The sequence below is a fragment of the Coregonus clupeaformis genome, chromosome 13, assembly GCF_020615455.1.
Source record: "Coregonus clupeaformis isolate EN_2021a chromosome 13, ASM2061545v1, whole genome shotgun sequence".
In the NCBI taxonomy this organism is placed as follows: Eukaryota; Metazoa; Chordata; class Actinopteri; order Salmoniformes; family Salmonidae; genus Coregonus; species Coregonus clupeaformis.
In genome coordinates, this window is record NC_059204.1 from 49,121,218 (window position 1) to 49,265,396 (window position 144,179).

The following is a 144,179-nucleotide window of genomic DNA, read 5'->3' on the forward strand; positions in this document are numbered from 1 at the left end:
CCTATGTCTTTTCTTGCCGTTTTTTTCCTTCAGTTAAACTGTAAAGGAGTGTATGTTCAAACAATATGTTGCTAGCATACAATAGCTGGCGTCAATCTTCGGCAAGAAAGATGTCCAGTTCCAGTTATGATGTTGGCAAATAATGTTAAATACTGTTTGTGTGTGTCGTTTCTGAAAGTACAGAATAAAGAGGAACTATTAGTAATTAGAATACAATATCAAGATACAGCAATAAAACAATATTACAATGACGTAACATAATAACACTGCTATGAAAATGATAAGTTGCATTGACAAAATCACAATTATGAATGATATAAGACACAGTAAGAAACAGTAACCACAAGGAGACAGGCCAAATGAATACACAGGCCATAGTCATGATAAGGCCAGGGCAGCTTCAAAGGATACAACACAAGCTAATACTTCTCTGAAGCCATTAGCATTGTTTAACAGAGCTAAAAGACAAATGTAGCTAGCTACATAAGCACAATTGAGTATAACACCATAAAGGTTATGAAATTAGTACCTCGCGTGGCCACGGTTTTAAAGGAATACACACAGAATACATTATGCTCCATATATACATACTGTATATATGGTGTGCTACAGTAAAAACAACATAACAAGGTATACAGAAACTATTATTATGATGTAATAAGGCACTTACTTTGATAGGAACGCACACATGTCCAAAGTTATTATTAGTAAGGAAAACAACAATGAAGGCAATGTGATGAGTGTGATAGAAGGAGTCAGGTGCAGGAGGGTAAATCACCGAATAAAGAGTTTATTCCATCGTACACAAATGCGCTGGATAGCGACACACAAAAACAGGCATAGGGGAAACTATCTACCCTGGCAATACACGGTACGGGATACTCCAACAATATACAGGCACAGGGGAATTATCTACCCCGGCAATACAAAGGGAGAGTAGCTCCACCAAGCTACACTACTCTCACAAATAACAATCACCCACAAGGACAAGGGGGCAGAGGGAACACTTATACACAGACTAATGAGGGGATAAGAACCAGGTGTGTGTAATTGACAAGACAAGACAAATGGAATGATGATATATGGAGCGGCAGTGAATAGTAAGCTTGTGACGACGAATGCTGAAGCCTGCCCGAACAAGGAGGGGAGGCAGCCTCGGCGGAAGTCGTGACAGGCAATTCGGGCACCAGACGGAAAATGCACCATGGGGAAGAAGTTAGTGCAGGTTCTGTTCTGACTGGAGATGCGCAAACGTCTGCATACTTGACATGGGGAAACACTGGAGGAGTGCTTGGGCTCTCATCGAAGACAGAAGTTTGTCCGGCTCATCTATCTAATCCTCGCCTTACATTAGCATAGCATGCCTATAACGTAAATTTTCCGCCACAGTGAAATGTGCTACTTCTATGTGAATTAATGAGGAGGTGGAACACACACACACACACATCAGCACTGACTATAGCTTCATTGAATATTGTTGTATGTGTAAGCAATAGCTATGTTAACTATGCAAAGTGCCAGATAGGTAACCATTTACAGTAACTGCAGTTCATTATTACTCAGTCAATAAGCACCATCAGCCAGCCAAAAGATCTAGCTAACTTACATTGCCTTCAATATTCACACCCCTTGACTTTTTTCACATTTTGTAGCGTTACAGCCTGAATTTAAAATTGATTAAATTAAGATTTTGTGTCATTGGCAAACACACTACCCCATAATGTCAAAGTGGAATAATGTTTTTCAATTGTTTTACAAATTAATTAAAAATGAAAAGCTGAAATGTCTTGAGTCAATAAGTATTCAACCCCTTTGTTGTGGCAAGCCTAAATAAACTCAAGAGTAAACATTTGCTTAACAAGTCCCATAATAATAATAATTTGCATGGACTCACTCTGTGTGCAATTACATTGTTTAACATGATTTTTGAATGGCTACCTCATCTCTGTACCCCACACATACAAGTATCTGTAAGATGCCTCAGTTGAACAGATTCAACCACAAAGACCAGGCAAGTTTTCCAATGCCTCGTAAAGAAGAACACCTATTGGTAGATGGTTAAAAAAAAGCAGACATTGAATATCCCTTTGAGCATGGTGAAGTTATTAATGACACTTTGAATGGTGTATCAAAACACCCAGTCACTACAAAGACACAGGTGTCCTTCCTAACTCAGTTGTCGGAGAGGAAGGAAACCGCTCAGGGATTTCACCATGAGGCCAATGGAGACTTTAAAACAATTACAGAGTTGACTGGCTGTTATAGGAAAAAACTGAGGATGGATCAATAACATTGTAGTTATTCCATAATAATTTACTAACCTAATTGACAGAGTGAAAAGAAGGAATCCTGTACAGAATAAAAATATTCAAAAAAATGCATCCTGTTTGCAACAAGGCACTAAAGTAATTCTGCAAAAAATGTGGCAAAGCAATTCACTTTTTGCCCTGAATACAAAGTGTTATGTTTGGGGCAAATCCAATACAACACAATACTGAGTACCACACTCCATATTTTCAAGCATAGTGGTGGCTGCATCATGTTGTGGGTATGCTTGTAATCATTAAGGACTGGGGAGTTATTCAGGATAAAAAAGAAACAGAATGGAGCTAAGCACAGGCAAAATCCTAGAGGAAAGCCTGGTTCAGTCTGCTTTCCACCAGACACTGGGAGATTAATTCACCTTTCAGCAGGACAATCTACACTGGAGTTGCTTACACTGGAGTTTCTTACCAAGAACTTCAGCTAATATATGGAATTGTTTTAGGATGGTCATACCAAGGATCATTTAACTATTTGATTCAGAATTTTAGAACCCCTTTAGGTATCCCCCCCAAAATATCAAAACAAATATTTGATGAAACATTGAATTTGGCATTACTGCTATTAGCCCATAGAAAAGCATTGAATTGTATGAAGAGATTCATACATGGGAAAACAGATATTAAAGAACATAACAAAAATACATTTGTTTTGAAGTGTCTGTCCTATATCTGAGAGATATACGAAAGATCAGGAAACTGTTTTTTTAGGTACTAAACTACATCCATATTTACTTCCTTTAAATTATTTTTAATTTTTTACTTTTTACCCCTTTTTCTCCCCAATTGGCAGTTACAGTCTTGTCCCATCGCTGCAACTCCCGTACGGACTCAGGAGAGACGAAGGTCGAGAGCCATGCGTCCTCCGAAACACGACCCTGCCAAGCTGCACTGCTTCTTGACACACTGCTCCCTTAACCCGGAAGTCAGCCGTACCAATGTGTCGGAGGAAACACCGTACAGCTGGCAACTGATGTCAGCGTGCATGCACCCGGCCCGCCACAAGGAGTCGCTAGAGCGCGATGGGACAAGGACATCCCGGCCGGCTAAACCCTCCCCTAACCCGGACGACGCTGGGCCAATTGTGCGCCGTCTCATGGGTCTCCCGGTCGTGGCCAGCTGCGACACAGCCCAGGATCTGTAGTGACGCCTCTAGCACTGCGTCATCCATATATACTTCCATTCATTTTTTTAACTGGTACCGGGCTGCCTTCAAGCGACTCTTGTTAGGCTTGTGGGGGTTGTAGACAGTTTCACCTTTCCATAGAGTGGTCATATTAATTTATAGGCCAACCCGTTCGGACGCTACAGACATTTCCTTGAGAAGACCGATTTTCGGAAGTCTCATGGTCTGACAAACACCTCTGTAGCTCGGCCACCTTCCACCCCAGATGCGGATGTGGTGGATTGAGACCCAGCCCATGCAAAAAATAGATAAACAGATATCTCTACTTTAAACACAGATTTTGATGGGGATTTTTGATTATGCTAATTAGATTTCCACGGGGGCACAGATATTTATTCAAGAGGGTTAAATCTACTTAAAAATCTATGGCAAGACCTGAAAATGGTTGTCTAGCAATGATCAACAACTAATTTGACATTTATTGTGTCAAAATTAGATGTGGAATAAAGGAAAACAAATAACAACAAAATGTATTCAATTGTATTATTATTATTTTTTTTTCATACCCAAAAGTGCCCTTAAATAATATAAATAATATTCACTGGGCTTAGGGGGTGTGTTTACAGCCTAGGTTGGCAGCACAAAGAAAGGATTAGACTGTGTGAGGAAGATAAAAATACTCATGTTAGCTAAGATGCAGAACTTATTATGAAGTTATCATGTCAATAGAACAAACTAAACAACAACTGAACAATGTTGGCTTGCACTAGCTGGCTAGCTAGCCCTACTTGGTTACTGGCTATAGTCATGCTAGCTAGTAGTAGTAGCTAGTGGAAGTAAGTTAGTCCCTCAACCTGCTACAAGATGATGCTGCCCGGCCAGAGCTACCTGCTGCAGAAAGGTCTGATTTTCTGTAGCTAACTTTGCTAGATCTTTTGTCGGCTGATGGTGTTTATTGACTGGGTAATAATGAACAGAAGTTACTGTAAATGGTTACCTATCTGGTACGTTGTATAGCTAACTTAGCTATTGCTTACACATACAATAATATCAAATTAATCTATAGTCAGTGCTGATGTGTGTGTGTGTGTGTGTGTGTGTGTGTGTGTTATATATGTGTGTGTGTGTGTGTGTGTGTGTGTGTGTGTTCCACCTCCTCATTAATTCACATAGAAGTAGCACATTTCACTGTGGCGGACAATTTACGTTATAGGCATGCTATGCTAATGTAAGGCGAGGATTAGATAGATGAGCCGGACAAACTTCTGTCTTCGATGAGAGCCCAAGCACTCCTCCAGTGTTTCCCCATGTCAAGTATGCAGACGTTTGCGCATCTCCAGTCAGAACAGAACCTGCACTAACTTCTTCCCCATGGTGCATTTTCCGTCTGGTGCCCGAATTGCCTGTCACGACTTCCGCCGAGGCTGCCTCCTCTCCTTGTTCGGGCAGGCTTCGGCATTCGTCGTCACAAGCTTACTATTCACTGCCGCTCCATATATCATCATTCCATTTGTCTTGTCTTGTCAATTACACACACCTGGTGCATGTGTGTGTTTGTGTCAGGGTTTCCATTAGCCAGCAATTGCCGGCTTTTGCCCCCCCCCACCAAAAAAATGAAAAGCTGATAAATAAAACTGTTGGCAGCCAAAATGACAGAGATAAAAAATATCAGATTGCAAAATAATGCTTTTTATGCATTGATGGAAATACCAGTCAATATAAGTACTTCTGACCGTCATTGTCACGTTCGTTGAATGACAGGTCAGACCAAGGCGCAGCGTGATATGCGTACATGTTTATTAACTTATCAACACAACGACAAAACAACAAACGAAACGTGAAGTCCAAGGTAGATACAACAAACCTTAACCGGAACAAGATCCCACAACTACACAGTGCCAATAGACTGCCTAAGTATGATCCCCAGTCAGAGACAACGAGAGACAGCTGCCTCTGATTGGGAACCACACCGGCCAACATAGATCCACACATACTAGATCGACAACATAGAATAAACACAACAAAGAATATACACACCCTGACTCAACATATACGAGTCCCCTGAGTCAGGGCGTGACAGTACCCCCCCCCCCCAAAGGTGCGGACTCCGATCGCACAACCTTCACTTAACAGGGTAGGGGCCAGGTGGGCATTCCGCCTCGGAGGCGGATCCGGCTCCGGGCGTGACGACCTCGTACTCTCCGCCTCCCTGTTGCGCCCCTGGTCTGGTCTGGACCTCGGTGCGCTGCTTCCCCTCTCCTTCCTCCCACGATACGCCAGGCCCTGTCTGGACCCTGGTGTGGGAGACCCCGAACCTGGAGAGGGGCTGACGTCATGGTCTGGACTCGAGCCACTGACCGGAGCTGGACTGGGCACTGGTGGAGCGGACTGGCTTGGTGCGAGGAGCAGGAACAGGCCGGGCCGGACTGGCGACGCGCACCACTGGCTTGGTGCGAGGAGCAGGAACAGGCCGGGCCGGAGTGGCGACGCGCACCACTGGCTTGGTGCGAGGAGCAGGAACAGGCCGTGCCGGACTGGCGACGTGCACCACCTGCTTGGTGCGAGGAGCAGGAACAGGCCGTACCGGACTGGCGACGCGCACCACCGGCTTGGTGCGAGGAGCAGGAACAGGCCGGGCCGGACTGGCGACGCGCACCACCGGCTTGGTGCGAGGAGCAGGAACAGGCCGGGCCAGACTGGCGACGCGCACCACCGGCTTGGTGCGAGGAGCAGGAACAGGCCGGGCCGGACTGGCGACGCGCACCACCGGCTTGGTGCGAGGAGCAGGAACAGGCCGGACTGGCGACGCGCACCACCGGCTTGGTGCGAGGAGCACGAACAGGCCGGGCCGGACTGGCGACGCGCACTACTGTCTTGGTGCGAGGAGCAGGAACAGGCCGGGCCGGACTGGCGACGCGCACCACTGGCTTGGTGCGAGGAGCAGGAACAGGCCGTACCGGACTGGCGACGCGCACCACTGGCTTGGTGCGAGGAGCAGGAACAGGCCGGGCCGGACTGGCGACGCGCACCACTGGCTTGGTGCGAGGAGCAGGAACAGGCCGGGCCGGACTGGGAACATGCACCACTGGCTTGGTGCGAGGAGCAGGAACAGGCCGGGCCGGACTGTGGAGGCAGACTGGAGGTCTGCAGCGGAGAGCTGGCACAACCCGTCCTGGCTGAATGCCTACTTCTGCACAGTATGTGTGAGGCATCAGCACAGGACGCACTGGGCTGTGCACGCGCACTGCCGATACAGTTCGTAGAACTGGCGCAGGATATGCTGGACCGAGGAGGCGTACTGGAGACCAGGAGCGTTGAGCCGGCACACCCCGTCCTGGCTGGATGCCCATCTTCGCACGGCACGTGCGTGGTGCAAGCACAGGACGTACAGGACTGTGCCGGCGCACTGGCGACACAGTACGTAGCTCCGCATAACCCGGAGCCTGCCCAGTCATACGCTTCTTCGCGTGAGTACGGGGAGTTGGCTCTGCTCTGACACTAGGCTCCGCCAACCACCCTGTGTGCCCCCCCCCAAATTTGTTTTATTGGGGCTGCTTCTCGGGCTTCCTCCTCGACCGGCCTCCTCCGTGTTGCCGTTGCACCTCTCCTGCCTGGGCATCTACCTTAGCCCATGGTCCTCTCCCCGCAAATATCTCTTCCCATGACCACAAATTGCCCACCTGTGACATGGCTATTCACGTTCGTTGAATGACAGGTCAGACCAAGGCGCAGCGTGATATGCGTACATGTTTATTAACTTATCAACACAATGACAAAACAACAAACGAAATGTGAAGTCCAAGGTAGATACAACAAACCTTAACCGGAACAAGATCCCACAACTACACAGTGCCAATAGACTGCCTAAGTATGATCCCCAGTCAGAGACAACGAGCGACAGCTGCCTCTGATTGGGAACAACACCGGCCAACATAGATCCACACATACTAGATCGACAACATAGAATAAACACAACAAAGAATATACACACCCTGACTCAACATATACGAGTCCCCTGAGTCAGGGCGTGACAGTCATGCTTATCAGTAATTTGCATTATTTTGTGGAATTAAATTGTCTTGTGTGTACTTTTGTTTGTCATCATGTAAGTTATTTTTCCAGTAACTATTTATCCAACACAACTATAACACACGCATAGTATAGGCCTACAGAACCTATTTTAAGGGGGATTTCTCCTGCTGCTCCTCAGTTGGTTGCTGCTGGAGTAAAACATGCTTTTATAAACCCATTCATTCATTGCACAACGATTCAAAATGCAATCGCATGTTAAAAACTGTTTTGGTGCAAGATTTTAAATAGTTACTATTTTTATTTCTCAACTGATAATTGAAGTGCGTCTCCCATTCACCATTCAAGTGCAGGCAGCAGACTATCAGCACGTCACCCACCACTTTACAATGTGAGCTGGAGGCAGTATGCATTTTGAAAACATACTTAATTGTTTGAAACCTGAATGTTTTATTTCATATTATAAGGCATGTCTTACCTTGCTTCGAAGTAGCCTATATGCAAAATCCCACCATGGAAACGTGGAGGCGCGTGAGTTTAAAGTTTGGGAAGCTTACAATTTATCCTACCATTTCTACCGTTTTACGTGCCAGTTTTGATTTTCATATGCCCATTTTCTTGGAACAGTTTAATTTGAATAATAACCTTTTTGTTTCTCAAAATCATTGTCACGTGGTTAATCATAAAAATCTGATATAAATAATAAAAATCTAAAAGTTAAAAGTCAACCAATGCGATATCACCAACCTCTGCCATATGGACACATTGATACACCGTGATCCATTGGCGGCTAAAGAAATGAGCACATTGAACTCATCACAGCCTATAGGCCAATGCAGCAGTAGGCCTATAAATTCCATTTCTCTTTCACACAGAGGATTGGTGATTATTGAGGGGAAGATTGTTGGAAATATTTTTCAAATAGCTTCCTGTGAGGAACTATAGTTTTAATATACTATATACATAACTATGTGGACACCCCTTCAAATTAGTGGAGTTGGCTATTTCAGCCACACCGTTGCTGACAGGTGTATAAAATCGAGCACACAGCCATGCAATCTCCATAGACAAACATTGGCAGTAGAATGGCCTTACTGAAGAGCTCAGTGACTTTCAACGTGGCACCGTCATAGGATGCAACCTTTCCAACAAGTCAGTTCTTCACATTTCTGCCCTGCTAGAGCTGCCCCGGTCAACTGTAAGTGTTGTTATTGTGAAAGAGCTGCCCTGGTCAACTGTAAGTGCTGTTATTGTGAAGTGGAAACTTCTAGGGGCAACAACGGCTCAGCTGCGAAGTGGTAGGCCACACAAGCTCACAGAACGGGACCGCCAAGTACTGAAGCACGTAACGCATAAAAATCGTCTGTCCTCGGTGGCAACACTCACTACCGAGTTCCAAACTGCCTCTGGAAGCAACGTCAGCACAATAACTGTTCGTTGGGAGCTTCATGAAATGGGTTTCCATGGCTGAGCAGCCGCACACAAGCCTAAGATCAAAATGTCAAGCGTTGGCTGGAGTGGTGTAAAGCTCGCCGGCATTAGACTCTGGAGTAGTGGAAACATGTTATCTGGAGTGATGAATCACGCTTCAGCATCTGGCAGTCCGATGGACTAATCTCGGTTTGGCGGATGACAGGAGAACGCTACCTGCCCCAATGTATAGTGCCAACTGTAAAGTTTGGTGGAGGAGGAATAATGGTCTGGGGCTGTTTCATGGTTGGGGCTACGACCCTTAGTTCCAGTGAAGGGAAATCTTAATGCTACAGCATACAATGACATTCTAGTAGATTCTGTGCTTTCAACTTTGTGGCAACAGTTTGGGGAAGGCCCTTTCCTGTTTCAGCATGACAATGCCCCCATGCACAAAGCGAGGTCCATACAGAAATGGTTTGTCAAGATCGGTGTGGAAGAACTTGACTAGCCTGCACAGAGAGCCCTGGCCTCAAACCCATCGAACACCTTTGGGATGAATTGGAATGCCGACTGCAAGCCAGGCCTAATCGCCCAACATCAGTCCCCGCAGCAATGTTCTAACATCTAGAGGAAAGCCTTCCCAGAAGATTGGAGACTGTTATAGCAGCAAAGGGGGGACCAACTCCATATTAATGTCCATGATTTTGGAGCAGGTGTCCACATACTTTTGGTCATGTAGTGTATGTTTGTAAACTTACCATTAAAAAGTACCGTAATGATTGAGTGTCCATATAGCTGTACCATGATATTTTCACTGCTACTGAGTAAACCTCCAGTTGTTCTCCACTACTCCACCCGCTAAAATCTCCCCCCATCCCAAGTTGGGTTGTCGTCCCAGTGACTGGCAGACCAGCCCTGTCCACCTGGATCCTAGGGCCTTTGAGAGATTGGGACACATCCTTTAAAAAGAGCACACAGTGCCACCCACAGAACAGAAGCAGATGAACTGCCGAAAGCATTTTCAACGCCCTCACCTCGATTGTATTGTATACAGTTATAAAAAAAATATGTATAAACTCAGCAAAAAAAGAAACGTCCCTTTTTCAGGACCCTGTCTTTCAAAGATAATTTGTACAAATCCAAATAACTTCACAGATCTTCATTGTAAAGGGTTTAAACACTGTTTCCAATGCTTGTTCAATGAACCATAAACATCGTATATTGTCACTAACATCCCACACACACACACACACTCTCCCCACCCTTCTCCCACAAACAACCACAAGCTCAGATGTACAACGGTTGATGCATCCCTGACGCCAACTCAAGAGAAGACTTGATGTGCGAATGCATATACAGTTGTAGCTGTTTGAGAAGGCATTCTAAATTCAGCAAGAATGGGAAGAGTTGATTAACCAATGTCAAGTCCTAGCTGATGGAGCTCAGATACACCCCCCCCTACCCTGAAACACACACATGCTGGTCCCCCGTTGTGACCATTTTCCCGAGCATCTCCGTGCAGTCAAACCTTTTGAATATTTTGTGGCACTAGTACCACAATAATTTGCCCCCTCTATGGTTGTCCGAGTGTGACCCCTCCCAATTGGTTACTGCAGCTAGTGTTGCCAGCACTGCCACTACCTGGGTGGGGGCACCCCAGTGGAATTCCCACCGGCTAGGTACAAGGTCGTCAAGGTTCTCATTAGCAGCAATGAGAAATTCCTTGTATATTATGCTCACCAAATCCGGGGGATTTGGCTTTGTAGGACCAACCCTGCCAGGCAGGCTCAGACTCTTGAGGGGCGGTGCTGCTTTGGTGGGTCTCTGACCGTGGTAATCTTTCTGTCTTGGCTGCGTATAGGCAACCTGCAGTAGGTCTATAAAACAGATACGGATTTCTCTAGGGTATATGGTTGGGGACCGTTCCATCATGATAGGACAATAAATAAACTATATTCATTATTTATTCTAAAATGTATATCCCATATATGCACAAAATTGAAAGCTCTCTTTGTCACAACTACTGCTCACAGGCACAAATGGGCTCTGGCATTTGCAACCATTTTAATTTTTCAGTCACTTAACTCCACACTTTTCCAAACACAAAAACACACACCCCACCTTCCATCACAATACACCCACACATACCCACATACTGTGCTTTCTATGTCCTCTGTTTGCTGTGTTTTTCTCCCTACCATGTTGATTCCTACCTAATTTCTGACTTTTTAGTACTTTTGTGGTCCAGTTGTATTATTTAAATAATTATCCTTTCTTCTAATGCTGTCTTTTATTTATACATACTATAAATAGAAAGTCGAATACTAATTATTTTACAACATTCCCTATCTTGAATGGTATAGTGTATTTGTAGTTTATTTCTTTATCAATTGTTTTCCAGTTTTTTTTTTATTACAATCCCTACCATGGATAGTATTGGGTGTTCCATTATTCGACTCCTCTATGACAACTTTGCATTATTTAGAATAGCCATGGAGTAGTCTTGGTGTCTCGGAACAGTTGGTTATCAATGTACAGTTTATCAACTACCAGAGCTACACGTTTCCCTTTTAGTCTATTCACCTTGAAAAGTGAGTACAGAACTTTTCGCCATTCTGCAATTTCCTTCAGGAACTGATCATTTATGCCTATTTTCGTGCCAGCGAGTCTTTTGCCCAGGCATTCTACCATTATTTTATCTTTAAAGAATGCACATTTGGCAACGATTGGGCGCTCGTATCGCTGTCTTCACTGTCTGAAACAGTGCACATGTTCGAGTTTTATTTTGTCGACAGTATCGCCTGGGATCTGTAGCGCTTTAAAAATGAATTATTTCACCACACTCTCAGGATCTTCACCATCATTTTCTTTAATACCGGTAAGTACCAGATTTTCTCACATACAGTGAGGGAAAAAAGTATTTGATCCCCTGCTGATTTTGTACGTTTGCCCACTGACAAAGAAATGATCAGTCTATAATTTTAATGGTAGGTTTATTTGAACAGTGAGAGACAGAATAACAACAACAAAATCCAGAAAAACGCATGTCAAAAATGTTATAAATTGATTTGCATTTTAATGAGGGAAATAAATATTTGACCCCTCTGCAAAACATGATTTAGTACTTGGTGGCAAAACCCTTGTTGGCAATCACAGAGGTCAGACGTTTCTTGAAGTTGGCAACCAGGTTTGCACACATCTCAGGAGGTATTTTGTCCCACTCCTCTTTGCAGATCTTCTCCAAGTCATTAAGGTTGAGGCTGATGTTTGGCAACTCGAACCTTCAGCTCCCTCCACAGATTTTCTATGGGATTAAGGTCTGGAGACTGGCTAGGCCACTCCAGGACCTTAATGTGCTTCTTCTTGAGCCACTCCTTTGTTGCCTTGGCCGTGTGTTTTGGGTCATTGTCATGCTGGAATACCCATCCACGACCCATTTTCAATGCCCTGGCTGAGGGAAGGAGGTTCTCACCCAAGATTTAACGGTACATGGCCCCGTCCATCGTTCCTTTGATGCGGTGAAGTTGTCCTGTCCCCTTAGCAGAAAAACACCCCCAAAGCATAATCTTTCCACCTCCATGTTTGACGGTGGGGATGGTGTTCTTTGGGTCATAGGCAGCATTCCTCCTCCTCAAAACACGGCGAGTTGAGTTGATGCCAAAGAGCTCCATTTTGGTCTCATCTGACCACAACAAATAAAATCCAGAAAAAACACGTCAAAAATGTTGTAATTGATATGCATTTTAATGACGGAAATAAGTATTTGACCCCCTCTCAATCAGAAAGATTTCTGGCTCCCAGGTGTCTTTTATACAGGTAACGAGCTGAGATGAGGAGCACACTCTTAAAGGGAGTGCTCCTAATCTCAGCTTGTTACCTGTATAAAAGACACCTGTCCACAGAAGCAAATCAATCAATCAGATTCCAAACTCTCCACCATGGCCAAGACCAAAGAGCTCTCCAAGGATGTCAGGGACAAGATTGTAGACCTACACAAGGCTGGAATGGGTTACAAGACCATCGCCAAGCAGCTTGGTGAGAAGGTGACAACAGTTGGTGCGATTATTCGCAAATGGAAGAAACACAAAATAACTGTCAATCTCCCTCGGCCTGGGGCTCCATGAAAGATCTCACCTCGTGGAGTTGCAATGATCATGAGAACGGTGAGGAATCAGCCCAGAACTACACGGGAGGATCTTGTCAATGATCTCAAGGCAGCTGGGACCATAGTCACCAAGAAAATAATTGGTAACACACTACGCTGTGAAGGACTGAAATCCTGCAGCACCCGCAAGGTCCCCCTGCTCAAGAAAGCACATATACAGGGCCATCTGAAGTTTGCCAGTGAACATCTGAATGATTCAGAGGAGAACTGGGTGAAAGTGTTGTGGTCAGATGAGACCAAAATCGAGTTATTTGGCATCAACTCAACTCGCCGTGTTTGGAGGAGGAGAAATACTGCCAATGACTCCAAGAACACCATCCCCACCGTCAAACATGGAGGTGGAAACATTATGCTTTGGGGGTGTTTTTCTGCTAAGGGGACAGGACAACTTCACGCATCAAAGGGACGATGGACGGGGCCATGTACCGTCAAATCTTGGGTGAGAACCTCCTTCCCTCAGCCAGGGCATTGAAAATGGGTTGTGGATGGGTATTCCAGCATGACAATGACCCAAAACACACAGCCAAGGCAACAAAGGAGTGGCTCAATAAGAAGCACATTAAGGTCCTGAAGTGGCCTAGCCAGTCTCCAGACCTTAATCCTATAGAAAATCTGTGGAGGGAGCTGAAGGTTTGAGTTGCCAAACGTCAGCCTCGAAACCTTAATGACTTGGAGAAGATCTGCAAAGAGGAGTGGAACAAAATCCCTCCTGAGATGTGTGCAAACCTGGTGGCCAACTACAAGAAACGTCTGACCTCTGTGATTGCCAACAAGGGTTTTGCCACCAAGTACTAAGTCATGTTTTGCAGAGGAGTCAAATACTTATTTCCCTCATTAAAATGCAAATCAATTTATAACATTTTTGACATGCGTTTTCCTGGATTTTGTTGTTGTTATTCTGTCTCTCACTGTTCAAATAAACCTACCATTAAAATTATAGACTGATCATGTCTTTGTCAGTCGGCAAACGTACAAAATCAGCAGGGGATCAAATACTTTGTTCCCTCACTGTAGATGTAGTCTGTATTTCAAGTAACGCTTCTCTCAGAAACATGTTCTCCTTTTGAAGTTCATTAACGTCCGTTTCAATAGTATTGACTCTACCTTTTAGCTTGTTTGTTTCTTTCTCCATTGTTGCAGCTTTTTCCTCACTCATCTCGAGGCTCGCCTTCAACTCCTTTATGTCTTTACTGACTAGCTCAAATATGCCCAATTTATCATTTAATCGAATTTAGGGAGTCGGTTTCTACACTTACCATTCCTGGTGGTGAAAAGCATAAATTGTCTGTGTCCGTCGAGGAGTCTCGTTTTTGGGGGGGGATTGGTTCTCCATGCTGACTCTCCGACATGTTTCGGTGTTGATTGTATTGGTGATATTTGTCAATACATTTCTCTAGCCTCATAATTGGTTTTGTGTTGTTATCGAGATTGAATGTTATTGCCTACAAGTATGTGGAGTGAAGTGCTAATATTTAGTCAAATTTACAGATATTGAATATTACGTTTTTATCTTGAGGCATTCTTGAGGCATCGCCGTCTTCAGTCTGCCATTTTCCATGTTCTTTGGCTGGTCATTTGTTAGTGGGCTGTAGCCTCAGGCCTTTGTCTCTTAATTCTCTGACCCCTCCCCTCTCTTCCAATGAGCCAGTGCCTGAGAATTTAACATACAGTGCATTCTGAAAGTATTCAGACCCCTTGACCTTGTCCACATTTTGTTACATTACAGCCTTATTCTAAAATTGATTAAATCGTTTTTTTCCCCCTCATCAATCTACACACAATACCCCATAATGACAAAGCAAAAACAGGTTTGATTTTTTTGTGTGCAAATGTATAAAAAATAAAAGACTGAAATATAACATTTACATAAGTATTCAGACCCTTTACTCAGTACTTTGTTAAAGCACCTTAGGCAGCGATTGAGTCTTCTTGGGTATGACGCTACAAGCTTGGCACACCTGTATTTGGGGAGTTTCTCCCATTGTTCTCTGCAGATCCTCTCAAGCTCTGTCAGGTTGGATGGGGAGCGTCGCTGCACAGCTATTTTGAGGTCTCACCAGAGATGTTCGATCGGGTTCAAGTCTGGGCTCTGGCTGGGCCACTCAAGGACATTCAGAGACTTGTCCCGAAGCCACTCCTGCGTTGTCTTGGCTGTGTGCTTAGGGTCGTTGTCGTGTTGGAAGGTGAACCTTAGCCCCAGTCTGAGGTCCTGAGCAGTCTGGAGCAGGTTTTCATCAAGGATCTCTCTGTACTTTGCGCCGTTCATCTTTCCTTCGATCCTGACTAGTCTCCCAGTCCCTGCCGTTGAAAAACATCCCCATGATGCTGCCACCACCATGCTTCACCGTAGCCAGGTGATTAGCGATGCCTGGTTTCCTCCAGACGTGAAGCTTGGCATTCAGGCCAAAGAGTTCAATCTTGGTTTCATCAGACCAGAGAATCCTGTTTCTCATGGTCTGAGAGTCTTTAGCTGCCTTTTGGTAAACTCCAAGTGGGCTGTCATGTGCCTTTTACTGAGGAGTGGCTTCCGTCTGGCCACTCTACCATAAAGGCCTGATTGGTGAAATGCTACAGAGATGGTTGTCCTTCTGGAAGGTTCTCCCATCTCCACAAAGGAACTCTGGAGCTCTGTCAGAGTGACCATCAGGTTCTTGGTCACCTCCCTGACCAAGGCCCTTCTCCCCCGATTGCTCAGTTTGGCCAGGCTGCCAGCTCTAGGAAGTCTTGGTGGTTCCAAACTTCTTCCATTTAAGAATGATGGAGGCCAATGAGTTCTTGGGGACCTTCAGATATGTTTTGGTACTCTTTCCCAGATCTGTGCCTCGACACAATCCTGTCTCAGAGCCCTACGGACAATTCCTTGAACCTCATGGCTTGGTTTTTGCTCTGACATGCACTGTCAACTGTGGGACCTTATATAGACAGGTGTGTGCCTTTCCAAATTATATCCAATCATTTTAATTTACCACAGGTGGACTCCAATCAAGTTGTAGACACATCTCAAGGATGATCAATGGAAACAGGATGCACCTGAGCTCAATTTTGAGGCTCATAGGAACGTGTCTGAATACTTATGTACATAAGGTATTATTTTATTTATATATACATTTGCTAAAAATTCTAAAAACCTGTTTTTGCTTTGTCATTATGGGGTATTGTGTGTAGATTGATGAGGCATTTTTTTAATGTAATCAATTTTATAATAAGGCTTTAACATAACAAAATGTGGAAAAGGGGAAGGGGTCTGAATACCTTCCGAATGCACTGTAGCTGTCATGGTTCCACCTGTCATCAGAGGGTGACAGAGACCTTCCTAGAGAGTATTATGACACAGGTGTTTTCTATTTTCTAATTATGAGGTGTGTTTTCTGTTTCCCTTTGCAGTAGCTTGATTCGTTTCTCATGTGTGTTTGCCTCCTGAGTAAGTTCTCTAGTCCTAGTGTTTGTTGTTTTCGCAGCGTTACTGTAATCCTGCTGTTACCTATTCTCAGTAAAGTATTTACGTTTACTTTTACCACTAAGTTCTCGTTTGGTCTATTCTTTGCTCCTGGGTTCAACCTCATCATGTCACAGCAAGCTACTGCCACCAACATGGACCCAGCAGAGATCACCCTCATCAAGAATGTTATAGCCCACGAAGGAGCACTGTTGGGACGGCAGCAAGAACAACTCTCCCAAATATCTGAGACCCTTCAGGCACTTACCGATTCCCTCCTACCATGGCCCAACACCAACCCAGGAGGAGCCAATGCCCAAGTCTCATCGCCCAGTACTATAGGCGTCGCCATAGTTCCTCCAGGGAACCTGGACTGGGAACCCAAGATCCCTGCCCGTTAGCGGTACGACGGTCACCCGGGAGGATGCAAGGGGTTCCTTACTCAGTGCTTTCTGGTGTTCGAGTTACAGTCCTCCTTGTTCAACACCGATCGAGCCATGATCGCATTCATCATCTCTCTACTCTCGGGCAGGGCCCTGGCATGGCTACGGCGATGTCGGAACAGCAGCCACCATCCTGCAGCTCCATATTGGTCTTCACCGCCGAGTTGCGATGCGTCTTCGACCACCCAGAAGGCTGACGAGAAGCAGCAAACCGAAAGTTCAGACCCCGCCAAGGGGCCAGACCAGTGGCTGACTTCGTCATTGAGTTCTGCACCCTCGCCGCCGAGAGCGGGTGGAATATGGAGGCACTGGTTACCACTTTCCACCAAGGTCTGTCTAACCCCATCAAGGATGAACTGGCCGCTCGAGAACTCGGAGAGGACCTCGAGTCACTGATAACACTGGCAATCAGGTTTGACAACCGCACCCGAGAACGTGTGAGACAGCGCCTTTTTGACACCCCCTCGGTATCCCGGTTTCCTGAGCACCCCAAGCCCCCCAAGCCCAGCATTGAGGAACCCATGCAGCTGGGACGCACACGTCTGAGCCTACAGGAACCTGAGGGCGCATGCGCGAAGGCTGCTGCCTCTGTTGCGGAAGTCTCTGCCATCTCCGTGCTACATGTCCAGAGTTGATGGGAAACGCCAGGGCTCGCCAGGTCAAGGGGAGACCCTGACGAGCTGTGCAGTTCCTCCCTAGCTACCCAGTCACCGTCTGTCACTACCCGCAACCCTCCATTGGGACAACTGTCAGCACCACCTTCAAGCCTTTGTGGACTCTGGGGCCGCGGATAATTTCATGGACCAAAACTACAAATCCCCTGCATGAAATGTCCTATCCCTCTGCAGATTCAAGCGCTCGATGGGCGCCTCATCGGCTCCGCCCAGGTGGAGTATCAGACCAAGCCCATTCTACTGCAGGTTGGAGTGAACCATTCTGAGACTCTTAGCTTTCTTTTGATCACTACTCCCGAGAATCCTCTGATCCTAGGGTACCCCTGGCTAGTGCTCCATGACCCACTATTCTCCTGGTCCACTGGACACCTGCTAGACTGGGGCAAGAACTGCCTAACCAAGTGTCTGAGACCTCCACCAAGAGCCTTGCCACGTTCTCCGGCATCCCTCGAAGACCAGGACCTCTCAACTCTCCCTCCTGAGTACTTCGACCTCCAGGAGGTTTTCAGTAAGAGGCAAGCCGCCACCCTTCCCCCTCATCGTCCATAGAACTTCTACCCGGCTCCACACCTCCTCGGGGCCGGCTGAACTCCCTCTCGGCCCCCAAAGCAGCTGTCATGGACAATTACATCTGGGAGTCGCTGGAGGCAGGGTTCATTCGCCCTTCTACATCCCCAGCTGGTGCAAGCTTCTTCTTCGTAGGTAATAGGGATTGGGGTCTGCGTCCCTGCATTGATTATAGAGGGCTGAACAGGATTACCATTAAGAATCATTACCCTCTAACCTGATGTCCGCCACCTTGGAGTTGGCTCAAGGGGCCCAATTCTTCATTAAGCTGGACCTCCACAACACTTACAACCTGGTGAGAGTCAGGGAGGGTGATGAATGGAAGACTTCCCTTAACACCCCTAGTGGCCACTCTGAGTATTTAGTCATGCCCTTCTGATTTCCTAACTCACCGGCAGTCTTCCAAGCATTGGTCAATGACACGCTTAGGGATATGTTGAATCGGTTCGTCTTCGTTTACCTCGACGACATCCTGATCTTTTCCAAGACCCTTCCGGAACACTTCCTGCATGTCCGCCAAGTCCTGAGGCGTCTCCTGCAGAGCGAACTACACGTCAAGATTTAGAAATGTGAGTTCCACGTATCCCAAGTTTCTTTCCTGGGTCACATTATCTCTACCACCGGCATCCAAATGGAGCCTGTTAAGGTTAAGGCAGTCACCGACTGGCCCCGTCCTGCCTCACTCAAACAAGTCCAGCGGTTCCTCGGGTTTGCCAAAACAACAATCAATTTTTATATATATAGTTATTTGTTTTCCGTTATTCCATTTCCAATTTTGACACAATAAATGAGAAAACAAGTTGTTTTCCGTTTTTCCACTCTGTTTTGAGTTGGAATTCAAAATAATGAAATGATGAACATATACACGGATCTTTCTCGAATATTTTCGGTTTTGTTGGTGACCCACTCTTTGATAGTATGCACATCTCTCTCATGGTGTGGCTTTAAAATATGTATTTCATTATTCTGGAGAAAGAAAATCTAGCCAGACCATTACTGTTTTCAGCACCTTTGGCCAGGTACGGTACTGACAGCACTGTATTGTGTCATTCACTGGAGCCAAAATGGTGTCTACTGCGTCATAATTAAGAACTCCCAATAATTAATTTTTCCTTATGTTTCTTCCAATGGTGTTGTTGCAGGGGAGGAACAAAAAGACGAGTCCTTTCACTCCTATTTTGGTGAAAAAGGCGTAGACCACAAGTTTAGTGACGTCTTAGATACCCAATAAAATATCACAATGGGTGCGGCCAACGTTGAACGATAGTCCCCTTCTGCAATCAAAACTGTACTTTCCAGATCAGTTGTGGTACCTAAAACATATTCGCCCTTTGTGACAATGTCGGCAGATTATGAAGAAAGGTAAAGAGCCCAGCAAATTGTTTCACTCTTTTATTATTACCAGTAATACGTTGATAAAATAGCCGTCAGTCAAGCAATTCCGTGATTTTTTTTCGTTGTAAAATGTAGCATGCAATATTATCTAGCTTGCGTTAGCGATTTCCTTGTGCTGTAGTTTTAGTGCTAGCCAACGTTAGCAACTGTAAACTATCTTGTAGTAACTTAGTCTGGTTGGAGTCGCCAGCCAGGTCAAATTCCAAGCCGTTTGTACATTTTATCACGTTATAACATGTTAACTAGCTAGTTAGCGAATATTGTGCCCTGAATTGTAAACACTGATTTGCTGGTCAGCTCACTAATTGACTGACTTTGTTGAAGGCGAACTTCTAATCGGGTAACTAAGATAGTTAGCTAGCTAACGTTAGCTATAATTTGGCAGGCGAACACCATACAGAGGTTTGGGGAAAATGGTTGCCTGTCTCACCAGCGAGCCCCGCTATATGGTGCACAAATGCGTTTCTGCCCCAGTGAGTGTCTTTGGTCATGTTTAGCTACGTTGGCTAATAATCCCAAAACTCGCGCTAGTTTGCTAGGTAATTTAGTGTCTGGCTAACGATAACGTTACATTTCTTAGCTATCCCAAATGTTATGTGTACGAGCTTGTACAAAATGGAAGGATTTGCAAGGATAGGCCATTTGGTTGACTATTGAGAGTGATTGCTAATTCCAGCTAAATTAGTATGGTTATCCCTGCTGAATGTGTTGTGCCGTTTTGCTAGCTAACTATTAGTAGTAGGCGTTGAATCACGGGGTTTAAATTTCCCCTCGCGCCTAGCCAGCGAAGCCCAACCAATTTTGTTATCAACTATGACCACTCGGGCTGTTCTCTTCAAAACCTCTGTCTGAACACAATAAACGGTATTTGTATGGATGTGTTCAAGTCGTCAGCATTGGGAAGACGTGATCAAATGTATGAGAAACCACGTTTCCATCCACAGTTTTTGTGAGTAAAGTCATGAAAAAAAGAAACCATAAGTGTGATGGAAACAGGAAGTGTCGGTACAATGTTATTAATGTCTACAGACAATACCATGTCAAACGAACAAATTCTATTTGTGTCTGTAAAGTTAATTATGCGACGATTTGCTGTGGAAACGTTTTCTTGCACAATTGTTGCTAGAATAACCATGTGTAGGTACATTTCAGGGGTTATAGTTCTGTCACTGTATGGTTACATGCACACAATGTGATTGTGGATAGTTGGATTAATATAATAGTACTTTTTAAAATGGCCCTCCATCCACACCTTGATTGACCTGACTGTGTGGCATAGCGCCTTGTCCTGCTGGAAAAACCAATCCTCAGAGTTGGGGAACAATGTTAGAGCAAAAGGAAGCAAGTTTTCTTCCAGGACAACCTTGTACGTGGCTTGATTCATGCGTCCTTCACAAAGATGCGTCCCAGATCATCACCGAACCTCCACCAAATTTCACAGTGGGTGCGAGACACTGTGTCTTGTAGGCCTCTCCAGGTCTCTGTCTAGCCATTAGACGACCAGGTGTTGGGCAAAGCTGAAAATTGGACTCATCAGAGAAGATGACCTTACTCCAGTCCTCTAGGGTCCAATCTTTATGGTCTTTTGCAAACCTCAGCCTGGCTCTTCTTTGCTTCTCATTGATGAAGGGCTTTTTTCTAGCTTTGAACGAATTCAGCCCTGCCCCTACTTCACCCCAGCTGCTGTTTGCCATTATTTTTGTAGGTCACTTGATGTCATCCTACGGTTGTTGAGTGACATTCGAATGAGTTGGCGGTCATCCCGGTCATTAGAGTCGTTTTCGCCCTCTGCCGGTCTGTAGCGTTGTTGTCCCCAATGTCTGCTGCTTGACCTTGTTCTTATGAACCGCCAGTAAAGCCAGAATTGAACCCTTCTTTTCCTCACTCAAAACTTTCCTTTTCAACTCTCTTGGCATGGTCAATAGTTTTTGAGGTACTATTAGCACTGTTTTTGCCATCCAGCTGGTCCTATTGCAAGAGGATAGTGATGACCACAGCAATGGTTTTTATACTTTTCCACGTTAAATAAGATTTGGTTCAGGTGATCACCTAATCAGTACCTAATTCAGTAGAATGAGGTGTGCCTGTTTTGGAATTCAACCGACACTGGAATGGAATGGCTGTCATACATGTAGAGATGGTGATTTAAGAAACATTTGCAGTGGTCTCTTAATTTTTTCCACAGCTGTATATAAACGCATCAAAAAAAGAAACGTCCTCTCACTGTCAACTGCGTTTATTTTCAGCAAACTTAACATGTGTAAATATTTGAATGAACATAACAAGATTCAACAACTGAGACATAAACTGAACAAGTTCCAAAGACATGTGACTAACAGAAATGGAATAATGTGTCCCAGAACAAAGGGGGGGGTCAAAATCAAAAGTAACAGTCAGTATCTGGTGTGGCCACCAGCTGCATTAAGTACTGCAGTGCATCTCCTCCTCATGGACTGCCAGTTCTTGCTGTGAGATGTTACCCCACTCTTCCACCAAGTCACCTGCAAGTTCCCGGACATTTCTGGGGGGAATGGTCCTAGCCCTCACCCTCCGATCCAACATGTCCCAGACGTGCTCAATGGGATTGAGATCCGGGCTCTTTGCTGGCCATGGCAGAACACTGACATTCCTATCTTGCAGGAAATCACTCACAGAACGAGCAGTATGGCTGGTGGCATTGTCACGCTGGAGGGTCATATCAGGATGAGCCTGCAGGAAGGGTACCACATGAGGGAGGAGGATGTCTTCCCTGTAATGCACAGCGTTGAGATTGCCTGCAATGACAACAAGCTCAGTTCGATGATGCTGTGACACACCACCCCAGACCATGATGGACCCCCCACCTCCAAATCGATCCCGCTCCAGAGTACAGGCCTCGGTGTAATGCTCATTACTTTGACGATAAATGCGAATCTGACCATCACCCCTGGTGAGACAAAACCGTGACTCGTCAGTGAAGAGCACTTTTTGCCAGTCCTTTCTGGTTCAGCGACGGTGGGTTTGTGCCCATAGGCGACGTTGTTGCCTGTGATGTCTGCTGAGGACCTGCCTTACAACAGGCCTACAAGCCCTCAGTCCAGCCTCTCTCAGCCTATTGCGGACAGTCTGAGCACTGATGGAGGGATTGTGCGTTCCTGGTGTAACTCGGGCAGTTGTTGTTGCCATCCTGTACCTGTCCCGCAGGTGTGATGTTCGGATGTACTGATCCTGTGCAGGTGTTGTTACACGTGGTCTGTTTATGGTTCATTGAACAAGCATGGGAAACAGTGTTTAAACCCTTTACAATGAAGATCTGTGAAGTTATTTGGATTTTTACATATTATCTTTGAAAGACAGGGTCCTGAAAAAGGGACGTTTCTTTTTTTGCTGAGTTTGTGTGTATTCAGACCCCTTGACTTGTTCCACATTTTGTTACGTTACAGCCTTATTCTAAAATGGATTCAATTGTTTTTTTCCCCCCTCATCAATCTACAGATAATACCCCATAATGACAAAGTGAAAACAGGTGACAACACCTACTCATTCAAGGGTAGGCGCAGTGGTGCAGTGGTCTAAGGCACTGCATCGCAGTGCTAGCTGTGCCACTAGAGATCCTGGTTCGAATCCAGGCTCTGTCGTAGCCGGCCGCGACCGGGAGACCCATGGGGCGGCGCACAATTGGCCCAGCGTCGTCCAGGGTAGGGGAGGGAATGGCCAGCAAGGGATGTAGCTCAGTTGGTAGAGCATGGCGTTTGCAACGCCAGGGTTGTGGGTTCGATAAAATAATGTATGTGCTAACTGTAAGTCGCTCTGGATAAGAGCGTCTGCTAAATGACTAAAATGTAAATGTAAAATGGTTTTTCTTTTCTTTTTACTATTTTGTACATTGTAGAATAATAGTGAAGACATCAACAATGAAATAACACATGGACTCATGTAGTAACCAAAAAAGTGTTAAACAAATCAAAATATATTTGAGATTCTTCAAATGGCCACCCTTTGCCTTGATGACAGCTTTGCACACTCTTGGCATTCTCTCAACCAGCTTCACCTGGAATGCTTTTCCAACAGTCTTGAAGGAGTTGCCACATACAGTTGAAGTCGGATGTTTACATACACCTAGGTTGGTGTCATTAAAACTCGTTTTTTCAACCACTCCACAAATTTCTTGTCAGTGCCTCTTTTTGCTTGACATCATGGGAAAATCAAAAGAATCAGCCAAGACCGCAGAAAAAAAATGTGTACTCCTCCACAAGTCTTGTTCATCCTTGGGAGCAATTTCCAAATGCCTGAAGGTACCACGTTCATCTGTACAAACAATAGTACGCAAGTATAAACACCATGGGACCACGCAGCAGTCATACCGCTCTCTAGTAGGAGACGGGTTCTGTCTCCTTGAGATGAACGTACTTTGGTGCGAAAAGTGAAAATCAATCCCAGAACAACAGCAAAGGGCCTTGTGAAGATGCTGGAGGAAACAGGTACAAAAGTATCTATATCCACAGTAAAACAAGTCCTATATCAACATAACCTGAAAGGCCGCTCAGCAAGGAAGAAGCCACTTCTCCAAAACCGCCATAAAAAAGCCAGACTACGGTTTGCCACTGCACATGGGGACAAAGATCGTACTTTTTGGAGAATTGTCCTCTGGTCTAATGAAACAAAAATAGAACTGTTTGGCCATAATGACCATCGTTATGTTTGGAGGAAAAAGGGGGACGCTTGCAAGCTGTGAAGCACGGGGGTGGCAGCATCATGCTGTGTGTGTGCTTTGCTGCAGGAGGGACTGGTGCACTTCACAAAATAGATGGCATCATGAGGAAGGAAAATGATGTGGATATATTGAAGCAACATCTCAAGACATCAGTCAGGAAGTTAAAGCTTGGTCCAAATGGACAATGACCCCAAGCATACTTCCAAAGTTGTGGCAAAATGGCTTAAGGACAACAAAGTCAAGGTATTGGAGTGGCCATCACAAAGCCCTGACCTCAAACCTATAGATCATTTGTGGGCAGAACTGAAAAAGCGAGTGCGAGCAAGGAGGCCTACAAACCTGACAGTTACACCAGCTCTGTCAAGAGGAATCGGCCAAAATTCACCCAACTTATTGTGGGAAGCTTGTGGAAGGCTACCCGAAATGTTTGACCCAAGTTAAACAATTTAAAGGCAATGCTACCAAATACTAATTGAGTGTATGTAAACTTCTGACCCACTGGGAATGTGATGAAAGAAATAAAAGCTGAAATAAATAATTCTCTCTACTATTATTCTGACATTTCACATTCTTAAAATAAAGTGGTGATCCTAACTGACCTAAGACAGGGAATCTTTACTAGGATAAATGTCAGGAATTGTGAAAAACTGAGTTTAAATGTATTTGGCTAAGGTGTAACTTCCGACTTCAACCTTATGCTGAGCACTTGTTGGCTGCTTTTCCTTCACTCTGCGGTCCAACTCATCCCAAACCATCTCAATTGGGTTGAGGTTGGGTGATTGTGGAGGCCAGGTCATTGATGCAGCACTCCATCACTCTCCTTCTTATTCAAATAGCCCTTACACAGCCTGGAGGTGTGTTGGGTCATTGTCCTGTTGAAAAACAAATGACAGTCCCAATAAGCTCAAACCAGATGGGTTGGCGTATCGCTGCAGAATGCTGTCGTAGCCCTGCTGGTTAAGTGTGCCTTGAATTCTAAATAAATCATCAACAGTGTCACCAGCAAAGCACCATCACACCACCTCCTCCATTCTTCACGGTGGAAACCACACATTCACATACTCTGCGTCTCACAAAGACATGGCGGTTGGAACCACAAATCTAAAATTTGGACACATCAGACCAAAGGACAGAATTTCCACCGGTCTAATGTCCATTGCTCGTGTTTCTTGGCCCAAGCAAGTCTCTTATTATTATTGGTGTCCTTTAGTAGTTTTTTTTGTTGCAGCAATTTGACCATGAAGGCCTGATTCACGCAGTCTCCTCTGAACAGTTGGATGTTGATGTCTGTTACTTGAACTATGTGAAGCACTTATTTGCGCTACAATTTCTGAGGCTGGTAACTAATGAACTCATCCTCTGTAGCAGAGGTAACTCTGGGTCTTCCTTTCCTGTGGCGGTCCTCATGAGAGCCAATTTCATCAGAGTGCTTGATGTTTTTTGCGACTGCACTTGAAGAAACTTTAAAAGTTCTAGAAATGTTCCGTATTGACTGACCTTCATGTCTTAAAAGTAATGATGGACTGTCATTTCTCTTTGCTTATTTGAGCTGTTCTTGCCATAATATGGACTTGTTCTTTTACAAAATAGGGCTGTCTTCTGTATACCCCCCTACCTTGTCACAACACAACTGATTGGCTCAAACGCATTAAGAAGGAAAGAAATTCCACAAATTAACTTTTAAGAAGGCACACCTGTTAATTGAAATGCATTCCAGGTGACTACCTCATGAAGCTGGTTGAGAGAATGCCAACAGTGTACAAAGCTGTCATCAAGGAAAAGGGTGGCTACTTTGAAGAATCTCATATAAAATTGTTGTTTATTTGTTTATCACTTTATTACGACATGATTCCATATGTTATTCAATAGTTTTGATGTCTATGCTATTATTCTACAATGTAGAAAATAGAAAAAATAAAGTACACCTTGGAATGAGTAGGTGTCCAAACTTTTGACAGGTACTGTAAGTATTCAGACCCTTTACTCTGTACTTTGTTGAAGCACCTTTGTTAGCGATTACAGCCTCAAGTCTTCTTGGGTATGACGCTACAAGCTTGCACACCTGTATTTGGGGAGTTTCTCCCATTCTTCTCTGAAGATCCTCTCCAGCTCTGTCAGGTTGGATGGGGAGCGTCGCTGCACAGCTATTTTCAAGTCTCTCCAGAGATGTTCGATCAGGTTTAAGTCCGGGCTCTGGCTGGGCCACTCAAGGACATTCAGAGACTTGTCCCGAAGCCACTCCTGCGTTGTCTTGGCTGTGTGCTTAGGGTCGTTGTCCTGTTGGAAGGTGAACCTTCGCCCCAGTCTGAGGTCCTGAGCACTCTGGAGCAGGTTTTCATCAAGGATCTCTCTGTACTTTGCTCCATTCATTGTTCCCTCGATCCTGACTAGTCCCCACAGCATGATGCTGACACCACCATGCTTCACCGTAGGGATGGTGCCAGGTTTCCTCCAGACGTGACGCTTGGCATTCAGGCCAAAGAGTTAAATCTTGGTTTAATCAGACCAGAGAATCTTGTTTGGTCTGAGAGTCCTTTAGGTGCCTTTTGGCAAACTAAGCGAGCTGTCATATCTCTTTTACTGAGGAGTTGCATCCATCTGGTCAGTCTACCATAAAGGCCAAATTGGTGGAGTGCTGCAGAGAGGGTTGTCCTTCTGGAAGGTTCTCCCATCTCCACAGAGGAACTCTGGAGCTCTGTCAGATTGATCATCGGGTTCTTGGTTACCTCCCTGACCAAAGCCCTTCGCCCCCGATTGCTCAGTTTGGCCGGGCGGCCAGCTCTAGGAAGAGTCTTGGTGGTCTTCCATTTAAGAATGGTGGCCAATGTGTTCTTGGGGACCTTCAATGCTGCAGAAATGTTTTGTTACCCTTCCCCAGATCTGTGCCTCGACACAATCCTGTCTCGGAGCTATACGGACAATTCCTTCAACCTCATGGCTTGGTTTTTGCTCTGACATGCACTGTCAACTGTGGGACGTTATATAGACAGGTGTGACTCCCGAGTGGTGCAGTGGTCTAAGGCACTGCATCGCAGTGCTAGCTGTGCCACTAGAGATCCTGGTTCGAGTCCAGGCTCTGTCGCAGCCGGCCGCAACCAGGAGACCCATGGGCGGCGCACAATTGGTCCAGCGTCGTCCAAGGTAGGGGAGGGTTTGGCCGGCAGGGATTCGTTTCGTTTCCCACGTGGGGCCAGTATGAAAAAAACTAACACAAAAAAACGTATGCATTCATTAACTGTAAGTCGCTCTGGATAAGAGTGTCTGCTAAATGACTGAAATGTAAATGTGTGTGGCTTTCCAAATCATGTCCAATCAAGTTGTAGAAACATCTCAAGGATGATCAATATAAACAGGACGCACATGAGCTCAATTTCGCGTCTCATTGCAAAGGGTCTGAATACTTATGTAAATAAGGTATGTTTTTTAATATTTTTATACATTAGCAAAAATGTATAACCTGTTTTTGCTTTGTCATGGGGTATTGTGTGTAGATTGAGGAAATTTTTAGAATAAGGCTGTAACGTTACAAAATTTGGAAAAAGTCAAGTGGTCTGAATACTTTCCGAATGCACTGTGTATGGTTAAAAAGTTAGACGGTTTTCTATGAGAATTTAGCATGCTTAGAGTGAATGGAATATCATCACAGGCATGATCAAATAGTGGTCACTGCTCAATAGAACTCTGTGGCGCTGCTCCGCGGCAGAACGGGGTTAACTTCGAACGTCAACTAACTAGTTGCTGCATATTTGTGAGTGAAGACATGGAATTTTTCTAAATGAAATCTGCTGAATACAAAACTAAATAGGGACTAAATATATATTTACTTACAAAGCTGACAGAATGTCAATATCCACCCTCCACAAAGACAATCTTTTGTTTTCATTGTATATTTCTGAGTCTTTCCATTTAAATCGCCATAGAAACGGCCCCTCAACATAGATCGATCGCCAATATAGGCAATGAAATTCCAGGATCTGGAGGTGAAAATGACAAAGGTAACAAGTTGATTTTGATTGGTCCAACCAGTTGAAACACCTCCAAATGTTACCACCTCACAACACCAAATATGGAAGAGATACAACCAAGAGCGGTGCATTCTAAACTAGAAATGGTCACAGCCAATTAATGATCTTATTTCATCAACACTGTTAAGTAGAAATATATTAAGGTTATAATATTGTAAAGAACAATCCTAATGATTAATCGTATGTAATTTATAATGACATGGGGCAAAGAAACCTATGTTTTGACATTAATTTCGTATCACCCTCTTGAATTGCACCGTTTTTCTCTACATTGTAAAGCAGTGAGTGAACGCCCTATACTTTAATATTATAGAAACTATGCTAATAATAATAATCAGGATGTTTCCAATTGGGTAAATGCAGATGGACAAGCCCCATGTTTCAGCCTACCGGTAGGCTTATGTATTTATAGCCATTATTTTACGTCATCAAGCACAGTCTTTTATCCACAACAAAGACAGTCTGATGGAAACACAACTCTGGTGGGGAATGCAAAAACCCCCCGAAAAGTTGTAAATTGCATGGCAACCTAGCTAGTGATACTCTATATAATGACGAGATCGTCTTGTCTCTGCCCTAACAATGGGAGTCGTTGGCGGAAAGGCAGGCGAAAGGAGGCGAGATCAGGAGGGAACATTCTAGCCAATGAGAGGGCAGATAACGCGTGTGAACAACAGACAACTACGATATAAAATATTTTTTCTCAAATTTGGGGAGATACCACGTGCGTCCACTTATACCAGTACGTTCGTAACGAACTAAACATTACGAAACTTTTCTATTCGATCAAATACGCCTCACTTAGCAACTTAGCAATCACATGTTTCGTTGACCAAATCCGACACTCTCATAGACCTCCATTAAAAAAAATCCCCAATTGGTCTGCTTATCGCTGTATTCTGGCGTGGACAGATTGATGGGAGTGGAGCCTCTCGCTTTACCTCGTCCTCTCAGAATGTATCACGCAATTTAGGTGTGTGCCTCAGCTTTTGCATTGCTGGTCGCCAGCAACGATGGTGGCGTACCAAAACGACCATTTTATGCGAGTTTATTGAACATGGCTGCCTCAATGCAATCATTGGCACTACATGGGTTGAATTCAGGCATGCCATGCTCATTACAATCACACTCTGGAATTACACCCCTTTCTTGTTAGAAATTTAGTTTTTTCCCATGACATCATTATAAATAGCAAATGTATGCAACGTGACATGTATCATGAAGTATTGACATTGAACATTTTCCTCCAGAGACCTCTCCAACAGAGACAATGGCCCAGAGGGCATGGAGCCAGATGGCATCATTGAGGTAAGTGGTGTGTGTGTCAGGCTACACTTTGTCAAAAGTTGGATAAAGGACAGGTTGCATTGTTGAATATTTGAATGGCAGGTAGTCCAATGGGATGGAAGAAGAGATGCAAGTATCTCACACCCACAATCAGGGTCTTGCATGGTTTTCTGTCTCCGCTGGCTGTAAAACAGTACTGGGGTTTGTGTTGGGGTGCTATTTAAACTGACCGTGCTCAACGTTATTTTTTCTCTCCACAGAGTAACTGGAATGAGATCGTGGACAGCTTCGATGAGATGGCCCTGCGTGAGACTCTTCTGAGAGGAATCTATGCCTATGGTTTTGAGAAACCGTCTGCCATTCAGCAGAGGGCCATCCTCCCTTGTATCAAGGGTAAGTACAAGCTTCCTAAAATATAAACTCGCGCACACACACAGGATATAACCTCTGCAAGTTGTTTATTTTGTTCACGTTTCAGTCAGACCTTTTTCCAGATGGGTATAAGCTAAGGTTCCAAATGCCTATTATGTGTTGATTTTTGAACATTGCTTTTTGCTTCAAGATGATCTAGCCTAAGTTGTCGCTGACTGAAGTTGCATGAGCTTCTATACTTACATACTTACTTAATCCTCTTAATTCCTATGTAGAACATAAGGTTTTCTTGAGAGATCATACTATACTGGCTTTTATTTATTCCAGAGTATACCCGTCAGGTTTGGAGACGTTGTCAATCACGCCTTTCATTTTTGTATTATTTTCATGCAAGTTAATGATTAAGCTTGCACGTTTCCTAAGCTTCAAAACAGTGTGACCCAAATGCCTTTCAAGCTTATCCTTGGTCTTAGTAACTAGGAACCAAATTGGATGAAACGGGGAGGGACCTAACTGAATTTGTTCAATAAGAAACGCTTGTTTTTGTTTTCTGTTGCAAAATGTTTTGCTACGGTGTGAACAAATGAATACGACCCTTCATTCCCCACCAGGTTATGACGTCATTGCACAGGCCCAGTCCGGCACAGGGAAGACTGCCACGTTCGCCATCTCCATCCTCCAGCAGATTGATATCGAGCTGAAGGGCACCCAGGCCTTGGTTCTCGCTCCCACCCGAGAGCTGGCTCAGCAGGCAGGTTGCACAAACATTCAATTGCCCTAAAAACAGTCTACTGTAAATGCAACTCCTGTACCCTTTCCACAGTCGTAACGATGCTGTACGGTGCTGCCTCTGGTATTTTAATATCACATGGTCCTTTCCAGTACGGTTCTAGCAACTATAGTGGATGAGTAACCAGACCAGCACAGTACAGCTTGGCTCGGCTCTGCTCCATAGTGTGAATCAAACCATGTACTATAATGTGCCACCCCTGTCTCTGGGCAAGGCAGTGTCTTTGAGTGGCACTGAGTATTACATCTGTCAGGGGGAGAGAGACAAAGCCATATTCATCCCAGCCGACTCTGTGCAGTGAGCAACAGGCTGGTTCATGCTATGGGCACAAACTCATAATTGAGTTACAAAAATCGGATTCCTTATGAATATTGTTGCTTGGCAAAGTAATCCAAATTTGTACGAAAAAGCTAAAAGTATCTTGAACATGGAATTACCTTGACTAAGAACATATGGAATATGATTGTAATGCGGGTCTTCATGGGTATTGTGTGCATGTAAATGTAGTAAAATTTGTGCCAGAGGGAAAGCTTTCCCTTGCCACTGTGCTTCTGCTTGCTCTCTGGGGTCTAGGCTGGGTTACTCTAAAAGCACTTTGTGACAACTGCTGATGTGAAAAAGGGCTTTAATAAATTGTATTGACTCCCTCTCCTCTTCAATAGATCCAGAAGGTGATCCTGGCCCTCGGTGACTACATGGGAGCCTCCTGCCATGCCTGTATTGGCGGCACAAACGTCCGCAACGAGGTGACTAAGCTCCAGGCTGAGGCTCCCAACATAGTGGTTGGAACGCCAGGCCGCGTGTTTGACATGTTGAACCGCAAGTTCCTCTGTGAGTAATGACCTCAGGGTCTTTGTTTACGTTTGTGTTATTCTGCATTTCTAAAAAAAAATATTGTGACCAGATTTGTATAGATAGGTTGGAACCGGTTCAGGGAACAGAACCAGAAATTGACTAAATGTTTAGAGGAACAGAATCAGAACCTGATGTGGAAAATGATCACTATACTTATTAAAAATCTTCCAGAGTTTTTGTAGAATCAAGATAGACTTTATTACATAGAGCAACGAAAGCCGAGCTGGTCTGCAGAGCAACTCTCGTCTACCTCTCAGCTCTCCGTTTATATAGTCATATTCACATACATCTTAGCTTATAGCCCCTCCCTCTTGGGTTCCCCCACCACCATCCTCAGTTTCCCCCTCTCGACCGCTCCGCCCACTTCCTTAGTCTATGATAGCGGCTAAATTTGACTTTTATTCAGTTTAGAATCAATAGTAGTACCATCAATCAAGCCCTTGCCATGCACAAATAATCATGTTCAGTTTAAACTGTTCAACCCTGGCTTGACCTGAAGATTGATTGTTGGACATGACACGTCCACACTCAATCTCTCAAACATACCCAAATCCCAACTCCCCTCTCCCGTCATGCTGCAATTACTCATGATTAGTCTAAACTCTGTTCAACTCTGGCTCCGCTCTCAGGACTTTGTTTGAATAGATAGGCAAAAGGCAACAGTCTGGTTTCAGTCTCTAATAAGGTAGGACAACCATGGATTAGGTAAGAGCGAGGAATTTGACCCGAGGTCAGATCCCCATTTCACACACACCCAGTGAAAGGAACCAATTAAGTTATTGCCTAGCAACAGAGAATTCTGACTATATGTTCGTCATGTGGGGCGGCAGGTAGCTTAGTGGGTAAGAGCGTTGTGCCAGTAACCGAAAGGTCGCTGGTTCTAATCCCCGAGCCGACTAGGTGAAAAATCTGTCGATGTGCCCTTGAGCAAGGCACTTAATCCTAATTGCTCCTGTAAGTCGCTCTGGATAAGAGCGTCTGCTAAATGACTAAAAATAAAAAAAAATTTCAAAAAAAAAATGGTCTGTGATTAACTTTGTTTAGCAATAGTTTACTGAAAAATCTTCATCATGGGACTATCATTGGTCCCAAATCCTTACAAAAGTATATAATGATTAATATAGTAACTAACATAAGAATAATTGTTTATGCTATCAAGCACAATCCTTGCATTTAAGGTTATAGTTTTGAAACATTAAGATTCAAAGTTTCTACTCAACAAAACCATATACGTGTATCCTAACACATTAAAACTAACGTAGCGTTGTTTTAACCATAATATCTAGGGCATGTTGAGAGTAGTGTCAACATCTTTAGCTCACATAACGTCTTTACCCATATCACAAGTAGTATATCAATCTAAAGAATCAATATCAATATGTAATCCATTAATTGCAGTGTTAACATCTTTAGTTATTAACATATTAATAACTTATTCAAATCAATCAGTCATCTTACAACTCATAATCATAATCAAATGAATTACCCAAAACAAATTTAGAATGACAATTCTTAGTTATTCACCTTGGTTCCATCACTCAAAGTTAAAACCCTCACCTTAGCACCCATTGACACTGGCAGTTTATATTAACATACAGTATAATTATCCATAATTCAGTATCTCAATGCATTCTTAGTCTAAATTACTATACATTTAGCACTGTGTATACCTTCTTAACCAACCTAATACCCCAAATAACAATCCCTTCCTCCACCGGCACTCAATCTTCTGGCGTGTCTTCATTATGTTCTTCAGATAGGCCCCGTGTAGCTCAGTTGGTAGAGCATGGCATTTGCAATGCCAGGGTTGTGGGTTTGATTCCCACGGGGGGCCAGTATGAAAAATTTATGCACTCACTAACTGTAAGTCGCTCTGGATAAGATCGTCTGCTAAATGACTCAAATGTAAATGTAAGATAGCTTCATAGTTCAGCTTGGATTGCCCATGACAATGTCCCAATTCCAATGTCACACCTGAGCCGCCCCACCTCTACCCCCATTCTGTTTTGTCCATTTGCCAACCAGTATACCAGCACCATGAGAGATGTTATATTTGAACAGATCTCTTTTCATTCCCACTCCACATGGACTCCTGTCATACTCTTGAGAGAAAATGCATAAGAGAAAAGGCAGTTGATTGCTTCGATTGGATGCTGGTTCTGATTTAGGTCTCTTGGTAGAAGTGGCGCTGGACAGGAACGTCTTCAACGCCTTTGTTGCTCCTCTTCAGCCGGGTAGAGCGTTTTTATTGAGGTTCACACCGTTCTGGACAGAATTTTCTCTGCTATGCATTAAGACACCATCCGTAGTAACCTCGAGAAAGGGCAGATCATAACAGTTTAGTTGAGTTCATTTCCAATCCAAAACATCCCTATAAGCATTGACTATATGACTAATTATTATGTTTCACCAATTATTCTTAACACCAATTTCTAATACTTGACCCTGCTGCCTGATAGATTTTTCTTTGAGGGGTCCCTGCATTCCAAAGGCTATCTGTATAAATGCCACCGTTTCACATTCTCCCTTGAATTCTCCCAAATTATATAACCCAATTGTTTTATTGTAACACTCATATTTTTGCTCATAGTCTATTTGATATTTCTCTGGTGTTTCCCTTTTCCTTGTCTCTATTCTAACATCTCATTGCTTACACGTCTCTCCCCATTGGTTGATTATAAAATTGTTTATATTTAGGATTTCCTAAATATGACAAACATTCTGCTGGGCAATATGGTCTTTCGGAGTTCCTTAGATAACAGAAGTTGTGGTTGAACATAGCACAGTCCTGGTAACTGTGGGGATTTGGAACTACTGTTAGTTATTTTAAAGGAGATGAAGTGCATAATAGACAGTTTTCTTTCTTTAGTTTTAATGTAGTATATTGTGCCCATCTATACCAGTCATTGTTTAGCGCCTCCTTCCATTCCCTTTCTTCTGCTTTTGGTATGGCTCTAACATGTAAGGGGTTTAGTGCACTTTCCCAAGGAATAACTACTTCAACAACACTTCCCCCTGGAAATGTAGCACTTATAAGTACTACATAAAATTGTTTATCTAAGTCTTGGGCTTCTACCCTTATGTCTATGATCCACCTGTCTTTTTCTGTTATTATCTTAAGGTCACAGTTACCCCATGTGATTTCCCCATACTCCTTGTGCTGGTTCCTCCCACACCAATAACCATTTGACCCTCGTACTTTAATAGCGATTCATTTCTGTATTTTAGTTAAGGTTCCTGCTTGTGCAGGAATATACATTTTAATCCTGTCTGTTTCTCTTCTCTGTCTTGATCTTTTGCTCTTTACTATTGTCAGTATGCCATTCCCCTTATTTATAGGGGGACTAGTCAAAGGCAGAGAAATCAATGATGGGGATATCTGGTGCGTCTTGGATGTCTGGAATATCTTGGAGGTCTGGGATCTCTTGGAGGTCTTGTAGGTCTGGGAGAATCAGCAAGAGCACGTAGCTCATCAGTAGCATTCCCAATGCCATTCTCCCCCATCTCATGATTCTGGCCAGCTCCATCATCCTCAGCTCCCTCATCTCTATGTAGTCGGTTACCTCGTGGTACTCTGGTACAGTGGATTAGATGATACCAGGTCGATCTCCCCTCTATCCGTACAGCCGTTGGTGTAGCCTGGATGACGATGTATGGTCCCTTTAGCTCTTAACCTTCTTCCGTCACTAGGGTCTCTGGATCAGCCAGAGTCCCTCTCAATCCATTGACATTGGTCTTGGGAGAGTTTCCTTCTGGCAGTTTACCAATAGGGAAGCTCGGAGTCAACGCTGCAGACACATAAACACAGACAGACACAAAATAAAACTATGCTACCCAACGGCGGGGCCATCTTCCTCTCCTGGGGTTGGAACACTCCTACGGTGGGACACATGGATCTAAGTATCTGTCTCTGCCACTTTCACCGTCATTGAGGTAGCCAACAACACCTGGTACAGGCCCCTCCACCTAGGGTCTTTCCAGCTCTTTCTTCTGTAGTCTTTTACCGCCACATAGTCTCCAGGGTGCAGAAAATGCTCAGATTCTCCTGCTCAGTTGGGCAGAGTTGCCTTCACCCATGGGAAGAAAGTCTTAAGAACATTGTTAGGTTAGGTGAGACACATTATGCTACTGTGCACCTCCTTGCAGCTTGTTGCAGTCCACTCGTTTCATAGACAGGCCTCCTCTACTCCCTGCCTCCTACCACAACTATACTTTCACATTAAACATTTAACCTAACCCATAACACATTAATTACTACTGCTCATATACTTAATACAATTTGCATATTTTACCAAAAAGCCCCATGCGACCAGTACTTCCCCCCCCTTTGGACACATGACTCACATCGTGATTCATGCGTTCAAAAAACAACACAACAACTTTTCCTGTTAAACCAAAATAATAAATGAAATTAAAATGACATCTTAACTTAATTGTATCCCATAAGATTACTCAAGGAATAGCAAAATTAGGTAGTGACAGGTATCCCTCATTCAGGACTCGCTCTCTCACTCTGTCGTTGTCATGGTTGGAATAATATATAGGACTATTGCCAAATTGTAAACTTCTTCATAATTATCAGTGTTATAAATGACCCTCAACCCGGTAGAATAAATTACCTTAAACTCATCATCCTATGTCACTCGGTTTTTCAGTGTGGGTGATCAAATCACACTAGAAAGTCAGGACAAAGGTCAGAGGTAATTCAAACCCTTCAAAGAAGTGTTTCATTCTATAGTAGACTAATCATAAACAACAGTCAAAACATTTCATACATTTTTGTGTACAGTTAGTCCTTAGTACAGCTCTTTTCAAAAGAACTCACATGTATTTACTTAACTCACTCAGTAAATAAAACCTCAGAAAATTCCATGTGTGTGCCCCTTTAAGATATATAGTTTCCAACCCGTGAAAATAACCCTAAAATAAAACCCCTATATAACTAACATTTATTAATAAGTGTGTAGTTTGTGGTTATTTGAAAAGCATATAGTAAAACAACAAACAAAAATGGCCAGGCCTTATCTATAGTCTCGGGAAACATTTCAAAGAAAGAGAAAATCACTCCCCCTATTTTCCTGGAAGAAAAAGTGCACATTCCGTTAGTTTCCATTTTAATACCTCTTAACCAGTCCAAACAATTCAAATTCGAAAATCCTCACTTTCTATTGAATTTACCAGTCCACATCTCCGCCTCCACCAACTCAGAAAACCCTCAAGACCATCACTCGTGACTCCTCCCCTCCCCTGTCAATTCCACAATCCAGTGCACATAAAACGAAATAAAGTCTCATGAGATTAAAACCCCTAGGCTTTTCCAACATGCTTCATGACTTCGAAAACTCAAATTCCCAAATATGCTATCTCTTGCCTTGTTGGTTGTACTTTCCTACATGCCTTGTGGCCCCTCTCTACCAAAATAGTTTACTAATGTGATGATGTTCTGGCCTATCAGTGTTCCCATCTTCCACGCCCATAACAATTCACTACAACACAAAACTCCTCAAATTCACACCTATCAGCGATTGTTTAAATGCAGCGTGATACAACGTTTGCCTATTTTTAACCATCATTCGTGCTGTCGCCCATATACAGTCGTGGTCAAAAGTTTTGAGAATGACACAAATACTAATTTTCACAAAGTCTGCTGCCTCAGTTTTGATGATGGCAATTTGCATATACTCCAGGATGTCATGAAGAGTGATCAGATGACTTGCAATTAATTGCAAAGTCCCTCTTTGCCATGAAAATGAACTTAATCCCCCCCAAAAACATTTCCACTGCATTTCAGCCCTGCCACAAAAGGACCAGCTGACATCATGTAAGTGATTCTCTCGTTAACACAGGTGAGAGTGTTGACGGGGACAAGGCTGGAGATCACTCTGTCATGCTGATTGAGTTAGTATAACAGACTGGAAGCTTTAAAAGGAGGGCGGTGCTTGAAATCATTGTTCTTCCTCTGTTAACCATGGTTACCTGCAAGGAAACACGTGCCGTCATCATTGCTTTGCACAAAAAGGGCTTCACAGGCAAGGATATTGCTGCTAGTAAGATTGCACCTAAATCAACCATTTATCGGATCATAAAGAACTTCAAGGAGAGAGGTTCAATTGTTGTGAAGAAGGTGTCAGGGCGCCCAAGAAAGTCCAGCAAGCGCCAGGACCGTCTCCTAACGTTGATTCAGCTGCGGGATCGGGGCACCATCAGTGCAGAGCTTGCTCAGGAATTGCAGCAGGCAGGTGTGAGTGCATCTGCACGCACAGTGAGGCGAAGACTTTTGGAGGATGTATTGGTGTCAAGAAGGGCAGCAAAGAAGCCACTTCTCTCCAGGAAAAACATCAGGGACAGACTGATATTCTGCAAAAGGTACAGGGATTGGACTGCTGAGGACTGGGGTAAAGTCATTTTCTCTTGGGCATCCGGAAAACACCTTGTCCGGAGAAGGCAAGGTGAGCGCTACCATCAGTCTTGTGTCATGCCAACAGTATAGCATCCTGAGACCATTCATGTGTGGGGTTGCTTCTCAGCCAAGGGAGTGGGCTCACTCACAATTTTGCCTAAGAACACAGCCATGAATAAAGAATGGTACCAACACATCCTCCGAGAGCAACTTCTCCCAACCATCCAAGAACAGTTTGTTGACGACCAATTCATTTCCCAGCATGATGGAGCACCTTGCCATAAGGCAAAAGTGATAACTAAGTGGCTCGGGGAACAAAACATCGACATTTTGGGTCCATTGCCAGGAAACTCCCCAGACCTTAATCCCATTGAGAACTTGTGGTCGATCCTCAAGAGGCGGGTGGACAAACAAAAACCCACAAATTCTGACAAACTCCAAGCATTGATTATGCAAGAATGTGCTGCCATCAGTCAGGGTGTGGCCCAGAAGTTAATTGACAGCATGCCAGGGCGGATTGCAGAGGTCTTGAAAAAGAAGGGTCAACACTGCAAATATTGATTCTTTGCATAAACTTAATGTAATTGTCAATAAAAGCCTTTGACACTTATGGAATGCTTGTAATTATACTTCAGTATACCATAGTAACATCTGACAAAAATATCTCATAACACTGAAGCAGCGAACTTTGTGAAGACCAATACTTGTGTCATTCTCAAAACATTTGACCATGACTGTATACTGCCAATTTACATGTCACCTTTCAGAATCCATTATCTTTGACTCTCAGAAAGATTCTCTAACCCCACTAAATGTAATACTTTTCCCTGTCGCAAATACAGTCAATTTCTCAGTGTAAGGAATCAGTGATTTTTGAGCCCAAGCATTTATTAAAATGTTGTTTGAGACGTGGTCTCCTACATCTCCCTTAACCTTCATACTGTAGGGGACTTCCATCAATCCTAGAAGAAAGACTCCCACTCAAGACACATCAGACATTACCACGTTTCATTAAGTGGAATATACGCCTATAAAATAACAAACCCACAACCACTTTCCGGTAATCTAATCATTTCAACCTGTTGCATTGATTTAGTAAAAATATAAATTTGTTGTTTAATCAATCCAGAACCCTACCATTTTAATAGTCAAAATTACCTGCCATCCATTTTCAACGTACCAGAAATAGATTTACCATTTTAGAATTCAGTAACTGTTTGCATAAATCACTGGTGTTACTCAAACTATAGCACTGCGTAGTAATAATTAGAATTTGTCCAATAACCTTTCCAATTCACCTATTCAGACCTCTGCTTCAAATATCCCACTGCGTATCTTACAGTGGGGAAAAAAAGTATTTAGTCAGCCACCAATTGTACAAGATCTCCCACTTAAAAAGATGAGAGAGGCCTGTAATTATCATCATAGGTACACGTCAACTATGACAGACAAAATGAGAAAGAAAAATCCAGAAAATCACATTGTAGGATTTTTAATGAATTTATTTGCAAATTATGGTGGAAAATAAGTATTTGGTCAATAACAAAAGTTTCTCAATACTTTGTTATATACCCTTTGTTGGCAATGACACAGGTCAAACGTTTTCTGTAAGTCTTCACAAGGTTTTCACACACTGTTGCTGGTATTTTGGCCCATTCCTCCATGCAGATCTCCTCTAGAGCAGTGATGTTTTGGGGCTGTCGCTGGGCAACACGGACTTTCAACTCCCTCCAAAGACTTTCTATGGGGTTGAGATCTGGAGACTGGCTAGGCCACTCCAGGACCTTGAAATGCTTCTTACGAAGCCACTCCTTCATTGCCCGGGCGGTGTGTCTGGGATCATTGTCATGCTGAAAGACCCAGCCACGTTTCATCTTCAATGCCCTTGCTGATGGAAGGAGGTTTTCACTCAAAATCTCACGATACATGGCCCCATTCATTCTTTCCTTTACACGGATCAGTCGTCCTGGTCCCTTTGCAGAAAAACAGCCCCAAAGCATGATGTTTCCACCCCCATGCTTCACAGTAGGTATGGTGTTCTTTGGATGCAACTCAGCATTCTTTGTCCTCCAAACACGACGAGTTGAGTTTTTACCAAAAAGTTCTATTTTGGTTTCATCTGACCATATGACATTCTCCCAATCCTCTTCTGGATCATCCAAATGCACTCTAGCAAACTTCAGACGGGCCTGGACATGTACTGGCTTAAGCAGGGGGACACGTCTTTGCACTGCAGGATTTGAGTCCCTGGCGGCGTAGTGTGTTACTGATGGTAGGCTTTGTTACTTTGGTCCCAGCTCTCTGCAGGTCATTCACTAGGTCGCCCCGTGTGGTTCTGGGATTTTTGCTCACCGTTCTTGTGATCATTTTGACCCCCACGGGGTGAGATCTTGCGTGGAGCCCCAGATTGAGGGAGATTATCAGTGGTCTTGTATGTCTTCCATTTCCTAATAATTGCTACCACAGTTGATTTCTTCAAACCAAGCTGCTTACCTATTGCAGATTCAGTCTTCCCAGCCTGGTGCAGGTCTACAATTTTGTTTCTGGTGTCCTTTGACAGCTCTTTGGTCTTGGCCATAGTGGAGTTTGGAGTGTGACTGTTTGAGGTTGTGGACAGGTGTCTTTTATACTGATAACAAGTTCAAACAGGTGCCATTAATACAGGTAACGAGTGGAGGACAGAGGAGCCTCTTAAAGAAGAAGTTACAGGTCTGTGAGAGCCAGAAATCTTGCTTGTTTGTAGGTGACCAAATACTTATTTTCCACCATAATTTGCAAATAAATTCATTAAAAATCCTGCAATGTGATTTTCTGGATTTTTTTCTCTCAATTTGTCTGTCATAGTTGACGTGTACCTATGATGAAAATTACAGGCCTCTCTCATCTTTTTAAGTGGGAGAACTTGCACAATTGGTGGCTGACTAAATACTTTTTTCCCCCACTGTACATCTCTATATCGCCCAGCGAGCACAACTCTTTCACCCGCACACTAAATCATGACATTAGTAAAGTCTATCCACAAACCATCAATAACTCATAACATATTTGCATTCACATTACTGGAAGGCATTATTTTAATTCCAGTCTACTCAAACACTTCCACATTTCCCAATGAACCTACTTTCCTTTTAACCCAGAAAACCCTCTACAATCTCTATCATCCTCTACCTCTGTCTTTCCATTTAACGCTACTTTAGCAGGTGAACAGTTATTTTTAAATTATAGTCAAAACAAACAAAACATCTCTTCACAGAGAAGCCACTAATTACTATGTTACCCCAGACCGCCATGAGTTGGTAGGACAATCCCTTTCAGATAATCCAATCATTGCAACCAGTGATCCGGGTCAACAACATCAATGTACCAGATCTGCTTCCGTCCCTCTCCTCGCCCCAACCTGGGCTCGAACCAGGCACCCTCTGAACACATCAACAACTTCGTCCCACGAAGCATCGTTACCTATCGCTCCACAAAAGCCGCGGCCCTTGCAGAGCAAGAGAAACAACTACTTCCAGGTCTCAGAGCGAGTGACCTCATCGATGGAACGCTACTAGCGCGCACCACTAACTAGCTAGCCATTTCACACCGGTTACACTCACCCCCCTTTGACCACCTCCTTTTCCGCAGCAAACAGTGATCCGGCTACACCAAACTTAACCCATTACGTCCCTTACAGCTCGCTCGAGTTCAGCGAGCCCCAGTCGCTAACATCCGCAGACTAAAACATGGAAACGCTTCTATTCTTACTAGTAGATAACAAATAAAACCCATTCTCAACCAACGTTCTGCGTTTACCTCTATCGTAAGGTCAAAAACGACTTTCACAATACTAGATTGCTGTTTTAGCCTTATGTTTGGTTCAGTGTCTTTGTTAGGATGTAGGCCACCAATATTTTCCTTACTGTTTTCCTCATGCCTAATTGTTCTCTTATTATTGTCTCTCATTTTGGACTAACCCACTGAACTTCTCTCAATACTTATAGACACTTCTAATTGAGGATCTCCTATTGTTTTCCTGTCTGCCCTTTCCCTCTTATGCCCTGAGCTCTTCCCCTAATGTCAGCCAAGGTTCAACCTGTTCATCTATTGGGATTATTAGAAAATACAACCTTTTGTCCAATTCCTTTCTACTATCCCAGCCCAATCTATATATGGCCACTCTTCTCTTGCTTCTGCTAAATGTGTTATTTCTGTTAGCGATCTCAGCTAAAAGTTTTTATATTCCTCAGTTAATGGTATCTTTCTCCCTAATATATCTTCATACTCTGCTTCTTTCCAAAAATGTGTTTTTATCCCTTGTGCTCCTCCTTTTAATATTATTTTATTCTCTTTGTCCCCGTGCTCCACTTCCCATTAAGATAACACACTCACTTCCCTGTGCTTCGGTATTATATTCTTATTTTTCTTTGTTCCCTTATCTTATCTCAAACATATAAAATACCCCCCTCACTTTCCTCCTTAGGTATTTTCCCAGTGGTCTATTCAATCTTAGGTCACTAAACCACCCCCTATTGTCCCCTAATAATATTCACGTTACTATTTTCTCAAATATTCCTACGTTTCCATTTTCGTACTCTACTTTAGGTATCCCTAATATATCTTCTTATACCTTCTTTTCCTTTGTTATATTCAAATCATGGCCACGGCTCTATTGTAATTGACAGTCCGCTATTACATTTATGTAACTGTCCTTTCTGATTAGGCTATAGTTAATAAAACAAACACTTGCTATAGTTGACAAGCATACATTCAGTTCATATCCATATTTAATTCAATATTCCAAATTACAACCCTATTCATAGTAGTTTAAACTATCAAATCATTAGGCAACGCAAAAACTGACTACCTCAATCATCCCTCTATTCCTGTTGAATTAATGAGTCTTTCAATTTGAAACAAGCAAGCTGCTAAATCGTCCAGTCTAACATCGCAAAATCAAACACTGACTGTTCTATCAATCTAATCAACCCATAACCATAGTCGAACTACAATCAGAAAACCTAGATTTTAGTCAGTAATGCAGAACCTATGCTTTATTGAAATTACAAGTAAATCCTCCTTTATTGTCAAACGAGTTTTCACACTGCCCTTTCCCACCTGGACAAGAGGAACACCTACGTGAGAATGCTATTCATTGACTACAGCTCAGCATTCAACACCATAGTGCCCTCTAAGCTCATCACTAAGCTAAGGATCCTGGGACTAAACACCTCCCTCTGCAACTGGATCCTGGACTTCCTGACGGGCCGCCCCAGGTGGTAAGGGTAGGTAACAACACATCTGCCACACTGATCCTCAACACGGGGGCCCCTCAGGGGTGCGTGCTCAGTCCCCCTCCTGTACTCTCTGTTCACCCATGACTGCATGGCCAGGCACGACTCCAACACCATCATTAAGTTTGCCGACTGACACAACAGTGGTAGGCCTGATCACCGACAACGATGAGACAGCCTATAGGGAGGAGGTCAGAGATCTGGCCGTGTGGTGCCAGGACAACAACCTCTCCCTCAACGTGACCAAGACAAAGGAGATGATTGTGGACTACAGGAAAAAAAAGAGGACTGAGCACGCCCCCATTCTCATCGACGGGCTGTAGTGGAACAGGTTGAGAGCTTCAAGTTCCTTGGTGTCCACATCACCAACGAACTATCATGGTCCAAGCACACCAAGACAGTCGTGAAGAGGGCACGACAAAGCCTATTCCCCTCAGGAGACTAAAAAGATTTGGCATGGGTCCTCAGATCCTCAAAAAAATTCTACAGCTGCACCATCGAGAGCATCCTGACTGGTTGCATCACCGCCTGGTATGGCAACTGCTTGGCCTCTGACCGCAAGGCACTACAGAGGGTAGTGCGTACGGCCCAGTACATCACTGGGGCAAAGCTCCCTGCCATCCAAGACCTCTATACCAGGCGGTGTCAGAGGAAGGCCCTCAAAATTGTCAAAGACTCCAGCCACCCTAGTCATAGACTGTTCTCTCTGCTACCGCACGGCAAGCGGTACCGGAGTGCCAAGTCTAGGTCCAAAAGACTTCCAACAGCTTCTACCCACAAGCCATAAGACTCCTGAACAGCTAATCATGGCTACCCGGACTATTTGCACTGCCCCCCCACCCCATCCTTTTACGCTGCTGCTACTCTGTTAAGTATTTATGCATAGTCACTTTAACTCTACCCACATGTACATATTACCCTCAACTACCTCAACTAGCCGGTGCCCCCGCACATTGACTCTGCACCGTTACCCCCCTGTATATATAGCCTCCCCTACTGTCACTTTATTTTACTTCTGCTCTTTGTTTTCTCAACACTTTTTTTTTTTTTTTTGTTGTTGTTTTATTCTTACTTTTTTGTTTAAAATAACGCACTGTTGGTTAAGGGCTGTAAGTAAGCATTTCACTGTAATGTCTGCACTTGTTGTATTCGGCGCATGTGACCAATAAAATTTGATTTGATTTGATTTGATTTGAGTTGCTAAGCCAGAACCCAGAAGCAGACCAGGACAAGGTAAGTTGAAACGAAGGTGAGTGTTTATTACAAATTCAAGAGTGATGCTGAATAATCCAGGGAACAGAGCGGGCGGCGTTGATTAGTTGTTGGGGTGCAGTGGTTGATCCCATCCTGGTCGGCAGCCGCCCGACCACCAGGCAGAGGTTGGATGAAGGTTCCGGACGGGTGACTGCAGATGGAACAAAAACGGGGTAAGTAAGCAACAAACCAACAAGGTGCAAAAACAACAAAACTAACGCTAGGCTCTAAGACTGATACTCTGGTAAACCTACTGTTCATGGCTAACGATCCGGCAGGGGAATGGATGTTAGCCAGAGCCTAAGAAGCGGTGATGATCAGGACCAGGTGTGCAGATTGCTGATGGGATGCAGGTGCGGAAATCAAGAGAGCTCCCCGGAGCGTTCCCGAACCCTCGGGGAAACTGGAGATCACGAACAGAAAAAACTAGTCACCAGACAGGACCCGACTCAGACTGCCGGGATCGTTACAGTACCCCCCCCTCTGTCAACGCCACCGGGCGGACTCCCCGGAGCGCCAGGATGGAGGCGGTAGAAGTCACTGATGAGGTCAGCATCTAGGACCTGTCGCCGCGGAATCCAACTCCTCTCTTCAGGACCATACCCCTCCCAGTCCACGAGATACTGAAAACCCCGGCCCCGCCGTCTGGAATCCATGATGCGAACGCACCGTGTAGGCAGGACCACCTCCGATCATCCGAGGAGGAGGAGGAGGAGGCGGAGGAGGCAACAGAGGACTGAGGAAAACAGGCTTGAGGCAGGAGACATGAAAGGTGGGATGGACTCTGAGCGTCCTCGGGAGTTTGAGTCGAACTGCCACCGGATTGATCACCTTCTCCACCACAAACGGACCAATGAACTTCGGTAACAACTTCCTAGACTCAGTCCGTAACGGAAGATCCCGTGTGGCCAACCAGACCCTATCTCCGGTGGAATAGGTGGGAGCGGGGATCCGGCGACGATTCGCCTGGAGCTGATACCGGTCGAAACTCTAAGGAGTGCCTTTCTGGCCCGATGCCAGGTCCGGTGGCAACGGCGAATATGGGCCTGAACAGAAGGCACTGAGAGCTCCTTCTCCTGAGAAGGGAACAGGGGAGGTTGGTAGCCATACAGGCACTGGAAGGGAGACATCCCAGTGGCAGATGTAGGGAGAGTATTGTGGGCATACTCAACCCAAGGCAACTGAGAGACCCAGGAGGTGGGGTTGGAAGAGACCAGGCAGCGTAGCGTGGATTCCATCTTCTGGTTGGCTCTCTCCGCCTGACCATTGGATTGGGGGTGAAAACCAGATGTGAGACTGACTGTAGCTCCAATGGCCAAACAGAAGGACTTCCAGACAGCAGAGGTAAACTGAGGGCCACGGTCGGAAACTTGATATCACTGGGCAAACCGTGGACCCTGAAAACCTCCCCTAACCAGGATCTCGGACGTCTCCGAGGCAGAGGGAAGCTTGGCAATTGGCACAAAGTGGGCGAACTTGCTGAATCTGTCCACGATAGTCAGAACGACCGTGTTCCCCTCAGAAGCGGGCAACCCAGTGACGAAGTCCAGGGCCAGATGCGACCATGGTCGCGGGGAATAGGAAGGGGGTGAAGTAGTCCAGAGCTGGGCCGATTGGTACTCTTATTCTGCGCACACACTGGACAGGCAGCAACAAAACCCCGAGTATCCTCGGCCATGGCAGGCCACCAAAAACGTCTGCGAAGAAACGCCATTGTCCGAGCCACGCCAGGGTGACAAGCCATCTTGCTGGCGTGGGACCATTTGAGGACAGCAGGACGAACCGACTCAGGCACAAACAACCGACCGGGTGGACCGTTACGGGACCGGGCTGAGTCCGAAGGGCCGCCAGCACCTCCTCCTCAATCTTCCACATAACTGCTCCCACGACGCAGTTCCGGGGGAGAATTGTCTCGGTCTTGGACCCACTCTCCTCCGTCTTGGAGAACATCCGGGACAAGGCGTCCGCCTTGCCGTTCTTAGATCCAGGTCGGAACGTCAGGGAAAACTTGAATCGTCCGAAAAACAACGCCCACCTGGCCTGACGGGAGTTGAGACGTTTAGCCGATTGCACGTAAGCAAGATTCTTGTGGTCAGTCCAGACAATAAACGGTTGCTCCGCCCCCTCCAACCAGTGGCGCCACTCCTCCAAGGCAAGTTTCACCGCGAGAAGCTCCCGGTTACCCACATCGTAATTCCTCTCCGCAGGCGAAAGGCGACGAGAGTAGTAGGCGCAGGGATGGAGTTTACTGTCCGTGGAGCATCGCTGCGACAGGATGGCGCCAACTCCCACATCAGACGCGTCCACTTCAACGACGAACTGACGGGCCGTGTCCGGTTGAGAGAGAATCGGTGCGTTGGTGAATCGCCTCTTCAAATCCAGAAACGCTCGATCCGCCTCCGGATTCCACTTGAAGGTCCTGATACTGGAAGTCAAGGCAGTTAACGGAGCGGCCACACGGCTGTAATCCCGGATGAATCTGCGGTAGAAATTCGCAAACCCCAAAAATCTCTGGAGCTGCAATCTCGTACCGGGCTGGGCCCATTCCAGAACCGCTCTAACCTTCTCCTGGTCCATCCTAATCTCTCCCCTGGAGATGATGTACCCGAGAAAGGATGTCGTGTGGGCGTGAAACTCGCACTTCTCGGCCTTCACGAACAGGCGATTCTCCAACAATCGCTGCAGAACCTGCCGGACATGCTGGACGTGGTCGGAAGGTTCCTTCGAGAAGATCAGAATGTCATCCAGGTAAACAAACACAAAGAGACCGATCATATCTCTCAGGACGTCGTTCACCATACTCTGGAATACCGCTGGAGCATTGGTCAGTCCAAACGGCATCACCTGATACTCGAAGTGACCCATCGGTGTATTGAAACCCGTCAACCACTCGTCCCCCTCTCTCGATCCGGACCATGTGATACGCATTGCGTAGGTCTAGCTTGGTGAACACCGTAGCACCCTGTAAGGAGTCGAAGGCAGAACTCATCAAGGGCAGGGGATACTTGTTCTTGACCGTGATGTCATTCAACCCCCGATAATCAATACACGGTCGAAGAGAGCCATCCTTCTTACCCACAAAGAAGAATCCTGCCCCCAGGGGTGATGACGAGGGGACGAACGAGACCAGCAGCTAGGGACTCCTTGATGTAGGTCTCCAAAGCCTCACGTTCAGGTCGGGAGATACTGTATAACCTTCCCTTGGGGTAGACAGCTCCAGGGAACAGGTTGATGGCACAATCATATGGTCGGTGGGGAGGGAGTGACAGAGCCTTCTGCTTACTGAACACTTCCCCCAAATCGTGATATGTCTCGGGAACCAGGGACAAATCTGGGGGGTTTAGCCTCAATCACCTGACTGGGAACCGAATGGGGGCAGGCAGTCTTGAGACAGTTAGCATGACAATCAAGGCTCCAACTCGTTACCTTGCCCGTCACCCAATCGAACGTGGGATTGTGTTCCTTCAGCCAGGGGTATCCAAGGACCAGAGGAACATGGGAAGACGGCAGAATGAAGAATGAAATCATCTCAGAATGATTCCCCGACAACCGCATCTTAACCGGTTCAGTCCTCATCGTGATACGTGCCAGACTACTGCCGTTCAGAGTGGTAGCTTCAATGGCTTCCGGCAATTGCTCCTTGGAAAGCCCCAGCTGTTCCACCAACTCGGCATCTAGAAAGCTTCCATCGGCACCTGAATCGATAAAAGCGTTAATCGCTAAGCTCTGATTCCTGTTCATAAGGGTAGCCGGGAAACGGGGTCTGACAGAGGTATTGAGAGGTCGAAACTGGCTCGCTAAAAGTCCTCCCAACTTTAGCGAGCCGCGCAGTTTGACGACCCGACTGGAACCTGAGAAGCTGATCGGTTGGACGGAACCCATTGCTTCTCCCTCCTTCGCTCTCGGACTCGATTATCCACCCGAATAGACAAGGCTACCAAGCTGTCCAGGTCACTAGGCTCCGGATAGGAGATCAACTCATCCTTGAGCTGCTCCGACAGACCCTGGTAAAAGGCCGCTTGCAGAGCCTCCTCATTCCACCCACTCTCCACAGCCAACGTCTTGAACTCGATCACGAAGTCGGCCACGCTGCGAGTTCCTTGGCGAAGCGAAAACAGGCGCCTAGCTGCGTCCCTCCCTCGGACGGAATGGTCGAAGAGCTTCCTCATCTCGGCCGTGAACCCCTGGTATGAAGCCATGCAGGGATCCTGTCGTTCCCAAACGGCTGAAGCCCACTCCAGCGCTCGACCACGCAGCAACTCAATCACAAAGGCTATCCTAGCCTTGTCTGTGGCATAAGAGTAGGGCTGTAGATCGAACACTAATCCACACTGCATAAGGAAGGAACGGCATCTTCCCAGCTCCCCCCTCATATTTATCCGGCGTCGGAACCTTGGGCTCACGGAAGGACACAGCTTCAGAAGCGGCAGGCGAGATGGGTGAAACCGGTAGTGGATCCTCCACCGGACACTTGCGTTGGTTCTGGACCTCCGTCAGACCGGTAGAAAGGTTCCGAACTGACAACGCGATCTCCTGTAGTACCGTGCTATGATGGCCCAACATCTTCTCCTGCTGGGTAATGGCATGGCGAACAGAGTCCAGGTCCGCTGGGTTCATTACTGGCCGGATCGTTCTGTCACGAGTTGCTAAGCCAGAACCCAGAAGCAGACCAGGACAAGGTAAGTTGAAACGAAGGTGAGTGTTTATTACAAATTCAAGAGTGATGCTGAATAATCCAGGGAACAGAGCGGGCGGCGTTGATTAGTTGTTGGGGGTGCAGTGGTTGATCCCATCCTGGGTCGGCAGCCGCCGACCACCAGGCAGAGGTTGGATGAAGGTTCCGGATGGGTGACTGCAGATGGAACAAAACGGGGGTAAGTAAGCAACAAACCAACAAGGTGCAAAAACAACAAAACTAACGCTAGGCTCTAAGACTGATACTCTGGTAAACCTACTGTTCATGGCTAACGATCCGGCAGGGAATGGATGTTAGGCCAGAGCCTAAGAAGGGTGATGATCAGGACCAGGTGTGCAGATTGCTGATGGGATGCAGGTGCGGAAATCAAGAGAGCTCCCCGGAGCGTTCCCGAACCCTCGGGAAACTGGAGATCACGAACAGAAAAACTAGTCACCAGACAGGACCCGACTCAGACTGCCGGGATCGTTACATTTATTCCAATTATAATGGTCTGTAGTCTTAACATCTGGCACATAATGAAATTCCTTCACTTCCTCACCATAGCTCCTCAATGATAATTTGTTTAATGGAAACCCTAAATTGGCTTTGTACCATGTTATAAGTCTACGTCTATAAATTCCAGTCCTTATGGGCAGTTTATTCCTTAAGCCTTATCTCTATCACATGATCCATGAACGGCACCAACTCCGAAAACTTTTATTTATCGTTCCCCACCTCTTACGTACGTCTACGTTTTGGGGTTAACATATTGTATACTAATAATATTCCAATTATGACATTTATCACATCTCTAGTAATCGCTTAAACAAACATAAAATGCATCATATTCACATAATCCACATAGAATGTTAGAACTCCTAGGTACTCACATCAAACAAACCCTTCTTTGTTTAACGATTCTCAATCGACACAAATCTTCTTCTACAAACACCCTCCAGCGGAACCAAAAAACAGACTGTAGTTTCCAGAACACCGCCCTGCCTGTCATGGGATCCACCTTGCAAATACAGACTTTCCACAACTTTGTAAAACACCATTCCGCTCTTAATACCACTCCTTGATCTTCTATGACCTAAGCCTGTTATATATCGAAACTTATTATCCAAACTTACATTAAAACTAATTCCCATATTCACACAACTCTCAGATCACATTCACACAATACTATTTCCTAACACACTTAATCAATATTCGTATAATATTTTATTCTATCAAAGGGCCCAAATTTGGAACGTTAACCCTATCACATTTATTATTTTACTGTGGTCAATTTTACCATAATCCTACATCACTTCTAAATTTCCCAAATATAATGATACCCTAAAAGATTGGCCAAAATACAATGTCTAGACGTCACACAAACACACCGGTACCTGTGACCTGTTCCCCTAACAGGATTTCTCATACTCCTACTGGTAAAGACACACACACCTTCTGATCCCCTTCTGATCAGGACACACACACACACCTTCTGATCCCTTTCTGATCAGGACACACACACACCTTCTGATCCCTTTCTGATCAGGAGACACACACACCTTCTGATCCCCTTCTGATCAGGACACACACACACCTTCTGATCCCCTTCTAATCAGGACACACACACACCTTCTGATTCCCTTCTGATCAGGACACACACACACCTTCTGATCCCCTTCTAATCAGGACACACACACACCTTCTGATCCCTTTCTGATCAGGACACACTCACACACACCGGTAACGATGAGCAGCCTCTTGTGCCGAAATGAATCGAACAGAATGGCCAGCAAGACAAACAAATGAATCAGACGAATTGAACAAATACATCAGATGAACAACTGAGTGAATTCGACAGATTGAATGCACGAATTGAGTCAGACCAGTGGACAAAGATGAAAGAGTTGCTTTCGCAAACCCAAGCAGGTCCAACAAACCAGTCTTGGACAAAACGAGTCAGACAAAACAATCGAACCACACAAATTGATCAAGCTGACCAAATGAGCAAGCTGAATGAGACAGATGAAACATACAACTTAATCACAATTGAATGACTCACAGCCGCTCAAGCAAACCATTCACCCACACGAGATGAGCAGACCTACTCTATTTAACACTTTCTGTATATTTTGAAGCCCTTGTGGCTATTTCACAACCGTTCACCTACTCTGGATGACCGGCGCTACTTCCAATTTATGGTGTTACCTACTCAGGATGACCTACTTTTTTTTACCCGATTGGCCCTATGTATTGCATCCCCTGGGCTGTATCCGCATGATTTTTTATTTAGTTACTGCCCACCTACTCTGGACGAGCAAAACTACTTTTTAAACTTCTTGTCTACTAGCCTGCGTCTCTGCTAACCTGCTTGTCTACTAGCCTGCCGGTCTGCTAGCTTGCGTGTCTGCTAGCCTGCCCGTCTACTAGCCTTCGTGTCTGCTAGCCTGTGTGTCTGCTAGCCTGCTCGTCTGCTAGCCTGCTCAAACATCAATTGTCAACAACATTGCATGCATGCTTATTTATCATTCCAACAAAAACTTTTCCTAAATGTAGTCCTTAATACTGGAGAGATCCCTCTATTGTACCTTACCTTCAGATTCAGCTTGATCGAATCACACAATTTCTATGTTAAAAGTAAGAACGTCGCTTACCTCTATTAACAGTGGCCACTGTATTTTTGTGTGTGATCCGTCCAAACTTTCTCAGACGGTGTAGTAACCCCAATGGTCTATTTTTCCAGTCCCATCTGGGTCGCCAATATGATGTGGAAAATGATCACTATACTTATTAAAAATCTTCCAGAGTTTTTGTAGAATCAAGATAGACTTTATTACATAGAGCAACGAAAGCCGAGCTGGTCTGCAGAGCAACTCTCGTCTACCTCTCAGCTCTCCGTTTATATAGTCATATTCACATACATCTTAGCTTATAGCCCCTCCCTCTTGGGTTCCCCCACCACCATCCTCAGTTTCCCCCTCTCGACCGCTCCGCCCACTTCCTTAGTCTATGATAGCGGCTAAATTTGACTTTTATTCAGTTTAGAATCAATAGTAGTACCATCAATCAAGCCCTTGCCATGCACAAATAATCATGTTCAGTTTAAACTCTGTTCAACCCCGGCTCAACCTGACTTGACCTGAAGATTGATTGTTGGACATAACAGGTCCACACTCAATCTCTCAAACATACCCAAAACCCAACTCCTCTCTCCCCTCCCGTCATGCTGTAATTAGTCTAAACTCTGTTCAACTCTGGCTCCGCTCTCAGGACTTTGTTTGAGGAGATAGGCAAAAGGCAACAGTCTGGTTTCAGTCTCTGATAAGGTAGGACAGCCATGGATTAGGTAAGAGCAAGGAATTTGACCCGAGGTCAGATCCCCATTTCACACACACCCCCAGTGAAAGGAACCAATTAAGTTATTGCCTAGCAACAGAGAATTCTGACTATATCTTTGTCATGTCTGTGATTAACTTTGTTTATCCAATAGTTTACTGAAAAATCTTCATCAAACCGCGAATGAAAAGTGATCTATACTGTTCCAAACAGAATGGTTATTTTAAAAGCATGGGAACCGGTTCACCCTGTAGGTCTAAGGCCTTAGATTACAATATCTACACATCTGGCACATTTTACAGCCCAGTACTGGCGTAGAGCAGAACAACCGACACCTTCTTGTTTGTGATAGTCTCCCCTTTCGATATTGGTGACATATTAGTTTGTAGCTCCAACGGTTCGCTCTGGACAGTCAGTTTTGTGAGAAGACCTCTTCGAAATGAGGACGTCCGCAATAGAGTTCAGACAACTGCGGTAAAGCTTGTGGATATCATAGACCCAAACAACAGACACTGTCGTGTTCAATGGAATCTCCCCTTTCGATATTGGTGACATATTAGTTTGTAGCTCACATGGTTCAGGTTTTACAGTTTGTGGCGATTTTCTTGTCCGGATCCTCTCATGTAGGAAAAGGCTGCTTTGACAAGCCCCATATTATGGAATGGGTGCAAACCTTACATCGGTATGTTTATTACATTTTTTGTTTACTGAACAGAGTATTGAGATTGGACTATTTTGTGTTCTGAACTAAGTGCTCATCTTCCCCCACAGCTGCTAAGTACATCAAGATGTTTGTCCTGGACGAAGCTGATGAGATGTTGAGCCGGGGTTTCAAGGACCAGATCTATGAGATTTTCCAGAAGCTTTGCACCAGCACACAGGTAAGAGGACCACACACACACACATACACACACACACACACACACACACACACACACACACACACAGGTAAGGGGACAGACTGTCAAACAGTCCATTAGGATGCTATGATGACAAGATTGCGCCAACAGACACGGTCACCCTGTTTCTAGCTCCTAGACAACTTTGCAGTATTTCTTTTGGTGTTATTTCTTACATTATTTGCTCAGAATAAGATTGAATCGTACTACTCCGGCTCTGACGCTCGTCGGATGTGGCAGGGCTTGAAAACTATTACAGACTACAAAGGGAAGCACAGCCGCGAGCTGCCCAGTGACACAAGACTTCCAGACGAGCTAAACCACTTCTATGCTCGCTTCGAGGCAAGCAACACTGAAGCATGCATGAGAGCACCAGCTGTTCCGGATGACTATGTGATCACGCTCTCCATAGCCGATGTGAGTAAGACTTTTAAGCAGGTCAACATTCACAAGGCCTTAGGGCCAGACGGATTACCAGGACGTGTACTCCGAGCATGTGCTGACCAACTTGCAAGTGTCTTCACTGACATTTTCAACATGTCCCTGACTGAGTCTGTAATACCAACATGTTTCAAGCAGACCACCATAGTCCCCGTGCCCAAGGACTCTAAGATAACCTGCCTAAATGACTACCGACCCGTAGCACTAACGTCTGTAGCCATGAAGTGCTTTGAAAGGCTGGTCATGACTCACATCAACACCATTATCCCAGAAACCCTAGACCCACTCCAATTTGCATACCGCCCCAACAGATCCACAGATGATGCAATCTCTATTGCACTCCACACTGCCCTTTCCCACCTGGACAAGAGGAACACCTACGTGAGAATGCTATTCATTGACTACAGCTCAGCATTCAACACCATAGTGCCCTCAAACCTCATCACTAAGCTAAGGATCCTGGGACTAAACACCTCCCTCTGCAACTGGATCCTGGACTTCCTGACGGGCCGCCCCCAGGTGGTAAGGGTAGGTAACAACACATCTGCCACACTGATCCTCAACACGGGGACCCCTCAGGGGTGCGTGCGCAGTCCCCTCCTGTACTCCCTGTTCACCTATGACTGCATGGCCAGGCACGACTCCAACACCATCATTAAGTTTGCCGACGACACAACAGTGGTAGGCCTGATCACCGACAACGATGAGACAGCCTATAGGGAGGAGGTCAGAGACCTGGCCGTGTGGTGCCAGGATAACAACCTCTCCCTCAACGTGACCAAGACAAAGGAGATGATTGTGGACTACAGGAAGAAAAAAAAAGGGGGACTGAGCACGCCCCCATTCTCATCGACGGGGCTGTAGTGGAACAGGTTGAGAGCTTCAAGTTCCTTGGTGTCCACATCACCAACAAACTATCATGGTCCAAACACACCAAGACAGTTGTGAAGAGGGCACAACAAAGCCTATTCCCCCTCAAGAGACTGAAAAGATTTGGCATGGGTCCTCAGATCCTCAAAAAATGATACAGCTGCACCATCGAGAGCATCCTGACTGGTTGCATCACCGCCTGGTATGGCAACTGCTTGGCCTCTGACCGCAAGGCACTACAGAGGGTAGTGCATATGGCCCAGTACATCACTGGGGCCAAGCTTCCTGCCATCCAGGACCCAGAGGAAGGCCCTCAAAATTGTAAAAGACTCCAGCCACCCTAGTCATAGACTGTTCTCTCTGCTACCGCACGGCAAGCGGTACCGGAGTGCCAAGTCTATGTCCAAAAGACTTCTCAACTGCTTCTACCCCCAAGTCATAAGACTCCTGAACAGCTAATCATGGCTATCCAGACTATTTGCACTGCCCCCCCCCCCACCCCATCTTTTTACGCTGCTGCTACTCTGTTAATTATTTATGCATAGTCACTTTAACTCTACCCACATGTACATATTACTTCAACTACCTCAACTAGCCGGTGCCCCCGCACATTGACTCTGCACCGGTACCCCCCTGTATATATAGCCTCCCTACTGTTATTTTATTTTACTTCTGCTCTTTTTTTCTCAACACTTTTTTGTTGTTTTATTCTACTTTTGTATTAAAAATAAATGCACTGTTGGTTAAGGGCTGTAAGTAAGCATTTCACTGTAATGTCTGCACCTGTTGTATTCGGCACATGTGGCCAATAAAATTTGATTTGAATGTTTGTAGTATTATTTCCTACAGCCGAAAATAACTTTTGGACATTAGATCGGTGGCCACTCACCAGAAATTTGACTTCCCTGACCTGGATCCTTCCCGAGGCAGCCCCATTCATCCTGGGTGCTACACCAAAACGTTGACGTTGGAGGAGAGGGAGAAGTGGGGTTCTAGTCAGGCTCAGGTGGCGAGCAAACCATCCACCGCTTCAGAGTATTACTCGCTAACGTTAAGTCCCTGGACAGTAGTAAAGTAGACGAGCTCAGGGCGAGAATCTCCATTCAGAGAGACATAATGGACTCTAACATACTCTGTTTTACAGAATCATGGCTCTCTCTGGATATATTGTCTCCATACAGCCAGTGGGGTTCTCTGTTCATCGCGCGGACAGGAAGAAATAACTATTTGGGTGGAGGGGAATGTCTTATAATTAACAACTCATGGAGTGATTGTGGTAACGTACACAAACTCAAGGCCTTTTCTTCTCCTGATCTGGAATACCTCACCATCAAATGCCAACCACATTACCTCCAGAAAGAATTTTCTTCGGTTGTCACTGCCGTGTATATTCCCCCACAAGCTGACACCGCGATGACTCTCAAGGAACTACACTGGACTTTGTGCAAACTGTAAACCGCATATCCTGAGGCCGCATTTATTGTAGCTGGTGACTTTAATCAAGGAAATCTGAGGTAAATGCTCCCGAAATTCTACCAACACATCTCCTGTGCTACATGCGGAGAGAACAAAGCCCTCCCCCGCCCTCCCTTCGGCAAATCAGATCACGCCTCCATCTTGCTCCTCCCCGCCTATAGACAGAAACTTACGCATGAAGCACTTATGGTAAGGACTGTTCAACGTTGGTCTGACCAATCAGAATCTATGATTCAAGACTGTTTTGATCACGCGGACTGGGAAATGTTCCTGGTCGCCTCTGGGAATAGTATTGACGTATACACGGACTTGGTGACTGGATTCATCAGGAAGTGTGTAGAGTATTTTGTTCATACTGTGACGATTAGAACATATCCAAACCAAAAACTGTGGATAGATGGCAGCATTCGCATCTAACCACGACACGGTGACTGGGAACATCTATGACCTCCGTAAGGCAATGAGATGCAAAATTACAATACAGGGACTAGTTGCAATTTAACGACTCAGACACGAGACGCATGTGGCAGGGACTCCAGACAGACGAGGGATAGCCAGCCACGTCGCGAACACCGATGCCTCTCTCCCGTGCAAGCTAAACACCTTTTCTTCACCTGCTTTGAGGAAAACAACACAGAGCCGCCAATGTGGGCCCCCGCCGCTAATGAGGACTGTGTGCTCCCCATCTCTGTGGCCAACGTAAGGCCTTCAAGTGTGTTAAACGATAAGAAAAAGTAATACAATTCCAGGTGAACTTACAATGCAGAATAATAGGGCCAGGCAATGAGGTTATATACTGAACAAAAATATAAACGCAACATGTAAAGTGTTGGTCCCATGTTTTACGAGCTGAAATAAAATATCACAATCTTTATTTCTCTCACATTTTGTGCACACATTTGTTTACATCCCTATTAGTGAGCATTTCTCCTTTGCCAAGATAATCCATCCACCTGACAGATGTGGCATATCAAGAAGCTGAATAAACAGCATGATCATTACACCGGTCAATATCCAGTAACTTCACACAGCCGTTGAAGAGGAGTGGGACAACATTCCACAGGCCACAATCAACAGCTTGATCAACTCTGTGACGGAGATGTGTTGCGCTGCATGAGGCAAATGGTCACACCAGATACTGACTGACTGTTTTTCTGATCCACACCCCTACCTTTAAAAAAAAAGGTATATGTGACCAACAAATGCATATCTTTATTCCCAGTCATGTGAAATCCATAGATTAGGGCTTAATGAATTTATTTCAATTGACTGATTTCCTTATATGAACTGTAACTCAGTAAACTCTTTGAAATCGTTGCATGTTGGTTTATATTTTTGTTCAGTATAAATGTCTTGGTACGTCATGGTATTTAACAAAGTACTTTTTTAGTAGAGAGTGGTCTGTGCGCAGGCAAGCAGGCTGTGCGCAGCAGCAGCTCAAGATTATTTGATTGACAGTTCTGGTTGCCTAGTGATGGACTTTAGTCCCACTTCAGAAGTGGCATTCCTTTACAGAAGCGGCATTCCTTTACCCCGTGCTCGCAAGACTAGCTCGAAGACATCGATGCCATGAATAGGCTAGGATATTCTAAATACAATAAACCGAAGACTGAACACACACTTGCATCATTAGCAAATAGACAGAGCCGGCAGGCCAGCTTGAGGGGGAGAGAGAGGCTGAAGCTTGCTCATATGTTTTGGTAATCTGCATCTTGGGCTCCCGAGTGGCGCAGCGGTCTAAGGCACAGCATCTCAGTGCTTGAGGCGTCACTACAGACCCCCTGGCTGTATCACAACCGGCCGTGATTGGGAGTCCCATAGGGCAACGCACAATTGGCCCAGCGTCGTCCGGGTTTGGCCGGTGTAGGCCGTCATTGTAAATAAGAATTTGTTCTTAACTGACTTGCCTAGTTAAATAAAGGTTAAATAAAAATAAATTAAATATCGTAATGTCTTGTCTTCACCTCTTCCTCTCTGGTTTTATTTGAATTGCACAACTTCCCCAGGCCTTTTATAGCCTATCGGCTATAAAACTGAAAATAATGTTTTGTGATAACTGAACTGTGATTTTATTTAAGTGGGGGTTGGGGGGGGGACAAAGACATTAGTTTTTCAGTTAGGGACTTTTCTTAACATTAAGGATCCCAACTTTGTTTAAACGTTTTAATGTTTAAACATTCACACCCCTAGTTTCGGTACTAGTTTAAAAAAAAAATATTTAAGAAAATACAAAGTGTTGGTATTCCTGATTCCATACAGTATGTGATCATATAATGCCTCATGAGAGCACAATAAGGAATACCAACGCTTTGTATTTTCTTAAATGAAAACACACGATTACGCAAACTAAAATAAAGTGCAATATGCATGTGAAATCAATATGTAAACATGGCTCAGACATTGTATAGGTTTATGCTATGTTTCGTTACAAAGAGAAAAATATGCACACTTGTGTGACTCATAATGGGGGCGTGTCTATAGCACGGTACTTGTCATCTCCCACGCCGGGCTAATGTGATGGGCTGTCACTGTTAAGTAGCTCTCTGTAGCCTTGGGTCTATTCATCTGTAGTAAGCGCAACACAGGGGGCATTGGCCAATTCATTGACAACTTCGACTTTAGCTTGCTTATTTCTTATGCCTTCAGAAAGTATTCACACCCCTTGACTTCTTCCACATTTTGTTACAGCCTGAATTTAAAATGGATTACATTTAGATTTTGTGTGACTGATCTACACATAATACATTTACATTTTTTACATTTTAGTCATTTAGCAGACGCTCTTATCCAGAGCGACTTACAGTAGGGAGTCCATACATTTTCATACTGGCCCCCCGTGGGAATCGAACCCACAACCCTGGCGTTGCAAGTGCCATGCTCTACCAACTGAGCTACAGGAGGCCCAATACTCCATAATGTCAGTGGAATTATGCTTTTAGAATTTTTTTCTAACTGTAACTAGGCCACTCAGGAACATTCAATGTTGTCTTGGTAAGTAACTCTAGTGTATATTTGGCCTTGCGTTTTAGGTTATTGCCCTGCTGAAAGGTGGATTTGTCTCCCAGTGTCTGGTGGAAAGCAGACCTAAACAGGTTTTCCTCAAGGAATTTGCTTGTGTTTTAGCTCCGTTCCTTTTCTTTAAAAATAAATAAATAAAGAGTGGGAACTCATTGATGTGTTGTGTTGGATTTGCCCCAAACATAATGCACAAAAAGTCAATTTCTTTGCCAGTTTTTTTGCAGCATTACTTTAGTGCGTTATTGCAAACAGGATGCATGTTTTGGAATATTTTTGTTCTGTACAGGCTTCGTTCTTTTCACTCTAATTGATTTAAGTATTGTGGAGTAGCTACAATGTTGTTGATCCATCCTCAGTTTTCTATCACAGCCATTTAACTCTGTAACTGGTTTATAATCACCATTGGCCTCATGGTAAAATCCCTGCGTGGTTTCCTTACTCTCCGGCAACTGAGTTAGGAAAGATGCCTGTAGATCTTTGTAGCGACTGGGTGTATTAATAAACCATCCAAAGTGTAATTAAAACTTCACTATGCTCAAAGGGATATTCAATGTCTGCTTTTTTCTTTTTTACCCATCTACCAATAGGTGCCCTTCTTTGCGAGGTATTGGAAAACCTTCCTGGTCTGTGTCGTTGACTCTGTGCTTGAAATTCACTGCTCGACTGAGGGACCTTACAATTATCTGTATGTATGGGGTACAGAGATGGGGTAGTCATTAAAAAAGAATGTTAAACACCATTATTGCACACATAGTGAGTCCATGCAACTTTATTATCTGACTTGTTAAGCACATTTTTACTCCTAAATGATTTATGTTTGCCATAACAAACATGTTGAATACTTATTGACTCAGCTTTTCATTTTTTATTAATTTGTAAAACATTCTAAAAGCATAATTCCACTGACATGATGGGGTATTGTGTGTAGATCAGTCACACAATCTAAATGTAATCCATTTTTAAATTCAGTATGTAACAAAAGGTGGAAAAGATCTAGGGGTGTGAATACTTTCTGAAGGCACTGTAGAGCGGGTACTACCTGTTTGCTGAAATGGGTGCAAGAGGGCAAAGTTCGTAATGTGGCTCGAAAGACAGTGTTGTTCTCACCCAACAAGAATGTGCGCATATCTACGGCTATAAACATACCTATCGCTCTCAAATTGCTTTGGCCCGGTCAGAATCTGCTGTGAAGGGCTGCTTGAATGCAGACGGGAAACTAAGTCGTTTTTTTTTTTGCATTTCCGTCTTGCTCCGGTGGTATGAATACTGGGGTGATGTTGGTGTAAATGTATCAACGTTTGAGGTGTTGGCAGCTGCATAGGCTATTCTCGTTGAGCAGTGGTGACATACTCTGTCTGTCCATTGCCGTTGTAATCTACTGGGAAGCCAAAATGTTTTTCAAACTGGAGATTTAAACGACGAGGGAAAATTCTCCTGGTTTATCGACCCCACCACTAGCCATTGTACAGAACTAGTTCCAGGCTGCGCCTCACTAAAGTACAGTTTGAAATGTGCCAATTAAGATTCAAATTTTACAGCATGTGCAATAGGCTCTAGTTGTTTTAACGGAATAGACCATGTTTATTTCAGCTCAGATTTACTCAAGTCATACAACGCAGCGTAGTCATAGCCTATAGGCCTAGAGTTTTGATTTGGTGTATATATATTTTTTTTATGGATTCATTCAGGTTCAGTGCAGACCGACCCGAGGTCTCCGTACCCAACGGTTCGATACGAATACGTGGACTGTTACACCCCTACAAGAAAGCGAAGACTACTGAACTAAATGACTTATCACCCTGTAGCACTCACTTATGTCATCATGAAGTGCTTTGAGAGGCTAGTTAAGGATCATATCACCTCCACTTTACCCGACACCCTAGCCCCACTACAATTTGCATATTGCACCAACAGATCCACGGACGACGCAATTGCCATTGCACTGCACACTGCCCTATCCCACCTGGACAAGAGGAATACATACAGTGGGGAGAACAAGTATTTAATACACTGCCGATTTTGCAGGTTTTCCTACTTACAAAGCATGTAGAGGTCTGTAATTTTTATCATAGGTACACTTCAGCTGTGAGAGACGGAATCTAAAACAAAAATCCAGAAAATCACATTGTATGATTTTTAAGTAATTAATTTGCATTTTATTGCATGACATAAGTATTTGATACATCAGAAAAGCAGAACTTAATATTTGGTACAGAAACCTTTGTTTGCAATTACAGAGATCATACGTTTCCTGTAGGTCTTGACCAGGTTTGCACACACTGCAGCAGGGATTTTGGCCCACTCCTCCATACAGACCTTCTCCAGATCTTCAGATCATCTTTTGGGACTGTCGCTGGGCAATACGGACTTTCAGCTCCCTCCAAAGATTTTCTATTGGGTTCAGGTCTGGAGACTGGCTAGGCCACTCCAGGACCTTGAGATGCTTCTTACGGAGCCACTCCTTAGTTGCCCTGGCTGTGTGTTTCGGGTCGTTGTCATGCTGGAAGACCCAGCCACGACCCATCTTCAATGCTCTTACTGAGGGAAGGAGGTTGTTGGCCAAGATCTCGCGATACATGGCCCCATCCATCCTCCCCTCAATACGGTGCAGTCGTCCTGTCCCCTTTGCAGAAAAGCATCCCCAAAGAATGATGTTTCCACATCCATGCTTCACAGTTGGGATGGTGTTCTTGGGGTTGTACTCATCCTTCTTCTTCCTCCAAACACGGCGAGTGGAGTTTAGACCAAAAAGCTCTATTTTTGTCTCATCAGACCACATGACCTTCCCCCATTCCTCTTCTGGACCATCCAGACGGTCATTGGCAAACTTCAGACGGGCCTGGACATGCGCTGGCTTGAGCAGGGGGACCTTGCGTGCGCTGCAGGATTTTTATCCATGACGGCGTAGTGTGTTACTAATGGTTTTCTTTGAGACTGTGGTCCCAGCTCTCTTCAGGTCATTGACCAGGTCCTGCCGTGTAGTTCTGGGCTGATCCCTCACCTTCCTCATGATCATTGATGCCCCACAAGGTGAGATCTTGCATGGAGCCCCAGACTGAGTGTGATTGACCGTCATCTTGAACTTCTTCCATTTTCTAATAATTGCGGCAACAGTTGTTGCCTTCTCACCAAGCTGCTTGCCTATTGTCCTGTAGCCCATCCCAGCCTTGTGCAGGTCTACAATTTTATCCCTGATGTCCTTACACAGCTCTCTGGTCTTGGCCATTGTGGAGAGGTTGGAGTCTGTTTGATTGAGTGTGTGGACAGGTGTCTTTTATACAGGTAACGAGTTCAAACAGGTGCAGTTAATACAGGTAATGAGTGGAGAACAGGAGGGCTTCTTAAAGAAAAACTAACAGGTCTGTGAGAGCCGGAAGTCTTACTGGTTGGTAGGTGATCAAATACTTAGGTCATGCAATAAAATGCAAATTTAATTATTAAAAAATCATACAATGTGATTTTCTGGATTTTTGTTTTAGATTCCGTCTCTCACAGTTGAAGTGTACCTATGATAAAAATTACAGACCTCTACATGCTTTGTAAGTAGGAAAACCTGCAAAATCGGCAGTGTATCAAATACTTGTTCTCCCCACTGTATGTAAGAATGCTTTTCATCAACTACAGCTCAGTGTTCAACGCCATAGTGCCCTCCAAGCTCCTCACTAATCTCAGGGCCCTGGGTCTGAACCCTTCCCTGTGCAACTGGGTCCTAGACTTCCTGATGGGCCGACTCCAAGTGGTGAAGGTAGGCAACAACGCCTTTGCCACGTTGATCCTCAACACACGGGCCCCACAGGGTTGTGTGCTCAGCCCCCTCCTGTACGCCCTGTTCACCCATGACTGCGTGGCTATGCACGTCTCCAACAGAATCACGTTTGCTGACAACAACAGTGGTAGGCCTGATTACCAAAAACAACGAGACAGCTTACACGCCCCCATCCACATCGACAGGGCCACACTGAGCACGCCGCCATCCACATCGACAGGGCCGGAGTGGAGAGGGTAAAATATTTGTTTTTAAAGTTCCTCTGCGTGCACATCACTGAGAACCTGCAATGGTCCCTCCACACCGACAGCTTGGTGAAGGCGCAACAGTGCCTCTTCAACCTCAGGAGGCTGAAGAAATTTGGCTTGGCCCCTAAGACCCTCACAAACTTCTACAGATGCACCATCGAGAGCATTCTGCCGGGCTGTATCACCACCTGGTACGGCAACTACACTGCCTGCACTCCATGACATCTACCGTGTGTCACAGGAAGGCCAAGAAGATCATCAAAGATCTCAACCACCCGAGCCACGGCCTGTTCACCCCGCTACCATCTAGAAGGAGACTGTACAGGTGCATCAAAGCTGGGACCGAGAGACTGATAAGTGGCTTCTATCTCCAGGCCATCAGACTGTTAAACATTCATCACTAGTCGGCCTCCGTCTGGTTCCCTACCCTGAACCTTGAGGCTGCTGCGTTATGTACATAGTCATTGAACACTGGCCACTTTAATGTTTACATACTCTTACCCACTTTGTGTGTGTATATAGTGTATTCTAGTCATGGCTCATCTTAAATAACTACTGCTGTTCACACCTTTTTCTATTCATATTAGGGCTGTCCCCGACTAAAATAAATCTTGGTCGACCGAGAGTCATCCTGTTCTTTCAACCAGTCGATTGGTCTAAATATTTAAAGTTATTTTTCCATATATAGATAGACTATGTGTTTGAATAAAATCATCTACATAAGCACTGAGCTTGTCTGATGCTTTAAGCACACTGTTTGATGAAATAATTAAGACACACAAATGACTCAAAGAGCCTGATGGTCACACTGTGTTAAAAATGACAGTGAGTGCCTGTGTGACTGGCGCATGTTCTCGCTCTCCTCCCTACTGCAGCAAAATGGCAGCACAGCAAGTGTTTATTGCGCTCTCCGTGCTGAAATTGTAACATAATTTCAGCCATTTAGTGTCTTACTTGTTTCTGACTGAAAAGTTATGTTACCGAAATCCCTAATTTGTTTAGGAAAAACTTTCCCTATTCCCTCAACCCTTGCTCTCTTTACATGAAACATGTAAGCATCGCATGCATGTGACCAATAGGGCCTGACCTATAACCTATCATAATCACATCAATAAATTGGTTATAACAAACGGCAAATACAGTAATGTCTACAACAAAATGGATGCAGAGGACATGAAAAATAAACTCGAAATGGCCGAATGTTTACTGGTTGCTCAGGAGGGAAAGGGGAAGTCAGATCTGTGGAAGACATTTGACTTAGTTGTGGAAACGACCGTAATTTTCGGACTATAAGCCGCGCCTTTTTTCCCATTTTTCGACCCTGCGGCTTATATAACGATGCGGCTAATCTATGGATTTTTACAGCTAACGGCCACTAGAAGACCTCCTAAATCTATGGATTTTACCTGGTTACAGTCAACCAACTTTAACTCTATGGGCTCTATGACCGGTCCGCGCCCCCCACCTTTAAGCAGCGGGCTCCAGCAGGAAAAGCTGGAGGCAGGAAAAGAGTGAGACAGGTAGCGCGCAAAAGTAAAAGTGGAACCGAGAGTGGTACGAGAGACAGAACGAGAGACAGAACGAGAGCAAGACAGTTTGTCTCTTTCCCGACAATCCCCTCTGTGCACGAACCCTTACATATGGTAATTAAACATTAAAACACCTGCGGCTTATAGTCCAGTGCGGCTTATAGATGTACACATCATTCAATATCATTCAATTTAGCTGCTACGGCTTATACTCCGGTGCGCCTTATAGTGCGGAAAATACGGTACTGGAGATCAAGAAAAAGGAGGGTATAGGTGCAAGCGTTGCGTGAGTATTGTGTGCCGAACAGTTGCTGTTAGATTACAATATTATTTGTATTATTATTCGGACGATTTGGAACAGTGTAAACAACACTAAATAAATATGTATACCAGAGTCTGTTCTAACAAAACAAATGTGTGTATATATAAAGCCTTTATTACAACAGACAAAACAGTTGCTTTACTTTACTTTTTATTTAATCATTTACTTTTTCCACATTTTGTTACGTTACAGCCTTATTCTAAAATGGATTAAATACATATTTTTCCTCCTCAATCTACACACAACACCCCATAATGACAAAGCAAAAACAGGTTTTTAGAAATGTTTGCAAATGTATTAAAAATAAAAAAACAGAGGTACCTTTATTTTCATAAGTATTCAGACCCTTTGCTATGAGGCTTGAAATTGAGCTCCGGTACATCCTGTTTCCATTGATCATCCTTGAGATGTTTCTACAACTTGATTGGAGTCCACCTGTGGAAAGGCACACGCCTGTCTATAGAAGGTCCCACAGTTGACAGTGCATGTCAGAGCAAAAACCAAGCCATGAGGTGGAAGGAATTGTCCATAGAGCTCCAAGACAGGATTGTGTCGAGGCACCGATCTGGGGAAGGGTACCAAAAAATATCTGCAGCATTGAAGGTCCCCAAGAACACAGTGGCCTCCATCATTCTTAAATGGAAGAAGTTTGGAACCACCAAGACTCTTCCAAGAGCTGGCCGCCCGGACAAACTGAGCAATTGGGGGAGAAGGGCCTTGGTCAGGGAGGTGACCAAGAACCCGATGGTCACTCTGACAGAGCTCTAGAGTTCCTCTGTGGAGATGGGAGAACCTTCCAGAAGGACAACCATCTCTGCAGCAATCCACCAATCAGGCCTTTATGGTAGAGTGGCCAGACGGAAGCCAGTCCTCAGTAAAAGGCACATGACAGCCCGCTTGGACTTTGCCAAAAGGCACCTAAAGGACTCTCAGACCATGAGAAACAACATTCTCTGGTCTGATTAAACCAAGATTGAACTCTTTGGCCTGAATGCCAAGCATCACGTCTGGAGGAAACCTGGCACCATCCCTTAGGTGAAGCATGGTGGTGGCAGCATCATGCTGTGGGGATGTTTTTCAGCGGCAGGGACTGGGAGACTAGTCAGGATCGAGGGAACAATGAACGGAGCAAAGTACAGAGATCCTTGATGAAAACCTGCTCAGGACCTCCAGACTGGGGCAAAGGTTCACCTTCCAATAGGACAACGACCCTAAGCACACAGCCAAGACAACGGCAGGAGTGGCTTCGGGACAAGTCTCTGAATGTCCTTGAGTGGCCCAGCCAGAGCCCGGACTTGAACCCGATCGAACATCTCTGGAGATACCTGAAAATATCGGTGCAGCGACGCTCCCCATGCAACCTGACAGAGCTTGAGAGGATCTGCAGAGAAGAATGGGAGAAACTCCCCAAATTCAGGTGTGCCAAGCTTGTAGCGTGATACCCAAGAAGACTAAAGGCTGTAATCGCTTCCAAAGGTGCTTCAACAAAGTACTGAGTAAAGGGTCTGAATGCTTGTCTAACTTTAATATTTCGGTTTTATTTTATAAATTTGCTATAAAAAATAAAAACTATTTTTGCTTTGTCATTATGGGTTATTGTGTGTAGATTGAGTAGAAACAATTATTTTATCAATTTTAGAGTAAGGCTGTAACATAACCAAAGGTGGAAAAAGTCAAGGGGTCTGAATACTTTCCGAATGCACTGTACACATATATTTATATTCCGGTCTCTGACATTGCTCGTTCTGATTTAATTTTTTGTTTTTACTTTTGGCTTATGTGTGTATTGCTATGCATTACTGCAGTGTTGGAGCTAGAAACATAAGAATTTTGCTGCGCTTGTGATAACATCTGCAAATCTGTGTATGCAACCAATAAACGTTGATTTCATGCTCTTCCTGCTGCCTCTTTGGAATGATTCAGGACTTTGAATAAAGTCAACTTCAACTTGGTGACTGTAGACTTCAACTTGGTGACTGTAGAATCGTTGTGTCTGAGAGAGTGAGAGACTTTCCTCTGTCAGGTATTTGTTCTATAGAGCCTAGCTAATACCTTTCGCAATCCTATTTTCCAGGTGGTGCTACTGTCTGCCACCATGCCTCAGGATGTTCTGGAAGTCACCAAGAAGTTCATGCGTGAGCCAATCCGTATCCTTGTGAAGAAGGAGGAGCTCACCCTGGAGGGTATTCGCCAGTTCTACATTAATGTGGAGAAAGAGGTATTGCTGTTCTAGATGCTTGTTATAGAAACGTGTGTATATATAGATAAAATATATGGCTCTTATAGATGCTTGTGAATAGTTTTGTTCCTTTGCTCTATATAATTAAAACCGTTGATTTAACATATACAAAACATTTGATCTAAAAGAAAACAAAAGTAATTAAGTAGCCCCATTTTGTCAATACAACACAGTAACTCTTTGGGCTGGGAATTGCCCGGGACCTCACGATACGATATGCAATTCTGTGATTTTATTGCGATTCGATGTTCCAAACGTATTGCTCGCCATATGTCTGCTGCAGAGGGACAAGAGAGAGCCATGAGAAAACAAGTTTTGATCAGTCATGGAATAAGTGCTAAAAACAAATTGGCTCGCTATTTAACACTAGACTGCAACATTATAACAGTGTAATTAATAAATGTAATATATAATAATCATTTGATTGCGTTTATGAAGACCTTGTAAAGCATTGGAATACGATTTGTATTTAATTTAAAAGAAGACAATAGCATTTTCATTAGTTTGTTAATGTAGGCTATATGTAAAAACAAAACAAACAAATTCAAGTGTTCAATTTATTTTGTTGGTGGAGTACCTGTGTTACAACTATGAAACAGAAAGCGTATGTGTTGGAACACGGGAACCACTTCTTTTTTTAAGACACATTAAAAAAAATACCCCAACCACGAGCGGCCTTGATGATAAATAGTTAAAATCAGAAACAAAAGCATTATAATCGGCTCCAAAGGTATTGGGACAGTAAACAAAAAATGTTTTTGTTTAGGTTGCGTTTCGAGGTGATTATCAGCTGGGCACTGCACTTTGACCTGTTGGGAGAAGGAGTGGAGCAGGCCCTACTGTCGGGAGAAGGAGGGGCAATGGGGGAAACCATAAAAAAAATATGACATGCCCTCCTAAAACTGGTTATAACTCCAGTTCTGTTTGTGATTTGAAGAGTCTAACTACAGTGTGTTATATAGACCTATTTAGGAAAAGTCAAGGACAAAGGGGGGCATGACTTAAATTGCAGAGTAATTAAAAAATGTAATTCATAAGCAGTCAAAATGACTTCTTTAGCGGTTCTAGTTTTAAAAAGATGGATAACAAGCTATGAAGGAAGAATACTGCAGTTTTGGTGCGATATTGTCAAAACGATACAATAGATTGTTAAAAGAAATGATCCCCCCTGTTACTAGTAACTGTGTTCTGTTCACATAGAATACTAATCAGTAGGCAGCTTTCCAATGACCCAGGTTTATTCGACAAAAGCAAAAATCTTTGCGACATCTGTAATGGAAACGGCAGATAGGAGACATTTTCTCAAGATCAGATTTTATATTTTTTACATCCGTTCGACAGGGTTGGATTTATCTTTTGTGGAACTTTTCTTTATTGTGACAAATTATACTGGAAACTGTTTTTCTAATAAATAATGATTGCCAAATAATTTTGAAGTCACGTGGGACACGTGGTGTCATCACGTAACTATAAAGCTCCACATTTAATTCTAAATTATTCTGCTTGCAAAATATTTGCAGGACATTGATTGTCCTGACTTTCAAGAATGCCTGAATTGCGTCACTTTTCTTTTTTGGTTGGCTGGCAAGTTTCACCATCCAATTATTTCAGCACTACATGAGTGCAAGTTTCACTTTGCCACACATGAGAATGATTAGAATATGGCAAATATTAGTCAATTATTGCCTTCTGTCCATGTTGGCTTTCGCAGGCTACCTGAGACATGAAACAGATAGGTGTGAGTGCGTACAGGCTGTCGCCAATGTATTAATGCACAATTTAATGGAAACACTTCAACCACCATTTTTATTCGACACTGTAGGGTTTTTGCTGAAGTGTTTTTTCAGGTGTGACGTCATTACGTCCACTGTGGATGGGATCTCTGTCCCTTTCCGCAACTTAGCTTTAAAGCAACGTTATTCCCATGTCTCCAGTCTCAATTCAACCCCCTTTCCATTGTTAGGAGTGGAAGCTGGACACCCTGTGTGATCTGTACGAGACCCTGACCATCACCCAGGCTGTGATCTTCATCAACACCCGCAGGAAGGTGGACTGGCTGACTGAGAAGATGCACGCCAGGGACTTCACTGTCTCTGCCCTGGTAAGAGCTCCTGCACCTCCAGCGCTGTGTCCATGTCCCACAGTGTTGTCATACCTAACACCCAGGTATGTGTTTGGTGATGGACATACGGGTTGATAATGGTTTGTGTTATGTGCGTTGATGTTTTAGTAATAAGTATGTGGATGATGATGAACAAAGGCCTACGGTGCCTTCAGAAAGTATTCACACCCCTTGACTTTTTCCACCTTTGTTGTGTTACAAAGTGGGATTTAAATGGATTGAATTGTCATTTTTTGTCAACGATCTACACAAAATACTCTGTTAAAGTGGAAGAAAAATTCTAACATTTGTAAATAAAATAAAAACTAAAAAACGAATATCTTGATTAGATAAGTGTTTAACCCCCTGTGTCAATACATGTTAGAATCACCTTTGTCAGCGATTACAGCTGTGAGTCTTCCTGGGTAAGTCTCTAAGAGCTTTCCACACCTGGATTGTGCAACATTTGCCCATTTATTATTAAAACAATTATTCAAGCTCTGTCAAATGTGCTTGTTGATCATTGCTAGACAACCATTTTCAAGTCTTCCCGTAGATTTTCAAGCAGATTTAAGTCAAAACTGTAACTTGGCCACTACAGAACATTCACTGTCTTCTTGGTAAGCAACTCCAGTGTAGATTTGGCCTTGTGGTTTAGGTTAATGTCCTGCTGAAAGGTGAATTAATCACCCAGTGTCTGGTGGAAACCAGACTGAACCATTCTTTCTAGGGGTGTAACGATTCGTTTTAACAACGATTCGATTTGTATCACGATTCGTGGTTGTCGATACGATTCAAGGACGATATTGGTTCATTTAGAACGATACGATCCGAAACGATTCAGTGACTTGAAATCGATTCAGTAACCTTTTAGCCAAAAATTCAACCAGTGTGACTGAAATAAATACCTGGATACTGGACAGTGCAGGTGAAGTTTCCTAGATTCCTGTTTCTTGTAAGGACCGCAATGGTGGCTTGATAATTTCTCGCTCGTCGGCTTCTCCTCTGTCGTCCGCCATGCTATGTTTTGTTGTCTTTGCGCCTTTGCGCTGCTGCTGGCGCGGGCGATGACGTCACGGATAGGCAGACTGAATCGAGTAATGTTTAAAGCCTTTATCATTAAAAGTGCTAAGAAAAAACATCCATATAAAGTCTGACGTGCTTAAATCCAATGGGTTATTTCCTAGTATCGATACAATCGATTTATTACATTTTAAAACGATGTTAGATTGATATATGTTGTCCAAAAGGCCAACTCGCCGAGCACAGATCGATGTAGTTGGATCATAGGAATATAAATCGATACATCGATGTAGTAGATGGATCGTTACACCCCTAATTCTTTCCTCTAGGATTTTGCCTGTGCTTAGCTCTATTCCGTTTCTTTTTATCATAAAAAACTCCCTAGTCCTTAACGATTACAAGTATACCCATAACATGATGCATCCACCACTATGCTTGAACATATGGAGAGTGGTACTCAGTAATGTGTTGTATTGGATTTGCCCCAAACATAACACTTTGTATTCAGGACAAAAATGTAATCGCTTTGCCACATTTCTTTGCATTATTACTTTAGTGCCTTGTTGCAAACAGGATGCATGTTTTGGAATATTTTTATTCTGTGCAGGTTTCCTTTTCACTCTGTCAATAAGGTTAGTATTGTGTAGTAACTACAATGTTGTTGATCCATTTTCTCCTATCACATCCATTAAACTCTGTAACTGAAATCCCTGAGCGGTTTTCTTCCTCTCTGGTAACTCTGTTAGGATGGACGCCTGTATCTTTGTAGTGACTGGGTATATTGATACACCATCCGAAGTGTAATTAATCTGTGTTTCAAATGCACTGCTCAACTGATGGACATTACAGATAATTGTATGTGTGGGGTACAGATATGAGGAAGTCATTCAAAATTCATGTTTAACACTATAATTGCGGCCTCCAGAGTGGCTCAGCAGTCTAAAGCACTGCATCGCAGTGCTTGAGGCGTCAAGCGACCGGAAGACCCATGAGGCAGCGCACAATTAACCCAGCGTCGTCCGGGTTAGAGGAGGGTTTGGCCGGCCGGGATGTCCTTGTCCCATCGTGCTCTAGCGGCTCCTGTGGCATGCACGCTGACACGGTCGCCAGTTGTACGGTGTTTCCTCCGACACATTGGTGCGGCTGGCTTCCGGGTTAAGCAAGCAGTGTGTCAAGAAGCAGTGCGGCTTCGCAAGGTCGTGTTTCGGAGGACGCATGGCTCTCGACCTTCGCCTCTCCGTACGGGAGTTGCAGCGATGGGACAAGACTGTAACTACCATTTGGATATCCCGAAAAAGGGGTTAAAAGTACACAGAAAAATAAAATATAAAATAACACTATTATAGCAGACAGTGAGTCCATGCAACTTCAGAAAGTATTCACACCCCATTACTTTTTCCACATTTTGTTGTTACAGCCTGAATTTAAAATGTATGAAATTTTGATTTTTTTTGTCACTGGCCTACACACAATACCCCATAATCTCAGTGGAATAATGTTTTTCAAAAATTTGACTAATTAATACAAAATGAAAAGCTGAAATGTCAATAAGTATTCAAGCCCTTTCTTATGGCAAGCCTAAATAAGTTCAGGAGTAAATGCTTAACAAGTCACATAAATTGCATGGACTCACTCTGTGTGCCATAATAGTGGTTGTGATTTTTAAATGACTGCCTCATCTCTGTACCCCACACATACAATTATCTGTAAGGCCTCTGTTGAGCAGTACATTTCAAACACAGATTCAACCACAAAACCAGGGAGGTTTTGCAATGCCTCGCAAAGAAGGGCATCTATTGGTAGACGGGTACAAATAAAATAAAAAGTAGACATTGAATATCCCTTTGACCATGGTGAAGTAATTAATTTACACTCTGGATGGTGTATCAATAAATCCAGTCATACAAAGGTACAGGCGTCCTTCTTAACTCAGTTGCCGGAGAGGAAGGAAACCGCGCAGGGATTTCACCACGAGGCCAATGGTGAGTAAAACAGTTAGTTTTCTCCTATCACAGCCATTAAACTCTGAGGATGGATCAACAACATTGTAGTTACTCCACAATACTAACCTAATTGACAGAGCGAAAAGGAGGCCTGTGCAGAATATATTTTTTATTGCAAAATATGCAACATGCAACAAGGCACTAAAGTAATACTGCACAAATATGGCAAAGCAATTAATACAGTGTGTTTGGGGCAATTCCAATACAACACATTACTGAGTAACACTCTCCATATTTTCAGGTATAGTGGTGGCTGCATCATGTTATGGGTATGCTTGTAATCGTTACGGACTGGGGAGTTTTTCAGGATTAAAAAATAAACGGAATGGAGCTAAGCACAGGCCAAATCCTAGAGGAAAAGCTGGTTCAGTCCGCTTTCCACCAGACACCAGTCCACCATGGCTTTCCACCAGACACTGGGAGATGAATTCATCTTTCAGCAGGACAATAACCTAAAACACAAGTCCAAATCTACACTGGAGTTTCTTACCAAGAAGACAGAAAATGTTACAGTTTTGACTTAAATCTGCTTGAAAATCTACGGGAAGACCTGAAAATGGTTGTCTAACAATGATCAACAACCACAGCTTGAACATTTTTCAAAATAATGGGCAAATGTTGCACAATCCAGGTGTGGAAAGCTCTTAGAGACTTAGCCAGAAAGACTCACAGCTATAATCGCTGCAAAAGGTACTTCTACAAAGTATTGACTCAGGGGTTTGAATACTTACGTATATGAGACATTTCTGTATTTAATTTTCAAGAAATGTGCAACAATTTCTAAATATGTTTTCACTTTGTCAAGTGTAGATGGGTGGGAAAAAAATCTATTGAATCCATTTTGAATTCAGGCTGTAACAACAAAATGTGGAAAAAGTCAAGGGGTATGAATACTTTCTGAAGGTACTACAGTGAGGGAAAAAAGTATTTGATCCCCTGCTGATTTTGTACGTTTGCCCACTGACAAAGAAATGATCAGTCTATAATTTTAATGGTAGGTTTATTTGAACAGTGAGAGACAGAATAACAACAATAAAATCCAGAAAAACGCATGTCAAAAATGTTATAAATTGATTTGCATTTTAATGAGGGAAATAAGTATTTGACCCCTCTCAATCAGAAGGATTTCTGGCTCCCAGGTGTCTTTTATGCAGGTAACGAGCTGAGATTAGGAGCACACTCTTAAAGGGAGTGCTCCTAATCTCAGCTTGTTACCTGTATAAAAGACACCTGTCCACAGAAGCAATCAATCAATCAGATTTTTTATTTTATTTTTATTTCACCTTTATTTAACCAGGTAAGCCAGTTGAGAACAGGTTCTCATTTACAACTGCGACCTGGCCAAGATAAAGCAAAGTAGTGCAATAAAAACAACACAGAGTTACATATGGGGTAAAAAACATAAAGTCAGAAATACAACAGAAAATATATATACAGTGTGTGCAAATGTAGCAAGTTATGGAGGTAAGGCAATAAATAGGCTATAGTGCAGAATAATTACAATAGTATTAACACTGGAATGCTAGATGTGCAAGAGATTATGTGCAAATAGAGATACTGGGGTGCAAAAGAGCAAAATAAATAACAATATAGGGATGAGGTAGTTGGGTGGGCTAATTTCAGATGTACAGGTGCAGTGATCGGTAAGGTGCTCTGACAACTGATGCTTAAAGTTATTGAGGGAGATAAGAGTCTCCAGCTTCAGAGATTTTTGCAATTCGTTCCAGTCATTGGCAGCAGAGAACTGGAAGGAATGGCGGCCAAAGGAGGTGTTGGCTTTGGGAATGACCAGTGAGATATACCTGCTGGAGCGCAGACTACGGGTGGGTGCTGCTATGGTGACCAATGAGCTAAGATAAGGCGGGGATTTGCCTAGCAGTGATTTATAGATGGCCTGGAGCCAGTGGGTTTGACGACGAACATGTAGTGAGGACCAGCCAACAAGAGCGTACAGGTCACAGTGGTGGGTAGTGTATGGGGCTTTGGAGACAAAACGGATGGCACTGTGATAGACTACATCCAATTTGCTGAGTAGAGTGTTGGAGGCTATTTTGTAAATTACATCGCCGAAGTCAAGGATCGGTAGGATAGTCAGTTTTACGAGGGCATGTTTGGCAGCATGAGTGAAGGAGGCTTTATTGCGAAATAGGAAGCCGATTCTAGATTTAACTTTGGATTGGAGATTCTTTATGTGAGTCTGGAAGTTGAGTTTACAGTCTAACCAGACACCTAGGTATTTGTAGTTGTCCACATACTCTAGGTCAGACCCGTCGAGAGTGGTGATTCTAGTCGGGTGGGCGGGTGCCAGCAGCGTTCGATTGAAAAGCATGCATTTAGTTTTACTAGTGTTTAAGAGCAGTTGGAGGCTACTGAAGGATTGTTGTATGGCATTCCAAACTCTCCACCATGGCCAAGACCAAAGAGCTCTCCAAGGATGTCAGGGACAAGATTGTAGACCTACACAAGGCTGGAATGGGCTACAAGACCATCGCCAAGCAGGTTGGTGAGAAGGTGACAACAGTTGGTGCGATTATTCGCAAATGGAAGAAACACAAAATAACTGTCAATCTCCCTCGGCCTGGGGCTCCATGCAAGATCTCACCTCGTGGAGTTGCAATGATCATGAGAACGGTGAGGAATCAGCCCAGAACTACACGGGAGGATCTTGTCAAGATCTCAAGGCAGCTGGGACCATAGTCACCAAGAAAACAATTGGTAACACACTACGCCGTGAAGGACTGAAATCCTGCAGCGCCCGCAAGGTCCCCCTGCTCAAGAAAGCACATACAGGGCCGTCTGAAGTTTGCCAATGAACATCTGAATGATTCAGAGGAGAACTGGGTGAAAGTGTTGTGGTCAGATGAGACACAAATCGAGCTCTTTGGCATCAACTCAACTCTCTGTGTTTGGAGGAGGAGGAATGCTGCCTATGACCCCAAGAACACCATCCCCACCTTTGGGGGTGTTTTTCTGCTAAGGTGACAGGACAACTTCACCGCATCAAAGGGACAATGGACGGGGCCATGTACCGTCAAATCTTGGGTGAGAACCTCCTTCCCTCAGCCAGGGCATTGAAAATAGGTCGTGGATGGGTATTCCAGCATGACTATGACCCAAAACACACGGCCAAGGCAACAAAGGAATGGCTCAAGAAGAAGCACATTAAGGTCCTGGAGTGGCCTAGCCAGTCTCCAGACCTTAATCCCATAGACAATATGTGGAGGGAGCTGAAGGTTCGAGTTGCCAAACGTCAGGCTCGAAACCTTAATGACTTGGAGAAGATCAGCAAAGAGTAGTGGGACAAAATCCCTCCTGAGATGTGTGCAAACCTGGTGGCCAACTACAAGAAACGTCTGACCTCTGTGATTGCCAACAAGGGTTTTGCCACCAAGTACTAAGTCACGTTTTGCAGAGGGGTCAAATACTTATTTCCCTCATTAAAATGCAAATCAATTTATAACATTTTTGACATGCGTTTTTCTGGATTTTCGTTGTTATTCTGTCTCTCACTGTTCAAATAAACCTACCATTAAAATTATAGACTGATCATGTCTTTGTCAGCGGGCAAACGTACAAAATCAGCAGGGGATCAAATACTTTTTTCCATCACTGTATATTATGTGACTTGTTAAGCAAATATTTACTCCTTCTGCATTGCTTGCTCTCTGCGGTTTTAGGCTGGGTTTCTGTATAAGCACTTTGTGACATATGCTGATGTAAAGTACTGTGACATATGCTGATTTTGTACTCTCCCAAATTTCGTGATATCCAATTGGTAGTTACAGTCTTGTCCCATCGCTGCGACTCCCCTACGGACTCGGGAGAGGCAAAGGTCGAGAGCCATGCGTCCTCCGAAACACGAACCTGCCAAGCCGCACTGCTTCTTGACACATTGTTCGCTTACCCCGGAAGCCAGCCGCACCAATGTGTCGGAGGAAACACCGTCAAGCTTGCAACCGAAGTTAGCTTGCAGGCGCCCGGCCCTCCACAAGGAGTCGCTAGAGCGCGACGGTGTTAAATAACTACTGCAATTGTGCGCCGCCTCATGGGTCTCCCGGTCACGGCCAGCTGTGACACAGCCTGGGATGGAAGCCGGTTCTGTAGTGACGCCTCAAGCACTGCGATGCAGTGCCTTAGACCGCTGCGCCACTCGGGAGGCCAAAGTTTCGCCAAACTTAATTCCAATTTGATATTATGGGGGAATCGTGTTTAGGCCAGTGACAAAATAATCTAAATTGTATCCATTTTAAATTCAGGCAGTATCACAACAAAATGTGGAAAAAGTCAAGGTGTGTGAATACTTTCTGAAAACTGATAACAGTTTATGAGCTGGGTTTCCAGGTGCCAATTTAAGACTAGTCCTGGACTAAAAGCATGATCTCCAGGACTAGCTTAATCTGTATCTGGGAAACTAGACACAGATTGCTTTGAGAGAGTGCCATTGATGTTTTTAAGTGGTTAGTTCCACCCCTGTCACTGGGTAGTGTCTTTTGAGTGGCACTGAGTCTTATCTGCCGGGGGGGAGAGACAAAGCCATATTCATCCCAGCCGACTCTGTGCCGTGAGCAACAGGTTGGTTCATGCTATGGGCACAAACTCGTCATTGAGTTGAACACTTAATACAGGCACAGTGTTGACGTGTCTGTGTAATTTATCCTATTGATGTCATTGTTTACATTAAACACATTCGTTTACATTATCTATAGAAGCCACAGCCTTCGATCTCCACAGTATAGTTCCTGTCTTTGTCACAAAGTTCCTCCTGTACTTCTTAGTGCCTATATTTGTGCAGAAAACATCCCGTTGATCTGGTTAGATAAGCATTTCTATGATTTCCATAGATCAGCATTTGTTGGTCTTTTTGATGGTTTCTGTAACTGTTTGTTCTTGGTACAGTAAAGAGATTCATGAAATGCTTGTGGTGTTCATTCACTAATGTGATGTCAGATCCAGGCTAACTATCTTGTCTGACTATAAGTGTCTCTGTATAAGAGTGTCTGCTAAATGTAATGTCTTCCTTCCTCCCCAGCACGGTGACATGGACCAGAAGGAGAGGGACCTGATCATGAGGGAGTTCCGCTCTGGCTCCAGCCGTGTCCTCATCACCACAGATCTGCTGGTGAGTTGAGTTCTGGAGACGCCACAGCACCCTACTACCTTGGTAGAGCACGCTGTGCCCTGAATCTTTTCATATGTTGGATGTAAAATTATATTAATATCTTATTATATTAATCCAATGTGTAAGTGGGCTCTATATGATCTATTTAATCAGCCTACTCTTAAAGAACAGTGATGACAACATTTTAATCAAGTGGCAACATTTTTAGTATGTGATCCCTATTGGATCTGAACCCATAACCTTTGGCATTGCTAGCACCACACACTCTTACCAACTGATCCACACAGGACTAAGCTAGCCTGCACCAGTGTGCAGGGTAATACAGCTAGAGGTCAGGCATTGAAGGAGTGCTAATCATGTTTCTCCTTTCAGGCTCGAGGAATTGATGTTCAGCAGGTGTCTCTGGTTATTAACTATGACCTGCCGACCAACCGTGAGAACTACATTCACAGGTAGGAGGGACCCTTAGGGCTGGCCGTATTTTACTATATACCGGTATTGATGCACGGCCCGGTGTGTGATTTTACTTTACCTTCTATAATGGTATTTGAATGTTTGGTTTGTTAAATATGATATGCTACTTCGCTACTTGAGTCATCTCCTCTCACTCTCTCCCTCTCTATGCCGCTTTCCACACAGACCAATCAGCGCCCCGTCACTCAAGGAGTGCAGTTGTTGTTGCTCGACCACAAGACCACTTGCGCTCAGTATGCATGGTTAATGCTGCACTTGCGACAAGATGTTGATGTCAACAAGCGTCAAGCGTTCTATAATTACACTATTAGTTTGTGTATCTTGCAGTCTGCAAACAGCTGGTGTCTTTTCTTAGCAAGTTGTTGCTAAAATTGTATAGTTTTAGCCACTAATGCTAATCGCTAGTTAGCTAATAAGTGTACTGAGTCGGAGCAAACGTAGCTAGCTAATACAGCCTGATCCCAGTGCTGGTGTAGGCCTAGATCATTATTGTGTTTGTCCAACAGTATCTTCTAAATCAGAGAGGAATAGGCGAACCATGAATATGTTAGCTACATGAAGTAGCTAAGAGAGAACATTTTAATGTAGCTAGATTATAGGGTCCCCTAGGAAACACTGACCAACACTTTGGTTCCTACCCTGTAACAATAATTTCTCCCTGGCTTTTTCATTCGTTGTCATGTCAAACACTGTATTCAAAGTGCCCACTATTATATTCTAACTATAGAATTAGAATAATCATTCTATTTCCATGATTTCATCAGTTCACCCAAGTGTTTTGATCTAAATCGCAATTGCAATTTTTGTTAAATATTAAGGCCTAGATTTTTGGGCCCATATTGTGCACACCCATTGTAGCAGTGTGGAAATGATCTCAAAGGAGTGCAGAAATTGATTCAAATGCAGAGTATTTATTTTGATTGAACAGTATAAATAATCAGAATGGAGAAAGCCCCATTGAAATCAATTAGGGGGGAATTCCGACCCGAGTTAAGCGCACGTAAATTGAACGTAATTTCCTTTTTATGCAATTTTTTTCTATCTATGCGTATTCTGACCTTGAACTTAAGCATGAGAATAGCATGCTATTCACATAAATGGTGTGGCGGAGCTGCGTCTACAGATATGCTGTATTCTGACCTTGACTTAATTCCCTCATAATTCCACCACCTCTACTCGTGATGAAACAATGAATAAGGTTGAGCGACAAGTCAGTTCCAAGTGGACACCATTCTCCAAAGTGTTATGTTAGGGGCAAATCCAACACAACACTGAGTACCACTCTTCATATTTTCAAGCATGGTGGTGGCTGCATCATGTTATGGGTATGCTTGTCATCGGCAAGGAATACAAAGTGTTTTAGGATAAAAATAAATGGACTACAGCTATAAGCACAGGCAAAATCCTTGAGGAAAACCTGGTTCAGTCTGCTTTCCAACAGACACTGGGCGACAAATTCACCTTGCAGCAGGACTATAATCTAAAACGCTAGGCCAAATCTACACTGGAGTTGCATAACAAGATGACGTTGAATGTTCCGGAGTGGCCTAGTTACAGTTTTGACTTAAATCCGCTTGAAAATCTATGGAAAGACTTGAAAATGGCTGTCTAGCAACAACCAACTTGACAGAGCTTGAAGAATTTTGAAAGAATAATGTGCAAATATTGTACAATCCAGGTGTGCGAAGCTCTTACAATGTTTTTGATTCAACTTCAGTCTTCTCCTATCACAGCCATTAAACTCTGTAACGGTTTTAAAGTCACGATTGGCCTCGTGAAATCCCTGAGTGATTTCCTTCCTCTCTGGCAACTGAGTTAGGAAAGATGCCTGTTTCTTTGTAGTGACTGGTTGTATTGATTAGGGTTGTCCCCGACCCAAAACAATATTGGTCGACCAAGAGTGGTCTTTTCTTTCGACCAATCGATTGGTTTACATTTTTAAACGTGTACTTTTCCATATACAGTGAGGGAAAAAAGTATTTGATCCCCTGCTGATTTTGTACGTTTGCCCACTGACAAATAAATTATCAGTCTATAATTTTAATGGTAGGTTTATTTGAACAGTGAGAGACAGAATAACAACAAAAAAATCAAGAAAAACACATTAAAATGCAAATCAATTTATAACATTTTTGACATGCGTTTTTCTGGATTTTTTTGTTGTTATTCTGTCTCTCACTGTTCAAATAAACCTACCATTAAAATTATAGACTGATCATTTCTTTGTCAGTGGGCAAACGTGCAAAATCAGCAGGGGATCAAATACTGTTTTCCCTCACTGTATAGACCCACACCTTATGTATTTTTAATAAAATCAACTAAATGTACTGAACTTGTCTGATGCTTTAAGCATGCTGTTTGATTAAATAATTAAGACCCATAAATGTCTAAAGGGAGCCAGAAATCGATAGCCTAACCAGAAGAAAAAAAACCTGCTGAAACCGTTCCACTTGCTGGTCAACAGATTGTCTTGTGTAGTTTTCAATAAGGTTTTCAGTACATTTATCTAAAGCCATCCCTTTAAATTTGCTGTACCTTTTTAATTAAAATGTTCAACACTCACTAACGCATCAGAATATTATGGATCAGTGAAAGAAAGCCATGTAAATACACACATTCGTCTCCTTTTCAGCACCAATTGGTAGATTTACAAATACTCTGATCTTGATACATTTTTTAAATGAAAGATACACATAAGTCAATTTGTCCCAATACTTTTGGTCCCCTAAAATGCGGGGACTATGTATAAAGATTTCTGTAATTTATAAATGGTTCACCCGATATGGATGAAAATACCCTAAAGGTCTGCTGATAGTCTGCACTTTAACCTCCTAGTCATTGTATAATTTCAAATCCAAAGTGCTGGAGTACAGAGCCAAAACAACAAAATGTGTCACTGTCCCAATACTTTTGGAGCTCACTGTAATTAAAACATTCTAGAAATCATAAATCAACTCTGTAGGTTTGGCGTTATACTGTCATTTGCGCATGGCTACGGAAGCCTATAAGCTTGGGTCTCCAAATTTCACCCCAAGTTATAAGGCCAGCATTTCATGAACTTCACTGTGGAAAAGCTGATATGTTGATATGCTTCAGTTTGCTACCATATGACTGGTTTCACATTTAGATATATTTACAATCCCCTTATCCAAACGACTTACTCATTTACCTAGCTCTAATCAATAGCGCTTATCAATTTGTAAATTACAGTGCATGGAGAATGGTGTTATTTCTATTAGAAAAAATAAAGATGTTCCACTTGGAACTGACAGGTTGCTCGACCTTATTCATCGTGCGTAAAGGTGGGGGAATTAAGTAGAGGTCAGTTATCTGTAAAGACACCTCTGCCACAACTTCATTTTTTTGGATCTCCACCCCAAACGAATAGCGTATGAATAGTATGCTATTCTCGTGCTTAAATTAAAGGTCAGAATATGCATAGAGAGAAGTGCATAAAAAGGGAATTATATATAATTTGCGTGCGCTTAACTCTGGTTTGAATTCCACCCGTAGAATTTGTTGCCACCCTAGGGGCATGCATGCACTAGTCATGAAGCAAATTAATCAGGAATTCCTGCTTTTTTTTACATTTCCAGAGTTTTCTATATTTTCCTGCTCACATTCCTCCTGGTTTGTTTATTTCAATACTGTTTTAATTATAAATGCAAATCGGCAGGGTTCATATTAACCTTGTCTTTGCTTGTTGTGTGCCAGGATCGGGAGAGGAGGCCGTTTCGGCAGGAAGGGTGTTGCCATCAACATGGTGACTGAGGAGGACAAGCGCACACTCCGGGACATTGAGACATTCTACAACACCACAGTAGAAGAGATGCCCATGAATGTGGCTGACCTGATCTAGAGTAGAGCACCTAGCCTCTGGCGCCCTGCCTGCTGGTGGTCCCTTCACACTCTACAGACCACTATCATCATCATCTAGCTATTCCCCCCAATTCCTCAATCTCCATTCTCTAAAATCTCCCATTTCCTACCTATCTTCCCACCTATCCAAGCCTCTCCCGTGTATCCCAATTTTGCGCTCTTAAATGGGGTAGGGGAACCCCCGGTTTCCTTCCTCTTCCATGCCCTCTTCGGTCCCTCAGCTCAGCCCCACTCATTTGGTTTTCTATGGCTTAAAGGAAAGAGACCACCTCTCCTGCTAGCCTTGCATAATACAAATCAAGAATTGTATATTTACTTGGCCACAGATGAGGATCAGTATGTTTGCATTAGCAGCAGACTTCATGTCCTTATGTTGAATGCAAGGACCCCTTGGGACTCCATTTCAATAGGAAATGGTGACTTCTTTGGGGAATGAGGATTGCACTATGCAGTTGCAGTCTTTATTTGCATCTGAGTTGTTATATTGTATCACTATCCATTGCTGATATGCAGTAGATTTTCTGCAGGAGAGTTTTTAAACAAACAAAGGATGACATTGTTAATCTTTTTTTTTAAATTAATTTTGTATGTGCCTCGAAAGTACAGCTATTCATTTGAATACTGTTAATGAGTGGTAAGCCAGACAAACTGTTGGTGGATATTTTGACTGAATAATATAAAACAACCTATTTAATTCTGAAGTGTATAATTTACATTTCACAAGGGTTGGCATTTTTGGGGAGAAACTGAAGGTGTACAGAGGGGGCTATTGGGAGTTTTGCTTTGGGTGCAAAGATATTTGATGGACTACATTAAATTATATTCCAGTATAAACATTATATTTATTTTCCACACCTTTTTTTATTCATTAGTTTGGTTTCATTTTACAAATTAGGGGAGGGGGGTGACTTAAATAAAGTTACCAAATAAATAATGCATTTGTTTTGCCAGTTATTTATTTTCTTATTACGATCAGTAGCTATGTTTCCATTAACTTGTCCAGTTTTTTTGTCGACACTAACCAGGTTTCCAACCAAACTTTTTATGCGAGTGAAGTACATGTTGCATAAAAAATGCCATGACAGGCCTGATGGAATGGAAACATTTTCGGTAAACTTTCCAAATGCCGACAAAACAAAATACGCTAGACAAGGTGGGATCTTTTTGTTCCAGAATGCAAGATCAATGAGTTAGCCAGATAGCCCTGAAATAAATGCATGATATGAGTTACTTGACAATCACAGCCCATTTTCAAGTTCAGCTTTCTAAAAGCACGCAACTGAAGGCAATAAACCACTTCTCTGATAGAAAACGGCCTATGTAGCATCGATATTAGTCAAACATACAGTGGGGAGAACAAGTATTTGATACACTGCCGATTTTGCAGGTTTTCCTACTTACAAAGCATGTAGAGGTCTGTAAGTTTTATCATAGGTACACTTCAACTGTGAGAGAAGGAATCTAAAACAAAAATCCAGAAAATCACATTGTATGATTTTTAAGTAATTAATTTGCATTTTATTCCATGACATAAGTATTTGATCACCTACCAACCAGTAAGAATTCCGGCTCTCACAGACCTGTTAGTTTTTCTTTAAGAAGCCCTCCTGTTCTCCATTCATTACCTGTATTAACTGCACCTGTTTGAACTCGTTACCTGTATAAAAGACACCTGTCCACACACTCAATCAAACAGACTCCAACCTCTCCACAATGGCCAAGACCAGAGAGCTGTGTAAGGACATCAGGGATAAAATTGTAGACCTGCACTAGGCTGGGATGGGCTACAGGACAATAGGCAAGCAGCTTGGTTAGAAGGCAACAACTGTTGGCTCAATTATTAGAAAATGGAAGAAGTTCAAGATGACGGTCAATCACCCTCGGTCTGGGGCTCCATGCAAGATCTCACCTCGTGGGGCATCAATGATCATGAGGAAGGTGAGGGATCAGCCCAGAACTACACGGCAGGACCTGGTCAATGACCTGAAGAGAGCTGGGACCACAGTCTCAAAGAAAACCATTAGTAACACACTACGCCGTCATGGATTAAAATCCTGCAGCGCACGCAAGGTCCCCCTGCTCAAGCCAGCGCATGTCCAGGCCCGTCTGAAGTTTGCCAATGACCATCTGGATCAGGGTTCTTCAATCCTGGTCCTGGAGGGCCGAAACACCTCTGTTTTTCATCCTCTCCTTCTAATCAGGGGCTAATTCAGACCTGGGAAAACCAGGTGAGTGCAATTAACTACCAGGTAGAAATAAAAAACAGAAGTTTCGGCCCTCCAGGACCAGGATTGAAGAACCCTATCTGGAGATCCAGAGGAGGAATGGGAGAAGGTCATGTGGTCTGATGAGACAAAAATAGAGCTTTTTGGTCTAAACTCCACTCGCCGTGTTTGGAGGAAGAAGAAGGATGAGTACAACCCCAAGAACACCATCCCAACCGTGAAGCATGGAGGTGGAAACATCATTCTTTGGGGATGCTTTTCTGCAAAGGGGACAGGACGACTGCACCGTATTGAGGGGGAGGATGGATGGGGCCATGTATCGCGAGATCTTGGCCAACAACCTCCTTCCCTCAGTAAGAGCATTGAAGATGGGTCGTGGCTGGGTCTTCCAGCATGACAACGACCCGAAACACACAGCCAGGCCAACTAAGGAGTGGCTCCGTAAGAAGCATCTCAAGGTCCTGGAGTGGCCTAGCCAGTCTCCAGACCTGAACCCAATAGAATATCTTTGGAGGGAGCTGAAAGTCCGTATTGCCCAGCGACAACCCCGAAACCTGAAGGATCTGGAGAAGGTCTGTATGGAGGAGTGGGCCAAAATCCCTGCTGCAGTGTGTGCAAACCTGGTCAAGACCTACAGGAAACGTATGATCTCTGTAATTGCAAACAAAGGTTTCTGTACCAAATATTAAGTTCTGCTTTTCTGATGTATCAAATACTTATGTCATGCAATAAAATGCAAATTAATAACTTAAAAATCATACAATGTGATTTTCTGGATTTTTGTTTTAGATTCCGTCTCTCACAGTTGAAGTGTACCTATGTTAAAAAATTACAGACCTCTACATGCTTTGTAAGTAGGAAAACCTGCAAAATCGGCAGTGTATCAAATACTTGTTCTCCCCACTGTATATTCTAGTGTCAAAATTGACTACAAAGTGTAAATAGGATACTTTTGTTCATAAAGTCGGTCCAAAATGGAGTTTTGTAAGTGTATTTGTTACTTGAGGGTTTGATTTTTGAGTTTGACAATGCTCACTTGCCCACTAACCAATTTATGGTCATTCTGGCGTCTGCATTGGCCGTACAGCATTTACTGCAATGGGGCCTCTGCAGAAGTCACGACAGTTGGTTGTATTCATGCAAGTCATATTGGTTTAAAGCTATTGAAGTATAGGAAGTATTTTAGACATAAAAAGCCCTGGAAAGCGATGTGGTTCCGGCGGCGTCCGGTGAGCTCTCACTGGCCCTTGAAAATCTGGGGTAGAGAGTGTAAATCTCGTGCCGGGCCGTACCCATATCCACAGCATCTTTCCAAGGTGAACAGCCTCTGGCATGTTAGAACAATGTATGGCAAGTCCGATCCGTAACTTTGGGATAAGGATTGTCTCTTAAGGGCTGGGTCGGTCGGGCTGGGGTGCGAAGCGGGGCTCGAGCCGCGGCTGGGGGAGAAGTCGCTCCGTTTCACAGGCTCTCGTGCGTGGTCTCGCAAGTGGCTGCGTGCAGGGGTTCGTCGGAGCGGTGTCCGCCAGCGGGCCGAAGGCGGACCGGTGGGGGGTTTGTCCGGCGGTTGGCGGCGGCGACTCTGGACGCGCGCCGGGCCCTTCTTGCGGATCTCCCCAGCTACGGCGCTCGCCGGCCCCGTTCGCGCGGGGTCTCTGGCGGGTCCCCTCGGCCGCTGTCTAGCAGCTGACTTAGAACTGGTGCGGACCAGGGGAATCCGACTGTTTAATTAAAACAAAGCATCGCGAAGGCCCGAGGTGGGTGTTGACACGATGTGATTTCTGCCCAGTGTTCTGAATGTCAAAGTTAAGAAATTCAATGAAGCACAGGTAAACAGTGGGAGTAACTATGACTCGTAAGGAAACCTTAGCCCAGGATGATAGTAAAAGGGGCAATAAGATACATTACAAGAAGGGGAACACATATATTACCATAAAAGACAGTTGCAGGTCGGAGGGCCATCTTACAAAACAGGTCCACAAGCCAGGTCCATACCCTCTAGAGTTTGCAAAGAGAGGTATGAGAAACTAACCATGAGAGGCACACAGGCAAGGCACATATGATGCACCTCCTATTCATTGAAAGAAAAGTGTTTCCCATGTTCCGGGGACTCTGGGGTAATAATTACCCTCATGATGACTAGATCCGAAAAGAGTGCAGGCCGAAGGGAGTAGACAAGGGGTCTATTAGATGAAGGTGGCTCAAACAAATCCCCGGCTCTGGCCAGGAGGAACAAAGACGGTCGTCAGAGCATGAGGGCACTCTTGACGAAAGTGCAGGCCGAAGGGAGTAAACAAGGGATGGCACGGTAATGAAAGTGACTTCCGCTCACAACACACATCCACCCATACTCAAACATATACGCACACTTGGTAAGGTGCACGGGGGTGGAATGGTAACAAGTCTCACAAACACACACTCACACCGGCAAAGCTCATGCTTCCATACAGTGGCCGAGGGCGCTACCATCCGATTCCCAGTCGAATAATCCCTCTTGTGTTGCCCTCAGGTGTCTCCGAGTGCCGGACAGAGACAAGCAGTAGGAAGAGGATGCCCACCCCAGTTGAAGGACCTTGGTTCCCTCTTCTCCAGGTAAGTAGTGCGTAGCACATTGATGACTAGATAGGGCGACTGACAGCCAGTCTGTAAGCCGGAAATAGGTCTACTCGGCCATGTGGCTCAACCAAATGACAAATATTCAAAGGAGAAAAGCCCCATTTCGCCAGTGCTCCTCATGTCAAAGTGAAGAAATTCAATGAAGCGGGGTAAATTGCGAGTAATATGACTCATATGGGATGGAAGTAATTAAAGATTTAAGGAAGTATATGTAAAAACAATTAACATTGATAAAAAAATAGACAAAGTCAAAAAGCTCAAAAGTAATTGCTGTGGATTGGAAGGAAGGGGTCCCTGGACCAATAACAGTTGGTTGTATTCATGCAAGTCATATTGGGTTAAAGCTATTGAAGTATAGGAAGTATTTTAGACATTAAATGATATAAAATATATAGAAAAAAATGTGTCTTCATGAAAGTATTATGGGGTGGAAGCGATTGAAGTTTTAAGGAAGTCAAATTAAATTGATTGAAAATCACCAAAGTAAAAAATAAATATTACAGTTGGCTTGAGAGTTCTATGTCATGTGGTTGTTTTTCTAGGTTCCAATTGCACTTTTAAGATGGTCCCTGCCATAGAAATGAATATAAATGGACTGAAAACAGAACGGAACCGAGAATAAGGGTGTAGCTTGTTCGCTATCATCAGGTGATTCAGAATATGTCATTTATTTCATCCTGGCTAATTCTGTTAAAGAGGTATTGATGAGCAAAGTCTGAATCTTTAATATGAAGCTAACTTTACCGCAGTCCCATGAAGGAAGTTGGGTTGCATGCTTCCACACCAGTTTCAACTCCTGTGACCCGCACATTGAATTTAACGGAATCATTTTCCGTTTTCTCTTTTAGGAGTATGATTATCCTTTCCAGGTAATGGAGTAACACCTCTGTTGCATTGGATGTCTTGTTCAGACTTTCCACTTTAGTTGAAAAGTTATCCACTTTAGCAGTGAGCACTGCCAATTATTTATTTAACATTTTTAATGGTAAGTCGAGGGCGGATGTAATCTTCTCACAAACAATCTCTTTCTGTTGTCTGGTGTTGAGAGCTGCCATGTTCCCACAGTGGACAGACAAATTCTAGCTGCTGGAGCGAAACAGACCTGCTAGTTATTTCTTGTCACACAATGAATGTCCCACACCTTAATATTATGTTTAGTATTAGGAAATAACAAGTTTTAGGAAATAAGTCCATTAATTCATGGTAATTTACAAAAGAAAGCCACGAAAAGGCCACACGTTTCAATGCATGCCAACGGAACCGGATGTCAAAATTCGAACATATACACTACATGACCAAAAGTATGTGGACACCTGCTTGTCGAACATTTCATTCCAAAATCATGGGCATTAATAGGGAGTTGGTCCCCCCTTTGCTGCTATAACATCCTCCACTCTTCTGGGAAGGCTTTCCACTAAATGTTGGAACATTGCTGTGGGTGACTTGCTTCCATTCAGCCACAAGAGCATTAGTGAGGTCGAGCACTGATGTTGGGCGATTCGGCCTGGCTCGCAGTCGGCATTCCAATTCATCCCAATGGTGTTTGATGGGGTTGAGGTCAGGGCACTCCAGTCAAGTTCTTCCACACCGATCTCGACAAAACATTTCTGTATGGACCTCGTTTAGTGCACGGAGGCATTGTAATGCTGAAACAGGAAAGGGCCTTATCCAAACTGTTGCCACAAAATTGGAAGCATAGAGTCGTCTAGAATGTCATTGTATGCTGTAGTGTTAAGATTTCCCTTCACTGGAACTAAGGGCCTAGCCCAAACAATGAAAAACAGCCCCAGACCATTATTCCTCCTCCACCAAACTTTACAGTTGGCACTATACATTGGGGCAGGTAGCGTTCTCCTGGCTTCCGCCAAACCCAGATTTGTCTGTTGGACTGCCATATGGTGAAGCGTGATTCATCACTCCAAAGAACACGTTTCCATTACTCCAGAGTCCAATGGCCGCGAGCTTTACACCACTCCAGCCGACACTTGGCATTGTGCATGGTGATCTTAGGCTTGTGTGCGGCTGCTTGGCCATGGAAACCCATTTCATTAAGTTCCCGACGAACAGTTCTTAATAATAATAATTGGTCATTTAGCAGACACTCTTATCCAGAGCAACTTACAGGAGCAATTAGGGTTAAGTGCCTTGCTCAAGGGCACATCGACAGATTTTTCACCTAGTCGGCTCTGGGATTAGAACCAGCGACCTTTCGGTTACTGGCACAACGCTCTTAACCACTGCTGAAGTTGCTTCCAGAGGCAGTTTGGAACTCGGTAGTGAGTGTTGCAACTGAGGACAGGCGATTTTTCCGCGCTACACGCTTCAGCACTCGGCGGTCCCGTTCTGTGAGCTTGTGTGGCCTACCACTTCGCAGCTGAGCTGTTGTTGCTCCTAGATGTTTCCACTTCACAATAACAGCGCTTACAGTTGACCGGGGCAGCTCTAGCAGGGCAGAAATATGACGAACTGACTTGTTGGAAAGGTGGCATCCTATGACGGTGCCACGTTGAAAGTCACTGAGCTTTTCAGTAAGGCCATTCTACTGCCAATGTTTGTCTATGGAGATTGCATGGCTTTGTGCTTGATTTTATACACCTGTCAGCAATGGGTGTCGCTGAAACAGCCGAATCCACTAATTTGAAGGGGTGTCCACATACTTTTGTATATATAGTGTATTTTGTGGAAAAGAGATGTTGTATGTTTCTAAACGATGCACCATGCTGCCTTGTTAACAATATGACAGAGCGGTGCAGATTACTGTTCAATTTGAGAAGGGCGCTCCACCCTCACCATTTTTGCACATTCATGTCACGGGCCATAGACCGGTGCACTGAGGTTCAGCTTAATCGAACTCCCTCAATTTGACCCATATTGGGAGATGTAATGATCCTGTTTTTTGGAACATCTGAATGGTCATGCAGAGGGATTCATTGCATACATAATGGGGCCATGAAAGGATTGCATGCTTGTCTTGTAAAGCCCATATATTTTGTTTTCAGATGCATTCTCAGATTGTCTCTAGGACTAGGCAAATGTTGTACTGTGAGCAACTTTGGCTGCATTTACACAGGCAGCCTAATTCTTTTTCCACCAACTGGTCTTTTGACCAATCAGATCAGCTCTGCCTGCAAATGTTTTACGATGTCTGCTCAAACGTAATCAACAATATTGACGTTGTAGACTAGCTGAAACTTAATGAAACAACAGCAATAATCATGCAAGCGTTGTTAGCTAGTTTAAATAATTTATGTAAGTATTTTTTAACAGAAACAATGTAATAATCATTTCTACATTAGATTCTGCTCTATGTAAGTGTGGATGTCTTTGATTTAATACAAATGTTCTGCTTCTTTGGATATCTGCAGTTGATCTGATTTGATCCCCACACAGAGTGCACTTAATCACATTTTGTTTATTCAAAATATAGTCTTGAGGTTTGGCAAATGTACTATGCTTGACCAGTCTCATTTTAGGAATAGAATGTAGAATGTTACGGCTTGCTTGACATTATGTATCAGAGGAAAAACAAATGTATTATGATAATGGGGTTGTTATACCTGTATCTGCCACCAGATGGATTCCAAATACTGTCCAATCTTGGGTGCCTTCCATACAGCGCTGCTGCTTTACTCAGCAGTGCCTATCCTTCAGGCATTTAGATGTTAAAACATTACAAATCACTTTTTATGTTTAAATGCACCCACAAAAGAGAGAGATGGACCCAAGGTGGTAGATAAGTCAGAAAGACTTTGAACAACGGCTTTGTCTCAAGTGTCATATTGATTTTTTTTAAAACATTTTTTAGTCATTTAGCAGACGCTCTTATCCAGAGCAATTAGGATTAAGTGCCTTGCTCAAGGGCACATCGACAGATTTTTCACCTAGTCAGCTCGGGGATTAGAACCAGCGACCTTTCGGTTACTGGCACAACGCTCTTAACCACTAAGCTACCTGCCGCCCACTGAAGACCATCATGAGTTAGAATTTATACAAATGTATAACTGGACTAGTTACTAATGGAGTTACTGACAGTCATAAAGGGGATCAGGTGAATAATTCCATGTAATCTAAATCAAAGATTTTATTCATGTTTTCCTGAAATTATTTTCTAATATATTTCTACAATTTGTATTATCTCTGCTGGGTGTCTTTATGTTTGTCCGGAATAGGCCTAAGTGCTCCTTAGAAATGTTGTAGGTCTATAGACTACCGCCCAATTTAAAGATCTCTCAGCATGTCAATTGAACAAGTCTACATGAATCAGAGGTATAGGAGGTAACAGCATGTCAGCGTCCTATTTCTTTCTCAAGAAGAAACAAATCCTCACCCTCTAAACTTTTTACAGTTGAGAATGGCATCAAACAGCCTCTCGTCATTCTCACACACTGTTTGTGTTGTCATTTCATCACTTTTCCTTATGTTATTAAACGCAACCAACCTAAACCAATGTATACTTCTCTGGCTCAGTGTAGGTGGCCATTCCTCTAATTTCTCCCCCCCACCCCCCACCCCCACCCCCGCCCCTCCGGTATCCAGCCTTCAGTATTTCTCTCACCAGGATTGGCCTCCCAACCGTGACCCCCCAACCCCCCACTGGCACCCCAATTGTTGGCAGGGCAATTGTGTGTGCGGGAGGCTCGTAAAGGGCCCTGCCTGGGTTCCTCTGCCCTGTGACGGATAGCTGGGAGACCGCAGGGCCAATTTACATGAGAAGAGCCGGAGGAGAGAGCGATGAATAGAGCGACTTTCAATCTGCTTGTCTCTGAGGACTTTCTCTTCCAACCACCAACCCCCCATCACCAACCCTTTGTTTGTGCAACTCTCTCTGTTTCTTGGCCTCCATCTCTTTCTTCCCCTCTACCTCTTCACTTCATTTTCCTTTGCCTCAAATCTGTCATTGCCAATCAAATTTTTTTCTTATGTATATAATGCTCGAGGCTTTCAAATCTCACCCCCTCTGTCCTGTCGGTCTTTTATTTGTCCACTTTAATGCTGAATTGATTGTCACCATCACAACACCAGGAGACATAAATGTGTTTCCTCTATTTCCCCCATCTTCTGCTCACAATAAGAATGACCCTAGCACAATAGGGGAGGCATACTCCAAGTACAAATAGTCAAATCAATTGCATAATGGCTATATTATCTTGGCAATTGGAACTAGCTAGTCCAAATAGATTGGATAATGGCTGTATTATTGTGGACTTTCAGTCCAAATTAACAGATCGATCTCTCAACCAACCAAATCTCCCTGATGCCAAGGGGGACTGGGATTGTTGTGCACATTGTGGTCAATTTTTTTGTTATATTTGTCATCATCCTATTTGATTGTATCACTCTATCATTCTACTTGTATCACTCTACTCAGTGCTTGAAGTGGACTGAAATCGTAGGTGCCAGTTAGCACTCGTTTTGGGTGCCGGCCCAGCAGACTTTATATGTAGGTGTCAGTACATATCATATTTTATTGCCTGTATTCTATAAGAGGTGCCGGTACACCGGTGGGCACCAGCTCAATTCAAACACTGACTCTTAATCCTGCAAAGCATAATGAATGAGCTATTTACTGATGGATGGCTATGGGCAAACACCTAACCCACAATGGAGGTGTAAAGTGGTGACCATAGAAACTAGAATAAAGTGTAATGGGTAGCTACTAGTAATGTCACACCTAGCCTCATTTTAGAACAGCAGGGAGCTGCTACTGGATAGAGGGGGCATGGACCATGCATGGGCTATACTGTGAAATGGATCCTGTTTTGTTGACATACTTTCTCTCTGAAGAAATAGGCCTACCAGGCATTTGACAATGGAATCCAATGGAATGTACATTGTAATATGTTATTAGGTCTTTCCAATATGCTACAGATGTCATTCCGATATGACATTGAATTGAAAAGCCTAAACTTATTTTGATTATTGTCAACAGGTGTCATTAATGTAGTGGCCAATATTATGGAGAAAGATCTGAAATAAAAATATTATGTACCTTAAGTAAATAAGAATGATGAATCTGAACATTTAAACTAGTTTTTTTGAAGTTTGTATTGGAGAGAGAATTGGGTGAGGGTTCCCTGCCTCCTCCCTCCCTTGCCTTAAACATGTCTGTTGGCCAATGTTATGGAGAGAAGCCTGAAACAAAACGATTCTTTATCTTAAATAAACAAGAACTATATAATCAGTTTAACAAACTAAAGTTTGTAGTTTGTATTGCAGAGCGAGAGAGAAGGGTGCCCTTCCTCCCTCCCACAGCGATTCCTCCTCTCTTCATATTCACTCAAGTGCATTCCAAATTCACCGCACCCCTTCTATAGTGATGTAAATGAGTGGGCTGGAGGGAGGGAAGTTAGGAGCAGATTTGCTTGTGTAGAAGTTTTATAATCACCAGCTACCAGTGGGAGAGGGAGTTTTGATTTCAAGAAGGAACTCTACAGCAGTATCTCTAGATCGCTCTTCTCATTGTAGCTTAAAGGCCTGCATCTGAATAGTGAGTTGGTAGCAGGATGTTTTTGCTCAGATTTTGTTTCCATCTCTGACAATTTGTTTTATTATTATTGTTTTCAACTTGCGGCTTGGGATGCTTGGTTGACATTACACAGCAGGTGTAATTTTAAAACTCTGTTCAAACTTTGTATATTTCGTTTATGGTAAATATGTATAACATTATAGAGCACCAACTCAAGTCCTCTGTTCCCTCACATCATCCTGGAACAGGAATGCCACCTGCGAACGGAGTAGGGGGGCACGGGGGTGGCCACACAGGTTCCAAATCACCGGCAATCCAACCTGACCCGATGGACAAAGTCAAGCGGCCCATGAATGCCTTCATGGTCTGGTCTCGCGGTGAGCGAAGGAAAATGGCTCAGGAAAATCCCAAAATGCACAATTCTGAGATATCCAAACGACTGGGTGTCGCGTGGAAATCTCTTACAGACGCCGAGAAAAGGCCCTTCATTGACGAGGCAAAGCGCCTCCGCGCCGTGCACATGAAGGATTATCCAGACTACAAATACAAGCCCCGTCGTAAAACCAAACCGATTCCGAAGAACAATACTCTAGCCGCGCAGTATCAGATGTCGGCCGGTAACCACCTGCTGAGTGCGTCCGCGGCTCAGGGACAAGTTGGAAACCCCAGAATGGATGCATATGGCTGGGGCCACACAGGGGGCTACACTGCGGCGATGCAGAGCGAGGCGCTCGGCTACAGCCAGCAGCTTCACCGCTACGACCTGTCAGCACTTCAGTATCAGTCCAGCATGGCCCAGGCCCAAGCCTACATGAATGGTGCCAACGCATACAGGTGAGTCTAGATTGTTACCTTTTCTGTGATTTGAATTCTGTCTACAGTGTATTCACCTATATTTTCTTTCCAATGTACAAATGGCAGTTATAGGCCTAAGCTGTTATTGAATCAACAAAACCCATGGCCAGGTGGTTTTATTGGCGCTAATAGTCTATTCCCATCTTGTCCATTTATTTTTGGTCAGTGACCCCTTTGTGACTTTTTGAAGTCCTAGTTACTCTCTTTAATTTGTGTCAATTGATTTGTAACCCAATCTCCAATCTCTCTCCCCCAGCCCCATGTCCTACAGCAGCAGCCCCCAGCAGGTCAGCCCAGTGATGTCCATGGTGAAGCAGCAGTCTGATAGCCACAGCATGTCCCCCTCCCCCACCGGGCCCCACAGCCCCCTCCAGCAGCACCATCACCAGGCCCACCAGCAGCACCAGACCCAGCGTGGTGTCCAGGGAGAACATCTCAGGGACATGATCAGCATGTACATGCCTGGGGGAGATGCCTCAGAGGCCCAGAGAGGGTACTCCGTCTCTGCAGCAAACATCCAGCAGCATTACCTGGGAGGGTCAGCTCCACTCACCCACCTTTGAATTCACTCTCACGCACCTCTAAGCTGAACTCACCAACTCGCACACCTCTGAACTGAGACATTACACTGATTCAAACAACCTTGTATCATGCTGGTTGAAGTGCTGTCGAACTCCCCTCCTAACTCTTGTTGGAGCCCCTTATCCACATCTGACCTCCTGGATCTGACACTGATATTGTGGAAGTCCAGAAGGATGGATGTTGGCAAACAACCTGATCTGACTTGATATGCTGGGATTGACTGGTGGCAGCCCAATGGGGTCAGTAAACGTGCAGGGACTGAAGAAAGAAAATAATATTAATTTTAATACAAAGATGAGATCATTCACTGACTGACACGGACAATATTGTGTGACAAGATGATGATGTCATCATTGGTCATTGATTGGTTGAATGGTTTCAGTGTACGTTCCAGTTGGAATGCCTTGATGGTTATGAGTGATTGCAAACCCCCAGAAATTGTCCCATTCTGCTATTTCTCTAAACCCACCGTCTAAAAGAGTTTTAATGACTGCAATGGGAACTCAAAAAGTTGGAGTGGACGTATTACATTTTGTTTTCATGAATTCTGAACAAAATGGCTTTGACGTTGACAATCCCAAATGTTTCTCTCAGACAACTGCCATTTCTATATCCGTTCAGAAAATGAATTTACCTCTAAATGGGTCTACACCCTGTAATTTATATAAAAGTTAAACAGCAGTTGGTTTTTTCCACTTTTTGAAACACAAAACGGAACCAATATTTGAGGATTTTGTTAGTGTTTAGTTTAAATCAATGCTGCTTTTCTGAGGTTCAGGCCTTATTTACAGTTGTGAAATGTATTGAATGTTTTTATTAATACCCTTCTAGTAAGAGTATTGTTATTTCAAGTCACTTGACAACAATTATGTAAAAAAAAAAAAAAAAAGTAATAAAGATTGTTATTATTTTTCTATTTTCTACTGTCACATAATGTGCCTATGATAAATTCCTAAACTAACACCATTTACATAAAAAATAGCCGGAAAACATAACTAAAGTCTACCAATGGAACCGTGGAATAAATTCAAGGCCTATATGATTTAACATAGAGACAGGCTAAACTTTCTCCAGGCCTTTGCCCGTTTCTCTTTCCCAACAGAAAAGGAGAGTGGAAGGCCATCCAACTCCAGAGCATAATTACCCGTTTCGGTAAATCTCATTGTTCTCTCACTGCTTTAGAGCATGCAGGTGCACACAGTAAACCGTGGTTCTCAGCGTGTCTTATGGCGGGCTTTGTCCTCTTTTCTCTGGGTGCCCCATGGGGCAGAAAATTAGCGTTGCATTGAGTGCCCCTTCTTCCTTATCCCACAGTCCAGGCTTAACCCTTTCCCTGCCCCTCACCATTCTCATGGAAATAAGGTCTGCCATCACATCACTGACTGACTAGTCAAGCTAGGCTAGGGAATGTCCTAGGGTAGGCCATGGATTCATATTAGTGGAACTCAACAACCTATTGTGACAAAACAATTTCCTTAACTGAAGACAGTTAGTTCAAATATTTTTTTATAAAATATTGTCTTAATTGGGGCAACTAGGAACATGTAAACTAACAGAGTGAGAGTCTGCATGTAAGCTATACTCTCTTTTGGAGGAAGGGAGGGAGGGGGGGTGGACCCCAAAGGAAGGGGGGTCCACTATTCTGAAGAAATCTCCTAGCAACAGACAGTCTTCCACAGGTTGTTGTTACCAAGGGATACCCCTGTCACCAAACTACCCCCTCCAGTTAAATGACTATGCCACTCCAAAGACACTCTTGTCGTCTTGCATCACAGCAAAACAACTCTAATCCTACCCACCCAACATTCGTTTGTAGATGTAAATTATGTAGGCCTAGACAGCACAATTCAACAATTGTATAATATGCAATTGATAGTTAAACATTGATCTGTGAACTTGATGATCAAACTGATGATGTTAAAGGATAACGTAATGTGTGTGTAAGGGGTTTACGGTTAAGATCTAGACAGAAGGCTTTCATATCTGCGGCCCAAAAAAATCACATTTGGGCCGTTCCTTGAAATGAGTGCCTTTTTGCGTCCCTTTGATATTTTAAGTAGAAATTGTGCACAAATATTGAATTTTAAAAGCCTGTTATATTAAATTAAGTGCCTATTAATTTAAACCACATGGAAAATTCAATACGTGATTTTTAATATGAATTAAGACTTGCTAAAGTGCCACAATTCTGCATTTTGACATGTCCCTCTGAATCCTATGTGATTTCTATGAGGATTTAACCCACTTAACCCCAACATTCTCCAAGTTTTCACCATCATTGTAAAGCCCTAGTTATCCTGTTGCTTTGAGAGTCATTTCTGAAGATTATTAGTTGTTTAATGTGATTAGTGATTCATTTTAAGGTCAACCCTGTTACGAGAACTGAACTCATTTTAATATGTATGAAACTATTCCTTTTAAAATATTTAAAAAAAAAAAGCATATAATAGTCAAATAAGTGTTAAAGCAGGTGAGCTGGTTCTACTCTTTTTTTGGGTTGTTGTGGTGGTGGAAAACTGAGCATAACACGTCAACCCTGTTACCCATAGATAGACAGACTAGAAATGTTTTAACAATGTAATTTGTTTAGTGAAGCTTGCATTCAATTGCCCCTCCCTGCTGCACACGACAAGCTTCCATTCCCCCTGTCACAAGAGCATTCATGGATGATTTAAGAGGAAGTCGTCAACCCTGTTACTTGATTTGGTACTTAATAGGCACTTATTGTAGTAATTTTTTTATTGAACTTCTTGAGATGGGAAAACTTGTTTTTATTAAGTTGAACATGTGCTATTTATGATAGTATATTTAAATTAGGTTAAATAAAAGGGCTTTTTCACCAAGTTACACTACTTAAAAGGCACCTAATTGGTGGAAGGACCCATTTAGTTTCAAATACTTATTCAATTGTTTTTTTAAATTTCCTTTAGGTTAGAGCGAGGGAATGAATAAAACGTGCACAAGCAAGAGCCACTCCCATGTGCATTGGGCAGACAGGGTAGTTTTACCCAAGTCATAATGAACAATGTTTTGGGGGCAGGCAGGCAGACAGCAGGTGAGTGCTATGAGTGGGCGTCTTCTAGAGTTAGTAGAATGGCTGCCACGCTTCAGTGGTATGTGACAAGAGGGGGCAGGATCTGCAGCATATTTTACCACAACTGTGAACAGTCACCAAAGATCAGGGCTGTGCTCTGTCACGGGTGACAAGCTGGCATGGCAGCCGTTTGTGTGTGTGTGTGTGTGGCCAGGGCCATGTGTGATGGTGGAGATAGGGAAAGGTGTTGTGTCTGGCTCCCACATAATACACCTCTGCCTCAGAAGTCATTAGCTGGTCAAAGCAAACAGTCATCTCCATTTTCTACAGAACAATGTGAAAACACTGAAGATACTCAAGCACTCCACGAAATAGCTAAATTACACGTCAGTTGTCAATCAACTTGCAACTGATGAGAAGTGTCGTAAGGGTAGTAAATACATCCCTATTACATAAATGGTTTCAGAGAAACCTGGTGACTAAATTTATGATGGTTAAGATTTTGGTTCTGAATAATGGTCTTTGGACCAACTGGAACGATGTACTCATGACAATCTCTTACCCCCAAAACTGGGCTGATTTTAGTTAAAATGAATCACTCTGACAATTATCTTCTACCCCCATTCTAGAAGCATTGGAAGGTGTGTTTCCAGTGTAAACTCACTGCTCCACTCCCACCACCACCACAGCTGTACTTTAGTTCTCACAGGGAGAGAGGGACCACCCTAAGGTTGGGCTGGGGCTGGACTGGTCTATCCAGTTCTCAGTCTCCCCATGACGTGCCACACCACACAAAGCCAACACATCGAGGTCAACAACTCACACAATTCCCGCCCAAGAAACATGGCGTGGAGTTAGCACAGGTGTTCCTCAAATGAATGCACCGGTAAACCCACGTTTTGTTCAGGCACGCAAACAGACCCGTTTTTTTGTTGAGTTGATCCCTCCAAAAACTTTCACAGCACTCAACTGATTTCTTAGAAAGGCTGGCTGTGCTTAGATGTTCTCTTGTATACACATTTTCATGGAATTGTCTCTTAATTTAATTCTAACGTGTTAGTCCTAGAAAATAAAATGTTATTGTAATACATTACATTTTAGTCATTTAGCAGACGCTCTTATCCAGAGCGACTTACAGTTTGTGCATACATTATTTTTATATACTGGCCCCCTGTGGGAATCGAACCCACAACCCTGGCGTTGAAAACGCCATGCTCTACCAACTGAGCTACATCCCTGCTGGCCATTCCCTCCCCTACCCTGGACGACACTGGGACAATTGTGCGCCGCCCCATGGGTCTCCCGGTCGCGGCCGACTACGACAGAGCCTGGTTTTGAACCAGGATCTCTAGTGGCACAGCTAGCACTGCGTTGCAGTGCCTTAGACCACTGCACCACTCGGGAGACACTTTTGCAAACCCTAACTAAACAAAACGTGGACAAGTATTGGCCACAGGGACATGGACACAAATATCCTTAGATCAGATCTGTGAAGGGTGAGGCTGTACACGGCACATCAAAAAGCAGCCTAAAGGCATAGAAACTCACTGACGCATTCATGCGTCAGAGAGATTGGAGACACATGAGCTTGTACAGGTAGATAAGGACAGGACAACACATTGGGCCACAAGAGTTCCAGCAGATATGAAGCTTAACTTCAAGAGAAGACCTCCCAAGATGATGGCCAGGTGAAAAAAAAAACATTTCCACAGCCTTCCACACAAACAAATAAGATCATTACATGTTTGCACCCACACAGTGAGACTACCTTTCTCATTAAAGGCCTAGTGCAGTCAAAAACATGATTTTATATATATTTCCACACTATGAGGTTGGAATAATACTGTGATATTGTGAAAATTATGATAATGCCCTTTTAGTGTAAGAGCTGTTTGAAAAGACAGCCTGTAATTTCAGCCAGTTTTGGTGGGAGGGAGTTTAGGCCTTCCATGGTGACATCACCATGCAGTAAATTAGTTAATAGACCAATAAGAAACAGTTCCAAACCTCTCTGCCAATAACAGCTAATTTTCAGTTTTCCCCTCCCCACTCAAACCACTCACAGACAGTCCTAGCAAAATTATTGCTTGAGAAATTGCTCTTTGCTAAGAAGCTATTTTAGTTTCTTTTTGACCATTTGAATTGAAAACAATCATAGTAAGGTACTTCATTGTTGCCCAGAAATGATTTGATATTGAGATAAAAACGGCTGCATTGGACCTTTAATGATGTTAGTGCATTCAATTGTAAAGCTGGCCATGATGCCACTGCTCTGGTTGCTGTAGGGTCAACCCAGTAATAGAGTACATTTTGGGTAGTGTAACTTGGTCAAAATAAACTTTTAATATGACCTAATTTTTACATTGTCATAAAGAGCACTTGTTCAACTTCATAAAAAACATGTTTTCCCATCTCATAAACAAATAAACAAAATGACTATTGTAAGTGCCAATAAAGTAACAGGACTGACCATAACAGGGTTGAGGTTCATCTTAAAATCAGCCATCAAATCCCCTTGTGACAGAGGGAATGGAAACTTGGGTGCAACAGGGAGCGGCAATTGAATTCAAGCTTCACAATGTTTTTAAAATAGTTAAAAACATTATCTATGGGTAACAGGGTTGACATGTTATGCTCAACGCGCTCAGTTTTCCACCACAAAACAACAGAAAATGGCCAAAAAGAGTAGAACCAGCTCACCTGCTTTTACACAGTGATTTGACTATTATGTTCAGATTATTTAATTTTTTTAAGGAATAGTTTCACCATATTAAAATGAGACTTCAGTTCACATGATAGGGTTGACCTTAAAATGAGGGACAGACATGAATTAATCACTAATCACATTAAATAAATTATAATCTTCAGAAATGACTTGTCAAAGCAAGAAATAACTAGGGCTTTACAATGATGGTATACACTTGGAGAAGTGTTGGGGTTAAGTGGGTTAAAATCTTCCTAGAAGTTGAAAAAACTCAAGTATGTTAATCAATTCAAAAGTTTTAATTATAAGAAAATTCAACAAATTCAATAACCCAATCCCCATATATGAGCCAACAGAGAAGCAACATTTTGAATATTTATTTTCTTTTTTTATTGGAAGATTATACTTCTGCAGAAGCTTTCCTCAAGATGACATGAACATTGGGCTCTGTCGCTCTCTAGAGGTCTCCAAGCAAAAATGCATTTACTGACAGAACAAATACACTGCTCAAAAAAATTAAGGGAACACTTAAACAACACAATGTAACTCCAAGTCAATCACACTTCTGTGAAATCAAACTGTCCACTTAGGAAGCAACACTGATTGACAATACATTTCACATGCTGTTGTGCAATTGGATGAGACAACAGGTGGAAATTATAGGCAATTAGCAAGACACCCCCAATAAAGGACTGGTTTTGCATGTGGTGACCACAGACCACTTCTCAGTTCCTATGCTTCCTGGCTGATGTTTTGGTCACTTTTGAATGCTGGCGGTGCTTTCACTCTAGTGGTAGCATGAGACGGAGTCTACAACCCACACAAGTGGCTCAGGTAGTGCAGCTCATCCAGGATGGCACATCAATGCGAGCTGTGGCAAGAAGGTTTGCTGTGTCTGTCAGTGTAGTGTCCAGAGCATGGAGGCGCTACCAGGAGACAGGCCAGTACATCAGGAGACGTGGAGGAGGCCGTAGGAGGGCAACAACCCAGCAGCAGGACTGCTACCTCCGCCTTTGTGCAAGGAGGAGCAGGAGGAGCACTGCCAGAGCCCTGCAAAATGATCTCCAGCAGGCCACAAATGTGCATGTGTCTGCTCAAACGGTCAGAAACAGACTCCATGAGGGTGGTATGAGGGCCCAACGTCCACAGGTGGGGGTTGTGCTTACAGCCCAACACCGTGCAGGACGTTTGGCATTTGCCAGAGAACACCAAGATTGGCAAATTCGCCACTGGCGCCCTGTGCTCTTCACAGATGAAAGCAGGTTCACACTGAGCACGTGACAGACGTGACAGAGTCTGGAGACACCGTGGAGAACATTCTGCTGCCTGCAACATCCTCCAGCATGACCGGTTTGGCGGTGGGTCAGTCATGGTGTGGGGTGGCATTTCTTTGGGGGGCCGCACAGCCCTCCATGTGCTCGCCAGAGGTAGCCTGACAGCCATTAGGTACCGAGATGAGATCCTCACACCCCTTGTGAGACCATATGCTGGTGCGGTTGGCCCTGGGTTCCTCCTAATGCAAGACAATGCTAGACCTCATGTGGCTGGAGTGTGTCAGCAGTTCCTGCAAGAGGAAGGCATTGATGCTATGGACTGGCCCGCCCATTCCCCAGACCTGAATCCAATTGAGCACATCTGGGACATCATGTCTCGCTCCATCCACCAATGCCACGTTGCACCACAGACTGTCCAGGAGTTGGCGGATGCTTTAGTCCAGGTCTGGGAGGAGATCCCTCAGGAGACCATCCGCCACCTCATCAGGAGCATGCCCAGGCGTTGTAGGGAGGTCATACAGGCACGTGGAGGCCACACACACTACTGAGCCTCATTTTGACTTGTTTTAAGGACATTACATCAAAGTTGGATCAGCCTGTAGTGTGGTTTTCCACTTTAATTTTGAGGGTGACTCCAAATCCAGACCTCCATGGGTTGATAAATTTGATTTCCATTAATAATTTTTGTGTGATTTTGTTGTCAGCACATTCAACTATGTAAAGAAAAATGTATTTAATAAGATTATTTCATTCATTCAGATCTAGGATGTTTTATTTTAGTGTTCCCTTTATTTTTTTGAGCAGTGTATATACAGTTTATATAGTTATATAGTTTATAGAGTATTATATTTTGTTATGTGACCTGAAATATTATGGACTTTTTTTAAAGGAATAGTTTCACCATATTAAAATGAGAGTTCAGTTCACATTAGCCTATTTAGCTAGTTCGAACCAGCTAATCTGCCACTGCCACAATGGATATCAGAAATTGGCATCGCTAAAGTACACAAACAAAGCAGAAGGAGAGCAATGAGCAGCAGCATCAAACTAGCGAGGCCGTCGCCAATTCCAGCTGCGATAATGATGCCGAGCTCCAGCTGGCTCCGCGTGCAGAGCCTACCCACCCTTCCACAAGCGCCGCCAGGATAATGGCTCCACAGCCGACTCCACCTCCAACTGTTCCTGAAGATCTAGGAACAGAGGAGCCAACCCAGGTTAGCCTTCAACCCTACCCTAGCAACAGGTTTTCTGTCCAAAAACGTTCATTTAATAGCAACTGGTTAACAGGAAGAGTACTTGGTACCACTGTTTTGTTCTGTTCGCATTCATTCGTTCGCATTCGCAGTTTTGTCAGTATTCGAAGCCAAACTGCTATTCAGTATTTTTGTTTACATGCATGAATAACTAGGCTACTACGTTTAGCATTCCGTTAGCATTATTTTGGTAAGACACCTGTGTGTACGGCTGCATTCACAAAGGCTGTTTGTAATAGGTGAATTACCCTATCTATCTTGTAGCTTATATTCATTACCAAAACGGCCTTGCTTTAGTGTGTAGGGCACTGTCTATTGTGCTGATACAGCACAGTGGACATAGGCTACAGATTCCTCGCCAACCTGTCATTTCAAAAGCACTCAATCAATGTTCTCGGAGTCTCGGCATTTGAGCTTTTTGTTTATTGTGGTATAGCGTGATATAAGCAGAATTCTATGTAATTCCAATGCAAGAATCCCCCCAAATTGTGCCCCCTCACCGATTTCAACTGCTTCCTTAGTGACTTTATCCTGGCGCCGGGTCTGCAGCTGTGACAGACACATGGGTCAGAGTAAAAACAGAGCTCTAGTCTCCAGTCTCCTACAGAGAGGGATAGGACCAGGGGAGGAGAGAGATGAGAGGGGGATAAGGGAGGAAAGTGATGAGAGGGGAATGAGGGAAGGTGAATGATGAGGAACAGAGGAGTGTAGGGAGTGAGAAGGGAAGAGAGATGGTATGAGTAAAATGAGAAAACAGGGTAAAATGCAAAAAGAGGCATTGAAAGGGGTTGTAATGATACTGAATATTTTGATTAGAGTAATACAAACACAGAGAAACACTGCTTTTACCTTTTTCTAGTGAAAACCAGTGAAGACCAGGAACACAGACAGAGGTGACAGCTGGCCCTTGTTGCCATGGCAGTAGCTCCTGTCTGGATCACCTGGCCAAATACACCCAACATAAACACTCAGCAGCCAGTCTGTACATGTCAATATAGGCAACTTATTAGAGCAACTTATTACAGTCCAATAAATGCAGTTAGCTTCCTCTTAGCAGCCAGTCTGTCAAAGTCTATAGGCAAATGTTTATTATGACCTAACATAAGCAGTTACCTCGCTTGTTTTCTCACCATTGACAAAGACCCAAAAGCATTGCTTACCTAGCAGCAAACTAATTAAATGGTGTACCTCTTCTCCTGCTAAATTTTGCACATGCATTCTTATCTCATTGGCCAGCTCCTTCAGTATACCATCTGCTGACTGTACTTCAACTGCCACAAGCCTTCCAGCTGATTACATTTCCATGCAAATGGACAATAAAAGCATTGTATGGTATCATACCCAGCTAGCAACAACAGCCAGCGTGCTGTCGGCCTGCATCGCAGAGATTACATGTTTATGGACCAGAGGAGAGGTCAGCGCAGAGGTCAGGAGCGACATCACACCACTGTAGGCCAAGATTAACAACACACCTGCAGTAAACAACAAGGACAGTCAGGACACAGCCACTGTACATAACATAAACACACATATTCCTATGAAATGTAGCCTACGGTAAACTGTTATGCATTAACTCTTTATGTTATGTTGTACTCCCATGGCTGTCATAATATTGTTCCTTTTACCAATGGGGTGGTGATTTGCCAAACTGTATCTGATCGAATGCTTGTGTTAAAAACATTTCATATTACCAGTATTGTGAGTATTGATTTAAATGGTATCTACAGGCAGGCACTCATGCACATTAGAAGCACACATGTATACAGAGGGGAGTGGTCAAACCTTTGAGGGTGTTACCACTGTAGTGTGGGATGAGGAAGCTCATGGCCGAACACTGGATCGACATGAACTGTCTCTCTGCCCAGGCTCTGTGCAACAAACAGACAGACAGACGTGGCTCAAATAAAAATACAATGGTTTGTAAATTGATTGTTCATACTCGAGGGGAAGTTTCTGGTGATGCAAAAGAGAACAGGACCTGTGATGGCATAGACCTGCAGTAGGACAGACCACCAGCTGATCCCTGATTCACTCCTGGTCCAAAGTACATTCCACAGCTGAAGGGAGCTGTGCTCAAGGGCAGAGGGATGGAGGGTGGAGGAGCGGGAAGGGTGGAGGAGTGGGAAGGGTGGAGGAGCGGGAAGGGTGGAGGAGAGGGAAGGGTGGAGGAGTGGGAAGGGTGGAGGAGAGGGAAGGGTGGAGGAGTGGGAAGGGTGGAGGAGTGGGAAGGGTGGAGGAGTGGGAAGGGTGGAGGAGTGGGAAGGGTGGAGGAGAGGGAAGGGTGGAGGAGTGGGAAGGGAGGAGGAGTGGGAAGGGTGGAGGAGAGGGAAGGGTGGAGGAGAGGGAAGGGTGGAAGAGTGTGAAGGGTGGAGGAGTGGGAAGGGTGGAGGAGTGGGAAGGGTGGAGGAGTGGGAAGGGTGGAGGAGAGGGAAGGGTGGAGGAGAGGGAAGGGTGGAGGAGTGTGAAGGGTGGAGGAGAGGGAAGGGTGGGGGAGCGGGAAGGGTGGAGGAGTGGGAAGGGTGGAGGAGTGGGAAGGGTGGAGGAGTGGGAAGGGTGGAGGAGTGGGAAGGGTGGAGGAGAGGGAAGGGTGGAGGAGTGGGAAGGGAGGAGGAGTGGGAAGGGAGGAGGAGTGGGAAGGGTGGAGGAGAGGGAAGGGTGGAAGAGTGTGAAGGGTGGAGGAGTGGGAAGGGTGGAGGAGTGGGAAGGGTGGAGGAGAGGGAAGGGTGGAGGAGAGGGAAGGGTGGAGGAGTGTCAAGGGTGGAGGAGAGGGAAGGGTGGGGGAGAGGGAAGGGTGGAGGAGTGTGAGGGGTGTATGAGCGAGGAGAAAAAGCAAAAAGGCATAGCAACAGAAAAAGAAAGAGAGGGATATTTATATATTAATAGAACGATTTAAGCACAAACATGTGTAACACAGAGGTTCACGATTATTAATCTTAGTCACCTCCAAAATTATTGGCACCCTTGAGAAATACTAAGCTATATATTGGATTTTTCAAAAAATTGAAAAATTATATTATTTTAGACTAATAACATTTGCTCAGAGAAATACATTTTGCTTAACAAGTAATAATTATTTTTCTAAAAAAAGTTACTGTTTTCAATACCCTCCCCTTGCAAGGAAAACAGCACTGAGCCTTTTTCTATAATGAAGGCCAAGAAGATCATTAAGGACCTCAGCTACCTGAGCCACAGACTTTTCACTCTGCTATCGTCCAACAGACGGAGACAGTACAGGTGCATCAGCACTAAGACCGAGAGACTAAAAAACAGCTTCTATTACCAGGCCATCAGACTGTTGAACAGACATCACTAGCTAGCTACCAGGTGATGCACACTCACACAAGCTATCACACTGTCACACCCTGGCTCTGGGACTCTATATGTTGAGCCAGGGTGTGTATATTCTATGTATTGTATTTCTGTGTTGGCCAGAGTGGTTCCCAATCAGAGGCAACGAGTGTCAGCTGTTGCTGGTTGTCTCTGATTGGGAGCCATATTTATAGAGGCTGTTTTCCCACAATAGTTGTGGGATCTTGTTTCCAGTTGGTTTGTTCCTTTTGGTTTGTTACCGTAGGACTGCACGTATCGTTTGTTGTTTTGTTCGAGTGTTTACTCTCTTTAAATAAATATGTTTGCCATCAACGCTGCGCCTTGGTCCACTCTCTCTAACGATCGTGACAGAAGATCCCACCATACCAGGACCAAGCAGCGTGTCCAGGAGCAGGCGGCCTGGACATGGGAGGAAGCGCCAGGAAAGGAGCTGGAGAGGTTGGCGATGGCCCAGGTGGGCAAATCGTGGTCCTGGGAGGACATGCTCGGGGGCAAAGGGCCATGGGCTAAGATTAAGGCCCTGGCGAGAGAGGAGCAACGGCGTCAACAGTGTCGTCGTCGGACGGACGAGAGGCAACCCCAGAAAATTTTTAGGGGGGGGCACACGGCATGGGCGACTGGGCAGCAGGAGGCTGCCACAGGGCGAAATGGGAGACGAGGAGAGAAGGCCACCGGGTTACGGGAGCCATTGGCGAGAGGAGGGAAGGAAGTTGTAGAGGCACGGCGAGAGGTACTGAGGTGTATTGCCAGTCCGGTCCGGCCCGTTCCTGATCCCCGTTTAAGGCCAGTGGTGTGTGTTCCCAGTACGGTCCGGCCTGTTCCTGTTTCTCGCACCAAGCCTACGGTGTGCGTCGCCAGCCCGGCCCGGCCTGTTCCTGCTCCTCGCACCAAGCCTACGGTGCGCCGTCCGCCAGCCTGGCCCGGCCTGTTCCTGCCCCTCGCACCAAGCCTACGGTGCGCTGTCGCCAGCCCGGCCCGGCCTGTTCCTGCCCCTCGCACCAAGCCTACGGTGCGCGTCGCCAGCCCGGCCCGGCCTGTTCCTGCCCCTCGCACCAAGCCTACGGTGCGCGTCGCCAGCCCGGCCCGGCCTGTTCCTGCCCCTCGCACCAAGCCTACGGTGCGCGTCGCCAGCCCGGCCCGGCCTGTTCCTGCCCCTCGCACCAAGCCTACGGTGCGCGTCGCCAGCCCGGCCCGGCCTGTTCCTGCCCCTCGCACCAAGCCTACGGTGCGCATCGCCAGCCCGGCCCGGCCTGTTCCTGCTCCTCGCACCAAGCCTACGGTGCGCTGTCGCCAGCCCGGCCCGGCCTGTTCCTGCCCCTCGCACCAAGCCTACGGTGCGCGTCGCCAGCCCGGCCCGGCCTGTTCCTGCTCCTCGCACCAAGCCTACGGTGCGCGTCGCCAGCCCGGCCCGGCTTGTTCCTGCTCCTCGCACCAAGCCTACGGTGCGCGTCGCCAGCCCGGCCCGGCCTGTTCCTGCCCCTCGCACCAAGCCTACGGTGCGCGTCGCCAGCCCGGCCCGGCCTGTTCCTGCTCTACGCACCAAGCCAGGGGTGCGCATCGTCAGCCCGGTCCGGCCCGTTGCTGATCCACGCACCAAGCCAGGGGTGTGCATCGTCAGCCCGGTCCGGCCCGTTCCTGCTCCACGCACCAAGCCAGGGGTGCGAGTCGTCAGCCCGGTCCGCCCGGTCCTGCTCCACGCACCAAGCCAGGGGTGCGCATCGTCAGCCCGTCCGCCCGTTCGCTCCCACGCACCAAGCCAGGGGTGCGCGTCGTCAGTTCGGCACAACCCGTGCCTGGGTCACCGGTGCCTGGTCAGGTACCGGTCAACTGCTCCACACCGGAGCTTAAGCAATCCGCTCCTACGATGTCCAGTCCAGCTCCAGCCAGCGGGGCCAGACCGGACGAGGGGTGCTACGGGGGGATTATTGGAGGGTGGTGGGCAAGCCCGGAGCCGGAACCGCCACCGAGGAGGAATGCCCACCCAGCCCTCCCCTGGTTTGTTTATGTTTAGACTCTATATGTTGAGCCAGGGTGTGTATATTCTATGTATTGTATTTCTGTGTTGGCCAGAGTGGTTCCCAATCAGAGGCAACGAGTGTCAGCTGTTGCTGGTTGTCTCTGATTGGGAGCCATATTTATAGAGGCTGTTTTCCCACAATAGTTGTGGGATCTTGTTTCCAGTTGGTTTGTTCCTTTTGGTTTGTTACCGTAGGACTGCACGTATCGTTTGTTGTTTTGTTCGAGTGTTTACTCTCTTTAAATAAATATGTTTGCCGTCAACGCTGCGCCTTGGTCCACTCTCTCTAACGATCGTGACACACACACTGTCATGTCTACTCCCGCTCCCCCCCCCCGCGGCGCTCTACGTTCCCAGTTTACTAACCACCGGTCCTGGCAACCCATCATTACGCACACCTGGCAACCATCATTACGCACACCTGCGCCTCATCATTAGGCACACCTGGACGTCATCACTTCCCTGATTACTCCCCCTTTATGTAGCACTCCGTTATCACCCATCAGGCAGTATTGTTTCTGTGTTCATGTTCATACGCTACTCTTGTTCGTGTATTCACTTTATGTTTGTTCGTATTAAACTCACCGACTGCACCCGCTTCCTGACTCCCTGCGTCTTCGTTACAGAAAACAAATCCTTTTTAGTACAGATTTCACCAGCTGGCTGTCCCTCATGCGTTGTTTCTACAGCTCTAGTGGACTCCAGTGCCGCGGGAAATTTCATTGACCAGGCCCTTGCCTCCTCCCTGAACTCTCCTCTCCGTTTCCAGTTCAAGCGCTGGATAATCGACCACTGGCATCTGGGGCAATCACACACAGCACAGTACAGCACAGCACCACTCATCATCACCATGGGACCCCTGCACCAAGAAAGCCTTCCCTTCCTCATCACCCGTACACAAAATCATCCTTGGCCTCCCATGGCTCCAACGCCACGACCCCACCATCTCCTGGTCGAGCCTGGGCACCCAGATGTCGGAAGACCTGCTTTTCCTTACCCTGTGGTTCCACGTCGGTTGAGAGTCCTGTGGTTGACATCCCGGAGGTTTACCAGCATCTCCGGGAGGTTTCCAAGAACCGCGCAACCTGTCTCCCTCCTCATCGCCCCATGGAACTATGCCATCGACCTGCTAGCAGACTCTGCCCCTCCGCGAGGCCGTGTCTACCCCATGTCGGTGGCTGAAACCAAGGCAATGGAGGAGTACATCCATGAGGCTCTCCAACAGGGTTTTATCCGCCCATCCACCTCCCTTGCGTCGGCAGGCTTCTTCTTCGTGGCCAAGAAGGAGGGTGGTCTACGTCCGTGTATCGACTACAGAGGTCTCAACTCCATCACCACCAAGTACCGCTACCCTCTACCATTGGTACCGGCCTCCATCGAACAGCTCCGCGAGAACCGGTCTTTTACTAAACTGGACCTGCGGAGTGCCTACAATCTGATCCGCATCCGGGAGGGGGATGAATAGAAGACGGCCTTCAGCACAATGTCTGGGCATTACGAGTACTTGGTGATGCCTTATGGATTAGTCAATGCTCCGTCGGTGTTCCAGGCATTCGTGAACGAGGTGTTCCGGGATATGCTTGGGTGTCAGGTGGTCGTGTATATCGTCTACATCCTGATCTACTCGGCCACCTTGGAGAATCATATCGCCCATGTCTGGGTAGTCCTGGGACCCCTCCTGGAGAACCACCTGTACGTCAAAGCGGAGAAGTGCCAGTTCCATCAGGCCGCTGTCTCCTTCCTGGGATACCGGATCAGCCCGCAGGGTGTGGTTATGGATGACAGGAAGGTCGAGGCAGTGAGGTCATGGCCAGTCCCAACCACCATAAAGGGACTACAGCTGTTTTGGAGTTTGCCAACTTCTACCGCCGTTTCATTAAAAACTTCAGCTCCATCGCCTCTCCTCTTACCTCTCTCCTCAAGGGTGGTCCCCGTAAGTTGATGTGGAGTCCTGCAGCCGATGAGGCCTTCCGCCTACTGCAGGGGCATTTCACCTCCGCCTGTTGCTGAAACACCCAGATCCTACGCTGCCCTTCGTGGTGGAGGTGGACGCCCCCGAAATGGGCGTGGGGGCTGTCCTGTCACAACATCTAGGTAACCCACAAATGTCTAGGTAACCCACAAATGTTATCCAGAGGACTGTAGACACTGGCTGGAAGGCGCCAAGGACCCATTTCTCATCCTCACCGACCATCGGAACCTGGAGTACATACGGACAGCGAGGCGGCTGAACCCGTGCCAAGCAAGGTGGGCCCTTTTCTTCACTAGATTCAACTTCACTCTGTCATACCGCCCAAGTTCAAAGAACATCAAGGCCGATGCCCTTTCCCGTCTCCACGATTCGGGAGAGGTCCCTGTGCTGAGTGCGCCCATCATTCCACCCTCCCGACTCGTTCCCCCCGTGGTTTGGGACATGGACGTGGACATCCGCCAGGCTCTGGAGGGGGAACCTGCACCTGCTACCTGCCCTCCGGAGCACACCTACGTTCCCACGGAGGTAAGGGATCGGCTGTTGACCTGGGCGCACACATCCCTTGTCGCTGGACACCCAAGTATCACCCGCAACATTAAATCCATCTCCGCTATGTACTGGTGGTCCACCCTGGCGCAGGACGTTGCTCGCTACGTCAACTCCTGCTCCTTATCCGCCCAAACCAAATTTCCCTGTCACGCTCCAGCAGGGAAACTCCTTCCCGTGCCTCAGCGGCCTTGGTCTCATCTGTTCATTGATTTCATCACTCATCTCCCCTCTTCTGATGGTTACACTACTATTATGGTTGCTGTGGACAGATTTTCTAAATCCTGCCGTTTTATCTCTCTCTCTGATCTCACTACCGCTCTCCAGGTTGCTGAGGCACTGTTCCAGCAGGTCTTCCGGCACTATGCCCTTCGGGAGGACATCGTCTCCGACCGTGGCCCCCATTCACATCACTGGTATGGAGAGCCTTCATGGAGAAGCTGGGGGTCACGGTCAGCCTCACTTCCGGGTACCGGCCACAGTCCAACGGGCAGGTGGCGAGGATGAACCTGGAGGTTCCTTACGAGTCACTGCCAGGACCGGCAGGGGGAGTGGGCCCGGTTCCTTCCCTGGGCGGAGTAAGCCCAGAATCCACTTTGTTACTCCTCCACTGGGCTGTCTCCCTTCCAGTGCATCCTGGGGTACCAGCCATGGACCCCGAGCCAGACCAACGCTCCTGCAGTGGATGAGTGTTTATGGCGCGCAGAGGAGGTTTGGAATGCTGTCCACTTCAGGCTCTAACGCGCTGTCTGCTGTCAGAAGGAGCAGGCTCTCGTGTTCTATCCTGGTGATCGCGTCTGGCTCTCCACCAGGAACCTCCTTCTCCGCCTGCCCTGCCGGAAGCTGAGCCCCTGGTTTGTGGGGCCATTCAAAGTCCTCCGGAGGGTCAATGAGGTAACATACCGATTACAGCTCCCCACTAAATACCGGATCTCACCCTCTTTTCGCGTTTCCCTCCTCAGGCCGGTGCTTCCTGGTCCCCTGGCTGATGCTGTCCCCCACGACACCCCTCCGCCCCCCCTGGACATCCTCGCCCTCGGGGCCGTCCTACTTGCCGGCGTCATCCTGCGGCTGGAGCTGCGTGTCGGGGGGGTACTGTCACGTCTACTCCCGCTCCCCCTCCTCCGGCGCTCAACGTCACCGGTCTACTAACCACCGGTCCTGGCATCCCATCATTACGCACACCTGGCAACCATTACGCACACTTGCGCCTCATTAGGCACACCTGGACTTCATCACTTCCCTGATTACTCCCCCTTTATCTAGCACTCCGTTATCACCCATCAGGCAGTATTGTTTCTGTGTTCATGTTCAGACGCTACTCTTGTTTGTGTATTCACTATATGTTTGTTCGTATTAAACTCACCGACTGCACCTGCTTCCTGACTCCCTGCGTCTTCGTTACACACACAACTCTTACTCACAAACACACATATACCAACGCTGCTGTCCCATGCTATAGCGACATTCAACCACTGGTCATTTCCCGTTTTACACTGTGTATTTAAAAACTGTATCCCCGACGTAGCTCATCATAATATTTCTACTACTGTACACTGTATTTTAGTTACACTGCATATTTATACACTGGATTATTTACATACTGTAGTATATCTACTGCTGTACATATGATTCTTAGCTGATTTTGTGTAAATTCTCCTGGTGTACATACATATAGATTGCATTTGATTATTGCTAGAGTGCTAATTAGGTTGTTAATCAGATTCGTCCTACCCTTCTTAATTTCTTGTCATTTTTGATTTTTTTCCCCTTACATTTTAATTGTTTGACCTTTTACTGCATTGTTCGGAGCTAGTAACATAAGCATTTCGCTGCCCCCGCTATAGCACCTGCTAAACTGTGTACGCTACCCAAAAACTTTGATTTGATACAGAATCTTTCCATATCCTTGATGTGCTTTGCCCTCTTCAATTCAAGGTTTTCAAAGGGGTTCAAGTCTGGAGACTGAGATGGCCATTGCATAATGTAGATTTTGTGGTCAATTAACCATTTTTGTGGATTATGATGTGAGCTTGGGGTCATTGTCTTGCTGGAAGATCCACTTGTGGCCAAGTTGCAGCCTCCTGACAGAGGCAACCAGGTTTTTGGCTAAAATCTCCTGGTACTTAATAGAGTTCACAATGCCGTTGACCTTAACAACCCACTGGGCAAAGGCTTTATTTCAACGTCTAGTTTTGATTTATATTTGGTTGAGTTGTCACCTAATGTGAAATCAACAAAAAATGTACCATGTTATTGGATTTAGGTTGAAAATTAGGTGAAAAAAAGACAATTCCCTTATGTTGATCACTTTTTTGCAAATCCAATCAGTTTTCCACGTTGATTCAACGCCATCACATGACATTGAAACAGTGGGAAGGGCCCTTGGACCAGTGGAAGCAACAATGATGAACATATTGGACTAAAGTAGGCTAATGCAATTGAAGGCATGTATCAAATTCTAGCTTATACTTAAACTCCCAAAGTCATATCCTACCAATTTAAAGCAATGTGGTCAGATAGATGATCATTTCAGCACCGTTTTGATTGGGAGAGCCATCGCGCTGCTTTGAGACAAGCGTGGGGAACTCATCTAGAAAAATCAATGTCAGATTGTTTTCACTGAATCTCCGTTTGGATATTTGTAGCCTAAATGAAGTGTATTATTTATCTATTGACTCACGCAGTAGCCTTATATAGCCTAATATAGAGCCTAGGCTATTTTCCTATTCATGACAAAACACCGCTATAACGTTTCCCCCACTTCTCTGCGCTATCTCGTATTGCTGCCCATATAATAATATGCCATTTAGCAGACGCTTTTATCCAAAGCGACTTACAGTCATGTGTGCATACATTTTTATGTATGGGTGGTCCCGGGAATCGAACCCACTACCCTGGCGTTACAAGCGCCATGCTCTACCAATTGAGCTATAGAGGACCACAGGACCACAGAGGACCACATATGAGAGCTTCGGTAGAGAATGTGTGAACAACAAACAGTATGAGAGTAGATATGGATATTTTTTTAAAAACAGAGTTGGTCCCCGTCAAGATACCTTGATATTTAAACAATTTCCTCTCTTCATCTCCCCGTTATTCATGAGCTGATCTGCTATCTGTATAGCACAGGAGGTTGGTGGCACGTTAATTGGGGAGGACGGGCTCATAGTAATGGCTGAAATGGAATCAATTGAATGGTATCGAACTCATCAAACACATGGTTTCCATGTGTTTGATACCATTCCATTCACTCCATTATTATGATTTGTCCTCCCCTCAGCAGCCTCCTGTGCTGTATAGGCCTAATCATCAACTTGATTTGACCAAATGGGAGATATTCTGTAATTCGTTGGAGGTTATCTAGCAAGCTTTGCAACTTTAGTCATATTACTTTTGTTTGACTGCCATTGTATGATTCGACAGCGCTATAGCCTACTTGGGGGTGTGCTCTGTGTGTCCTGAAAGCGCTATGTGTCAAGATAGCCTAGGCCTACTGCTGACATGCACTGAATTAATTGAGGAACATGATAACGCCCTGAATTTATGGCCTATTTTGCAATTCACAACAATGTCATTGGCAATCATTACTAAATATAAGTTTAACTTGCTGTGAAATCTTTACATGGTGGCGCAGCCAAGCCAGCAATGTGGCGCATCAACAATCTTATTTTGAGAGAACCCTGGCATAATGACCATATCTTGGTTTTAAACGCTTTAAATGGGCACTTCCGACATATATATATATATATATGTACACTTCCGGTCAAAAGTTTTAGAACACCTACTCATTCAAGGGTTTTTCTTTATTTGTACTATTTTCTACATTGTAGAATAATAGTGAAGACATCAAAACTATGAAATAACACATATGGAATCATGTAGTAACCAAAAAAGTGTTAAACAAATTTAAATATATTTTATATTTGAGATTCATCAAATAGCCAACCTTTGCCTTGAAAAGCAGCCATATGTGGGAACTCCTTCAAGACTGTTGGAAAAGCATTCCAGGTGAAGCTGGTTGAGAGAATGCCAAGAATGTGCAAAGCTGTCATCAAGGCAAAGGGTGGCTATTTGGAGAATCTCAAATAGAAAATATATTTTGATTTGTTTAACACTTTTTTGGTTACTACATGATTCCATATGTGTTATTTCATAGTTTTGATGTCTTCACTATTATTCTACAATGTAGAAAATAGTAAAAATAAAGAAAAACCCTTGAATGAGTAGGTGTTCTAAAACTTTTGACCGGAAGTGTACATATATATATGTCGGAAGTGCCCATTTAAAGCGTCGCCCCCATGATCTCAAATAAATATTCTCCCACCCAAAGAACTTGTTTCATTATACATCACCCCTTGTTACTGTTGAAGAGCCCATCAAGGCCCTGATTGGTTAACCACTGATCCATTCACAGCTCTTTGTCTGTTGGCAAGGTTAGGGACACCCACACACAAAAACAGTGCTTTCAACATACAGCGTTTTCAACTTACATATTTGACACACTTTGACATACATGATTACATTGTGCATGTTCATTTATACAGTATTTATTATTCAACATGGGCCCGATTCAGACTCAGGAAATGCATGCCTTTCCTATGCACTTCTCAGTAGTTGGTATTCAGACTTACCTTATGCAGGTGCATAACAGACGTTGCTGGCGTGGTTCCCTTGCGCGCGCTGTATACATTTAATTCAACCGCTGAAAACCCCCCCACTTGCTGGCCAACAGATTTTCTCTGTAGTTTTCATTCAATAGGGTTTTCAGTACATTTATCTAAACCCATCCCTTTAAATTTGCTGGACCTTTAAAATGAATTTTCTCGAAAGACTCACTAGAATATATGGAGAGAACGTTTCAGAATATTAGGGATCAATTAAAGAAAGCCATGTAAATACACATACACAGAGTGTACAAAACAATAGGAAACATCTTTCCATGACATACTGTAGACTGACCAGATGAACCCAGGTGAAAGCTATAATCCCTTATTGATGTCACCTGTTAAACCCACTTCAATCAGTGTAGATGAAGGGGAGACAGGTTAAATAAGGATTATTAAGCCTCGAGACAATTGAGACATAGATTGTGTATGTGTGCCATTCAGAGGGTGAATAGGCAAGACAAAATATTTAAGTGCCTTTGAACGGGTATGGTAGTAGGTGCCAGGCGTACCGGTTTGAGACTGTGAAGAACTGCAACGCTGCTGGGTTTTTCAAGCTCAACAGTTTCTTGTGTGTATCAAGAATGGTCCACCACCCAAAGGACATCCAGTCAACTTGACACAACTGTGCAAAGTATTGGAGTCAACAAGGACCAGCATCCCTGTGGAACGCTTTCGACACCTTGTAGAGTCCACGCCCCAACGAATTGAGGCAAAAGGGGGTGCAACTCAAGATTAGGAAGGTGTTCCTAATGTTTTGTACACTCAGTGTATATTTGTCTCCTTTTCAGCACCAATTGGTAAATAAAAAATACTAATCTTGTATATTATTTAGGGATAGGAAAGTATATGAATAATACAACAAAAATACTGGTTTGGAGAGCCTTTACGCACAAAATATATCAGTGAAAGTTGCCATATTAAATTATTCAAAACATGAAATATTGGAAGGTGAGAAAAGTGTACAACAGGTGTTGAACAGTAGTCTATATATTAGTCTACAAATCTAACCTAGTAATCATCACTAATCATGGAACTGTGATGTCAATGGTCCAGTCATCGTGAACCGTGCGCCAGGCTCCAGGTTTAAACATTAATGATTAAAATAGGCTACATGTCCCAAATTATTGCACAACTTGTAATACGTTAGCCTAATATGATCCAATATTGCTAGCGATCCTCAGGAACAACCACATGAATGTGACTGAGGAAAGAAAAGTAGACTAATGATGTAATGTAATGATACAAAATGTAAGGAAACTAACACTAAAGTGACAGTTATAAGTGTATGTGGGTATAACTGACGGTGGCTACCGATAGTGGCTATTTAACATGATACAAATTGTTAAAAATACAGTGAAAAGTCTGGGCCTATAATTAAAACATTCTAGAAATCATAAATCAACTCGGCAGGTTTGGCACTATACTGTCATTTGCGCATGGCTACTAAGCCTATAGCTTGGGTCTTCAAATTTCATCCCTGCAAGTTGTAAGGCCAGCATTTCATAAACTTCACTGTGGAAAAGGTGATATGTTAATATGCTTCAGTTTGCTGTCATTAGTGCCATGTGACTGGTTTCACATTTGTCTCTAGTGATCATAAGGTAAAATAGATCTAAAACAATTGTCATTTATATTTACAACCCCCTTATCCAAACGGCTTACTCATTTACCTAGCTCTTATCAATTTGTAAATTACCATGCATGGAGAATGGTGTTATATCTATCTGAAAAAATTAAGTAGATGTTGTTCCACAGGTTGCTCGACCTTTTTCATCGTTTCATCGCACGTAAAGGTGGTGGACTGCTCCAATTTACTGTTAGTTCTCTTCAGTTGGTACAGCCTACATTACCATTCCATTTAATTACATTGTTTTGTTTACCTTCATTTGCTTCAATGCTGTCACGGCCGTGTGGTTGTTGCTGAGGATCATTAGTAACAGTTGATAATAAAAAAAAAATTGCAATTAAATCAATTGTTATGGAGCGCAGACGTAGCCGTAACAGTTTGAACCAGATGGTTAGTGCAGGCAAGTGCAGGCAATAGACGAGGGTATAGCCTACTATTGTACACTATTCTCCCTTTATAATTCTATGTACACTAATATTCCAACATTTCCATGGGTTGAAGAACTGAATATGGCAACTTCCAAGATAAATCAAACCACTGTATTTCTGATTCATCAAGACATTTTGTGCGTAAAGGCTCTCCAAACCTGATTTTATATAATACTTACCTAACCCTAAATAATCTACAAGATCAGAGTATTTTTAAATCTACCAATTGGTGCTGAAACTAAGACGAATATGCATAGATTTAGATTTCTTCTTTCATTTGTCCCTAATATTCTGAACCCGTTCTCTCAATATATTCTAGTGAGTCTGTCAATACAATTCTAACTAAAAGGCACACCGTATTTAAAGGGATGGCTTAAGATACACTACATGACCAAAAGTATGTGGATACCTGCTTGTCGAACATCTCATTCCAAAATCATGGGCATTAATATAGAGTTGGTCCCCCCTTTGCTGCTATGACAGCCTCCACTTTTCTGGGAAGGCTTTCCACTAGATGTTGGAACATTGCTGCGGGGACTTGCTTCCATTCAGCCACAAGAGCATTAGTGAGGTCGGACACTGATGTTGGGCTATTAGGCCTGGCTCACAGTCGATGTTCCAATTCATCCCAAAGGTGTTCAATTGGGTTGTGGTCAGGGCTCTGTGCAGGCCAGTCAAGTTCTTCAACACCGATCTCGACAAACCAATTCTGTATGGACCTGGCTTTGTGCACGGGGGCATTGTCATGCTGAAACTAAGGGGCCTAGGCCGAACCATGAAAAACAGCCCCAGACCATTATTCTTCCGCCACCAAACCTTACAGTTGGCACTATGCATTCAGGAAGGTAGCATTCTCCTGGCATCTGCCAAACCCAGATTCGTCTGTCGGACTGCCAGATAGTGAAGCGTGATTCATCACTCTAGAGAACGCGCTTCTACTGCTCCAGAGTCCAATGACGGCGAGCTTTACACCACTCCAGCTGACGCTTGGCATTGCGCATGGTGACCTTAGGCTTGCGTACGGCTTCTTGGCCATGGAAACTCATTTCATGAAGCTCCCGACGTATAGTTAATGTGCTGACGTTGCTTCCAGAGGCAGTTTGGAACTCGGTAGTGAGTGTTGCAACCGAGGACAGACGATTTTTACGCGCTACACGATTCAGCACTCGGCGATCTCGTTCTGTGAGCTTGTGTGGTCTATCACTTCCCAGCTGAGCCGTTGTTGCTCCTAGATGTTTCCACTTCACAATAACAGCACTTACAGTTGACCGGGGCAGCTCTAGCAGGGCAGAAATTTGACTAACTGACTTGTTGGAAAGGTGGCATCCTATGACTGTGCCACGTTGAAAGTCACTGAGCTCTTCAGTAAGGCCATTCTACTGCCAATGTTTGTCTATGGAGATTGCATGGTGGTGTGCTTGATTTTATACACCTGTCAGCAACGGGTGTGGCTGAAATAGCCAAATCCACTCATTTGAAGGGGTGTCCACAGACTTTTCTATACACATATAGTGTAAATGTACTGAAAACCCTATTGAATAAAAACTGTGGGAGTGTTTTCAGTGGTTGAATGAAATTTAGAGGGCGCAAGGTACAGTAGCTACACCTGCAGAGCACGATATGCGACTGAATAAGGAAAGACTGAATACCAACTACTGAGAAGTGTGTACGAAAGGCGTGCGAAAGGTGTACATTTCCTAAGTTGGAATCAGCCCCCAAATGAATAGCAGGTGAATAGCATGCTATTCTCATGCTTAAGTTTAAGATCAGAATACACATAGAGAGAAAAGTGCACAAAAAGGGAATTACGTTCCATTTACGCACACTTAACTCGGGTCGGAATCCCCCCCATGTCCTCACCTGGGATTTGAAGTCACAACCTCTTGGTTGAGGCATTCCGATCTTCCTGCTACACCACCATGTCTCTGTCAACGACTTATTCCACCTGATTTGCTTCACTTTGCATTTCAAAGTAACTATTTTATTTATCATAGTGATTAAGGAGTAACATTAAAACAGAGTAGTATGCCCCACCAACATTAGACAACTGTACAGAAAACCCCAAAATTGCTGAAATAAATCAATCAAATCAATGATGAGAGAATAGTCAGATTAACTGTTAACTGGCACAGACATGGTGGCGTAGCAGGAAGATCGGAATGCCGTGAACCAAGTGGTTGTGAGTGTAAATCGACATGTTGTAAAATTAATTACTGTATAAATGAACAAGTGTGTCGAATATGTAAGTTGAAAACATTGCATGTTAAAAGCACTGTTTGTGTGTGTGGGTGTCCCTAACCTTGCCAACAGACAATGAGCTGTGAATGGATCAGTGGTTCACCAATCAGGCCCTTGATGGGGTTGGCATGGTAACGAGGGGTGATGTGTAAAGAAACCATATTTTTTTCTTCTGGAGAACGTTTCTTTGGGACCATCAGGCGAGGTCCTAAAAAAAATATTTTGGGATGTCCCCGAAACAAGCTGGGAACTAGACAAAACCTTCAGAATGGCATATGTTTTAAAGTAACTGTCCAGTGAAAATCTCACTTTAAAAGTTCATATTCTGTTAACTCATAGCTTAATAATGTCGTTGACTCATCCTATACTCGTATTTCTGGCCAAAGCATAAATTGGAGAAAAAAAAACAATTCAAAAACACAACTTCAAACATCGCAAACAGACCATTTAAAAAATGCTTGCTATTTCCTCATAGAGTATGATGTCATGGCAAATCAGCGGTCTAAAGCAGGATGAGCTGGCCAATCAGAGGTCTACTTGCATGAATATTTGTAATGACCGGTATACAATCTGTTGTTGGGGTACGCCCACACCATTACAAAGCAGAAAAGCTGCTTTTTAACATGCTTAATAAAAAAATGTTGGAAGGAAAACTATCTCATTCATTTTCTAAGTAATTATAGGTCATATTTTATAGAAATCTGGAACCACTGGACAGTTACTTTAAACGTTATTGGATACAGGAATGTTCTTGCAACGTTCCCATGAAACATGTCTAGAACATTAATATCTTATATTCTGAGAACATGGCAACCATGTGCATTCGGAAAGGATTCAGACTACTTGACTTTTTCCAGATTTTGTTACGTTACAGCCTTATTCAAAAATGTATTAAATTGTTTTTCCCCCCTCATAAATCAACACACAATACCCCATAATGACAAAGCAAAAACAGGTTTTTAGATTTTTGTGCAAATGTATAAAAAATAAAAAAACTGAAATATTACATTTAGATACGTTTTCAGACCCTTTACTCAATACTTTGTTGAAGCACCTTTGGCAGCGATTACAGCCTCGAGTCTTCTTGGGTATGATGCTACAAGCTTGGCACACCTGTATTTCGGGAGTTTCTCCATTCTTCTCTGCAGATCCTCTCAAGCTCTGTCAGGTTGGATGGGGAGCATCGCTGCACAGCTATTTTCAGGTCCGGGCTCTGGCTGGGCCACTCAAGGACATTCAGAGACTTGTCCCGAAGCCACTCCTGCGTTGTCTTGGCTGTGTGCTTAGGGTCGTTGTCCTGTTGGAAGGTGAACTTTTGACCCAGTCTGAGGTCCTGAGCTCTCTGGAGCGGGTTTTCATGAAGGATCTCTCTGTACTTTGCTCCGTTCATCTTTTCCTCTATCCTGACCAGTCTCCCAGTCCCTGCCGCTGAAAAACATCCACACAGCATGATGCTGCCACCACCATGCTTCAACGTAGGGATGGGGCCAGGTTTCCTCCAGACGTGATTCTTGGCATTCAGGCCAAAGTGTTCAATCTTGGTTTCATGAGACCAGAGAATATTGTTTCTCATGGTCTGAGAGTCCTTTAGGTGCCTTTTGGCAAAGTCCAAGCGGGCTGTTATGTGCCTTTTACTGAGGAGTGGCTTCCGTCTGGCCACTCTACCATTAAGGCCTGATTGGTGGAGTGTTGCAGAGACAGTTGTCCTTCTGGAAGGTTCTCCCATCTCCACAGAGGAACTCTGGAGCTCTGTCAGAGTGACCACCTGGTTCTTGGTCACCTCCTTGACCAAGGCCTTTCTCCCCCGATTGCTCAATTTTGAGTCTCATAGCAAAGGGTCTGAATACTTATGTAAATAAGGTATTTCTGTTTTTATTTTTAATACATTTGCAAACATTTCTAAAAACCTGTTTTTGCTTTGTTATTATAGGGTATTGTGTGTAGATTGATGAGGATTTTTTTTTATTTAATCAATTTTACAATAAGGCAGTAAAGTTAAAAAATGTGGAAAAGGTCAAGGGGTCTGAATACTTTCCGAATGCACTGTATGTTTGGTGGGACGTTGATGGAATATTGTCATAACCCTCAGAAAACTGGACACAGGAATGTTCTTGCAACGTTCCAATGAAACGTGTCTAGAACATTAATATTGGATATTTTGAGAACATGGCAACCACATTCTGGGTATGTTCTGTTTGACATTTAGGGAATCTTCTCCTAACTCTAATGCCAAAACAGTCTAAACAGGTTCTCAGGAGGTTTTTGCTAACATACATAGAATGTTCCCCTAACTAACAGAAAACTGGACACTCAAACATCTGGGGAACATTGCAGGTAACATTACAAAAACTTTCTCTCTCCCTAGATTTGTCACCTGCGCTAATAGCAAAGATCCCCCTTACTTCTCACAGGTTTTAACTCATGGTAATCTTCAAAGAAAAGAGAAACCTGCACACTGCTTTTGCTAGTATCACTTATTTTTATTCAAGCTTACATGTCGGCCTCTTGGTTTTCGTCAGTTCCTTTTTTTGTAATCAAAAGGATGCTCATTGCTCATCATCCTATAATGACAGACTAAATCATGGAGTATGTGACTGAGAAATATTTGATTAGTGGTGCACACAACTGTTCCAAGTAATATCTACATTTGGAAGTTACAGTTGCTCTATTCAAAACGGCTAATGTTTTTATGTTGTGAATGACATTCCATTCTCTTAGCTCACCCTGGCTAGTGTACAGTCTCTTATTAATGTTTCATCAGTCGCTTATTCATGTTTTACTGCTGATATCGCTGACTTATTGTATCCCTCCCATCTATAGCATCACGCACTACCGGTCCAAAGTTCACAAGGAGTGGGGCCTGCACAGAAACTCAGATAGACAATGCAAACACACACTGGCGGAACACCTTCAGTGTAGCTTGGAGGATTTGAAAGAAGCAGAACAAAACAAAAACAATGACCCTCTCTTATTTATTAGAGAATATTGTGACAATGGGGGCATACTAAACAGACAAACAACTGTAGTCTGTAGGTTTACTAGGTTATTTCTCGGGTATCCTTTCTGACTATGGTTAGGTGTTTATCACCAAAGGAAACCATGCCAACGTCTAGTGTTAATCATTACTCCATAATCGATTTGACATCAATGGCGCCGTTCAGAGTCCCCTAGCTGCCTTGGGTGAAGAATAGGCGTTCAAATATAGGCTTTGCTTTCCTATGACTCACAGTACACTATTACTCACACACAAAACCACTCCTCCCACCTAGTATTTAAACTATTCCCCCCGCGTATCAACATCAGAAAAAACCCTTTGTGGAATTATAAGACTTTGTTTTACAACTTTATACCTAACTGAAATAACCCAGTTTTTCTTTTGGAACGTTCAAGGCTCTCATCATCCAAGGGTCTCAAACCTGTTGGCTGCACAGTTCTTAGACCAGCCGAACAGTAAGTGACAGATAGGATGTGTACAGGTAAATGCTCCCGGTGTATTGGGGTGACGCTGTACCCTCTAGCAGTCATCTCCATCATCTGTAACATCATACTGTTCTTCCCGGATTGGGAAACCAGTTACGCCAAAGATGGATACATCACAGAAGAGGTGAAGTACATGGGAGGACTGGTTGGAGGGGGACTAATGGTAAGTTCTTTCTTCTTAAATAACGAATGGTCTTTAATTTAATTATGTGATATTTTTTTAAGTGCAAGCCATTGGGAAATCCCCAAAAAACATTCATATGAGAAACAATGTCAGAGAAATTGCATCTAAATTTTGTTTTGTGTATTGATGAAGCCCTTGTTAGGTTCCACATGATTCACAACTATATGTGTAATAGGGAGTCACCCAAGAGTTGACACAGTTTTGTTATCTAAGGGGGCCAGTGATTCAAATATGGTTTGCATGTTTTAGTGTTTTTTACTAGTTTTCAGATCTTTACATGGTTAGGGACAAACTACAGTGTGATATGTGAGTAATCTGGTGAATCATGCTGCTTTATTTGCCAAGAAGCTCACCACAGCCCTTATCAAACGGCACATTTGCTGGATCTTCCTACTACTGCCTCATTCAAGAACAAGAAGATCAACAAAATAATTCACACACAAAAATAAAAACATTCAAACGTTCAACCACTAGTATTGCCTTTTTCAAATGCAAATTGTTGTTAGTCAAATGTAGATTTCTATTTATTTAGCCTTTATTTAACCAGGATAAAAGTCCTTCAGGTTACATGCATGGTACTGATTCCCTTGCCCATTCCCTTTCCAGGTGTTGGTACCAGCATTTTACATCCATGTTACTGGACAGCAGGGCTGCTGTGCCAATCGCTGCGGGGTGAGTCCTCTTTACAGACAACAAAACACTGGAGAAGTCTATAAGGATAAATACTGTATAACTCTAAAAGACTAGAAAGCTCTAAAAAGAAGAGCAGGGAACTGAAAGATGAATTTTGAAAGATTACAAAAGGATCAGAGAGAGAGAAAGAGAGAGAGAGAGAGAGAGAGAGAGAGGGAGAGAGAGAGAGATACAGAGACAGAGCAAGAGAGAAAGAAAGGAAGAAAGGAATCATGCGTTAATCATTTGCCAACACATTGTATACACTCCCCAACGTATTTATTTGGACAGTGAAGCTAAAATGATTAGTTTGGCTCTATACTCCAGCATTTTGGATTTGAGATCAAATGTTTCATATGCAGCAACAGTACAGAATGTCAACTTTTATTTGAGGGTATTTTCATATGTATCTGTTTTACCATTTAGAAACGAAAGCACTTTATGTATCTAGTCCCCCTATTTGAAGGTGTCATAATATTTAGACAAATTCACGTATAGTGTATTACATTTAGTCAAAAGTTTAGTATTTGGTCCCATATTCCTATCACGCAATGACTTCGCCAAGCTTGTGACTCTACAAACTTGTTGGATGCATTTGCAGTTTGTTTGGGTTGTGTTTCGGATTGTGTTGTGACCAACAAAAATGAATGGTAAATAATGCATTGTGTAATTTTTGAGTTACTTTTATTGCAAATAAGAGTAGAATGTTTCTGAACACGTCTACATTAAGGTGGATGCTACCATGGTTACGGATAATCATGAATGAATCATAAATATAGATGAGTGAGAAAGTTACAGAGGCACAAAGATCATACCAACAAGACATGCTCACCTCTCACCAGGGCTGATTATAATGATAATAATGACTTTGACCAACCCAAAATTGATTGTAAAGACAATGGAAAAACAGGATAATAAAAACAGCAGGTTCTGTATTGCATTGCAATTCTCAGAGGGGAAGCTGGTGAATAAATTGTCTCGAAGTGGTCAGACAAAGGGGAACCATGTTATAGATGTAGATACTCAATGTTGTTATGACAAGATATTTGCATTTTATGTGACTTAATTGACCTTTTGGTCTCTTTCTCAGTTAATCTTTCCTTGATTGCTTGCTTTCTCTCTCCTCCTCTTTTTCGAAAAGCATTGGTTTCTTGAGCCTTCTGCTCCAATACAGTTGAGAAGGACAAGGAGATAGGATGCAAAGAATGTAGGGAATACTAAATGAGATAGTCATCATCATTTTCAGCACTTTGAAATTGTCTTATTTATTTCATATTCATTATTTGTTATTGTAATTAAGTTTTTTAATGATAACTTTTTTTTTTAAGAACCTGTAATAATGCTGAAAGACCAGTAAATTAAAACTAAACTAAACTAATCTTGTTCCCATAGATGTTCCTCTCCATTGCCTTTGCTGCGGTCGGGGTTGCTGGCGCCCTCTACAGTTTTATAGTGGCAATGCTTGGCCTAATTAACGGGCCCTACTGTAGAGTGTTGCTGGTCTGGATGACTCCCTTCAAAGACAGGTTAGAGACTTCACAGATCACAAACACACACTCATGCACTTACACATGCACACACACACGCACACACCACCACCACTATGCTTGTAATGAATTACAACCCGCTCCCTCTTTCCCCATCAGAGAGAACAGTTACCTGAACAACCGTGATCTGTGGGGCTTGTGCACAGCGCCTAACAACGTGGTGGAGTTTAACATTGGGCTGTTCGCCATCCTGCTGGTGACCAGCTCTCTGCAGCTGGTGCTCTGTTGCAGCCAGATGATCAACGGGCTCTTCGGATGCCTCTGTGGAACCTGCACCAACAAAGGGGTATGGAAGGGGAGGGGGCCCTTACACCTGTTTGTGAGACCGTTGTCATTGAATTTAATAGAAATATTTCTTCAATTAAATACATTTTTTAAATGTAATTTAATTGTTGTGTTGTAAATCCTTAAAATGTATCAGCTGTAGCCTACGCTGCTGAAAGGTTAATGGCTTGGTTTGAAAAGGAGACCCATTAACTCCTATAGTATTGTCTTCTCGAGAGCTGATTCATCTTCTAAATAGTCCTTCACTGTGGGGAAAGTTTCCTTATTAAATTGTTCTCCCTGTTAATCTTGTCCCAACCAGGTTGTTTAATGGAAGGAAGACTCCTATTCTACACTCAATCCATGATGATTGACTGGTGCCTCTAAGTGGACCAAGAAAGAAATTGGCTTCAATATGTTTGCAATGCGATGCACACCATTCTCACTTATTTGAATGTTTGCAATGTGATATACCTTCTAAATGTTCATTTTAGTCATTTAGCAGACGCTCTTATTCAGAGTGACTTACAGTTAGTGAATTCAATTAACTGTTAAATGTATTAAATGTATGCACACATGACTGTAAGTCGCTTTGGATAAAAGCGTCTGCTAAATGGCATATTATTATATTATTATTATTATTATAGGTAGGTAAGACAACCGCATATCAAATTAGCATTTGTGGGTATAGTTAGATGCAAATGTAGAATGTGTTTAAATGTGTTTTAAACAGAAATTAACGCTTTGTCCGAAACATGGATTGGTGTCATTTCAGAATTTTTCAGTAAACTCTTTGTATACATTTTCTGAAATAAAATGAAATATTTGTTATTCTTTAAGGCTATTTGTGATCTCTTTTCCATTGTATTGATACATAGACACTATGTGTTGAAAATAAGTGAGATACATTTATGATTTCTACTAATTGAGTCCATTACTAAGTAATGGTTAATGATTGTCTATTCTCCATTACAAGATACATTAATTAATGCATTATATAGTGCCTTCAGAAAGTATTCACACCCCTTTGTCCACATTTTGCGTTACAAAGTGGGATTCAAATTGATTTAATTATCATTTTTAGTAAAAAATCTACCCAAAATACTCTATAATGGCAAAGTGGAATAAAAATTCTAAAATTTGTAAAACATTTATGAAAAATAAAACACTAATATATGTTGATTAGATAAGTATTCAACCCACTGAGTCAATACATGTTAGAATCACCTTTGCCAGCGATACAGCTACAGTTGAAGTCGGAAGTTTACATACACCTTAGCCAAATACATTTAAACTCAGTTTTTCACAATTCCTGACATTTAATCCTAGTAAAAAGTCCCTGCCTTAGGTCAGTTAGGATCACCACTTTATTTTAAGAATGTGAAATATCAGAATAATAGTAGAGAGAATTATTTATTTCAGCTTTTATTTCTTTCATCACATTCCCAGTGGGTCAGAAGTTTACATACACTCAATTAGTATTTGGTAGCATTGCCTTTAAAATTGTTTAACTTGGGTCAAACGTGTCGGGTAGCCTTCCACAAGCTTCCCACAATAAGATGGGTGAATTTTGGCCCATTCCTCCTGACAGAGCTGGTTTAACTGAGTCAGGTTTGTAGGCCTCCTTGCTCGCACACACTTTTTCAGTTCTGCCCACAAATGTCCTATAGGATTGAGATCAGGGCTTTGTGATGGCCACTCCAATACTTTGACTTTGTTGTCCTTGAGCCATATCTTTGGAAGTATGCTTGGGGTCATTGTCCATTTGGAAGACCCATTTAGGACCAAGCTTTAACTTCCTGACTGATGTCTTGAGATGTTGCTTCAATATATCCACATAATTCTCCTTCCTCATGATGCCATCTATTTTGTGAAGTGCACCAGTCCCTCCTGCAGCAAAGCACCCCCACAGCATGATGCTGCCACCCCCGTGCTTCACGGTTGGTATGGTGTTCTTCGGCTTGCAAGCCTTCCCCTTTTTCCTCCAAACATAACGATGGTAATTATGGCCAAACAGTTTTAGTTTTGTTTCATCAGACCAGAGGACATTTCTCCAAAAAAGTACAATTTTTGTCCCCATGTGCAACTGCAAACCGTAGTCTGTCTTTTTTATGGCGGTTTTGGAGCAGTGGCTTCTTCCTTGCTGAGCGGCCTTTCAAGTTATGTCGATATAGGACTTGCTTTACTGTGGATATAGATACTTTTGTACCTGTTTCCTCCAGCATCTTCACAAGGTCCTTTGCTGTTCTGGGATTGATTTGCACTTTTCGCACCAAAGTATGTTCATCTCTAGGAGACAGAACGCGTCTCCTTCCTGAGCGGTATGACGGCTGTGTGGTCCCATGGTGTTTATACTTGCGTACTATTGTTTGTACAGATGAACGTGGTACCTTCAGGCATTTGGAAATTGCTCCCAAGGATGAACCAGACTTGTGGAGGTCTACAATTTTTTTCTGAGGTCTTGGCTGATTTCTTTTGATTTTCCCATGATGTCAAGCAAAGAGGCACTGAGTTTGAAGGTAGGCCTTGAAATACATCCACAGGTACACCTCAAATTGACTCAAATGATGTCAATTAGCCTATCAGAAGCTTCTAAAGCTATGACATCATTTTCTGGAATTTTCCAAGCTGTTTAAAGGCACAGTCAACTTAGTGTATGTAAACTTCTGACCCACTGGAATTGTGATACAGTGAATTATAAGTGAAATAATCTGTCTGTAAACAATTGTTGGAAAAATTACGTGTCATGCAGTAGATGTCCTAACCGACTTGCCAAAACTATAGTTTAACAAGAAATTTGTGGAGTGGTTGAAAACCGAGTTTTAATGACTCCAACCTAAGTGTATATAAACTTCCAAACATAACGCTTTGTATTCAGGACAATCCTTTGTCATATTTTTGCAGTTTTACTTTAGGGCCTTATCGCAAACAAGGTGCATGTTTTGGAATATTTTTTATTCTGTACAGACTTCCTTCTTTTCACTCTGTTAGTTAGGTTAGTATTGTCCTATTACAGCCATTCAACTCTAACTGTTTTAGGGCGTTTTCACATATGAAATTCGGCACCTTGGTTTGGTTTCCTGGAGCATTTGTGAGAATTCTACAGAATACGTTATGCTTCCACAAAACCTGAAAACAACCTTTTTAGGGTGCGATTAGCAAGACGCATACTTTACATGACATCAACGAGTTAGCTTGTTTGCAACGGGCAAAAAGGTCCACACGACTCACACTGCTGCGTCACAATACCTGGTACTCTGGTCCCGGATCTTGGACCCACTACTGACGCAGGTTCAGGACTCGTTTCAGCCAGGGTTCATTTGCGTTTCACACATGCTTTATAGCACAGATCAGGGCACCAAACGCTACAGGATCCGAGTACATGTGAAAGTGTCCTAAAGCATTAGCCTTATGGTGAAATCCCTGAGCAGTTTCCTTCCTCTCTGGCAACTGAGTTTGAATGGTGTAGCAATACACCCAGTCACTATAAAGATACAGGCATCCTTCCTAAGCGTAATTAATAACATCACCATGCTTAAATGGATATTTAATGTCAGATTTTTATTTTTTTTTATCTACCAATAGATGCCCTTCTTTGCGAGGCATTGGAAAACCTCCCTGGTCTTTGTGGTTGAATCTGTGTTTGAAATTCACTGCTCGACTGAGGGAACTTACAAATAATTGTATGTGTGGGGTACAGAGATGAGGTAGTCATTCAAAAATCATGTTAAACACTGTTATTGCACACTGAGTGAGTCCATTCAACTTATGTGACTTGTTAAGAAAATGTTTACTCCTGAACTTATTTAGGCTTGCCATAACAAAAGGGGTTGAATACTTAATGACTCAAAAAAATTGAAAAACATAATTCCACTTTGACATTATGGAGTGTTGAGCACAGGCCAGTGACAAAAAAAAAATCTAAATTTAATCCATTTTAAATTCAGGCTGTATCACAACAAAATGTGGAAAAAGTCAAGGGGTGTGAAGTGCTGAACACAACACAAGAGATGTCCCACATCTTTGTCCTCCAGTGACACTTTTAATGCAAGTCATGTAATTACAATACAAAAACAATTTTTCCCAACATATACAGTTAATAGTATTCTTTACTCTATACAGTATTATAGTACTCTATACAGTATTATTGTACTCTATATAGTATTATTGTACTCTAAACAGTAGGATAGTGTAATAGGCTACTCGGTCCTGATAATTCCCTGAACATGATTAAAAGAATATGCATCTTTATTTGAAATAAATATCACATATGTAAAATGTCTTAAGTTAAAGGCTTGTTTTTAAGGAATATTTGACAACGGAATGATACCTCCTGCTGAGCATTACACATTGTGCAAATGGCAGCTTGGATATGATACTTAGCCTGTGTTCCTTGAAGCTGAGAATTTCATGGTCTTGCACATCACAATATAACGTTACAGTACATGACAAAAAAGGTGAAGAATAGTGGTTAATAGACAAACAATAAGGTAACACTTCACCCCCAATTCCTCCCCTATTAATTACAAAACTGCTCAAATCAATTACAACGCAGTTCCTGAAGTACAACATGTTAGTACAATGTTGTTACTATAATAATTACAGCATTATTACACAGGTATAAGAGCAACTGAATGTTAAGTGTTACCAATATTAATTACAAAAAAAAAGGCCAGAAAAGCACTGAACATCTAAGTTAATGGAGTTATAGTTCAGGGAACTTGGCATAAAGGCAATCCTAGACAATCTGGCAGCAGTATTAAACATGTGTTTGAATACAGAGTGTTGTTTTCTTGGAATGGCTAGAAAATACAGTGCTATTACTGAGTGTTTTTCTCAATTGTGTACCAGCAATATGACAAGTAAGCCAGAGGGGTGTACTACAAAGCAGAATCAATGAGTTACCCAGCTAACTTGCCTAAATATTCTGAAATAACTTTGTATTTTATTTTTGAAGGATAAGCTTGAAATGGGAATGGTCTAATTGACTCAACAACCAAAAACACATATCTATCTTTCTTAATGAATCAGAAAATCAATAGTTATTTCTGGTTGTTTATCAAAGCTAGCTGGCTAACCCATTGAGCCTGCTTTAGTATACCCCTCAGGTAAAGTCCACTCCAGTGGAGTGTTGTGAATATATGAGGGAAATAATGGTTGGCTGTGTATATGCATAACTCTGCTGCGGTAGACAGACACAAGACCACAACAGAACAGCCAGGAATAACTGATCATTTTCTGGTTCATTAAGAAAGCTAAACTTAGATATGCGTTTTTGTTTGAGGAGTCAATATTACCATGCCCACTTCAAGCTTACCTTTTTAAAATATAAAACGTTTTTTTTCAGAATATATAACCAAGTTCGCTGTCTAACTCCTTGATTCTGCTTTGCAGTATACCCTTCTCAAAGACTAAGATATAGATTACGACTATTCTGAGATTCTGTTCTGATGTACAAAAGACAACTGCTGATGTACAAAAGACAACTGCTAATGTAAAAAGGGCTTTATAAAATAACATGTATTTTATTAATACTATAAAATTATATTTAAAACACTAATTTTCCACTTCCATACCTTGATCCCGTTTCAAGTCAGGTCTCACTGAGGAAGCATTTTGGGAAAGCACCCATTATATCAACCTTACACCGAGTGTACAAAACATTTGGTCCATGACAGACTGACCAGGTGAATCCAGGTGAAAGCTATGATCCCTTATTGATGTCACCGATTAAATCTACTTTAAATCAGTGTAGATGAAGGGGAGGAGACAGGTTAAAGAAGGGTTTTTAAGCCTTGAGACAATAGAGACATGGATTGTGTATGTGTGCCATTCAGAGGGTGGTCCTCTGTAGCTCAGCTGGTAGAGCACGGCGCTTGTAACGCCAAGGTAGTGGGTTCGATCCCCGGGACCACCCATACACAAAAATGTATGCACGCATGACTGTAAGTCGCTTTGGATAAAAGCGTCTGCTAAATGGCATATTATTATTATTATTATTAGAGGGTGAATGGGCAAGACAGAAGATTTAAGTGCCTTTGAACGGGGTATGGTACTGTAGCAGGTGCCAGGCGCACCGGTTTGTGTCAAGGACTGCAACGCTGCTGGGTTTTTCCCACGCTCAACAGTTTCCTGTGTGTATCAAGAATGGTCCACCACCCAAAGGACATCCAGCCAACTCGACACAACTGTGGGAAGCATTGGAGTCAACATGGGCCAGCATCCCTGTGGAACGCTTTTGACACCTTGTAGAGTCCATTCCCTGATGAATTGAGGCTGTTCTGAGGGCAAATAGGTTCCTAATGTTTTGTACACTCAGTGTATATTCACATTTAAATCAAGTACCTAAAAACATATTATTAGCCACAATGCTTCACTCTGAGGAGTGTGGGTTCCAAGCCCAACCCAGCGGGCAAATGACGTAATTTCAACCCGTTTACAACCAGAAGTCGTTGAAATCAGATCATTTCAACCAGTTTGAAGTGTTGAAATGGAGTGTTGTAAGAGGTTAACGACATAACGTAGTAGGGTTAACCAGAACAAATGACAAGGCAAAAAAAGAGATGGGGGACATCGTTGTCGGAGGAGGACCAGGTCAGCTGTCAAACTGTTTCATCATGAACTTACGGCTGGCCTCATACCCCAGGAACAGGGCTCCGTTGGCGGGGAACGCGCGGATCATGGTGGGGGTCAAACCAGAATAGAGTGCCCTTACACCTAAACAAAAGGGAAATACAAGAAAGGATCATATTTACTACTGTCCTCAACAAAGCATGTAAGAGGAGTGATGCATCTCGCTTGAAGCACAGAGCGGATTTTTACAAAGTCAGAATGTTGGCTTTGTCGATCGCTCTACAACTGCTCTGGTACTGCTCACCCACAAACACATCACATGCAGCGAGAACAAATAATGCATCTGCATCTCAATCAATTTTTTGGGGTGGGATTTACATCAATTATCTATAAATGTTTGCATGTCATAAAGATAGGAATGTCTTTACAATTCATGTTTAAAAATAAAAAATGTTGCTCAAAGCCATAAAACATCCCACACAGTGCTTACCTTCCATCCTCACGATAGTCATCATGGTCTTGAAGAAGCCTTCCTGGCGCCCCATCATTGACATGACCTGGATGCGAGACTTGACACAATCAAAGGGGTAGACCACCAGCCACAGGCACGCACCCCCGAATCCCCCACTGAACACAATAGGGGCCACTCCTGTAACATACACATAACCACAAGTCATCAGGAACACAGCCATAAGCACAGTGTGTTTTTGTTTTCCAACAAACTAAACAAATTAGGTTGAATGTTTTGGAAAGAGAGTTTGACGCAAAAGGCGATTGGCTTTACATTGGCCAATTCCGGCATAATCCCCAAAGGAATCCCAATCAAGCATATTGCTACACAATTAATCTTTAAAAGCTACTAATCTACAACGTACTGAGTAGTGGCTGTAATTACAGCTCACTCTCTAAACAGAGGTGAACATGTGGTCTGAGACACAACTGTAGTAATGAAGAATAAGAACACTGCATTCTCCTTTATCCCATCCCCTCCGGAAGGCCCCTCCGGGACTATGGCCTGCCTCTCCAACCTCTAGGCTACTTGCCGCCCCTTAATAGTTAAGTAATACTACAGTACCTATGTCTTCCTTGCTGCACTTCATGTGGTCAGCAAAGGTGGTTCGGCAGAGCTCGTAGGCCCCGAAGAAGCAGAAGTACCCAGGCACCTCTCTGGCGATGGTTGTGGTCAGGCCTGTGAAAAACCCTGTAGGACCATTTTGCTTCATCACCGACTTCGCCACCGACCACACTGTGCTGGAGACAGAGAGAGAGACAGAGACAGACAGACAGAGACAGACAGAGACAGACAGACAGACAGACAGAGAGAGACAGAGAGAGACAGAGAGAGAGAGAGAGAGAGAGAGAGAGAGAGAGAGAGAGAGAGAAAATGGGTAGTTTATACACTTTGTATATGCCAGTTAGTAGTCGCTTTTATGCAAAGGGATTTACAGAACAGTGAGTGCTTAAATGTGTGTGATCCCTGTGGGAATTGAACCAACAACCTTGGCATTATTAGGGCTAAGCTTTTACCAACTCAGCCACACCGGACCACTCATCAAGTTCAGAGGTAGAAAAGCTCTCTTTTATAAAAGGTAATATGAGAATCAAAACATGGCCATTTTGTAAGAATAGTTTACACAACCAGTAAGCCCTCTAAACAAAACAGTGAAAAAATAAAGGCTTTAAAATAGCAAAACTTCAGTAAAAAATTGTAAGTAAAAATTAAAATTAAGTAAATATCCTTCTTAAAAAGGCCAATGCGGTCGTTTTTATATCAATATAAAATAATTTCTGGCTAACAATTAAGTACCTTACTGTAATAGTTTCCCCATTAATATGGTCCCCCCCAAAAAAAACTCAAGCAAGAATTTTGCTAGGACTGCCTAGGAGTGGTCTGAGCGGGAGGGGAAAACTAAAAACTAGCTGTTATTGAGCGAGTTCGTTTTGCATGGCTCGCTGCCCAGAGTGGGTGGAGATTTCACTTTAGGACCAATGGAAAGGTCTAAAATGTGCAAACCCTGCCCTCCCGAGGCACCAGGTGATGCAAAACGATCTCGCCCATTGGCAGAGGTTTGGAACTCTTTGTTATTGGTCTATTACAGTGAGGGAAAAAAGTATTTGATCCCCTGCTGATTTTGTACGTTTGCCCACTGACAAAGAAATGATCAGTTTATAATTTTAATGGTAGGTTTATTTGAACAGTGAGAGACAGAATAACAACAAAAAAAATCCAGAATAACGCATGTCAAAAATGTTATAAATTGATTTGCATTTTAATGAGAGAAATAAGTATTTGACCCCTCTGCAATCAGCAAGATTTCTGGCACCCAGGTGTCTTTTATACAGGTAACGAGCTGAGATTAGGAGCACACTCTTAAAGGGAGTGCTCCTAATCTCAGCTTGTTACCTGTAAAAAAGACACCTGTCCACAGAAGCAATCAATCAATCAGATTCCAAACTCTCCACCATGGCCAAGACCAAAGAGCTCTCCAAGGATGTCAGGGACAAGATTGTAGACCTACACAAGGCTGGAAAGGCTACAAGACCATCGCCAAGCAGCTTGGTGAGAAGGTGACAACAGTTGGTGCGATTATTCGCAAATGGAAGAAACACAAAAGAACTGTCAATATTCCTTGGCCTGGGGCTCCATGCAAGATCTCACCTCGTGGAGTTGCAATGATCATGAGAACGGTGAGGAATCAGCCCAGAACTACACGGGAGGATCTTGTCAATGATCTCAAGGCAGCTGGGACCATAGTCACCAAGAAAACAATTGGTAACACACTACGCCGTGAAGGACTGAAATCCTGCAGCGCCCGCAAGGTCCCCCTGCTCAAGAAAGCACATATACATGCCCGTCTGAAGTTTGCCAATGAACATCTGAATGATTCAGAGGAGAACTGGGTGAAAGTGTTGTGGTCAGATGAGACCAAAATCGAGCTCTTTGGCATCAACTCAACTCGCCGTGTTTGGAGGAGGAGGAATGCTGCCTATGACCCCAAGATACCATCCCCACCGTCAAACATGGAGGTGGAAACATTATGCTTTGGGGGTGCTTTTCTGCTAAGGGGACAGGACAACTTCACCGCATCAAAGGGACGATGGACGGGGCCATGTACCGTCAAATCTTGGGTGAGAACCTCCTTCCCTCAGCCAGGGCATTGAAAATGGGTCGTGGATGGGTATTCCAGCATGACAATGACCCAAAACACACTCCAGATCTTAATCCCATAGAACATCTGTGGAGGGAGCTGAAGGTTCGAGTTGCCAAACGTCAGCCTCGAAACCTTAATGACTTGGAGAATATCTGCAAAGAGGAGTGGGACAAAATCCTCCTGAGATGTGTGCAAACCTGGTGGCCAACTACAAGAAACGTCTGACCTCTGTGATTGCCAACAAGGGTTTTGCCACCAAGTACTAAGTCATGTTTTGCAGAGGGGTCAAATACTTATTTCCCTCATTAAAATGCAAATCAATTCATAACATTTTTTACATGCGTTTTTCTGGATTTTTTTGTTGTTATTCTGTCTCTCACTGTTCAAATAAACCTACCATTAAAATTATAGACTGATCATTTCTTTGTCAGTGGGCAAACGTACAAAATCAGCAGGGGATCAAATACTTTTTTCCCTCACTGTAACAAATTTACCACCTGCCGAAGCTCCACTCGTGCAAAATCTGCTGATTAGAAGGTCCTGTGTAGATTGTATTTTCAACCAGCAACTATCAGGATATAACACTGATCACATTTTTTTTAACACTTTTACAGTGTTAGTTTCATCAGCTGTTGTACAATATGACACAAAACACAGGAAAAAATGTTGACTGCACTGGGCCTTTAAACACTCACTTTTGGCCCTTTGCGATTTTGCCCGACGCTTCCATCTCGTACATGGCTTGAAGACGACACTTGACCAGCTCAGTAGGGCAGAGGACCAGAGAGGAGAAGATGGATGCTACCGACCCAGCACACGCTTTTTGCATGTCACTGAAAGACAACGACAGATAGAGAAAGAGAGAACATACAGTATGAGATGGTATGCCTACTACTGAAAGAGAGTGAGCATTAATTAGGCCTACATGCATGACTGATGCACAATATCCTTTTCTCAAAAGTATTCCACCTGATGTAAAATAGTTAGACTACAGAATAGTACAAAGCTTGGTGTAAAGAGAAAAGATGTACAGACAACCATCCCAGCATCTCTCCTTACCTGAGTGGCGCCTCAGTTCCCAGTCCTGCCATTGTGCGGACCACCTCCTGACAGAATCCGTAGCTCATGAAGAGGACAGAATTCTCAGCGATGTTGGCCATCAGGGCTGGGCTGGTACCCTGGTAGAGCCCTCGGAGACCCACCTGTCTGTAGCGTTTAGAGTAGTTTATTAAAGTGTTACTCCAAAATATTAGAACAATTTACAACACTATAAACAACCATAGGCAGTGAAAATACTTAATATCATCCATATTAGTCATAATACATTACATCATCAATATACAGTGCATTCGGAAAGTATTCAGACCCCTTGACTTTTTACAAATGTTACATTACTGCCTTATTCTAAAATTGATTCAATTATTTATTTGTCTCATCAATCTACACACAATACCCCATAATGACAAAGCGAAAACAGGTTTTCAGAAATGTTTGCAAATGTATTAAAAATAAAAAACAGAAATACCTTATTTAAATAAGTATTCAGACCCTTTGCTATGAGACTCGAAATTGAGCTCAGGTTCATCCTGTTTCCATTGATCATCCTTGAGATGTTTCTACAACTTGATTGGAGTCCACTTGTGGTAAATTCAATTGATTGGACATGATTTGGAAAGGCACACGCCTGTCTATATAAGGTCCCACAGTTGACAGTTCATGTCAGAGCAAAAACCAAGCCATGAGGTCGAAGGAATTGTCCGTAGAGCTCCGAGACAGGATTGTGTCGAGGCACAGATCTGGGGAAGGGTACCAAAACATTTCTGCGGCATTGAAGATCCCCAATAACACAGTGGCCTCCATCATTCTTAAATTGAAGAAGTGTAGAACCACCAAGGATCTTCTTAGAGCTGGCCACCCGGCCAAACTGAGCAATCGGGGGAGAAGGGCCTTGGTCACTCTGACAGAGCTCTAGAGTTCCTCTGTGGAGATGGGAGAACCTTCCAGAAAGACAACCATTTCTGCAGCACTCCACCAATCAGGCCTTTACGGTAGTGGGCAGACGGAAGCCACTCCTCAGTAAATGGCACATGACAGCCTGCTTGGAATGTGCCAAAAGGCATCTAAAGGACTCTCAGACCATGAGAAACAAGATTCTCTGGTCTGATGAAACCAAGATTGAACTCTTTGGCCTGAATGCCAAGCGTCACGTCTAGAAGAAACCTGGCACCATCCCTACATTGAAGCATGGTGGTGGCAGCATCATGCTGTGGGGATGTTTTTCAGTGGCAGGGACTGGGAGACTAGTCAGGATAGAGGGAAAGATGAACGGAGCAAAGTACAGAGAGATCCTTGATGAAAACCTGCTCCAGAGCGCTCAGGATCTGACTGGGGCGAAGGTTCACCTTCCAAAAGGACAACAACCCACAGCCAAGACAATGCAGGAGTGACTTCCGGACAAGTCCGTGAATGTCCTTGAGTGGCCCAGCCAGAGCCCGGACTTAAACCCAATCGAACATCTCTGGAGAGACCTGAAAATAGCTGTGCAGCGACGCTCCCCAGCCAAACGGACAGAGCTTCAGAGGATCTGCAGAGAAGAATGGGCGAAACTCCCCAAATACAGGTGTGCCAAGCTTGTAGCGTCATACCCAAGAAGACTTGAGGCTGTAATTGCTGCCAAAGCTGCTTCAACAAAGTACTGAGTAAAGGGTCTGAATAATTATGTAAATGTCATATCAGTATTTTATTTGCAATTTCTAAAAAACTGTTTTTGCTTTGTCATTATGGGGTATTGTGTGTAGATTGATGAGGGGAAAAAACTATTTAATCCATTTTAGAATAAGGCAGTAAAAGTCAAGGGGTCTGAATACTTTCTGAATCTACTTGTACGTGGACCTGTGATAGACTAGCGTCCTGTCCAGGGGGTGTACTTGCACATCAAGCTGCCTCACGCTAGAGAAACAGGAGATAGGCTCCTGCCCTTTGGGACATTCTGGCTCAGACAAGGCTACTTACTTACTTACTTACTTACTTGTATGTGGAGGAGAAGCAGTGGATGAAGCCTCGGTACATGGAGGGGAAGGTCTGCATCTTCACCTTGGCTGTGTCCAGGGGCTGACCGCTCAGCACACACGCTGTACCTCCTGGGTAGGGAATTGGTGTGGAGTGGGGACAGTTAAAAGGAGCCATGTCAATTCATGACCATGGGAGTTGACAAGACAGCACAATCAGATCTGGGACCAGGCTACTTAATTAAGCCAGTGAGACAAAACCTGAATCTCATTATGACTACAAAGAGAAGTGTGGGTCATCCTTTATCAGTTTGAATGATAACACATGCAAAGTTACAAGGAATCCTCCTTCTACAGTGGTGTATGTTACGAGTACAAATACACCACTCGTCCTGATTCAGCACTACCCTCCCCTACATTTTACACTGAGAGATGAGGATCTGTAGAGTGAGCTTTGTGATAGTGTGTCTGTGTGAGACAGTGATCACAGCCATTGGAAACACAAAGGGCCAGGCTGGGGGAAAGGCAATAGTCAGCAGTCAGTGTCCTGCTAGGTCAGGTGAGGACTCTGAACAATGGACACCTTTTGGCATTGCTTCAGTTACTGCTATTAAATTACAATAGTTAGGTCAAGCTCTCAAGAACATTTACTCAGATGTAGTTACACAAACAGTCAAATGTTTGGAGACATTTCATCTTGGCCATCCAGACCACTGGTGTGCAATAAGTGTACGTAATAAGGGTTCGCAACAGTGTGCGATAAGTACTCAAAAACAAGTGTAAAAACCAAACACTTAAAGGGCAATCCGCAGTGGAAACAATAACAAAGCATACTCCCCGACAAAGCTGAGGGATGAGGCAGAATTTTTAAAAACCACTATCAAATTCATAGACAGGGCTATGGATGCAAGGACTGACCATCCATGTTATCAACATTATATTTTTAACCATGTTTTGAGGCTATATACGGCGTTAGTTTACAGTTACTTTGCTTACTTACAGCGGAGTAAAACAAGTTTATTTCTGGGGTTCTGATGGGGTACAACAGTTGAACTAAGCTCATGAGTCATTTATGAGTTATATTCTTCAAGAATCAATGGGTACATATCAATTTTAGGTAAAAATGTATAGCAACTGCAGATTTCCCCTTTAAAAAGACAGGCGACAAACCTTGACTTTAGTTTATTTCTGTGTTTATTACGGCTGCGCTGCAAAATAAAAATGTATGTAAATAGAACTAAAGTCAAGGTCGGGTCACCTGTCTTTTCTAGCGTTTGGTCTCTTGTTTTTTAATACTAGGCTAGTTGTTCCTGCGAAAACTCGTTTTTTAATATCAAACAATGTTTGAATACTAGTTGTTCCTGCCAAACCAGCACCTCGAACTAGACGTACTGTTGTGCACAGGGTTTTCCCTTTCTTTTTTGTAGTGTGTGATTCAAAGGGACCCCAACATCCTTCTTTATTAGCGACGGCGTAGGAGTTGGCCATACAGCACAAACAGACCTGGGACCAGGATATTCATATGATGATACAGTATCATGTTGTTACTTTACACTGGCGTAGCACACACCCCTGCAGCCCCCGCAAGGCGGGGGGCCCACGAGCTTTGGGGGCCCCCCAAATACAGTGGCGGCTCCTCTGAGGAGGACCATCCTCCTCAGTGACTTTCATAAAAATAAATGGTAAAACATTTAAAAAGTTACTAAATATTATCACGTCACCAAATAATTGATTAAAAAACACTATTTTGCAAAGAAGGTCTACAGTAGCCTCAACAGCACTCTGTAGGGTAGCACCATGGTGTAGCCGGAGGACAGCTAGCTTCCGTCCTCCTCTGGGTACATTGACTTCAATACAAAACCTAGGAGGCTTGTGGTTCTCACCCCCTTCCATAGACTACCACAGTAATTATGACAGCTTCCGGAGGATGTCCTCCAACCTATCAGAGCTCTTGCAGCATGAACTGACATGTAGTCCACCCAATCAAAGGATCAGATAATTAATCTAGTACTGAAAGCTTAAGATACTGCTAGCTAGCACTGCAGTGCATAAAATGTGGTGAATAGTTGACTCAAAGAGCGAGAAAGACAATAGTTGAACAGTTAACAAATTAATTTCTTCCAAAATGAAGGAGAAGCAAGAGAGAAATATACACTACGTTCAAAAGTTTGGGGTCAATTAGAAATGTCCTTGTTTTCGAAAGATAAGCATTTTTTTTGTCCATTAAAATAACATCAAATTGATCAGAAATACAGTGTAGACATTGTTAATGTTGTTAATGGCTATTGTAGCTGGAAATTGCAGATTTTTTATGGAATATCTACATAGGCGTACAGAGGCCCATTATCAGCAACCATCAGTCTTGTGTTCCAATTGCACATTGTTTGCTAATCCAAGTTTATCATTTTAAAAGGCTAATTGATCATTAGAAAACCCTTTTGCAATTATGCTAGCACAGCTGAAAACTGTTGTGCTGATTAAAGAAGCAATAAAACTGGCCTTCTTGAGACTAGTTGAGTATCTGGAGCATCAGCAATTGTGAGTTGATTACAGGCTCAAAATGGCCAGAATCAAATTACTTTTTTTTTTTAACTCGTCAGTCTATTCTTGTTCTGAGAAATGAAGGCTATCCCATGCGAGAAATTGCCAAGAAACTGAAGATCTCGTACAACGCTGTGTACTACTCCCTTCACAGAACAGCGCAAACTGGCTCTAACCAGAATAGAAAGAGGAGTGAGAGGCCCCGGTGCACAACTGAGCAAGAGGACAAATACATTAGAGTGTCTAGTTTGAGAAACAGATGCCTCACAGGTCCTCAACTGGCAGCTTCATTAAATAGTACCCACAAAACACCAGTCTCAACGTCAACAGTGAAGAGGCAACTCCGGGATGCTGACCTTCTAGGCAGAGTTTCAAAGAAAAAGCCATATCTCAGACTGGCCAATAAAAAGAAAAGATTAAGATGAGCAAAAGAACACAGACACTGGACAGAAGAAGATTGGAAAAAAGTGTTATGGACAGACGAATCGAAGTTTGAATATACAACAAAATAATAATAATAACAATAATAATTTGGGCCAAATTTGACCCTCTTGTGGGCCTTGCACAGACCTTGCGGGGCCCCCGAAACTGTGCTATGCAACTGTTACTTTACCTATAGCTCCAGCTGAGAGGTCAATGATGGCCTGGACCACTGGGTGTGGGGCCATTGAGATGGAGATCTGGAACTACCTGTAGAAGGGTTCCTCCTTTATTATGGTACAGCTCCTACTGTAATGCCAATCTGTGAAACAACAACATACAGTACAAAAAATGTCGAAACTACTATTACATGTTAAGCCAGTTATCACTCACCAGTAGAATAATTATAACTGCATATGCCACAGTATACATCGTACCTTTATAAACATTGACAAACATTTCACTCCATTTAACCTTTGTAGTTGTTTTTCCCAAGACAAGAGAGGCAGTAAATCACTGTTCCTCTATTGTTCACATGTAACTCTAATACAGTTAATAAACCCTAAATAGCAGAGGTGTCTCTAGAGTAGACTAGCTGTCCATTCACAATTCCAATTCAAGTCTCAATTCGCTAGTCTGTGATCACTATTCATTCGAAGCATAAATTGGTGCGAAATTTCAAGGTGCCGGAGGAGGCGACTATGTCACGCTCAGGACATACCACACCGCGCCGTGTGGAAACCATAGATTGTGTATATAAATGGATAAGGTAGAAACTGTGAAGACCGCTCTCGCGTGTTCCGAGTATGACACCATTAGCCACATATCCACTCCTGTTGTACAGTGCATTATGGCAATCATGTTGGTGTTTCGATTTTTGCGATCTGAACAAGAATGGTGAAAAGGACACGACTGTCTGGCTAAGCAAGCTACAACATCGACAGCTGGCAATGCAGTAAATGTTAGGACAAAAGGTAACGTTAGCTAATTTAGCAGTAGCTACACATTACGGCGAAGATATGTGAATGTAAGCTAGCTATACTGTTAAGGGCAGGGTTCATTCAAGTTCTCTACATTTATTTAGCTTCATATTGAACAACAATCTCCATTCTGACTTACCTTTGATGCTACGTAGAACACGTTAGAGACACAGCATCCAAGGCCATCTCATTCAAACGTGGGTTTCGACAGAGAGGAAGAGGCGAAGCGAGATTTAGTTTTACTCCGCCCAAAATCTGTCCACGAAAATAAACCCACGAAGTGAGGAATATTTGTATGGAGGTCAATGTGTCGAATTTGGTCAACAAAAAATGTAATTGATAATTTGCTACGTGAGGCTTATTTGCTCGAATAGAAATGTCGTAATGGTTGTTACGAATCCACTGATATAAGTGGACGCACGTCGCATTTCGGCAACTTTGAAAAAAACGATTGATGGGATTTGTGCCTGTAGTCATACAGACAGGACTCATCGTGGCTATAACTCGTTTTAGCATGGACATTGGGCTTGTTTGACATTGCAGCCGACAGTGCAGGGACTGACTGATCTACAACTCGCCTTGTATCATAAATAATTATTAATTATTAATTGTGCGTGGGTAAAATCGCTGGGGAAGACAAGCCAGAAAAAAAAAAGCCATATTACAACCTGTGTTGTGATAATTGAGTTGTTTGCTCTATGACCTTTTAGTTCATATGCCTTGCGACCGTGATATAGTCCTAAAGCTGATATAATAAGAAGACACGGTGGCAGAATAAATTCAACCACAACTTTGTTTAATCACAAAACCGGAGAGCAACCTCTGTCAGGTAAAGTCTACAAAGCATATTGCATGTAACAAACAGTTACATGACCTACAGCATGGTCAAGCAAGTTAATTGTTCCGACATTTTCTGACTACTAAACAACTATTGACTTAGAACCATGGAGTTACCCCAAGTCACAAAGAAAACAGGAGCTGCCTCCACTATTCCAGCACCATTTCACCAGCCTAATACAATACAAAAGATACCAAAAACAATTTAGTCCAAACAATGTAAACTAAATATGATGTGGCTGTCCATGGTTCCGATTTATGTGTGTGCATGCAAGTAGAAAAAACATGTTGACTCACCCTACTTGTAGAGAAACACCAATGCCATCCTCTTCTCTTTCATGTTGATGAAACAGACTATGACTCTGTCATACAGTACACACTTATTTTTTGTTGTTCTAGGCTCCCTGGCTAAAATGCTTGCTCGCTAGCCTAACTTCCTTTCATGGGCAACGTTAGCTAGTTAACATTAGCCTTCTACATCTAAGTACATATTGAACTTTAATCCTCTCAGGTCAGGGGCAGTGTATGAATTTATGGTTGGATCAGAATCGCCGTTATAATCATTGGCCAGTACTAAGAATCAAGTAAAACCACAAGTCCAAATCCTTATCTCCATCCATGGCTAATTTAGGAAAGGGCCAATTTTAGCTAGCTAGCTAGCCACCGGAGGACAACAACACAACGAGATGCAACAATTCAAGTTGTTTCTATGTTCTCGATGTGATAGGAATGAAGCCAAATCCAAACT

The 144,179-nt window shown here is 43.8% G+C and overlaps 4 protein-coding genes, 1 long non-coding RNA gene and 1 other non-coding gene across 10 annotated transcripts; 3 read left to right on the forward strand and 3 right to left on the reverse strand.

The window, feature by feature from the left end:
* The first annotated feature begins 19,392 nt into the window (after window positions 1-19,392).
* On the forward strand, window positions 19,393-82,872 carry LOC121579686 (eukaryotic initiation factor 4A-I). Its single transcript, XM_041894487.2, has 11 exons — window positions 19,393-19,536; window positions 29,538-29,595; window positions 29,835-29,967; window positions 30,558-30,697; window positions 31,399-31,567; window positions 53,301-53,410; window positions 67,173-67,316; window positions 69,301-69,438; window positions 77,494-77,583; window positions 77,956-78,035; window positions 81,772-82,872. The coding sequence occupies exons 1-11, from the start codon at window positions 19,514-19,516 to the stop codon at window positions 81,914-81,916; spliced, it is 1,230 nt and encodes a 409-aa protein (XP_041750421.1). The 5' UTR covers window positions 19,393-19,513; the 3' UTR covers window positions 81,917-82,872.
* A 2,179-nt stretch (window positions 82,873-85,051) lies between these two features.
* Window positions 85,052-95,553, forward strand: LOC121579687 (transcription factor Sox-19a). Of its 3 annotated transcripts, none has more exons than XM_041894489.2 (3): window positions 85,052-86,753; window positions 93,492-94,077; window positions 94,355-95,553. In XM_041894489.2, the coding sequence occupies exons 2-3, from the start codon at window positions 93,494-93,496 to the stop codon at window positions 94,659-94,661; spliced, it is 891 nt and encodes a 296-aa protein (XP_041750423.1). In that variant the 5' UTR covers window positions 85,052-86,753; window positions 93,492-93,493; the 3' UTR covers window positions 94,662-95,553. The 3 variants fall into 3 exon arrangements, with proteins under 3 accessions (XP_041750423.1, XP_041750422.1, XP_041750424.1); XM_041894490.2 differs by lacking the exon at window positions 85,052-86,753 and adding an exon at window positions 91,355-93,264; XM_041894488.2 differs by lacking the exon at window positions 85,052-86,753 and having other exon boundaries at window positions 91,352-94,077.
* A 3,325-nt stretch (window positions 95,554-98,878) lies between these two features.
* On the reverse strand, window positions 98,879-98,959 carry trnae-uuc. Its single transcript has one exon. It is a non-coding gene; the product is annotated as a tRNA-Glu (tRNA).
* A 3,522-nt stretch (window positions 98,960-102,481) lies between these two features.
* Window positions 102,482-104,187, reverse strand: LOC121580273. 2 transcript variants are annotated; one of them, XR_006003009.2, is made up of 4 exons: window positions 104,106-104,187; window positions 103,795-103,886; window positions 103,446-103,546; window positions 102,482-102,882 (listed from the first exon to the last, which is right to left on the reverse strand). It is a non-coding gene; the product is annotated as an uncharacterized LOC121580273 (long non-coding RNA). The 2 variants fall into 2 exon arrangements; XR_006003008.2 differs by having other exon boundaries at window positions 104,059-104,181.
* Window positions 104,188-122,997: 18,810 nt separating this feature from the next.
* On the forward strand, window positions 122,998-126,759 carry tm4sf21a (transmembrane 4 L six family member 21a). Its single transcript, XM_041894491.2, has 5 exons — window positions 122,998-123,416; window positions 124,044-124,109; window positions 125,502-125,635; window positions 125,756-125,942; window positions 126,243-126,759. Exons 1-5 carry the CDS (start codon window positions 123,240-123,242, stop codon window positions 126,249-126,251), a joined length of 573 nt encoding a protein of 190 aa, XP_041750425.1. The 5' UTR covers window positions 122,998-123,239; the 3' UTR covers window positions 126,252-126,759.
* A 5,414-nt stretch (window positions 126,760-132,173) lies between these two features.
* On the reverse strand, window positions 132,174-143,147 carry slc25a15b (solute carrier family 25 member 15b). 2 transcript variants are annotated; one of them, XM_041894493.2, is made up of 8 exons: window positions 142,734-143,147; window positions 141,808-141,936; window positions 138,674-138,785; window positions 136,705-136,851; window positions 136,341-136,478; window positions 133,569-133,744; window positions 132,984-133,050; window positions 132,174-132,637 (listed from the first exon to the last, which is right to left on the reverse strand). In XM_041894493.2, the coding sequence occupies exons 2-8, from the start codon at window positions 141,860-141,862 to the stop codon at window positions 132,556-132,558; spliced, it is 777 nt and encodes a 258-aa protein (XP_041750427.2). In that variant the 5' UTR covers window positions 141,863-141,936; window positions 142,734-143,147; the 3' UTR covers window positions 132,174-132,555. The 2 variants fall into 2 exon arrangements, with proteins under 2 accessions (XP_041750427.2, XP_041750426.2); XM_041894492.2 differs by having other exon boundaries at window positions 132,984-133,142; window positions 142,734-143,136.
* Window positions 143,148-144,179: the final 1,032 nt, after the last annotated feature.

Bases quoted from the DNA above. Each gene is read 5' to 3' on its own strand.
- LOC121579686 (XM_041894487.2), top strand. From the start codon at position 19,514: ATGTCGGCAGATTATGAAGAAAG. The intron at 67,317-69,300 runs GTATTGCTGTTC...TTCCATTGTTAG, and splicing joins ACATTAATGTGGAGAAAGAG to GAGTGGAAGCTGGACACCCT. The intron at 77,584-77,955 runs GTGAGTTGAGTT...TTCTCCTTTCAG, and splicing joins TCATCACCACAGATCTGCTG to GCTCGAGGAATTGATGTTCA.
- LOC121579687 (XM_041894488.2), top strand. From the start codon at position 93,422: ATGGTAAATATGTATAACATTATAGAGCACCAACTCAAGTCCTCTGTT. The intron at 94,078-94,354 runs GTGAGTCTAGAT...TCTCTCCCCCAG, and splicing joins AATGGTGCCAACGCATACAG to CCCCATGTCCTACAGCAGCA.
- tm4sf21a (XM_041894491.2), top strand. From the start codon at position 123,240: ATGTGTACAGGTAAATGCTCCCGGTGTATTGGGGTGACGCTGTACCCT. The intron at 124,110-125,501 runs GTGAGTCCTCTT...TTGTTCCCATAG, and splicing joins GCTGTGCCAATCGCTGCGGG to ATGTTCCTCTCCATTGCCTT. The intron at 125,636-125,755 runs GTTAGAGACTTC...TTTCCCCATCAG, and splicing joins ATGACTCCCTTCAAAGACAG to AGAGAACAGTTACCTGAACA.
- slc25a15b (XM_041894492.2), bottom strand. From the start codon at position 141,862: ATGGCCCCACACCCAGTGGTCCAGGCCATCATTGACCTCTCAGCTGGA. The intron at 133,745-136,340 runs GTGAGTGTTTAA...CTCTGTCTCCAG, and splicing joins AAAATCGCAAAGGGCCAAAA to CACAGTGTGGTCGGTGGCGA. The intron at 133,143-133,568 runs GTACTGTAGTAT...TGTATGTTACAG, and splicing joins GTGCAGCAAGGAAGACATAG to GAGTGGCCCCTATTGTGTTC.